This window comes from Sceloporus occidentalis, unplaced genomic scaffold (assembly GCF_023333645.1).
Source record: "Sceloporus occidentalis isolate IW3139 unplaced genomic scaffold, rSceOcc1.0.p SCAF_6, whole genome shotgun sequence".
NCBI lineage: Eukaryota > Metazoa > Chordata > Lepidosauria > Squamata > Phrynosomatidae > Sceloporus > Sceloporus occidentalis.
Window position 1 is genome coordinate 116,092,560 of NW_028316986.1, and position 144,179 is coordinate 116,236,738.

Consider the following 144,179-nt stretch of genomic DNA (forward strand, 5'->3'; position numbering starts at 1 on the left):
TGGCAGGAGGTAAACTCCTCCAGGAGAACATTGTTCAATGTTTCCAGAACCCACCTAACTTCAGAAGGTGAGAGAAGTCAACCTAGGCCCTTTGATGATGAGTACAAGCTTTAGGCAGACTTATTTAGAAGAAGATGACCTTATAGGTACCCTGAGTCCACGTCATTTAGATGGTGGCATTTCCATAAATGGACCATCAGCTTGTGTGCTTGTTTAAGCATTAGAGAAATATGGTATCTTTACAGTAGCTAGTCCTAGGCTTTAGCACTTAATTTTGAACTAAATTAAACTCTTAGAAATCTTTCATGACAGACTCATTCACAACATATTTCAGTCATCTAATAAAGTATGAATAACTGTGCCTAGCCAATTTTGCCAGACCATATATTTGGAAAGGACAGGAAAACAAAATTAAATCTAACCCCCACCCCCCAAAATGATACACACCCATATGCACACACAAACAGGAGGAGGAACTGAGTATTTTCTTAATCATGTGTATGTTTTTCTGTGTGTATGTCTCTGTGCATGCATGATATAAGATTGTGCTTTAACACAATAATTTTAACCTGGACACTATTTGCAAGTTTCCATTCCTCATCCTTTAACTGCCAGCTTTGATATTTAATTTCCTGGGACTATTCTGAAAAGAAATGTGGTAAAACTGATGAGTGATTGCAAACTTAGTTCTATGGATCTGAGAGGCCTGAATTTTCATTGTGGCACAGGGATTTTGGGGGTTGCACTATGGGTCTGTGAGATTGGGGCTTGGCCTCCTGCTCAGCCATGGAAACCCACTGGGTGAATTTGAATCACTCCCTCAGACTCAAGCCTTTACCATCTGAGCCTCATTGTCACAACAATCACATTAGTGAAAAATGTAAAACCTTGGGAAAACCTTGCCTTACTGCAAGGACATTGACAGGTTTCCCCCATCAATGTAAAGGGACAGTTTGGGGAAAGAGCAGCTACAGGTTGGAGGCAGAGGTGTATGATAAGTACTTCCAAAGCTGTGAAGTCAAAGGCTTTCATTGCTGGCATCCATAATTTTTGTGGGGTTTTTTGGGGGGGGCTATGTGGCTGTGTTCTGGAAGAGTTTATTCTGTTTCTCTGAAGATGCCAGCCACAGATGCAAATGAAACGTCAGGAATAAACTCTTCCAGAAAGTTTGGGCTATATTCCATATAGCCCAAAAAACCTACAAAAAAAAAAAAAAAAACAAAAAAAAAAAAAACCATGGATACCAGCAATGAAAGCCTTCAACTTCATTGGAAGTACCTATCACACCCCTCTGCCTCCAATCTGTAGCTGCTCTGTCCCCAAACTGTCCCTTTTCATTGATGGGGAAGACATAGAGAGAGGGAAAGAGCACTTCTCAAATGAAGGACTCAAGAAAAAGCTTATTCTGCCTCAATGAACCTAAGGCCCCGATACACTACAAAATGATAATACTATTTTATTTCACTTTATCTACCATGGCTCTATCCTATGGAATCCTGGATTGGTAGTTCATGGAGGAGCATTTAGAATTCATAGCCTGAGAAGCTCCTCTAGTGCCTCACCATACTATAAACCCCAGCATTTCATTGGATGCAGGTATGGTACTAAAATGAAAATAGCTAAAAATGCTATGATTCTGTAGTGTGAATGGTCTCCTTTTTTTCCTGTCCAGTACATGTAATCTAGATTCCTTTGTGGAAGAGATGTCTCATATATACGTTTCTTTCAGTATTGCCCAATGGAGAACACAATATCATTTTGCAATGGTTAAGCAAATGGTTAGGGCACCTTCTTCATCTCCTGTGGCAGTAGAAAACAAACATCAGATAGTACATGCCACAGCACTTATATAGTGTGCACTGGATAGCCATTGCAAAAATGCTATGTAAATGATAGCTTAGTATTGCAAAATACTTTTCACAGTACAAAGCATTATGGAAATAAACATAAAAATAAAAGTGCAGTTTGTAAAAGAGCCTTGTCTTTTAGCAGAGTCAATTTATACCTGTTTTTGAACTCCAGTTTAAATACTAAGTCACATCTAATACAGCATCCTGTACCAGATACCTAACAAATGTCACACCAGGAGTTTTACTGTTCTTACAACACAAAGCCTCCTGAGGCTTTTTTAATTAGAGCTGCAGTGAACCTTTTCACCAGTGTTACAAACACTGATAAACAATCCCCTCAGAACTTTTGAGCTTTAGATATGGGTAGGGCACTCTTCACGGTGAGCTTGAATGCGTTCCCTCCGGCACTACAGGGAGGCCTGAGTCTAAAACATTCTGAAAATTGCACCAAGCCAGTGGGAAATTTATTCTGCTCCAAGTGTTCGAACCAATTGAGCTTCTGAACTGTCAGGCAACTGGCAGAGCGAGAGCACAACGTTAGGTTGTTAATGGTATCAGTCTACATGCATTTATTAGAGAAGGGCTTAAAAACCAACCAGAGGTTGCATGAGGACTTACCAAGGGAGGAAAATAAAGACAAGTTAGATAAGTTAAGTGAAGTTATACCTGTCTGGAGTTCCAATCGCCTCGGTTTTTAAGCTCCTTCACAAAGAACAGATAACATTCAATTAAAAATGAAATAAAGGTGTCTGCACACTCTTGAAGCCATTCCTCTGGTGCAAAAGTAAGACCCAGTCATTTTAGGTGGGGCACTGCAGAGAAGAAATGGCTTGAAGGAGCTGGCAGCAGGCACAAAGCTTATGGTGGAAAAAAAGGGCCACTCTGATTTAATTAGGAAGCAATGAATATAACAATAATAACTGACTCTTTGAATCCACTGGAGTGCAAAAAAAAGAATACCTTCAACTGCAGCTGCAATGAGTGTTTTAAACCTCAAGGGACCATTTAAGTATGAATATTTTAAAACCCAAACACAACAGAATCTAGTCTGAGAAAGGAGAGAGAGGAAATGGAAGTTTATTATTCTGAACAATAAAAACATCCACATAAAATATTGAATATTTTTTTGGAATGAGCCTAGTATGGTAAATGCTGAAATATTGCATTGTTTGTCTTTTTCTTTTCTTTTGAGATAGATGTACTTTTGAAAGATTTTTTAAATGCTCATCACTCTAGTTAATGTAAATGTCAGCCCCCCCCCCCCAACCCTCCTGTGTCTTCTTCTTCTTCTTTTTTCCTACTGTGAAGCATAGCTCCAGGACATATTCCAATAGCTCCCTTAAACCATTTTATCCTGGCAGGTAATTTAGGATTTGGAAGTTCATGGCATGAGACTAGGAAATAAGATTTGCACCTGGTTTCCTCAGAGATCTTTGCACACAGGTGGTTGTTGTTGTTAGCAATATATCCCAACTACACTCACATTTATGACCCTGCTGTATCATGTCTAATCAATACAGCAGCACTTTCTGAGCCCAAAGTATGTAATTCCACACTATGAAATCTGAGAGCATGCACTTCAGCCTGGCTAAGCATATCCATGGCCTTGACTTAATGCTAGCCTTATTACCCTTGGGCAAGAGTAGGCACTTGCCCCAATCCAATACATCAAGGCACCCCACCTCCAATCTTTCCAAATATATTTTTAACATTTTTGGTGTGATTTGTGCACTATTTTCTCCCAAGTCATGCACAAAACCTCCCAAATGTCTGAAAATGCACAAAAATGCTCACACACCCACCCACAAACACACAGAGCCCTCTATTATCCCTAAATATCTCTCTGCTCCTCTGCAGTCCTCTGCACCAAAATGGCAATAAGAACTGGTACAACATCACTACCTGTCATCAGTCTGAGGGGGACTGGAAAAAACACCCAGAAAAACAACCACCACCAAGGAATGTGGGCTTGATGTGAAAGTATGTGGCTTTTGGGGTGTGTGTGTGGAATTGGTCCCCACATACAGTTGACCACTCCTGTCCTAAGGGTAGGAACAAGGCCATCCAAGGACCATCACAGATGCCTAGGAATTTGATTTTATCATTCATATTGATCTGGGGCCTCATACTATTATAAATGGTAGGGCAACCGCTTCAAATGGTAGGTGCTGAGAGGTAACACTATAATAAGCCTTCTGGGATCACCAACAGTTCCCCACTGTTAGAAAACAGAGGTGTTTTTTTTTTAATAGCACATTCCCATCCTGCCCTTGGCCCCATGAAAATCTTCTACCTAGGAGGTCATTATCCCTCTGCCAAATATTGAAGTAAGATTCTACTGCCAATCCGTTTCATTTCTGGGGTGAAGGCACCATCTTATTCTTTGTTTTGGGGTGGCCTTGCAACTCATTTTAGACTATGCCAGAACATGGTTTTTAAGGGAAATATTTGTTTGTCATTGCTAGGCTCTTTCACTATTCATAATAAAATCAGTAGTCCCTTCTTCTCTGGATTTTCCCCACTTACATCACCCAAGCAGATGTTTTATGCAGCTACAGACAGAATATGAACTCTGAGGATGTGTTCCTTGCTAATGGGAGTAAACAACTTTGCTATATAGAATGGAACAACACTGTGCTATAGTACATTATGCTATACTATAGGCGTTCAGATAGGTTTTGTGTGTGTGTGTGTGTGTGGTCCAAACCATTAGTGCAGTGGTTCCCAAATTTTGGCCCTTCAGATGGTTCACATTTCCGTTCCAATAATTCCTAACTGTTGGCCAAGTTGGCTGGGGCTTTTGGAATCTAAAGTCCAAAACAAATGGAGGAGCAAAGGTTGGAAATCACTGCATTAGTGTATTAATTTCAGTCAAAATCCTACTTATTTGAATTATCTTGCAGTGTCCATGTCATATTTTGTTTCATCCTACCAAAGTCCTTACAATTTCCTAAAACAAGCATGCAACCCAAGGAAAAGGAAAAGAAGGAGAAAAATCCTGAGTGCTTCTCCATGGTGGTCTAAGGCCTTGATGTGCATGTAATGGTTAAGTGAAGAAAATATATAAATGGTTTTTGTCCCTTGTTTCTCATTCTTATGCCTACCATAACTGTTTGGATGAGACTATAAAAGATGCATGCATAAATTCATGATGGAAAAACCCAGCCTTTAAACATTTTAACACTAAATACACGAAAGCAAATCCTTCCCCTATGATATGTGTCTTTCTTCTTGATAACCACCATGTAATAAGAAATAGCCAATACCACATCCTCATGGAATATGCTTTGCTCAGAACAAACACATTGGTTAAGAAAAATGTGCAACAAATGCTCTCATCTTTCTTGGCCCCAAGGAAGTTTGAAATTTACATCAGAATGAAATGTCACATAGCAGATGGAAGTGTAAAAAAAAAAAAAAAGATGGACAGATTTGAAGGAAAAAACTTTCCTCCATGTAAGCCCAGTACAGTAATTTCACTGTGACTGCAAAAATGTGGCTAAATGGTCTGCAGTGAATGTAGATGCCAAGCATTTATCTGACTTTAGCAAACAATACCTTCGAGTTCTTGTACTTGTAGCTGTGTGGCAGTGAATGAAAGAATCATGGGAATTATTGCAGACTGCCACAGCTTCAGATACTGTGAATAACTATGACCATTTTGACAACTGTAGTGCTCTTAGGAAAGTCCAAATTCAAAATGCAGTGACATTTCAAATGTAAACTAGCATACTACTATTATCATCTAAGAAGACGGGCTTTTTAGGGCATATTGCTCAGAGGTTATATTCTAACTCTTTCACTAGGGTTCTGTCAGAAGGGTGTACAAAGATTTGTATTTCCTGCAACCTAAAATTGTGCTTCACAAACTCCATGGCAGACCTCCTTATGTCTTGACTAAAGAGAAGAGAAACTGGGGAAGGATGAGAACGAGATGGAAGACACATTTCTAGCACCAAAACCATTGAAGTGTGAAGCATACATCTTAGTTTCAGCTGGGCTGATGAGGAATAAGCACCTGGAGAGTATACCCCAAGTAAAACAAATTTTGGATTTACCATTAGTTTCTCTGACATGATGTTACACTTTAATTCCTAATTTATAGTGCTGGGGATCTGGTAGCCAGATTTATAGTATATGATGTAGGCTAAATCCAACATAGCACCAAAATGACATGGATTTTTTTTTTTTTGCTTCCCCAACTTACTGCAGCCCTAGGGAACCTGGCTTTGAAATGTGTCACAGCCATTTGAGGCTGGGTTCACATAGGCAAGAATATTTGAGAAGCATTCTATAATATTCTGGCCCTGGAGTTAACCCGATGTCCTGACGATACCTGGGGTGCTCCATAGTTCATTCATGCACCCTTCTGTGCTATCCTGCGCCACCACCTCTGCCATGTGTTGCTCACTCTGATGTCAGAAAGGGATGCCCAGTGTGGGTCACATGGCTGCATGCCTCATTTTGACATCAGAGTAAGCAAGACACCATGGTGACAGCAGGTGACATAGTGGGACACATTACAAACAGCCTGGCTTTGCAATGGAGGGTTTCAGATCTCTTGTTGAAACAGCTTCATTGGCTGCCAGTTTGTTTCCGGGCACAATTCAAGGTACTGGTTATAACCTACAAAGCCCTACATGGCTCAGGCCCACACTATTTAGCAGACCGTTTCTCCTGGTATGAACCTGCCCGGACTCTGAGATCCTCTGGAGAAGCCCTTCTCTCCATCCCAACACCATCACAAACACGGTTGGTGGGGACACGAGAGAGGGCCTTCTCGGTGGCTGCCTCTAGACTTGAACTCCCTACCCAGGGAGATAAGAACGACTCCCTCCTTGATGGCTTTCTGCGGGCAGGTGAAGACCTACCTGTTCAAACAGGCATTTAAGGAATTACTATAAGGACAGGCTAGAATGTTGGACTAGTTTAATCATTCTTTTTAATGTACATCATTTATTTACTTATTTTTAAAATGTTTTTAATTGTACTTTTTGTTTATTTGTTCGTTTGTTTTTTAATGCTGTGAAGCCGCTCTGAGTCCCAGTCCTGGGAAAAGAGCAGTGTGTGTGTGTGTGTGTGTGTGTGTGTGTGTGTAAATAATTTATTTTGTGGGTTTTTCAGGCTATGTGGCCATGTTCTAGAAGAGTTTCTTCCTGACGTTTCGCCAGCAGAGAATGCCAGCCACAGATGCTGGTGAAACGTCAGGAAAAAACTCTTCTAGAACATGGCCACATAGACCAAAAAACCCACAAAAATCTATGGATGCCATCCATGAAAGCTTTCGACTTCACAGTCTTGACTGGAGTGATGATTATTGATTCTAGTCTTAAGCAGCAACTGATCAGGACACAGGGAGGGCTCTTTGTTGTTTTTGTTATTGCTAGGTATTGGTTGGTTGCTGGGTTTTGGTTCTCTTTCTCAATTCCACTCTGGGGATGTAAATCTTTATCCTCACATACAAAAGTTCCCCGCCCACAGGGTAGGATAACAGTTCTTTACACATTTTTAAATATCTTTTCCTGGTTTTTTGTACAAAAACATTTCCCCCATAAAACAACAACAAAAAAAAAGAGACCAGGGAGTGCTATTTTTTTTCACTCTTGGACAAGGACGAAAATAAAATAAAAAACTTTTCAGCAATTGAATAGTTGTTTTGACAGGGTTTCTCAGGGTTTTTCTTCAACATGAGACTATCTGTGAATATTCTTGACACCCTTCCCTATTCTGTTATTTTTAGCCCTGTAATTCTTCCCTCCTTTAAAATGTGTGAATATTCACTGACTGAATATTCCCAGTTAGATCATCTCTTTCTATGTCTTCTCTCTTTGTGTGTCTCTCACCTTTCTTTCCTGAAACACATAGCATATTTGTTCTCTTAGAGGATGAATTCTTTCTCTTCTAAATTTCCTGCTTCATCTTTGCTACTAAAATTTATGATAGCTTTTTATTATTTTATTCCTTTCAGTCTTTATAGGCTAAATTTATGTCTCAAGCTTTGTGGATTTGAACTTATGTCTCAATTTCAAGTTCTTTTTTCCCATCTAAAAATCCTTAACTTTCCAATGCAGTAGCAGATACAGATGAGAATTTTAACTCCTTAACTTAGATGAACTTGGGAAGGTGGGAGAATAGGGAGTGGTTAGTACAAGGGTGTGCATTACCCAACTGTCCAAATTTTGTTGGACTGCAATGCCCAGAAACCCAAACCAATGGTGAGGAATGCTGGGAACTGCTGTTCAGCAGCACCTGAAGATCCACATGATTTCCAACTCTTGTTTCATATTATCTGCATTTTCACTTGCATCCCCATTACATCGTCATGGCATACTTTATTTATCTCTTGGCATCCTATCAATGTAGGCTTAATTTGGAAGTCACATTTGTCCCAGTTTTGAGGGGAAAAGTGGGATAATAATGATAATAATAACAATAATAATATACTGGTAGCTTGTGTTCAAGTATAGGTATTTCTCACCCTCCCACTACATAATTAAGTGTGGAACATGGGTCACCATTGTCACCATATTTCACAGCTTTTGCTCTTAAGGTGTTTGTGCTGGAAGGATAATGTCCTTAGCATTATCTTTAAAGCTTATTGGTGTCTTTGCATTCACATACCAGTGCCCTACATTTCTCCCCCTCTCCTTATATTTTAATGATATGGTTTAACCAATTTTATATGTCTTTTATCTTCTCTTTGCCTTTATCATAGTGACATCGGAATTGTTGCTGCTGTTGTTGTTTTATTATATTTTGTTTGTTTTCATTATTATTAATAAATATCTGAAGCTTTTTTTAAAAATCTTTTATTTAATAGATTTTAAACTGATTTTATTTTTGGGGTGGGCCTGGCTTAACAGTCACATATGCTAGCAGATCTGGATATAATAAAACAGCGGCAAGGAAGAACCTATTTCTCACAGTTCTCCACAATTATGTTATGTGCTACAACTATAAGGCCTCCATTGACAATAGGAAGTGGATGACCCTCAAATATATAATGCTGAATCAGAGCAGGGTCTGGGTACATGGTGGCTGCAGTGGAAGCAGCTCATCATTTCCACTAATGCTTGGTTTTCTTTCCCCCCCTCTTTATTCTCCTCTATCAACTGTGGTGGGGGAACTAATCTTGGGGTCTTCCTTATTGGTAAAGGAACTTTATATATGATAGACAATTTGTCACTTTGCACCCAAACTCTTCCCCAGTTTTATAGTATTTTCCCTGCTAGTGCACCAGAGAATTTGAAAAATAAAATCTGCATGCATACTACATAAAATCTACATGTGGACTACAGCAAAGCTTTTGACTGCATAGATCACGAAAAGCTATGGAATGCTCTCAAAGAAATGGGAGTGCCACTACATTTGATTGTAAGCTGTACAAGATTCTGCCATGAGAACTGACTGTGGAGAAACAGAACGGTTTCCAAACAGCAAAGGCATCAGACAAGGATGCCTTCTAGCACCCTATTAATTCAACCTATATGTAGAAGATATCATACACAGAGCAGGCCCAGAATCAGAGCCAGGAGGAGTTAAGACTGGAGGAAGGAACATTAACAATATACAGACAATATAATACTACTAGCAGAAATGAACAAAGCCCTAGAACAATTACTGAAGAATGTCAAAGGGGAAAACCACAAGGTATGCTTAATGATGAACATTAATAAAATAAAAATGACTAGGGAAGGCATACAAAAATTCATCTTAGATAAAAATAAAATTGAAATGGTCAAAGAGTTCCCATATGTTGGATCAGATATTGATCAGAATAGAGACTTTGGTCCAAAACACACTTCAGAAATAATTCAGTTTGAGACCACTTTAACTGTCCTGCTTCAGTGCTAGGGAATCCTGGAAATTGTAGTTTATTGTGGTACCAGAGCTGTCTGACAGAGAAGGCTAAATGTCTCACAAAACTACAATTCCTAGAATTCCCTAGCACTGAGCCAGGGCAGTTAAAGCAGTCTCAAACTGGATTATTTCTGCAGTGTGTCTTGGACCAGAAGTCAAGAAATTTGAAGATGAGTAGGTTTGGAAAGGGAGTGGGCAGAACTGGACAAGATCCTAAAGTGTAAAGATATAACTCTGAACATTACAGTGAGGATAATCCAAGCCATTGTATTCCCCATCATCATCTATGGATGTGAGAGCTGGACAGTGAATAAAGCTGATAGAAATAAAATAAATTCATTTGAGATGTGGTGCTGGAGAGAAGTCCTGAAGATACCGTGGATAGCCAAGAAGACAAATAAATAGGTTCTAGAACAGATGAAGCCTAAACTCTCTCAGGAAGCCAAGATGACTAAACTGTAGCTGGAACTTGGACCACATCATGAGAAGGCATAATAACTGGAAAAGACAATAATGCTAGGGAAGGTAGAGGGCAGTAGAAGGAGAAGGAGACTGTATGCCACATGGTTAGACTCAATCAAAGAAATCAGAGGCCTGAGCCTGCAAGACCTGAGCAGAGCAGTTGAGCACAGGGTGTCTTGGAGAGGTCTTATCCAAGGGGTCACCATAAGTTGAGGTTGACTTGAGGGCAGTTAACAACCACAGCAAAACTCCAGTTGAGCATTTAGAAATACAGTCTGGGTATCTAAAGAAAAGGAGCAGGCCAAGTTACCCAGGGGGTTTTCAATGTCTCTTTCTCTGCAAAGCTAGAGATTTGGGGACTGAGGGAAAATTTCATTTGAAGGGAACAATCCTAATTTGGAGGGCCACTGGCTAATGCTTCTCATGGATGAATGAGACCCTGCCCCCCCCCCCCAGAACCCACTTTAACAACATATTGCTAGCTTTCAAATCACACTGGAAAAAACCTGAGAATATCACAATCTACTATCTAAAAGTTTATATGAGGTTTTCTGTATTTGTATTCTGGATGAATGCAGATTGTATCATCTGTTTTTAATCAAATGATTTTATCAACCTGAATTGTAGACTTGGTTTCTTCTAACACAATGGATCAGCCTTTTTAAAAAAAAGATGTTTGGAACAGAGCTGGCATTCAGATAGCCTATATATGTCACCATTTGACCTAATTTGGAATGAGGGGTATTGTTTAATTTCAAACAATTAAGAAGACATTAATTATGTAAAGTATCAATATAGCTAATAGCAGTGTTTTGCTATTATGTTCCTATAAAATGCTTGTAAAGATCATGAACATTAATGAGGAAGGGAATAATGATGTTCTAAAATAATTACACTCAGAATGATTCTTCAAGGTGTCTCCCAATTTGTCATTAACAGAATGAATTCTATTGGTGTTAATGACAAAATCATAGGAGCACCTCCCACCTCACCAGAAACAATGTTGACAAGATTTCGACATTAAATGTCACATACAGTTACAAAATAATTGTGCAAGAAGAACCTGCCATTCAGAACAGTTGGGTGAGTCCTTGATACACCAATTAAAGCATCCTTGTTTAAGCCAATTAAATGAGAGAGTGGACACAATGAAGGTGATGGGGATAGTGTGATGTACTATACCAGTGACAGGGAACCTTTTAGGGATTGAGTGCCCAAATTAAAAGGCCTTCAAGCATCGGGTGCTACCCGGTTCCAGGGGTGGGATATCTGGGACAGGACTTCTGCCCTCCAGCGGGCGGGACTTCTACTCTCTGGGATGGGACTTCCAGGGCAGGACTTTTCCCACTGCCCATTCCTCTCTGGAGGCAGCTGAAGTTCAGAGATGGCTGGGAAGAGAAAGAGGAGTGTGTCTTTTCCTCCTCCTCCTCCTCCCACCACACTCTCTCGGGCCATTAACTGCCTCTTCAGAGGAAAGTTGAAGCCCCAGGATGGCTGAGGAGGAGGAGAACAGGCACATTTTCCTCCTCTTCCCCACCCTCTGCATGCCACGAAAAATGGCTTCGCATGCCATCTCCAGCACGCATGCCATAGGTTCCCCACCACAGCATTATATTGTTGTGTGATCTTCTGTTGGGCATGTGGTCATGAAATTTGTTCCTCTCTAAGTTGCATATAGCTCAATCCTTTCAAGTTTTGCTTTACCTTCCTCCATTCAGGGAAAAATTGCAATGAAGATTGCAGTGGCTTTCTTTCTCTACCCACATTCCCACAGTGACATGCACCAAATTAGTCTCTCAGTGAACAAGCAACAGACATATGTTGCAGATCTTAAAGTGCAGAAAGAGGCATGTACTGGAAGGACTGGGTATACTATTGGTTGTACATGCTTTAAAATGTATTTTCCTTCCTTCCTTCCTTCCTTCCTTCCTTCCTTCCTTCCTTCCTTCCTTCCTTCCAAAATGAATATAAATGTGGCTAGCACAAACCACCTGGAGCTCTGTCTGCAGTTTGTCAGGATTTATTTCTTCTAAAGGGACTACCATTTCTCCAGATTTCTATAGGAAGGAAAAACTGAAGCTGCAGCTGGTCCAGTTTCTCACTCCAGGTCAGTAATGCTACATCTGCTCTGCAAAATTAATGCAGGTAGACACTGCTTTATCTGACATGGCTCAGTACTATGGAATTCTGGGATTTGTAATTTTGTAAGATATTTAGCCTTCTTTGTCAGCTCTGATGCCACAACAAATCCAATGCTTCCATAGGATAGAACTATAACAGTTAAAGCAGTGTCAAATTGCATTAACTCTGCAGTGTGGCATCAACCTAAGTGTCACAAAGACTAACATTTCTGAATCTCAGTGCATATTTGGGATCCAAAGACTAAGGGGCGAAGAAGATGGGCCAGAATGAGTGGCCAGAGGCTGTTCTGGCTGTGATTGGTCTGGGACTGTGGTGACCAGATGGCCTACTTACGAAGTGGGCTGCTGATGGGGTCCCAGATGGACTGCCAACAGGACGCATTAAATCACTCCTTTTGCTGGAGGCTTTCGAGCAGCTTCCAGCCACATTGGGGGTGTGCGGCATCGAAGCACCACACATTCGAAGCAGCCAGAAGCTTGTCTATTTTACCTGTCTGTCTGAATTAGTGCAAATTGAATTGAAGCCCGATGCAAATCACCAAATCGCACTCAGTATTGAATCAGTGGACCCCAGGCTGGTCCTGTTAATCCTCTTTTCTATTGGGGATCTAGAATACTTCTGTTTCTAGTCTTTCTGTAGTTGTAGCTGTAGTGTCTACCACATACTTTTTAAAGATTTTTCTCATGACTCTTCCTCTCTCAGATTTCTATTAATACAGCTTTATATTTATCGTTTTCATAGAAAAGATGGACATAACACAGTGCACTCTTGCCTTACACGGGAGATCCATTCCGGGCCCCTCCGTGTAAGGCCAATAGCGCATATACTCGAGCCCCCTTGAAAATAATGGGGTTCGTGCATGATGCACAGCATGCACGCCATAAGTGCACACACCATTACAACTCCATCATGCCTGTGTACAATACAGGCACATTGTATATCCAAATAAATAGCTCTTCCACTGAAAAATACATTTCCACAAACACTTTTATTTAATTTATATCCCACCTTTCTCCTTCAAGAAGACCCAATTGCAAGCAATTAAAACAATGTACAGCAAAACAAACAAACAAACAAATGAATGAATGGATAAAATCTATTTATAAAGTTTAAAATGCAACAAACAAATCTATTATAAACTCCAAAGAAAACTGTTGAAAGCACAGCTAAAATATAATAGAAAAGATAAAAGCCCAGCCCCATTAAAAGCCCCTTCTGCCATGTGAATTATAAGCCAGAGCCCTGCATAAATAAGAAGATGCCCACCAATGGAAAGAAAGGAAAGATATGGCCAATCAAACTTCCTGTGAAAGACAAATACACACCCTGATAGCAGCCACTGAAAAGGTCATTGACAACAAACATACTGCTCAACTCTTGTTTTAAACAAGAGAATACCTTCTTATTGTGGTCATCTCAGCCCAGGATTTCTAGAGTTTGGGTGCAACTTGACCAGAGGACATGCCTTCAATGTGTGATCTGCATTTACCTAATGAGATCATCCACAGAGTAAGCAGGCATAAAGTATTCACGAGTCATTGATTAAAGTATAATAAAATAATATGATCCAGGTGACCCAAGCTACATCTTCCTGCATGCTAACTCCTGTTAATGAGAGATGGTCTATGAAAAGCAGGGATGCAGGAAAGACCAAATTTTGTGTGAACTGACACAATTCAGATGTGCTGGAACCTGCACTTTTCAGAATTTTGTGGTTTGGCTTACAATTCAGAAAAGTACACAAAAAAACATCTATGTAAAGGAAAAGTTTATGTGAAAGGTTGTTTATATGTTGTTTATATGATAAAAGTACATACTGAAATGTATTAGATAGGACTGAGTAGCAGGAGAGGAAGAGCATGTAGGAAGTGAAAATGCGAAATGTGTATCCAAAATTTTTGTACAAATTTTCATGAAGTCTCTTTTAGACAATTGTTTTCTTTCTTTGCAAACTGATGTGAACATTGCCCAAAATGAACTCCCAAATGGGGTAATGAAAAATGTGTCAGGAAACCGCCCTTCATTGATTCAATAAAAAAGAAAATCTAATTATACCCAGGTCATTTCTACTTTCCTCAAAAAATAAGAAGAGCAATTTTCTAGTCATCTACTCCTCTCTTCTGATGTTTCCCAGTGCTTGTATTTCCATTTTTCACATTCATCCAGTCCAAATACATTACTGCTAGAGTAAAGCAGAGGACAAGATGGCATCTCCTACACATTCCACATATAGAAGATATCTTGGCTAGCTGTTGATCAGGTGGCATTCTCCGCCATACTTGAAACTACAAGTTATTTTATGGGAATTAGAACAAACCATGTGACATATATTGCATCACCCTCCAACAGAGAGAAAAAGGTGGGAGCTAAACAGGAATGTCCTGAGGGACTTTTACCAGCAACTACAGTTAGGGCTAGCCCTTTTTATATTGCATCTTACATATGAAGTCTTTTTTGATTATTGTGTATCCAAACACTTTGAGCATTTGATTTTTGCCTCTGGCTCTCTCTCTGTGTTGCTGACTCTGTTGGTTTTCTTTGTGTTAACAGTGTTGCTTTAAATATAATGTCAGAAATAACTACAGCAGCAGATGGAGACATTTATAGGTTGCTATAAATTACAATAAATTAAGATTCCATTCTATGGGTAAATGCTGTGTTTATAGTAACTGCAAACTCTTCATAAACATAAAACTCTCCTGTAAGTATGTCTTTTCCCTATTTTTTAAAAATAAGTCACAGTCATATTAATTCTTCTTCTTCACTGTGTTATATAGGCTGTAATTTTGAGAGATATTTTACCAACTCTTCCGCACAACTGGATACAGAGGAAGAGGAATTTTATTTTGGCACAGCCCATTTTTAATCCCCCTTATTCAACAAAGTTTTAAAAGCGTGCATATTGTAAGTGGATTTAAAGCCTTTGAACTGTAATTACTGTCATTGCAGCTGTACCATCTGTGTCTTTCAGGAACCAGCAAATTGAACTAATCACCAATAATTGTTCCCAAGATATTTAGCATATCTTATATTTAAGCACCAATGTATAATAAAAGTTTATACTTGTCCATTCATCTCTACAGTTTCTCACTCAAGCCTCCACTAGGGGGCTAATTTGAAATAGCTGATAAAGATAGCCACTCATATCCCTGGTGGATCACCTTTTAAGTACTTGTTTCCATTCCAGTACTTCAAACCTTAAGCTGAAGATTGTTTCTGTTTTAAGTCTTGGACTTCACAATGCAAGATGCTTCTCCGCCACACACAAAATCATTGCATAACACTGTTGAGTGTTTTCCTTGTATAATTCTGGGACTAAAGCATGAGAAAGGAATTTTCTAGTATCATGCACTCAGGGTGCATCTACACTGGAAGGATAAGGCAGTTTGATACCACTTTAATTGCCATGGCTCCATCCTACAAAATCCTGGGACTTGTAGCTTTGTTAGGCACCAGGGGAGGCTAAAGGCCACGTAAAAACTACAAATCCTAGGATTCCACAGGATGGAGCTACAGCATGTAAAGTGGTTTCAAACTGAGTAATTTCTATAGTGTAGATGCACTCCCATTCTCTACTCACATCTGAATCAATTCAAGTAGAAGGGGTAATTTCCCCTCTTTCAGCCATGGTTGATGCAGAAATAAGATCACTGTTATACCTTACTATTCTTTTTGCAGAGATCATGAACATTGCTGAAATGTGGACTGTATGTTCGATGATTCCCACTTGAAAATTCAGACCATGAAATGACTGGGCAGCATTTTCATAGGCCACTAGCCCTATTTAGGAAAGAAAAGAACATGAGAAAGGAAGCTAGTCCTGTCTCCTTTTTGTACATACCTTCTGAAAAAGAGAGCTTCTTTTATTTATAGAAGCTTTCCACAGAATCCAGTGCAAGAAAAAATAGCATTCTGAATTACTTGGAATCTAGAAATACAGAATAGTCTCTCCTTTTCAAGACATTGTCCTCAGGGGGAGCAGGAATGACTAAAATGGGGAAAAGTCTAAAAACCATGCCATATGAGAACCTGCACAGGGACCTGAGTATATTTAGCCTAAAGAAGAGAAGTTTAAAAGGTGACATGATAGCTATGTTTATATTTGAATTTTTGATAGGATGTCATGTGGAAGATGGAACAAGCTTGTTTTCTGCTGCTCCAAAGATTTGGACACAAACCACTGGATTAAAAACAGAAGAAATGACATTTTACCTAAACGTTGATGAGAACTGTTCAGCAGTGGAATATGCTGCCTTGGAGTGTGGTGGAGTCTCTTTCTTTTGAGGGTTTTCTTAAACAGGTTATGTGGCCATTTGTCATACTTTGTTTATGTATTGCTATTTGGCAGGGAGCTAGACTGGATTGGCCTTTTCCCACTATATTATTCCTTGACTTTTTAAGTGTATTAAATCTATGGTGGTTGCAAATGGAGTGAATTGTGAATCAGATTTAATTCATAATGCCAAATGGGGAGGAGAATCCAATAAAGGAGAGTGACATTCACAGTCACCTCATCACCACACAAAATATTGGGTACAACCATCACTTTGTAGCTAGAAAACACATATAAATGCATGAAAATCAATTTTTATTTTAAATTATTGGGTTTCTCATGGGTATGAAACAACTATAGTGGATTTTGAATTTTGGAATTCCAAAATGTTTTCCATTTTAAGCATGACTAAGAAGCCTATTGAGTAACACCACATTTGCTGTAACCCTTCAAGAAATGTGTCCATTTGGCAGCCTGTCTTCACTGCAAATAGAGGAATAGGATAGACCCTTCTAAAGTTATTTTTTCCTAGGAGCAGCAGCAGACAAAACTCAGAGCTGAGGGAGCGTTTGTTCCTAGGAAGATGAAAAGACAGCAAACATTAAGGAATGGGCTGCTTGAGGCACAATTAACAAATGAAAGGAGTAAGTTAAATATAGATTCAGTCAAGGGTTTGTTACTAGTTTGTACAATTTTTAGCCTTTGTCTTGCTCCGAGTTTTAGAAGTACGTTGCAGTCCAAGAAGACATTTTAAAGAGGGTAAGTTCATCTGAAAAATATGGTTAAGTACATAATAAAATGCAGAGTATGTAATATAGCTGTAAATAAACAATATGAAATGAATTGATATGTACATGAGTGTTTTTAGGTTTTATTATGTTATATCCTACATTATTCTTGAATGTCCTACATTTTGCAGTGTCTACTCCTCCTTTGTGCTTAGGATATCTGATCACCGTGGGCATGGGCAACAGGAGGAGTAGCTTCGGCTACTGCCGCTGCTGTATTCAAACATGAGAGGGGGAGGAAGAGAAGGCAGTCATGAAATGGACATGGCTCAGGTAGATGCTTCTGGCTGGCTGGCTGTTACACAAACAGTAGACCTAATATCAATAAAAAGGCATTGGGATGCTAGGGTTGCTGCCCAAGATGAAAGGGAATGATAGCCCAAAATTGTTTGGGGACCACTGCTTAAAGCATAGGGTGGCCAGATCTAAGTGCCTAGCCCTGAGCTTCTAGTTTTTGTGGGCCATCTTTTGGGTGAGATGAGGATACACTTTCGAGTTTTATTGGGCTTATCTCCAGACAAGAGGAAAGAGCTTTATGCAAGTGTTTATCTCAGATAACAGAGTAGCAGTTTGCAACAGTCAGCAAGGATTGACTGATTTCTTACTGAAGCTTGCAAAACCCCTCCACAGGATCTATGCATTTATTTAGTTAGCTTCCTCCTTTCTAGTCATTGTGATGCCAAGGCTAGAAGGACATAGGCTAGGTTAAATGTTCCTTATCCCATTTCCTTAAGTAAGTGAGAAGGAATAATCCCTTCATTTTACCTTCTGGGAACAAGCCTGTTTGCTAAGATTTCTGCCTTAATTTCCAAACAAGAAAAATATGTTCTAGGTATCTCTCTGTGTGTGTTTGAATGACAAGTGGTGAGTATCTGTGGTTAGTACATGATGCATAATGCTTAATGGTCACACTAGGGGCAATCTTAGGGTTTTTGCCCAGAAACCTCAGGATCTGAGATAATTCTGAACTGGCAAAGCTAAGCATGAAAATATCACTGGTATCTGCAAACAGCTTCCATTTGACCTGAAGGATCTTTAAATTGCCCAGTATAAATAATAAATATTATTTATTAAAATATTTATACCCCATCATACATCAGAAGGCTGCCACGGTGGCTTACAAGTGACATTAAAACCAGTTAAACAGTTAAAAAATAAAATAAAAATTAGGTTTAAATAAACCTAAAGCATATTAAACATCACAAAGGATTAAAGACAGATTTCAAAGACATAGAAGTGTTTAAAACTATGTGTAGTGACCTTAGTATCCACTGGGGTTTTGTTCCAGGAACCCCCTGTGGATATCAAAATCTGTGGGTGCTCAAGTCCCATTAACTACAATAGCATAGTAAAATGGTGTCTCTTGCATAGAATGGCAAAATCAAGGTTTACTTATTGAAACTTATATTTGTTTTAATATTTTCAAGCTGTGGACGGTTCAATCTGTGGGTAAAAAAATCTGTGGCTATGGAGGACCAACTGTACAATAGTAATTGGGATGAAGTAATGAGGCCCAAAGGGCTTGCTGAAGAGCCATGTTTTCACTTGATATCTAAATGAAACGAGTGTTGGCATCAATTGAGCCGCCAAAGGGAGAATGTTCCACAGTTGAGGTGCCGTGGCTCAGAAAGCCATGTCCCAACAGTGTGTATTGACCTCACTGGTAGGACACAAAGGAGCCCCTTCCAGCTGAAGTTGGGAAGACATATATGGGGAGAGACACTGCCACAAATATTGAGGTTCTGAGCCATTTTAATCCTTAATTCTTGGATTGTTTAATGATGTTTTATTGTAATGTGGATGGAGGGGGGAGGGAATTAATGGGATGTATTTTAATTGTATGTTGTATTTTATACTGTGTTTTACCCAATGTTGTAAGCCATCTCAATCCTATGGGGAGAGGCGGCATATACATAAAATTTTCTTATTATTATTTTATTATTCATGTCATCACAAGCACCTTGAATTTATACTAGAAACATATCGCCAGCCTGTGCAAGTCCTTTAAATTTGCCATTATGTGCTGTCTATATAGTAAAGTTGCTACATTTTTGCTCTAGCTGCTTTAGCGCCTGAGTCTTCTTCTAGAGCAACCCCATGTAAAGCACATTACAGTGGCCTGATTGGGAGGCTACCAGTGCTCTACTTGGATGACTGTGGAAAGATTACCCTTGTCCAGGAAAGGCTGTAGCTGGCACACCAAGTCAAAAGTGGTGCCAAGCACTCCTAGCCACTGAGTCCACTTGATCCTCCAGTGACAGGGAGGGCTCTAAGTGTACTCCTAAGTAATGCATCAGCTTCTTTCCAGTCCTGAACTCCACCAATCCACAGAGTCTTCTTCTTATTGGGATTCAGCTTCAGTTTACTGGCCCTCCTCCAGCCCATTACAGCATCTTTGCACTGGTCCATCATCTGCCCAACCCCATCTGACTCCAATGAAATAGAGCAGAGTGTCATCAATATACTGATGTGTGATAAGAATAATGAGTGTCATCCTCATGCTGATGATACTCTAGCTGAATTCTCTTTATGACCTGCCCTAGCAGCTTCATATAATTATTTAGCAACATGGGGGATAAGATAGAACCTTGTGGCATCCCACAGCTTAATAGCCAGGGTCTGAACATGAACCTTCCGCAATGCTACTCTCTGAAGCTAGCCCTCTAGAAAGAGATAGAATACTTGTAGAACAGTGCTTCTTATTGAGACAATCCACTAAGATACCATGATCAATTATACCAAAGGCCACTGAGAGATATAAGAAGATGAACAGAGTCTTCATATAGGCCTCCCTCCAACACAGAGAATGTGAGGAATTTTCATAAAGTTATCTCCACTACTTTTTGTGCCACTTGCTCCCCCTCCTCCATTTTATGGGACACCAGAAAGTAATGGGGCAACATAAAGAATAGAAAATGATGGCCCAAAGGCCATGAAATGGCCATATGAAAAAAAATCAAAAAGTCTTAGAAACAAAGCTGTGCTATAACAATTATTTATAGTTAGCCTTCCTCCAAGAAACTGTTGGTGAATATTTCCCTTCCATGAAAATATTTGCTGAAACCCCTGATATCTCTGTTAACAAATAGTTTTCAGAAGCCAGTGTCTTACAGCTATACATGAGAAGGTGGTATCAAAGACTTTCCCACAGAAGCAGAATCCCATCTCATTCGGGCTATATCTGCACTGCAGAAATAATCTAGTTTGACTCCACTTTAACTGCTCAATGTTATGCAATTCTGGGATTTGTAGTTTCTTGTGACACCAAAGGTCTCTGACAGAGAAGACTAAATGTCTAATCCAACTGCAATTCCCAGAATTCCATAGCACAGAGCCACAGCAAATAAAGTGGTGTCAAAGTGTATTATTTCTGCAGTACAGATGCAGCCTTAGTCCACTACTTATACATTGGAAAGATCCATGTGATCAATTCTTGTCAATGTTACTGGACATCAATATATTATCCCAGTCAAGAGAAGCTGCTCATATATAAGTGACTCCCACAAAGCTAGTTCCTCCAACTATCCAGAATTGATGAATGCATAGCTTTCTGTTCTGAAATGTTACCTGTAGCATTAGCTGGATTTCGCTAACAGAAGACACTCATAATAACTCCTATCTTTAGGGTTGAAAAATTATCATAATCTCCTACTAAAGAAACCAACAAAATCCCTTTCTTCATTCAAAATAAGCCTACTTAATTCACAGGCACTGATAAGGTTATTTATAAACCCCTTTAATACAAACATTCTTTTAACAAAGCCACTGCCTTTAATTTGATATTTTAATGGGGGGGAAATGTAAGCTATCTCAGTAACTTGGATTAATATTCTTTTAGGTAGGATTTTCTATTGAAATTTGACTTGTGCAGTCTGTCTTCTTTGACCATACATGGAAAGCCTGTGTAGGGCATGACCTTAAATCATAAACTACCCTGAGAAGCTGCTTTTGTCAATGCATGACAGCCAGGGAAAGTAGCAATTTCAATATGGCCTAAAACTCATTATGGGATAGAATAATAGAATCACAGAGTTAGAAGAGACCGCAAGGGCCATCCAGTCCAACCCCCTGCCATGCAGGAACTCACCATCAAATCACCCCTGACAGATGGCCATCCAGCCGCTGTTTAAAAAACTCAAAAGAAGGAGACTTCACCACTATCAAACAGCTCTTACTATCAGGAAGTTTTTCCTAATGTTTAGGTGGAATCTCTTTTCCCGTAGCTTGCATCAATTGTTCAGGGTCCTATTCTTTGGAGCAGCTGAAAACAAGCTTGATCCATCCTCAAATACTTAAACAGGGCTATCATATCACTGCTTATCGATCTCTTCTTCATGTTAAACATACCCAGCTCCCTAAGTCTGTCCTCATAGGCCACGGTTTCCAGATCCTCCACCATTTTGGTCACGCTCCTCTGGACACGCTCCAGCTTGTCAACATCCTTTTTGAATGAAACAAACCAAAAATGGCTGCTCTAAGAAAACAGCAGTATCATTAATGGGCTAGTCATGGTTCAGTTATATACATGAATGTAAGAAGCCATGTAAATTCAGATCTGTTCTGTCAGCACAGCTTCAGTGGTCTCCTGTATTTTAACACAGTTCACAGTATTATTACTGAATTTCTCTTTTATACAGGCTTTTAAACATTATTTATAGTTTCAGTAAATTTCTTTTTTACAAATTAGCTATAAATTCCTCTGTAAGTAGTGGTGATTATATTTTTCTATTTTTTTTTTCTGAAAAAAAGTCAGATTGATCCCAGAGGATCTGAACAAACATAGGCAAGTTGCCAGTGTCTCATTCTTGGGCATGGTGCAATTTAGATTTTCATAAATGAAATTGGTTCTCTGGCTCCACCTCAACTGGAGGTTAGGACTGATTTTAAGAAAGCAATTGCCCATATCACCCTATAGGATGACCAACAGACAGGTGGATCTCTGTCATCTGGACTTCTCAGTGCTCTTGAGCACCATTGGCCAAGAAATCTTTCTAAAAAGGTTGTCTGAACTGAGACTGTGTGGAGTGGAACTGAGATTGTTCCATCCTTTTCTGGAAAGGATGCACGTGTTTCTGGTCAACTTTTGTATTATGCACTTTAGGGTACCTCAAGGCTCTGCCCTGTCCTTCATTTTATTTAACATATTTATGAAACTATTGAATGAATAAGATCATTTAAATAATAGTGCACAGTGCCATAAATATGCTAATAGCCTAGCAGCTTTTTTCATTCTTTTATATCTGACCCAAGTAAGGTTGTAAAAGTACTTAATCAGTTTCCTCCTACACTGTTGAATGGAAATGCAATGAAAATACGGTTGGTGGCTCATCTATTCAGGATAGTGGTGTTTTTGAAGGGCTTCTACCAATGAATACCATGTGTTGTGTTCAGGGGAACGAACAGAAAAGCTTACCTGAGTATTCCTTGCCTAAGAAAACCCTAAAAAAAAATCCACAGGGTTTCCATAAATTGAAAAGTGACTTGAAGAAACATACATACACATTCCCCTAAAATATGAAGTTTACAGTTTGGTAGTGCTTGTGGATTCACCCGTATTATAAGAAATACAAATGTCCCCACATAGAGGTTATGGTATGGAGCACATTTTATCAGCTTAGGCTACTATAAAACATATCCAAGGGTAGCTGTTTTGGCCATGTAGCAAAGTACAAAAACACCCCAAATCCACAAAACAGTGATACCTTTATCGGTAAAACAAAAATGCACAAAATGCATGTTGCAAGCTTTTGAAGTTCCCCTGGCTTCTTCATCATGAAAAAACGGTGTTAAAAACCATATAGAAGGGTGAGAAATTTAGTTTCATTTGCAAGACAAAACGAGATGCTCCTCTTGAGACCCACGTTGCCTCCGATCTCAAGAGGAACATCTCTCTTTGTCTTGCTAATGAATGGAACTTAAAATTTCATTTCCTGGAGTACCCACATGGCCACAAGGAGGAGAGGTCAGTATCCATGAATGTCCCTTCACAAAATGCAGGCTTGTGACTAACACTGTCATATTTTTCCTCTCCTGTATAATTTTAACACCTTTGCCTGAAGAAGAAGCCTGTAGAGCTTTGAAAGCTTGCAACATGTATTTTGTGTGTTTTGGTTGTCCCGATAAAGGTATCACTGTTTTGTGGATTTTGGATGTTATTGGACTTAAGCTGCTAGGTTACTTAGCAAAGAATAGCCTTGGCTCAGCCATTCATAACATTTAGATCACTGCCACATATGTGAGAATTTGTATTTGAAAATGGCCCATATTCAAAATGTGGCAGCCACATACTGACTGGAAGCAGATGTTATTATCACATTATGTCAGTATTATATTATTTGCTCACAGTTTAATTCTGAGATTAATTAGAAGTTCTGGTTTTGACTTTTAAAAGACCTACTATGTCCTGCTTACTTCTACTGAGAACAGCACAGCAGGGGAATATACAAGAAATAGTCCAGTCCAAAGGTCAGACAATACCTGCCAGTCAGTCACGACAAAGGGCAGAGGCAAGAGCATGGTCACAAAGCAAGTCCAGAGGTCAGATAACCAGAGTCATGAATGAAGAGCAAAGAACACAGGAGCTGCAAAACTGGTTGTTGGCTACAAAGAACCTCTGCATCTTGAGGTCTTTTAAAAGGCCTCTGCTTCTCTCAGCTGAAACCTATTATCTCTCCTCTTGGCGTCTAGCCTGGAAGACCTCCTCAAGGACCCTTTGACCTGCCTTCTCTCCACAGGTCCTAGCACCTGCAGCCTAGAGTCTGTTTTTCCCTCTGCAGCCTCCTGAGCCTGCTCTGGGACTACTGATCCCGGCAGCCCCAGATCTGCCCGTCTCAGCCTCCTCCATGTCTTCAGAGTCTGAGTCCTCTGTGCCTCTAAGTCAGGCCCAGGGCAGTCCATGACATACTATGGTGGGAAGTGCCATAGAACTCTTGTTCACATGTGTCATTCCATGACATTATAATCTGATTGGCACACTTTAATTTAGTGATTGACTACTTGTGAATCAGCGTGTTCACTAGTAGCACATCTCCTGGACTAACCAAGACATTATTAAATATCATTAAAAGAAACATTTTTGCCTGAGGCATTTGACAAATCTGCACCACTTCCCTACTACATGCAAGTTCAGAAGTTATATAGTAGACTGGAGATGCATCCACACTGGAGAAATAATGCACTTTGACACCACTTTAAATGATATAGTGCCATCCTATCAAATCTTTGGATTTGTAGTCTTACCAGGTGTGGGCGGGGCTTGAGTAGCTGGCTGCATCCTTGTATCAGCCGACAAGAGGAAGTGCTAAGCCACGTGCGGAACAAACATACAGGGTCCCAGTTCTGCTGCAACAAAGTTTAATCCAACGCCAAACAATTTCCCTTCTCTTCAGGGCTTAATAAACAAGGCCAGAAGGCCAACCAAAACAAAGACCATTCCCCGCAAGTCCTCAGTTTCTTAGCCCGGTGCTTCTCCGGGTTGTCCCGAACTCACGGCGCCACTTCTCCGTCCTCCAGAGTGCTTCTCCAGGGGCTCACAGTCGGCTTTGTCCCAGTCTTGGGGTTGAGGGCCCGACTCCCACTTCTCCCCTTTGGGATCCCACCACTCAACTCCTGGCTCTTTCCCACGGGGTCCGGCCCACTCCTCCTCGTCTGAGTAAGGGAAGTCTCCTTCTACCCGAGGGTTCTTTAACCCTACCTCTTCGTGAGGGCCCCGTCTGCGGAAGCTGGACCGGCTCTGCAGGGATACTGGGACCCCGTCCCTCCTAGGGCTCCTGGTCACCTGTACTGTCCCTTTCTCATCCGCAACTCCACGGCCTCCTCTCCCCGAGCGCCACTCTCCCTTCCCTTTTATTCCCCTCCCCGGGGTTCTTGGCTCCTCCTCTCCTTGCCCCGCCTCCAAGTTCACTCCTCCCTCTCTATCCACCTGGTCCACTTCCACCCCTCCAGCTCTCTCAGTCTCAGGGCTTCCCTCACTACACCAGGTCTTTAGCCTTCTCTGGCAAAGCATGTTGTTGCCTCACAAAATGCCAAATCCCAGGATTCGGAGCCATGTCACTTAAAGTGGTATCAAACTGCATTATTTCTACATTGTAGATGCACCCTCGGTTTTGAATAATTTGTTATCAGTGAAGGGATTAGTCATCCCTCCAACCCACTTGTGACTGAAGGCAAAATTGGGTGGATTGTTTAGGCAATTTGCAGTTGGACAGTTCAGTCTCAGTACAGAGAGGAAGTACTGGTAGCTCACAAGGAACAGCGAGAGGACCATTGCACCCTCTCAAAGCTGTGGTGTGGTGTGAAGTAGCTGTTTTAATCTTCCTAATGTTTTGGCTGCCCATCCCACCCAATTGTGGAATTATTCCACTAAGGAATTTCATCTAGTGATTTCATTGTTGAATTTTCAGTGCCAGAAAAATAGTTTTTTGAAAGCAATCTCTCAGGCTATATATTTTAATTTGTTATAAATACCTGACTAGCAGTCATATTTTAGTGTTTAGCCTCCATGGCTATTTTAGATCTTTACGTATTTGTTGCCTTTGGTGGTTTCATCTCTTCTGCTATATATTTCTGTTGCTGTCTTTAGCTTTTATTGTATTTTGCTGGGGTTTATTGATGTCATTGTTTTATGTTGTAGCTGTGTATGCCAGTCTTTGCTTTAGGGAGATTCATAAGTCGAGTTAAAGGAATATAATAAAGATAGTCATGCTCCTTCCTTCCTTTAGTCTACACTTGTTAAATTTAAGTATCTTTTAGCATGTTGCTAGCAGTACTATTCTGCATATGGCGAACTATTCACATGGATAAGGTTATGTAAGATTAAAACCCTGGAGATCAGAGATCGATTCCCTGCTTGGCCATGGAAACCTGCTGGTGACAGAAGATCTCTTGTAATAGGTTTGTCTTAGGGTCAGCATAAGTCGGAAATGCCTATACAACAATGCCTACACAACAACAAGAAGAATAAAATAGAACATGCTTAACTATGTGATTAATCAGCATTTATGGATCCTACTGCAAGATATACACACATATATATCTGCTATTTGATTAGACTGAACAATAGATACCTCATTTTTTTTTTTTTTGCTGCATTCCAATTTAGATTTGATTCATACTTATAATAGGAGCCCTCTGAGCTATTGCAAAACATTGAGCTTTTTCCATGGGTTAAAATAACTTCTTCTTCTTATTATTATTATTATTATTAACCTTTTTTTATAAAGCGCTGTAAATTTACACAGCGCTGTACATACAATCTTTTAGTTAGACGGTTCCCTGCCCTCAGTGTTCTTCATGACTTCTTCACTGTTCTTGGGATGAAAAGTGTCTGTCTGTCTATCTATCTATCTATCTATCTATCTATCTATCTATCTATCATCTAGTTATATTCTTATTCAGATTAATTCACCTTTTTTAACCTGTTAATAAAGAAGTCTGAAATGTTTGGTAAATTTCTATAAAATAAACAGGCCAAAGCAAATTATTACCAATCTACACCAGGTAAATAGGCAAAGTTGTTCCCAGCAACAAATAAGCTATGCTATACCTGCCTGCCACCTAGCTGTACTAGTTGTAGAACTTGCTGGGAAAAAGGTGGCAACACTACAATCCAACATCATAAACATAAATGAATGACAAAGTTCAGACAGACTTTTAAAAGTCAGCATCCAAAGTCTTCTATCCTGTGGGAAAATCTGCCTGCTTTCTCCCACATTAATTTAAAAAATAATAAATCTCAAATTCTTTCCACCAATTTATAAAGATATTTGTGAATTTTGGTAATTCTTTTCAATAAACTACCTCAACAAAATTGTCACTAATCCTTTATTTAAGACAATCGAAGGTTGATAGAAAAGGACAGTTTTCCATAAGGAATGTACACATTTCATCTCTGAACAAAGGTATATTTGTATTTAATTGATGTTCTGTGTTTCTTCCATTATCTAGAATGATATGAAAATAATAATGTGTCAGGGATTCATGTTTAAATATTGTTAGACACATGTGCAATCCATCTTGCAGTGTTTTTCAGCAAACCCCTGAATGGTCCAATAAAAGTTTCTGAACTTTTTTCTGAACTTTCCTCTGAACTTACTACTGTCTAAGATTACCTTAAGTAGGCACAGTATAAAAATCCATTTGTTAATCTTAGCTAGAGTAGATCAAGTGAATCAAAATGTAAGTGTGGACTTACTAAATTTCCATTTATCCAATGGGCCTGTTCTAGTTGGAACTAACAATTGGATTTTGGACATGATTTGAATGCTGACTATTATTAATCTCCATTTGGAATCCAAAATAGGTTCTCTCTAAAGGGCAGTCCAGTTATGGAATATTGTGGTCCTAGTCACAGGCGAATGTTTGTAAAATGGAGAAGCCAATGTGCTTACATCACAATTTGTTAAGTTAGAAATTATAGGCTTGCCATGCCATGAACCAGCAGATCTAGGCATCAGATGAACCTTGTGCTCACTGATGTGAAATCCTCACTCCAATTACACATGGGCTGAGCAGAAAACAAATAAAAAAGCAGATAGGGCCCTAAATCCTGTTGTGAGTCTAAACTATAGTACAGCCATCATATAGGTGTCGGCTGTTGTTTCAGTGGGCCCATTCTAGTTGGCACTAGATTCAGGCCATGGCATCAGCCTCTGTGTAATTCTGTCTAGGAGGCAGGCAGCCCCTGAGCTGGGTGCTCAGAATCTTCATTCCCAAATTTCTTAAGGGACCTCTGGAAAGGGATGCTGGGTATACAAACCTAGATCCACCCCCATGGCAGACTGTTCAAATATGCTGCATGTTTGTGCACTCTCACAGTTGTTACATCAGATAAAGGATTTTGAGAGTTGTAATCCAAAAAAGGAACTTTTCTAAGCTTTAGTAATGGACAGAAAAATTGGGTACCTGGGCAGATTCTGTGTGGCTATCTACGAGATCCTCGTTACAACACATTCTGCTTTTACTACAGTCTACTTTAGCATCTGCTGAAAGCTCTGCCCTCTGCTACCCAAACAGAAAGTTGCTCATATGGAAATGATTTATGATAATGTCCAAATAAGCTTCTAAGCACACATAATGTAAATGGGTTGTTTCCACAAGCCTTGGCACAGGCAAGGCTAAGCTTAGATATTACACTCTTGGTTCTTTGTCTTCTTGCAAAACAAATTGACACCTAAGGTCTAGAAGTCTCATGAGATTTAATCACAGAAACCTGTAACTGAACATGTTACTTTGTGATATTTACTTACTTACTTACTTACTTACTTACTGTATTTATACCCCACTCTTCAGCCAGAAAGGCTCTCAGAGCAGCTTTCAGATACTTAATTAGACATTTCCCTGCCCTCAGGTTTACGATCAAAAAAAGACATGATACAAAAGGAGAAGGGAATGGCAGTGGGAAGGTGAATAGGTCTAGCAGTTCTTCTCTCCCTCTGAGGCCTGAACCATGGCATATGGATTTGAGGGAGGGCTTTTCTTCTTACTTTAGGCCAGGTCTGATGAAGCTGGCTGGCCTTTCACTCCCTCTGATAGCAGGGAGAAGGTGGCCACAGATAAAACATGGAACACTTGTTAATTTCTTAGACCATTTCAATTTTGGTTGGTTTGTGCATGTGTGTGTGTTGGTTTTTTTACTGTTATTATAAAATCCTCCACTTTCAGGTTCATGTTACCCCTGCATTCCATTATGGGCTTGACATTTAGCCTTTCTACGGATAAGTATTTCCACTGAGAATCTGACAAATATAAAGGACATTTAGGATCCTTCATATGTGGCTGCAATCCTATGCATACTTACCTGAGAATAAGCTCCTTGTTAAACTCAGTGGGACATGGCTGATTACATCTGATTAGGACTGCATAGTGAGATTCTTCACTATTCAAGAGGAATAATGAGACTTTGTTTAAAAGGAATCGTTGGAGGCACAGCCATGATAAAGTTCTGGCATTTTCTCCAGCTGGGACAAAGAACACATGTAATATGCTATTTTAATTAATATTATATATTTGTAAGCCAGACATAAAAAGGATGGAATCTGGCTTGGAATCTGGCTACCTGAAGGATCTACACATATCATATGTTGTAAACCGCCATGATCGAAGGAACGGTGGTATAAAAATAAAGTTTCATTCATTCATTCATTCAACTTGAAATAATAACTTCTTTGGATGCTTCCTGCTAGCTTTTTCTACCATCTAAGGTGAAGCAGGAGATAGCCAAAGAAGATGTGATATTCCATTTGTGGCATCATAGGGAAGCTTCCTTTGTTCCCCCACTTGCTTAAACATTTTTAAAACAAATACATAAATCCAGAACTTTAATTTCAACAGTGATTGTTTTGCTGCTATCCCTGACATTTACTCTTTATCAGTGGCATTGCTAAACTCAGGAGAAAATGATGGTACATGCTTCAGTTACCTCCCATTTTGATCACTGCAATGTACCCTATGGTTGCCTGTGACAAATGCTCAGAAATTTCAGTTGGCCAAAAAAAGCAGCAGCCACATTGTTAACTGGAGCTGCTTACAGGGAACATACAACTCCCTTACTGTAACAGCTCCATTGACTGCCAGTCCATTTCCAGGCACAATTCAAAGTGCTGTTTTTGACCTCTAAAGCTCCGTATGGCTTTGATCCTTGTTATTTCCCAAATTGGCATTCCCAAATTGACCTCCTCGGAATGTTCACTCTCCAGTTGGGAACTGTTGTTTTAATGGTATTTTCAGGTGGGAGGGAGATAGGGAATTAGATTTTATATGTTTTGCTATGTTTTTACTTGTGGTTTGTTGTGTTTTATTTTCATTGTTCTTATGTTTGTTGTTACCCTTCTCGATCCAATACAGGGAGAGGCGGGATACAAATAATAATAATAATAATAATAAACTATTATTATTATTATTATTATTATTATTATTATTATTATTATTATTATCAAGGACCATATCTCAATTTATGAATCAACTAGAATGTTAAGATCATCCATAATGGCCCTCCTCTCTGTCCTACCACTCTCTCAGGCTTGTGTTGTGGGAACAAGGGAGAGGGCCTTCTCAGTTACTGTTCCCAGGCTCTGGAACTTACCCCCCCTCCCCCCAAAAAAACCCAGGATGGCTCCATTCCTGATCTTCTTTCAGTAGCAGGTAAAAACATTTTTGTGGCATCACTCTTTTTAAACTGATGAGAGTTAGACTTTCAAATGCTGTGCAAGTCAGATGTCAAGGTCTGTATATGGTTTTTAATACAGTTTAGTATTTTAATGCATAAATATTTTAACTTTTTAAATTGTTTAATTTTTTTAACTTTATATTTATACTTTTAAAATGCTTTTGTATTGTTTTTGGACTGTACTGTTTTAAATGTGTTGTCAGCCACCTTGAGTCCCAGTGCTGGGAGAAACACAGGGTATAAGTAAATAAAATCATCATCATCATCATCATCATCATCCATCATCATCTCAACTGCCACTGCTGTGGCTCTGGAGGAAGAAAAGAAGAGGCAGCATCTGCAGGACTTAATCTCCCACACAGTGCCATCCCTTTTTCCTTTAGTGGATTGTAAGCCTGAGGATCCTTTTGTTGTTCTTTTACTTGTAAAGAACCAAGTAAATGGATAAATGATGAAGAAGATGATGATGATGATTATACAGCCATTTGAAAATGTTTATGCGGACAGAAATATATGAATGTTAGGGGCTCAACAGACTTTCCCCCTTCTCGGTGCCACAGCAGCTGCACAGTGCCAATGTGCGCCCTAAAAAGAAGCTACCTAGAGTGGCTTTTTTTTTTTTTTTTGCAGTGCCGCAAACAGGAAAGGGTGCTGCCATGACGCCACCTCCTGTCTGCGATGTGTGGACATTGCGCCATCATGACAGCCCCTGTGTGGACCAGAGGCCACCATGATAGCACCAATGCACACTAGAGTTTGGGAGGGTGTGGTTGCTGTGCACTCCCAAGCCCTAGTTTCGGCCTGGTTATGGCACTTCCTGCATGTCTGTGTCAGACCATATATATATATATATATATATATATATATATATATATATAAAGGCTCATATAATTCAGATGTGTTGCATCCAGAAAAGACTTAGGGGAAATTCTCTCTGCAACAGGATCTCCTGGTCCCTCCCATGAAGGATACTGCTGAAGTTTGATGATCATTGTGAAATTCCATGAGATGGGAGTGCTGCAGAAAGACAAGAGGATCAGAGCATGAATGAGCTTTTTTCTTCCTTTCTTTCATTCACATCCAGATATTCCTCTGGATCCAAGCCCATAACATTAAAACACAACAGTTGGGCATGTATATTCAAGACCTTTCTGATGTTACCATTCCGAAGAAAGAAAGGGACATTTTATTTAAGTTATTTCTTTAAGTCAGACTGACCTTCAACTAGAAAAAAAAAATATGGGGTTGTTTGAAGCAATGAAGCAACAATCACCAACATAGGAGGTAAAAAGAAAGGGCAAGAAGAAATAGAACCAGACAAAAAAGGAGTGAGAGTTCATATCTTGTGTTGAAATTTCTCTCTCAAGGTCTGCTGTACAATCTAGCATGGTACAGAGACCTATGTCAGGTAGTGCTACAGGTGGGTGGGAGTTAGATGAAGGCAGAATTTGGGGTCTCCAGAGTGCAACAAGTATTTTAAAATTGTTGGCCCTGGTGAAACAGAAGGATATTTAGTTTGGGCATCAGGTAGAAAAATGTCTTAGGCTTTTACCCAATTACTGAAAAGTATGTGAACTCCAAGCTATTTTCATCCTTCCTTATGGGGTTCCCCAAATTAATTCTCCTCCTCCTCCTCCTCCTCCTCCTCCTCCTCCTCCTCCTCCTCCTCCTCCTCCTCCTCCTCCTCCTCCATATCCCCATCCTTATAGCATTTATTTCTAACTGTGGCAGATATAAACCATAATTGTTATTCAAATTTCTGTTGCATCCTTGGTTATGAAAGTGGGCAGTCAGTTCTCCATAAGTTTCTCTCCTGGCCAAATTAAGGCACACTTTTGCTGCTGAGTCTGGCTTTGCTATGCAAACATTATCTGAATTTTGCACCATTACAAAGGAAGTATGGGCTTTCTGTCATTTCCTTACTTGGGTTATTTTGTTTTCCTTTTCAGAAATAATGAATTTACCATAAACCTTTACTTCAGAAATGCTTGACTGGTATACAGATGTGGAGACTAGAAACAGTTTTATTGCTTAATGTGAATTATTTAGTTCTTTCAGGGGGAGGAGGGGAATGGGGGGAAAAACCCAGAAGAATTCCTTTTTGTGTATGCCTCTAATGATTTTCTACATGAAATATATACATTTCAAAAATTGCTACACATACATATCTAAAAATCATTACTTTTAATCCATAAGTGCCGGTGTGTATTTAAAGAAAACAAAATAAATGTACAACTTCAGAAACACCAGGGCTTTAAAACAGCTGCAGGGCAGAAGCAATAATGGCTGCTCACTAGGCACTGTAACACACATTTAATAGCTATTTAACTTATAGAATGCAGATTAAAAACACAGGTTTTTTGTTTTACTTTATTTTGCTTAAACACACACACAGACAATTGTCCAGTATTGCCTGAGGCTGCTGAGTTGCTCAGAACATGACAGGAAAAGGTCTTAGCACTACCTACATTCCAAGTTTAATACAAATATCAAATGATAGGAAAATATCTAATTGTATTTTCACAGACTGATCTTATGCATGTTTATTCAGACGAAAGTTTCCCTTATGTCCAGAGACCATATGCCTTGCCTGGACTGCAGCCTTGAAAAGCTTTCACTTTTATTCACTGCCTTGAGTAGTATCATTTTTAAAACAATTCTTTTCTCACCTTCAGGTTAGTTTAGCTTATTACATTTATTAGTGTTTTCTACAACCAGGAGTGGATTTGAAAAGCAATTGACAAAAAGGATAAGAAAACAACATACATAATTTCATCTTCATTAAAAATAATACATTTTCAAATATTAAAAAGGAAGTACCTGCTGACTAAAAAACAACCCTGTATGGATAGTAGAAGTGTTTTTTTTAAAGAAAACATTTAGTTAATGTATGTCCTCACTTTCCCTTGAGCACTGAAAAATATTCACCCAAACTGAACTAATTAAATAGAGTAAAATTATTAAAATGCCCAGGAAAAGAGCTGGCGCCTCTTGGGTTGGAAATGGTGCCAAGTGAAGTTCTCTGGGAAAAGCATCCCAGAATGGAAGGACTACTACAAAAAAGTCACCATGTGGAACCCTTTATTGGAAGCGTGGAGGGAAGGGATTTCAGGCATCAATCTCTGGGTCCAAAGAAATTTGTATGGGGAGAATGTTTTTTGAGGCATTGGATCATGAGCAAACACTTTAACGGTCAAAACCAATGTTTTGAACTTGCTTTAACGTTGTGTCCAATATAGAAGATCACACTTAATTGGACTCTGGTGTGGTTAGGGGTATCATCAAGGCTTTCCCAGGCAGTCACTGCTTTGCATTCTGTGACTATAGGGGTGGGTCAGGTTTCCACTTCTACCAAAATGAAAAGTGCTGGGCTTAGCAACACTCAGGACTTTATCACACGTGAGGAATTTCTCTTAATTTCGAATGAAAAGAAAGTGGGGCCAGAATGCATTTATGTGAATTCGCTAGTTCAGCAAATTTATGTGAATGTGAATTGCTTTTGAACTGGCTTAGCATTGCCCAAAAATAGCATGCCATTGCCCGAATTTGCGTGTGGTAGTCTATCACGCAATAACATGAAACCCCATGATTGCACTCAGATTGCCATTGGATTATACTTCCAGTTTCCCTTGTCTGATAATGTCCTCAGTGTTGTGACACTACTTATGGCAGGAGAAGAACACATTGGATTTATAAGTAATCTCTACTGTAGTGTCAGCCTCTTGATTTTTATGCATTCAGCCCCCACCTTATGGTTCAGTGTAGGCTTAGGCCACTTGTCTCAGGATCAGCAAGAATGAAGAATAAATATCCACCCCCTGAATGGCAAATTACTTGATCTTATCTGACTGGCAAATTTGAGCAGTAGTAGTAAGGAATTTTTTGCCTACCGTGCCCTGGGGCCCTTATTGGCAAAGGAAAAAATCAACTAGGCTGTGGTCCTAGTACCTAATTTAGTCACTAAATGGTCAGTGCAGAAAGGAAAGAAAAAAATGTGAATTGGTGGGAATTCATTAGGCACCTTTGTTGACATGGTGCACCCTTACCTGCACCTAGTTTTGAGTAGGGCCCAGATATGGGAAGGGGAATAACCTTTGGGATCTGCCTGGGGCTGTCTCCCAGATAAGGCACTAGGATTGGAGGAGGCTGGTCCTGGTAAGGTCTTCCTGGTTAGGAGGCACTGACTGGCTGATATTAGTCTGTAGAAATACAGGATGGTGTTGCAACCTGAAGGGCTCACCTTTGGCAGTTTAGAAGGAGGTCTAGGAAGCAGGTTAGGGGTTTAAACAGTTAAGGAAAGTGGCCCTATTCCAACCAATTTTCACTCTTTATTTCTGGCTGGGTACATAATTTATTCTTCATTCATCCAGATCTGCATTCTTCAGATCTTAGATGGGGCAGGGAAGACAAGATGGCCTTCTTTCATTCAAATCTGAGCTGGAAAATGGCAAATATTTGACATAAGAAAGCCTTCAAGGCAGCAACTGAGTGGTGGGCTAGCCACTCTTATCACGTGTCATGAGGCACAAGAAGACTTTTACTTGCTATAGACACTTGGGATATAAACTGGTGTCACAGCATGAGAGGTTCTTTGGCTAGTTTAGCTTTTGTTCTTGATTTGTGATGAGGTTTCAAATACTTCTCCAGGCAGAAAAGCTCATTCTATTGTATTTTGAAACATTGTTATTTAGAACACATACAGAAAGAAAAAGAAAAAAAGACAGAAACTAAGGTATAGCCCCCCCCCCCCCCCAAATAAATAAATAAATAAATAAATCCAGAAACAATTTGCTAAATGGAGATGAAAATCTTTGGTTCAATATTTTCAGTTTTAAAACATTGCAAATTAAGTCTGTCTTCCAGTATATTTATCTGTCTTTTGAGCTCTTTTTAATACTCTGTTAGCATTTCGTTACTGATCAGGGCCCTATTCTGACAGCAGTTCTGTCAGCTAAACTGGAAGGGGCAATGCCATTATCCCTGGAGGATCACAATGAAACCTTTCTCTTTTTCTTTCCTCTCTGTCTAACCTCCAGACATGGCAAAATATGCTACTGTTTGCTTTCCCTGGTAGTTCTTGAAGGTAGGCCTGGGTTGTCAATCACTTGATTCACAACTGCTCCAACTGTCTCACTTTGGCAGGGATTGTCCCTATTAATCCTCTATCATCTCACTTTTTAGTTGCTTTTTAAATGACTAAATTCTCCTCCTCCTACCTTTCCCCTCTGTCCTCAGCTTACTTTCACTGCTGCAAGCTGAATTCAAAATGTGAATGTAGTTTGCCTTCAGTTGACTCAGCATTGCAGCAGGGGGCAGAATTTTGCCCTTCCTTCTAAAAGCAAACTGCTGCAGCCTGTCCTAGGCTATTGCCACACTGCAGAATGAATGCAGTTTGACACCGGTTTAACTGTCAATACTCCATTCTATGGAAATCTGGGTTTTGTAGTTTGTAGAGCTCTCTGACAGAAGAGGCTAAATATCTCACCTAAATCTAAATATCTAAAACTATAAATCCCAGAATTCCATACCATGGCAGTTTAAGCAGTGCCAAACTGAATTCATTCTGCAGTCTAGATGCAGCCTTAGATTCTGTGTTCCTCCTCATTAATGATTTTTGGCATGCTGATCCCACTCTGATGTTGCTTGGCCACATGTGTCCTGGTTTTCCTCTCTGAAATGTTGAAAGGTATGAACTAGTTCTGCCAGTGAAACAATGTGGCTGGATTCTGGCTCTCTCTCAAAGTTCTCTGTGAAAGACACAGCGATGTTAGTCTGGAAAATCATTATGTAAAGGGATGTTGTACCACATTTGAGACTGAAAGAACGAAACTGACAGCAGGAGCTTTTGTAGATTTGGGTCTATGAAAGCTCATGCTACCAGCTTATTTTTTTCAATTAGTCTCAAAGGTGCTTCAAGGTCCTTTTACTCTCTTTTTCTGTATGTTTCCATGTGTATATGATAAGTTTGTTCTACTGTTTACTCTTGCTATGGGGGCTGATAAATTGTAGCCAACAGGCCACATATGCATGAAAAGTATCCCAGTTGCTGCCCCAAAGTCCTCACCCCACCCAGCTTCCAGAAATCCTAGAGGTTAATTTGAAAATCAACATAAAAACTGCCAGTTGTACCACCTCAAATCCTTCAGGGGGTGCAGATGGCTTTCAAAGGTTGTTGCTGTTGTTATGTTTTATTTATTAGTAAAATTTATTTTATTTTCTGAATTGTATTTATTCCCCTTCTCAGGTTAACTTTAGGTCCTGAAAAAGCTTTTAAGGAAACAGAAAATGAGTAGGAAAAATTGACATAGGTACTGTTTAGAGGATATTAGGATGCTAAAATAATTGGGCATCTCATGATGCTCCAAGGTCATGGGAGGACAAAACTGGTTGCTCATCCTTGCTCTGTACAAGTACAGAAAGACAAGATGATGCTTTATTTCCAGTGAGCATCAGTGGTAGTAGAAGGGAACAATCTTAATTGGGTAGGTCAATATTGAAAATAAACCATTTCTGCATCAAACACACACACAAAAGCTAAACTAAACCAAAAGCATCTGAGGAACTGACTGAGGTCTATGAAAGCTCATACTGCCAACTTCTTTTTTTCAGTTAGTCTCAAAGGTGCTACAAGATCTCTCTACAGACTAAACTAAACTAAATTAGAGAAAGCTATCTGTGTACAAAACAAGAACATAGTTGACTGTATCAATACACTGTCTTATAGCATGACATGGGAAAAGAGCAGGTTCATTTCCACATATATTTCTATACAGTGCTAATCTTTTAAATGCTAAGGTGGCAATAATAGTTACTTGGCATTTCATTTATGGGTTACAGCTGTTATGGACTCTTTCTCCAAAGTCCGACCATGCACTCACATCACCATGACATGAGAGATAATTATATGGCTGGCTGGAAGCCTATGTAGGAACACTCTATGCTGCAATACTTTTATGGCATGCTGCCTTTCAACATCAATGAACCAGATGAGGCTCATATCTGTGTACAGAGAGAGATGCTATCACTGGTTATTGCTTCCTTCTGGACTTCTCTTTCCTAGAGATTAACCAAAAACATTTTTATTCAAGCTGTTGGCCATGGGTAGAGTCTATTAATTAGCATCATGTTGTGTGCTTCCTGATTCCTTTGGATGGAGAGGGTTGGGAAAGACTAATAAACATAGTTTTTGGCCCTACCCTTATCTCCTGCTGCAATGCTCTACTATAACATTAAGTGTTTTGACTCCATTTTCTTCAAACCTTTGGCAAAATATATCATGACCCCAAGATACTATTGTGTCTGGCATGTGGAATGAAAGTGGAATATTCAAATCTGTCTTTTGAGAGCCTCTAGTTGTTAGGTAAGTGTTGTTAAAACACAATGTTCATGTATCACAATGTAATGTCTGTGAAAGTACTGCTAATACTATTTCTTTATAATCATTTACTATAAACATAATCTTCCCACAGTTGCATTAATCCAATGTATTAGTAAAACAAACATGGACTATCACTAGGTGATTAAGGAACATGGAATAGGATTGGGCTAAGCCATGGTTTTAATACTGTAACACCCAAGAGCCAAATGAAATGCTTTAGAGCAGTTTGAAAACTCAGTGCTATATAGATGATTTTTTCAGTATTCCATAACTCCAACTTTATTTTGACTTCTACATTAGAAATGATTAAATGACATTTGGGTGGAAATAACATTATTATCTATTCTTTCTTTCTGCACAGCCAAAGAAGAAAGACCATTTGTGCATGGAATACACAGTGGAATGAAATCACCACAATGCCTTCCAGAAGGTGTTGCACAACATCTTGTAGAAGCAAAATCATACTGTTATATCTGAGATTTATGCAAGGTGAAAATGGTATATCTGTAAGCAGTAGAAGCCTTGTCCTGATTAAATTATTTATTTATTTCATGTCTTGCATTTACCCCATCATGGGATTCAAGCAGGCATGCAACATCTCAAAAACAAACAAACCATACAATGCAATTTATAAAATTCTTACTACAAAACTTGAAACACAACTAAACTAAATTTGATGGTAAAAACACAAGTTAAAAGCAGCAGTAAAAACAATACTAAAAACATTAAAACAGTATTAAAACAGAATGATTAAAAAAACACCACCACCACCCCATGTTAAAAGCTGTATCTGCTTCAACATACTAAAAACTGAATGCCTCTTTAAATAAAAAAAAATCTTTACCTACCAGCAGAAAGACAATGGTGGGGGGGAGGGGGGCGGAGGTAAATTGGATCTCCCGGGGAAGGGAATTCCATGGGAAAGCTTTTCCTCACAGATCCTAGAGCACAGGCAAGTTCATATGGGGAGATACACTTTTTCAAATATTCTGGATCCAAGTTATGGAGAGCTTTAAGTATCATAGACTGTGAAAACTACCCAGAAACAGATTGGCAGCCAATGGAGTTGTTTCAGCAAGGGACCCAAATGTTCATATAACCAAAAGGTTGTCCCATTCAGCAACCTGGCTGCAGGCGTTTGAACCTGGTAGAGTTTCTAAAGAGTTTCTAAAGGCAGCTCCAAGTAGATTATGTTGCAGTAGTCCATTACAATAATCCAAACAAGATGCAATCAAGTAGTGATTGGAGAAACCCATGTTTTTCTACTCGTTCATTGAGAACTCAGGAGAATTTCTTTAAAAAATATTCGTTCCACAAAACCCCCTTTCAAAAGGTGATTTCTTCTCTCCCTTCCAGCAGCTAGCGAAATATTTTTCACAGATTTCTCGAATGACAATAAAAGACAAGTTGAATAATTACGCTAATTACTTTGCATTTCAAACTCAATTGCCATGTCAAAAGGAAGTTTGGCAGATGTTTAAAGAACATTCCTATGCTTTAAAAAACCTGAAGGCACACACACAAAAGGGGGAAAAAAGCCCAGTCTCAACAAATAAACTGTGAAGCCCCAACAAGAAATGCTAGAGTTGAGGGGACTCTCAAGGACCATCCAGTCCAACCCCCTTCTGCTATGAAGGAATACATGGGATCCAACTCTGCACCTCTCCCATGGTGATGCCAAGGTCATGCAATAATAATAATAATAATAATAATAATAATAATAATAATAATTGGCAAGGAGAGCGCAGAATATCCATGAGTGAGAGAGTGTGACTTACCCAGTGTCACCCTGTGGATTTACATGGCTGAGCTGGGATCAGGACTCTAGCCTCCCAGTTCACCATAGAAATTCACTGGCTGACCTTGGGCAAGTCACATGCTCTCAGCTTCAACTCCAACTCCTAGATATTCCTTCATGGTAGAAGAGGGGGGGGTTGGATGACCTCTTGGAATCCCTTCGAATGCTAGGCTTTATTCATCATGGCAGAATTCCTGCCATTGCACCCCACCCTGCCCCTTCTTCTCTTTTGTGAGGGTCACACTCTCTCAGCCTCAGAGGCAGGGCATGACCAACTCCCATGGTGATGCTAAGGTCATGCAATAATAATAATAATAATAATAATAATAATAATAATAATAGGCAAGGAGAGTGCACATTCTCTCAGCCTCAGAGGCAGGGCATGACAAACCTCTCTCCAGCTCTCTCAAGGTGATGCTAAGGCAAACCTACTTTTATTTTGCATATATATATATATATATATATATATATATGGCAAGGAGAGTTCAAAATATCCATGAATAAGAGTGTGTGATGCATCCAAAAAGAGCATGGCATAAAGGGCAGAATGTCTTATCTACCACCAACACTCAAAATGCCTCCCCTTTTGTTCTCTTTTGTTTTTCAAAGAAAAGCTGTGAGTGAGCAAAGATGGGGGGGAATCACCCAAACAAAGGAAATAGTCTCTGGTAAAACCCAGGATGAATGGTAGCTTTTCTTACGCAAAATACCCAAATCCTGTAGGTCGAATTTGTCAGCTGAAAGTTTCTTCTCTTCTCTTCATTTGGAAATGATTAAAAATCAAAATTCTTACTCATGAACGAGAAGTGATCAGAATTTCTTCTATATAAAATGCTTTCAAAATTTTCGAATTAGACATATTTCTACTAATTTTAGAATTTTGGAGAATATTCTTTACATCCCTACAATCAAGGTGTGTGTCACTGTAGCTAGATCTGGGAGTTTATCGTACTGGCCCTGAAATGGGCCCAGTGCGCACAGAACAGGATAGGGCCAAGAACCCCATTTTATCGCATGCTGGAACGCCATCTTTGCCACCGGGCGTTCCAATTGTATCCCCGTCCCATCCCAGAGGGCGCCATTTCTGAGAACTGCTCTAAAGCATTCTCAGAAATGGCACCCTCTGGGATGGAACGGGGATGCAACTGGAATGCCCGGCGGCAAAGGTGGTGTTCCAGCGTGCGATAAAATGGGGTTCTTGGGCCAATCCCGTTCGGTGTGTGCCCCCACGCGCACACATTTAGAACACACTGGGCCCATTTCAGGGCCAGTACAATAAACTCCCTGATGTTTCAAGGAACTGGCAAAGCTGCTGCACCAGTTTTAGCTGGGCAAAGGCACTCCTGGCCATTGCTGAAACCTGGGCATCCAGTTTAGCTTTAAGTCCAGGAGCATTTCCAAGCTGTGAACATGCAGTTTCAAAGGGAGTGTAACCTCATCCAGCTGGCTGCATCCCTATTCCCTTATTTGCCTTATGACTGACCATGAGCATCTCTGTCTTGTCTGGATAAAGTTTCAATTTATGTATCAAATGGAAGCAGTCCTATGTGTTCATACAGCCATTTGCAAAATTTTTAAATAAACAATAAACATGGAGCCATATCAAACCAATCTGCTACCTCTTACCTCTTACCTCTTAGGGCAGGAAGTCAATACATGGTGTGTATCTGCATTCCTTAAAAAAAACCAAGCAATTAGGATGAAATTATTTGTTGAAATTATATTTGGTGTTTTTTTTCCCTCCAGCCCAACCTAGGTGCATAACATAAAAATACCCACCCAGTCTCTGCTGCCCATCTAATAGGTATCCCTTTAATAGGCTTCAGTTGTAACAGCTACAATGAAACCATATGGATGGAATAAACAAGTATTCCTATTGAGTTCCCCAGGGAACAGTTCACACCAGCCCCTGTTCCTAAATGACATGAAATAAAATTCAGATGCTTGAAATGTATAGGCAAAGGCTGTCGAGGAGGAAACAAAGAAGGATTTATAAAATACATCAGAATAAGAATGCCTATAACACTAGATACACTGCCTGTTGTTCACACTTTATGACAACTTTGTGGGCGAATAGCAACCTCATTCTGTTTATTTGGCTTAGAGTGTTGAGAAAGTAGAACATGTGGTATGCTCTGCTATAAATCTCCAACTAAGCACAGCCTTTTTGCTCTGGGTGGAAAATACAACTAGAAGCTATAACTTTGCCAAAAAGGAGGTGGGGAAGAAAGAGATAAAATGATGAATACCAGAATACTGTCTTCAGCTTTAAAGTTCTATAGTATGTGCCCACTTGGCCAGTACTGCTTAAGCAATCTGACTGGCACTTCCACCCTGCCATGTGCCAGAGGGAAGCATCATATTTGTGCCCGTTGGCTACAATTATTTCTTTATTTCCTGGAAACTCTCCTTGGACTGGCACCAATCCATAGACCACCACTTTGGGTAGCATTGCATTAGACTTACAGGTGGTGTGCCATCATGGGAGGAGGGGGAAAGCTTTAGCATTTTGGTTTCAAATGTGTATTTATCTATTGTCATTTCTCAGTTTTAAAATGTTTGTTCAAGGTATACAGTGAAATATGAGGGAACAGTTCAGGACCTTACATATGATTTCCAGCAATACTACCTATACCCTAAACAAGCCTTTCATTTGCAAAATTATAAAAGCCTTTTTTTGGGTTATTTTTCTATATTATTTCTTTTTTTATCACACACTTATCTAGACTGCATACTGCTAGAATACTGAAAAGGTGAGGGTGTATTAGCAGTGTAGAAATAATGCAGTTTGACACTACTTTAAGTGCTGTAGCTCCATCCTATGGATTCTGGGATTTGTAGTTTTATTAGGTCTTTATGTTTACTGCCTTGGGTCCCTTCTGGGAGAAAGGTAGCATACAAATGAAACAAACAAACAAAAAACTGTTGGCAAGAAAACCCCGTAATAGGTTTGTCTTGGAGTCACCATACATCGGAAATGACTTGGGAGCACATGACAACAACAATGACCTGACTTATGTACCACTGATTACAACAGGAAGTGCTACAGACAGTCTGGATCTAGTCCACTGTGATAATTGAAAATAAACTATCTCCAGGTAGGCCTTCTGCATTGCTGTTGTTACCAATATGAGGTATGCCATTGCTGTCCCTTGAAGCTGAGAGCATGCGACTTGCCCATAGCCACCCAGTGGGTTTCAAGGCCAGGCTGGAAATCGAACCTTGCTCTTCAGAGTCCTAGTCCAACATACAAACCATTATACCATGCTGGTTCTCAGGCCAAGTCATAGCTCACGATTAATTTATTTCAATAGACTTGAACCTTATTTAGTCTAACATTATGATTTAAGCTTACAGGAGCATTCTTGCAAACATGGTGGGGAAAAAAATCTTTTCTGTATAAAAACAGTAAATAAATGGGGACATGCAATGCAAACCATATTTTTTTTAGCCAGTCTGAGAAGGGTCTGTAAACAATAAATTCCATGCTATCTATCCATTGTCTCCCAACTCATAAGACATCTGTAATGATTAAGCTTATGATTCTTCTAATGAATCATCAAAGACAAACCATCACAAAGAAAGAAAAATATACAAGAGGAGGCAGTGCAGATGCAATTACAGAGCAGGTCATGGCCTTCATACTGAAACAGCAGGGAAAGCTATCCTGGTGGCTTCTTGAACTCCACTTGAGAACTTTGAACCCTTCTGTCTAGAAACCAGGCTTAGGTTGCTTATTAGGAGAAGTTAAGAAGGATTTTATGCCTTTAATGCAGACACTGGGCAATGTAAAAAGTACAGGAAAACATTGCATTACAACCATGATTAAGATTAGCCTGAGTTGAGTAGTTATCCTTTATTAGGTACCATAACAGTAATTAAGTAATAGTTTTTAGGGTTTAAATAGTTTTTGACGTTATTACTATGTTCCAAAGCCAATTACTATCTTATACTGTTTCATGTATAAATATAGTACCAGGCTGAATGCACATCAAATGTATAATTGCTTTACATTTACTAATGTACAACTATTACATTGTACTACTAATATCCTACCATTATTACCATTGCTGTTTAGCATTTATTTAGTGGTAACATTATAGCACAAGAGACTATAAGTGGTGTGGTTTCCTGGCAATATGTGTATGCCAGTTTCCAACAGATTGTCATGCAAAAAACAAACAAGGGGAAAAAAAGCAAAAGTCAGCCAATGTTGCCTGTATTCCATTATTAACAGCAATGCAGATGTATGTGTTTTCAGCATATATAACTAAGAGTGCATCTACACTATAGAAATAATGCAGTTTAACATTAACTGTCATTTGTAGTTTTACAGGGTATTTAGCCTTCCCTGCCAGAGAGTGATAGTGCCTCACAAAACTACAAATTCCAGGATTCACTAAGATGGAGCTGTAGCCCTTACATTGTATTATTTCTACAGTGTAAGAATCTGTATTATTTCTACAAACTGTATTATTTCTACAGTGTAAGAATCATTAGAAAATACAATGAAGCTAACAAAGGTAGAGGGCAGTATACAAAGAAGAAGACCACATGTCTTTGACCACATTGTTAAGAGCTCTGGTGGCACAGTGGTAAATGCCTGTACTGCAGCCACTCACTCAAAACCATATGGTTGCTTGAGCCAGGGCTCTAGCTTGACTCAGGCTTGCATCCTTCTGAAGTCACTAAAATGAGTACCCAGCTTGTTGGGGGCAATTAGCTTACAGTTGTAAATTGCTTGGATATTGCTTAGTTCAATATGAAGCAGTATATAAATGAAGCTGCTATTGCTATGTCAGATGGTTGGATTCAGTAAGAGAGGTTATGGACATGAGCCTGCAGAGCTGTGAAGACAGAGAGTTTTGGAGATGTCTCATTCACAGGGTTGCCATGGGTTGAGATCTACTCAAAGGAAGTTAACAACAACAGCAACAGAGATGCACCCTGAAACATTCCTTATAATTCATTGTGACTATACCCCTAGTCTTGCACATGGGGTGACTTCAACATGGAAGGAAATAGATTTTTTTTAAGTAGCAGAAATCCTTCTTAGGGCTAAGGTACATGCTATGTTAAATGTCTAGCATGCCATTCAAGATCACCTTCTTTTTGCATTAAAAATGAACTGATCTGATTTAGAGATATTATGCAATAAATCTCCCACAGTTATTTTTTTTTAAAAATTGTTCACCAGTGGGTACTCATAGAATGCTATCCCAGTTTTGGGGCAAAAAAGACTGGCAAGAACGAGCAGACAGAAGCAACTCCAGGCCCAATCGCCTTGGGGCCATAGCAACCACATGTCATGGCCTCAAGGGCACCTGCTGCTGTGACCCCAACTGGACTGCGGAAAGAAGTGGAAAACATCTACTCCTTTTTGGGTTGCCTAAGGTGGCCCTGGTGTGGCCCCGGGGCAGCTTCAGCACACTTTGTGAGCATGTGTCATTTAAATGCCACTCCCACCCCCCCACACACTCCACCCCCGTGCGGCAAAAGCTGCCTCCATCTGCTCATCTGTTTTGGCTCTTTTTAAAAATCCTAGGCAGTAGTGATGATTGGAAGGGGTGGAACAGCTAGGAAACAGTTTGAACTACTCCCATTTGTGCACAATACCCCTGATCTGTACTCAGGACAAAAGGGTACTTTCAGAATAGAACATGGAGACACGGAATGATGACCAACTGGCAAAGGGACCAGACAAGGCTGCATCTTATCACCTTACCTGTTCAACTTTTATGCAGAACATTTTGTAAGAAAAGCAGGCTTGGACACAGAAGAAGGTGTAAAAATAGGAGGAAGGAATATCAATGATCTAGCACTAAACCTCAAAGACTGGGGAAAACAACTAAGAAAATCAAGGAAGAAAATGCAAAGGCAGAACTACTGTTGAATATAAAGAAAACAAAAAATAATGAGCATGGAGAATTTAAACAAATTCAACCCACACAAAGAGGAAATAAAAATAGTAATCATACCTGGAATCAAACATTGATAGGAACAGGGACTGCAGCCAGAAATCAGAAGATTAAGAATGGGGAAGGCGGCTATGAAAGAACTAGAAAAGATTCTAAAATGCAAAGATATACAACTCAGCACGAACATTAGAATCATACAATCCTTTGTATTCCCTATTATCATGCTGGCAAACCTATGGCATGCAAAGCCATTTTAGAGGGTATGCGGAAAGAGGGGAGGGCAGGCAAAGAGAAGGAACAGGTGCATGCCTGTTCCTCCTCTTCCCCTGCCCTTCTATACCTTTAGCTGCCTCGCCAGAGACAGCTAAAGTCCCAGGAGTGTGGGGGAAAAGAAGAGGAACAAGCACACATCTGAAGGCCCCAGAAGATGAGGGGAAGAGAATGTGCCTGTTCCTCCTCTCTCCCCCCCCCCCCACTCTCCCGGGCTTTTAGCTGTCCCTGGGGAAGTCTCACACCCCAAAATCCCACCTCAGTAGGTGGAAGTCCTGCCCCAAGAGGGTGGAAGTCATACCCCCTGGAGATTCCGCCTCCAGCACTGGGTAACACCTGGTGCCGAAATACCTATGAGTTTGGGCATTCAGTCCCTAAAAAATCTGCCGTCACTGCCTACTACCATGTATGGATGTGAGAGCTAGAGAGTTAAGAAAGAAAATAGGAAGAAAATCAATTTATTTGTGAGGTGGTGCTGGAGAAGAGTACAGAGGATAATGTGGACAGTCAAAAAGACAAACAAATGGATCCTGGAACAGATCAAGGTAGAAATCTCCCTGGAAGTTAAGTTGATAAAACTAGGATATATCATAAGAGAGGACTCATTAGAAAAAACAAGAATGTTGGGAGGTGGAGGGAAGTAGAAAGAGAGGAAGGCTGCATGCTAGCTAGATGGACTCTATTGAAGAGGTCAGAGGTATGAGTTTACAGGAGCTAAGCAAAGCAGACAAGGACATGGGTTCTTGGCGATATCTCATTCACAGGGCTGCCCTGAGTCGAGATTGACTGAAGGGTAGTTAAGGACATCAACAAACCCTCAATCCAGATTATTTGCAAATTTACTTGAAAGAAAGAAAGAAAGAAAGAAAGAAAGAAAGAAAGAAAGAAAGGCCCACAAAGGATATGTTATTAATTTAATGTAGCATATAACTTAGCTTTGAATACTGTATGTCAGGAGCTTTCAGAGCTCATGTTATATCTCATGTATGCATTTCTTGATATGCACATCAAGAACTTTTTGAAGTCACCAGCCAGAGACATTAGGAATATTTAAGGGATTAGCAGCAATGTAGAGGGTCTTCCTGGAGGCAGTTTATTGTCAATGAGCATAATTCACTTTCTGCCAAGGATTTTCTCCCAAGTGTATTTGCTCTTGGAACTACTAGGCAAGATGGAAAGAGCAGAATGGAGTATGCTCTGCTATCAGTCGTTTCTTCCTCCACAGTAGCATCTGTCACCTGCAAGGAAAAAATTCCAGCAGTAACTAAGAGTTCCATCAAATATTGACACAGCTGTTCTCTGCCATCTCCTTTCCTCCCTAACAGCTACATGAGAGGATTGTCTCTAATCTTTTTTGTGCATCTGCCCACATTTAGCTAAGCTAGGGACTGCTTTGGCCTCTGATGGACATGGTTCTTTTTCTGTGATGTCCAAAGTTATTGAGGAGCTTTCTCACTGATCCCTGTTGAAAGGGAAAGAGCAGTGAACTGTGTCAAATTTATAATGCTGAGAAATGCCATGTTATGCTAAGAAAAAACAGGATGGGAACGATTCTACATAGAAGAGAATACCAAAAACCATGTTTTCTGTAGAATGTGAGGTGTCTAAAATAATCTGGAAATTGTGAAAAACTTACAGTTCTTTTAAGATAAATGTGTATTTCAATCCTATGTATGTTTATTCAAACAGTCACCTTGTTGTATTCAATGCGGTTTATGTCCTAAGAAATGCATAGCCTATCAAAACCACTCTGGAAAAATGGAAAGAAGAGTACATAGTAGGATTTATTTATTTTTGCCGGACTCATTCTGGACAAGACAGTAGGTGTTGGGGAGGCTCGTTGTGGTTTCTCCTTTTTCTATATTCCCACCCACTAGTTCTAATGGCAATAACCTTGGGCACGTCACACATACTCAGCCCCAGAAAACATTATGATAGTTTTGCCTTAGGGTCACCATAAGTTGGAAATAACTTGAAGGGTGCATCTACACTGTAGAAATAATGCAGTTTGACACCACTTTGAGTGCTATACCTCTATCCTATAGAAAACTGGCATTTGTAGTTTTACAAGGTCTTTAGCCTTCTCTGACAAACAGATTGATTGATAATATGCAATTTTCTTAGGGTAAATCTCATTATGTTGTACAGAGCATATTCTTAAATGACTATACATGGATTACAGTCCAGGACTGATGACTTCTCAAGTGTGGGCAGCTAATCTATATGTTGTACTGCTTGTAAATATGGGAACTCAAGAGGACAAGTCCTATTATAGTACTGCAGATTGTTTATTGTCATCAGAAGCATAATATCATGGCATTAAATAGACTGAGCCCTCAACTTTTGTGGAGGTTAGAGGCACTCCCTGCACAAAAGTGGAAAAAACTGCAAAAAAAAAAAGAAAAAAAAGAAAAAAAGAAAAAGTATCTGAAGAATACCTTTCTATGCATCTGTAGGTCTCCCAATGTGACTCAATGTCCCACTTCTACCAGAGAGTGACCATACAATAATACCTGAGAACCTACAAATACCTAGGGAGATAATTTTTTATTATTATTATTCCATACAAATCAAATCAACAAATACTTAACCTGCAAATGTAGAGGTATTATTTCTTATAATTATGAAAAATATATATTTCATATGCACACTATTTTAAAAAGATAAAGGTAAAGGTAAAGGTAGTGCTTTGACATGAATGTCTAGTCATAACCGACTGTAGGGGGTGGTGCTCATCTCCATTACAAAGCCGAAGAGCTAGCATTGTCCGAGGACTACTCTGGTGGTCATGTGGCCAGCATGACTGAATCAAATGCTATTACCTTCCCACTGAAGTGGCACCTATCCATCTATTTGCATTTTGAACTGCTAGGTTGGCAGAAGCTGGGACTAGTGACAGGAGCTCAATCCATCATGCAGCACCTGGGCCTCAAACTGCCAACCTTCTGATCTTCCATTTGTCAGAATTGGCATTTTAAACACTAAGCAACCACATCCCTTAAAAAGATAGTAACAGATTTAAAAAAAAAACACATGTATTTATTCAACCTAATTAGTAAAATCCTGATCACAGCAATCCTCTTCAACACAGAAATAGCAAAAGCCACAGTCTTAACTGATTTGCTAGAAGGGCTGTAAAAATAATAATAATAGTAGAACAATGAAATCCCCCCTTTTCTAGTTATAGCTATGAACAATGCTTGTTTATTAACTGATCTATCTATACCAATGAAGCTGGTGATTGGTGTGAGTTTCCATGTGGATTATCACTGCTTGCCTGAGTATCATGGCAATGGTTTCTCTTCTTTTCTTTCTTTCATTTTGGCCTACAAGTCACCAAACTATAACAGCTTGGTTGAAGATGAATAAAAGTTTCCATCATGGAATGCCTATTTCTGCCTGCAAGCAACATCACATCAGTCAAGGAATACATTAACCTGCAACCACACACACAATCACACACACAAAGTAACTATTTTAATTTCCAATCGTGGTTTTACCAACAATTCATTTCAAAATGAAGGGAATGTTTCTGAAACATTTTTTCCCTCTTACTTTGCTCATATGTGTAGAGTTGGGGACCATTCTCATTATCACAGCTGTATGAGTCAAATTTCATGTATTACTGAATGCTGGAAAGTCATTCTTTCACACAGTTCAGGAAAAAAATCTAAAATAATATCCATTATAATTGGTTCATTATAGTTGGTTATAAAGCAGAGGATGCCTGAAAGGAAAGCAAGGTAGTGTGTGTTTGTTTTCTCTTATACAACCTTTTCCTTGGTGACTTTTAAATACTGAAATAAGAACGGATGCTGTTCCTGATGCAAGAAGGCAGATTTCCCTTGTTGTTTCCAGTTGTTCTTAATAGTAGATGTTCCCTTCAATTGTCTATTTAGTTACATTCTTCTCTGCCAGAAATTCCACTAACTAGAGCCATGGCTTGGTATTTATGGAAGCCAACCTATTGCTTGAGTTCCTTTCTGAAGGCTTCCATACTACATTCCCCAAAATGGAATGCCTGATGTCAACATCATGCACTGTATTTGAGGTAATCTAACATATGGGCCCGAACAGACAGGCCAAAATAAAGCTGCTTCGGGTCATTTTAGAGGTATGCTGCGCCAAAGCAGTGCTCCAGCCTCTTAGGACGCATGTGTCATTTAAACAGCATACCTCCAAAGTGACCTGAAGCAGCTTTATTTTGGTCTGTCTATTTGGGCCCATAGTGACTGCCTACCATAAAATACATTGTTTGTATGTACATTGTTTGTATGTGTAGCGCTGTGCAAATCTACAGTGCTATATAAATAAAGCATAATAATAATAATAATAATAATACCTCTACATCAGCCAAGCAATTGAGCGAGGGTGAGATGAGTAATTGGCTGGTGGTGGCAGCAAGAACCAATTACTTTGATAGCAACAGTATGGATCCCAATGGTGACTTTGGCAGTGAGCTTTCTGGAGTAAAAAGAGATGAAAAAGATACCTGGTACAAGGAGTCTATATAGCACCACTGAAAGACACGATTCTCAGTATACCAAAGTGAGGAACAGGCATAGAATCAGCAGGGCATGATATTACTTTCTTAATAGGCAAAAATACACACCACATGACTTGCTTAATGCAAACACACTAGAAGAGTAGGGAAATTAAAGATGTAAAAGAGAAAACACCAGACTCAGAGGCAGCTACATAGAAGTCAAGGAGTCATCAACTTAAAAGAAAAGGTTAATAGTTCAGGGCAAAAAATAAAGGACACAACCTGTTAAAAGACCAGAGCAAGGGGGAAGAAGACAGTGTTGGATGAGAAATATGTAACACTATGTTGGAACTCCTGTGATGGTTTAAATGCTTTTTTTAAAAAGAGTTGCATGCTGATCATGATTTATATCCACAAATATTTCATAGAAACAGCTATTGAGAATAAAACTGCAAGACGCTCTTAGTGTATGTGAGAAAGACTTCATGGATTTGCAAATCCTTTGCAAATCCTCCTCCCCCACCTTTAAGGTTTTTTGCCCCCAAAATTACATTTATTTTACTGGCAAAAATGTATTTGTGCTCATATTTTTCCCCAACTGCGGCAGGGGAAAAAAGCAGTACGGGAGAATGATTTTACAGGTAGAAACAGTTGTGATGAAAATTTTCCCTGACTTGTGAATGTCCACATCCTTCAAATTGCTGCATCTGGAGAGTATCCCTTGTAGATATGGGGAACCTACTCTATAGCAAGGAGGTTTAGGGCAAAACAACTACCAATGAATAATGACATTTGCAACAATGAAGTAATGTGGACTTTGTGAAATGTGTTTACATGGCATGAACACTGGTAAAGATTTTTGAAATATGAAGCTGAGTGCTTCACCAGAACAGGGAAAATCCTTACACAAAATTAGGTTTCCAGGAACAGGAGATATGGATAGTGATATCCTTCAGGGCTTACACACATGGTAGAACACTGCAGACAATAGGGTTGTTGTTGTGCATGGCTAGAGATGAATCACAGCTACTGAATGGAGTCCCAAATAATGCAGATGTATAACTTACATGCTACCTTCCTCACTATAAGAGTGAGGAAGGTTTATATTTTTTGCCTATGAATAATATTTATGTTATCCCAGGAATGTAAGTGTATATGCCTTTAATCTAAGTATAGACCACCACATCTTTCTTGCTCTGCTATTTCTCAACTGATGGGGAGACTTGCTTTTCTTTCCTAAAGAAAAGTAGCAACTAAATTTCTTGGTAAATTATTTCAGACTGCTCTATCAGAACCTAATTATGATTGTAGAGCCAGAGAATAGCTTGCATTCCCTGTACATTACTAATGCTCTTGAAATCCTCATTTGTCATGTTCAAGGTTATGTAGAAATGATGTAGCAGAAACTCAAATGCTTTTACTGCAAGCATCCCCACAGTTGCTGTATATAACAGACAAACGGCTTAAACCCCTGGATAATGTCAAAATTAAAGTACCATTCAGGTGGGATTACACAGAAAATAAGAAGTCTGAAAGAAAAATCCTGAAGATAAAAATGGAGCTCCAAACCATAAATAAAATTACTTGAAATGTTTTTAAGTAGATACAAACTAACAATATATGAGCATGAGCCATCACATACTCAACATACTGTAGATCTTTCCTCAAGTTTCATTAGTCTGGCCCATGTGGATAAGGTTTCAAAAGATGAGCTACAGGTTTTTCAGATCCTTAAAAAACATAGTGGGGGCCAGCAAAAGACTTCACAAATTCCTCCCTTACAGGTAGTGAATGAATTCTAACTTCAAGATGCTGGAACTGGAATAACCTGAGTCTTGAGTATAAGGTACACTTACAAAACAGCAATAGACAGACATACACAGACTTTCATCCCCAGATGCTGTTGTATTACAGATTCCAGAATCTTGACTATTGGTTGATCTTTCTGTGGCCTCTGGGAGTTAAAACTTAGCAACATCTGCAGGCTCAATTTAGGAACTATTGGTATGGGGATTGCTCTGTCACTGAGAGTGACAGCACAGGTAAGGCTGGTGAATTAGTCTTTCACATTCTGAGAGTGGTCCAGTTTTTTGTAATGATTCACCATTCGTTGGGTGGGTTTGGATTGCCATTGCCAGCTATAAAACATCCCATGTGGAAAACTAAGGATTCTGTAAAATTTGGAGGGGACCACTTACTGTAGTTAACCTTAAGGTTGTCCATTTTGTTTTTCTAACTTTAAAAAGGTCCCAAACCACCCAAAGCAGTGTGAAGTTTTAAGTAGTTTGACTTTCTGGGGTGTCTGGGAGCAACATCACATCACATTGTGACATTCCCATAGGACATGAAGTGAAGGAAAGTGAAGCCAGTAGGAAATGATATGAGGCTTTCTCCATGGCTTCTCACCATCCAAACTTCCTGGGTTGCTTTAGAAGTGATACAGTATAGCATTTATTTAGAATATGCCCACCATCCATGTTTGTAGTAAGGGTTGCTGAGTCAATATATATGGAGAAGTATGAGAGCTTTAAAAAAAAGGTCTAAATGATAAATAATCTAGATCTGTGATGGAAAACCTTTTTAGGGACTGAGTGCCCAAACTCGGTCCCTGATGCCAGGGGTGGCACTTCTGGGGTGGGGCTTCTGCCCTCTGGGTGCAGGACTTCCAGGATGAGACTTTTCCCCCATGCCCTCCTGGTCCTTCAGCTGCCTCTCTGGAGAAAGCTGAAGGCCCAGAACGGCTGGGAAGAAGGAGAAACAGGTGCATACCTGTTCCTCCTCTTCCCCACCCTCTGCATGCCATGAAAAATGGCTTCATGTGCCATCTCTGGCTCACATGCCATAGTTCACCATCAGTAATCTAGATGATTTTACTTAGTAAAAAGTTTTCTTACTCCCCAAGGGCCATGCTTGAAGACACTATCTTCTCAAACATCACTGCCTCCCTCTAGTTGTGATTAATAAAAAGGAAAATAGTCAATACAAGAATGAAAATTGGAAAGTGTAAAGCATTTCCTTTGGAAAAAAGCAACTCATAACCTTTGGGTAAAACAACAACAGGTGGTAATATTTTAGATTTTTTCTTTAGATTTCCCCTTTTAATTACAAACCAGTACAATAGAATTAAAAGACTTCCCTTCAGAGAAGACAAAAGCGACACCTCCTTTTGTCAGCGCATGTAGTCTTTGCCTAGCATTACAAAATTATTATGCTGTTCTCATGAATGTGAGCATTCATTGGATTTCTCATCACCAGCATAAACCTTACCTCTCATCTGCCATTGAAGAAGCTAAAGCAATTAAGGGGAAAACGACAATAGTAAATTAAATGAATTCGAATTTTTAAATGTCTGAAAAGATAAATAGCTATGAAAGGACAGCCAATCAATACAGATGACACACAGCTAAGAAGAAAAGAATAGTTGTTCAGGACGAAAGTCATAGTGTTCGCTGGTCAGTAACAAAACAGCTTTCAGTAAAGTATTTAGAACTGCACCATTTAAAATATAATTCAGACTTGCTTGATAGCCAGTATCCTGGTTCTGTTATTCTCACACTCCATGGAATAAAGACACAGAAGATGGTACAAAAATTAACCATATTTTAAACAGCTTAAAATATTTTAATACCTGTTTTGAAAAACAAGACATCAGAGGCATCTGTACTATAGAAATAATGCAGTTTGACATCACTTTAACTACCATGGCTCCATCCTACAGAATGCTGGCATTTATAGTTTTGTGAAGCACCAGCATTCTTTGGCAGAGAAAGCTAAAGACCTTATAACACCACAGATCACAGGATTCTGTAGGATGGAGCTACAGCACTTAAAGTGGTGTCAAACTGCATTATTTCTACAGTATAGGTTCACCTTCTAAGCCCATTGTTGAGGCATGCAAAGGCTCCCACAGCCCAAAAATATCATGTAAACTATTTTGGTGTGGATTTTATGAAAAAACATAAAATGACCCACATATTTGCGGGTGGGGGTGACAGTTTAGCCATATTTTTGGCTTCCTCTGGGTGAAATTCCTACCCATGCCTCAATGTCCCAGGCATTTTTAGTTTCCTTTAAAAATAAAGAAAGCAGAAAACTATTTGGAGGCAGGAGGACACATGGAAGGCAGCTTTCTGAGATCCCATAGGGAGCAACACAGCTCTCACTTGCTGGCAGTTGGTTACTCCTATCTTAAATGCATGTGTAATGATGTGTAGGAAGACCCCACAACCACACTGATTCCCCCTAATCTCCTGTTTTGTCTACTTTAACCTATACCCATCCATAGCCTCCAACTGTCCTGATTTGATAGGGACAGTCCCAATTAATCCTATGCTGTCCCCCCTTTTCACATGCTTTTAAAATGTCCCAGTTTCTCTCTCCTCCTGTCTCCAACTCTCTTTGTCATGAGCTTACTTCAATTGTTCCGAATTGAGTTCAAAGTGCAAAGGTAGTTTGCTTTTAAATAACTCAGCAGAGAGGAGAAAGCACATTGTTGCCCTTCGCAGAGGGATCAGACAAAACCAAAGTGATGCAGCCTCTCCTAGTGTGTGTGTTTTTCTTCAATAGTCTCTTTTGCCATCTTGATCACACTGTGATGTTGGTTGGCCATACCTGACCCATCTTTTTTTCTGTGACATGTCTGAAGGTATGACCATGTGACCCATAGATGGGGGGGATTCTACTCTATAGCCATTGGTTTCTCATGATTTATCACTCCATGTGAGTCTATGTATATAAAGGATGCTTCTCGTGACATATGTCACCCTCAACAACTTACTAGCAATGTGGTAAGGTGATGGCAGACAGGTGCGAGCATGCATGTGTGGTGATATATGGAAATTGTTAGATAGGTTGGAATTTGGGGGGAACTGGGTGTGCTGCCTTGGGAACTAGAATGTCCCCGAATGTTTAACCAGGAATTGAAACAGCTGATTTCAGAAAATCACTGTGTATGCATCCATTGAAAAATAAAAAGAAGAATACGCCTTCCAAGTAGTCCTTATTAAATACTGACTACTACCAAGATTGAGAATGAGTAATAAAATACAAAGCATAACAAGTCACCAAGGTACTGTTGAACATCCAGCAGTTGACATCAATGGCCAATACCTATAGGGATCAATTTAGGAAGGACTAGGGGCTTGATATCATTACACTGCATCAGTTAGGCACATCCAGGTGGGCCTCTTAGCCATTCTTCTGGACTTCAGGGGAGGGGGATATTTCATCAAATGGAGAAGACATTTTTCTTAATGAAGTAAGGGCTTGCCCACTAAAAATTCAAAATTCCTATGAAAGACATAACTTCAGAGTTGAGTATTCTGGTTTGATAACCCACCATGGACGATTCTGGCTTTGTCGCTTCCATTCAGAGGTTATGTTGGCTCCTCTTCCCATCCTCAGAAGTTCAGCTTCTATTTGCCTTGCAGAAATAATCAGGCCTGTATAGTTTATTTGAAGCTAAAATCACCCTTTCTAGGCCACAGAAGCCAGGATTTTAGCCTACATTTTAGCCTCTTTCTATATATCACTAGCATTACCCTTAAGTCCCAGTTATGGCTCAGAGGTGCTTGGATATTTTCTCCTTTCCTAAGGTCCCAGCCAAATACCTCCCTTCCTCTCTGCCTATTCAAGTGGACTCTCAGCAATCTCCAGATTCTCTTCAGAATAGTTCAACAAGACTGAAGAGAAGATAATCTTGAGCAAGTTGATCTTCTGGGTATATTCCTTTTTTCTTGAAAAGTGGCAGCTTCCCTTCACTTTCCACTTCTCTCTCTCTCTCTCTCTCTCTCTCACACACACACACACACACACACACACACACAGAGAGAGAGAGAGAGAGAGAGAGAGAGAGAGAGAGAGAGTCTCATGTCTAAATCCAGCCTTCTGTATTCTTCCAATTACAGCTGGAACTTAAAACCCACTTAGACTTTGCAAATTACAAACTGTGTGTATAATGTAATATTTGCCCATTCTGAAGCCACTATAATTTATTACCTCTTTACTTCTTTTATTCACTTACTTCTTGTCATTTAAGAAGCTCATACAAGTCACACTTGGGTATAGTGTATCTGATTCTTGTGTTTTCAATCTGAAGATGATCTGTGTATATTTGGATTACTGAGACCTAGTTCTTTTGTCCATCAGGCTATGTCTCTATACCTGTAAGTGCATATACCACCTCCAACAGAGCCAGCCTGGTATAGTGGTTTGAGCAGTGGACCTTGGAGACCAGAGTTCGAATCCACCACTGGGTGACCTTGGGCAAGTCACATTCTTTCAGCTTCAGAGGAAAGTAAAGGCAATTCCCTTCTGAATAAATCTTGCCAATGAAACCCTGTGACAGACTTGCCTTAGGGTCACAATAAAAGTGGAAGTGGCTTGAAGGAGCACAGCAACAGTGTGAGTAGCCCATTGCTATTGAGTTAATCAAAGTTGTTAGTATACACACAGGGTTACCAAGCAGTGTGGGTCAGCCAAACATTGGGACGGGTGTTGGTGGGTCTTTACGTGCCTGTAAGGGTCAATAGTTCATGTTTATTCTGAATTAGTCAACCAGGCTTTTGGATTAAGGTCAATAGTTATCATGTTTTCATTATTTTCCTTTAAAAATAAAAACTTTATTAAAAAGTAATAATGTATCCTCATGTTCAGATCTTCGGGAGTTACTTTCTAAAATAAGCTTATTACATAGTGCTCAGCACCAGGTCCAAAACAGAATCTGATGCCATTATAGTCACTTTAAAAACAAAAACAAAATTCTTTAGCCTTTCTCAAAAGTAAATAAATATTTATTTTTAGTTACTGGTAATCAAAAATGATGGCTGAAAGCTAACAATGTCTGCCCTGTGGTAGAAAATGTTCCTGTTTCATCCATCTCCTTGTTCTTACATCCACTACAGAACATGACTCACAGTATGAGCCAGTACTTGAACCATGTGCTACTCTTTCTCCACTATTTAATAAGTAAAACCTAATAAAAATTACAGTTACACCATGAAAGGAATAACACAATCCCTTGTTAACTTACAATTGTAATACATTGTAGTAATAACTTATTTTTTGAGGGGGTGGAATTAAGTACAAGATTTTTATCATTTGTAATAAGTCATTTCAAAGCTCTATTCCTGTTAAAATGTTTTATGTAAACATCTCTATTGATAAAATGGAGTAGCAAAGGCATCATATTCTTTGCTATGCTATTTCCTGCAAGCTTAAAATGAAGGCTCTAAGAAGATGCTACAATAGGAAAACAGCTATGGTCTTAAAATCAAATAAAAATTTTAACAAATAATTCTGTTTGTTTGTTTTTTAGGTGAGAGAATAAAATATCTATCTCACTAAATTTCTTTTTACAGTGGTTTTTAAAATATATGTTCTATCCATATTTTTGTTAGGATTAGAACATACAAACTGCTTTTGTGTAACTTTATTCCCTTTCCAACCCACTTTGAAACCTATTTCCTTCATATCAGCATAGACTAAAATAAATCAGTTCAATTTGCCTCTATCAGTATTTACCAGCCAGGCAACAATGGTTACATTTTCAGCCTATCCTATATATTATGGATATTATGTTTTTACATTTGATAGCTTTATGTTTCCCATACAGTGTGAATTGCTGGGGGAGACCTATTATTTAGGTATTCATCTCATTTTTTTTAAAAAAAGAATAATTATGTCCAATGAAAAGGGTGGTCTTTTTGAAGCCCTTTAACAAGAACAAGAGAAAAAATAGACTATAAAAACAAATGTTATCAAAACCATCTGAAATGAGGAAAGCTTATTGGCCACCATGTACATCTGTTGAAGAAAAACATTCTCTGAAAATGAAATTGTATAGCAGTTGAGCTTTAGAGACATGAGTGGTGGTCAGTTGGTAGTTAAACCAACAGCATCTCTTTCCACTTTTATAATGCCTTATCACGCTGCGCCATCACAAAGTACTTTTCAATACACCATTAAAGCTGTAGGTTAATCCATTTTGCAGAGTGGTTGTTTTGTTCAAATCAGATAAAATCTCCTGGCCTAAATTCATCCCTAAAATAACTTACCTGAATGAATCAAATTGCAAAGGGATGTACTTTGTCTGCTAAAAGGAAATGCATCTTATCCTTTTCCCTAAAATCATCTTATGGACAAGAATATCTACCATGAACAAACTATGATGGTCTGGACTTGACAACTGTCTGTTTCCAATTATTTTGACTGACTCAGAGTAAGGATGGCTTCAAGACATCTGTTATAATGTCAGTTTTATCTTGTTCCAAAATCAAATGTTTGCATATGCATCTACAAAGGAGCATAGAAATGCATGGAATTTGTCATCTCAATAAATAATAATAATAATAATAATAATAATAATAATAATAAACTGTTTATTTCTATACCGCTTTTCCTCGAGATCAAAGCGGTTCACATCTGATAAAAAATGACATATGTCATAATACAATATAAAAACAGTTATAACATTCAATTACAATTACAAACAATTCAATAAAATTATCTAAAAACAGCAAATTAAAATAGTCAAAACTATAAACTATCAAAGTATCTTAATCTAATTGGGGAATACCTTCTCTAAAGAGAGTCGGGAGGGTATGCTTGCTGGAAGAGATAGGTTTTCAGTGCCTTCCAGTGTACTGCTAAGACGAATATCTTCCGGGAGTGCGTTCCAAAGAGTAGGCGCTATCGCTGTGTAAGCTCTTCGATGGGTTGTTGCCAGTCTCACCTTAGGGTGTTTGAGTAGCAATTTCCCCATTGTTCTAAGGGTGCGGGGCGGATTGTGTAGGGAGAGGCGTTCCCTCAAGTAACTCGGGCCCAAGCCATGTAGGGCTTTAAAGGTAATAACCAACACTTTGTATTGGGCCCGGAAGCGGATTGGCAGCCAGTGAAGAGATTTTAACACGGATGTTATCTGATCCGACCTAGATGTACCCGCGACCAATCTGGCTGCAGCATTTTGAACCAACTGAAGCTTCCGAACCTGGTACAAAGGTAGCCCCATGTAGGGCGCATTACAGAAATCCAAACGAGAGGTTCCCAGTGCATGCACTACAGTTTCTAGGTCCTTTCGATCCAGACAGGGACGCAGTTGGCATTTCAGCCGAAGCTGGTACCAAGCACTCCTGGCCATCGCATCTACTTGAGATGATAACTGTAGAGATGGGTCCAGGAGTACTCCTAAACTGCTAACTTTGTCCTTTAGGGGAAGTGTAACCCCATCCAGGACTGGATGGCAAATTTCCCTATCTGGATTCGGAGCACCTATCACAAGTACCTCTGTTTTCCCTGGATTCAGCTTGAGTTTGTTTTCCCTCATCCAGCCCATTACTGACCCCAGGCAGGCATCCAGAGGAGAGGTGCCAGCCTTAGTCACTGTATCAGTCGGAGACATGGAGAGATAGATCTGGGTGTCATCAGCGTACTGATAACACCGTGCTCCAAGGTTCCGGATGATCTCTCCCAGCAGCTTCATGTAAATATTGAACAGCATGGGGGGACAGAATGGCGCCCTGAGAGATGCCCGATGTAAGCTCTCTTTTACGAGAGCAACTGTCCCCCAGCCTCACCATCTGGAATCTCCCTGAGAGGTAGGACCGGAGCCACTGGAGCGTAGTGCCCCCGATACCTAATTCTCTCAGGCATTCCAGAAGGATACCATGGTCAATGGTATCGAAGGCCTCTGAGATGTCCAAGAGCACCAACAGGGTTACACTTCCCATGTCAGTGGCCAGACGGAGGTCATCGACTAAGGTGACCATGGCAGTCTCAACTCCGTAACCCGCCCTGAAGCCAGTTTGAAATGGGTCCAGATAATCGGTTTCACCCAAACAGCTTGGAGCTGAAAGGCAACTGCCCTCTCAATCACCTTGCCCAAGAATGGTAATAAGGAGACTGGTCTATAATTGCACATTGACAGGGGATCAAGAGAAGGTTTCTTCAAAGGAGGCTTTACTATTGCCTGTTTCAAAGATGATGGAACTATGCCTTCCCGAAGAGATGCATTTATTATTAGATGAAGTGCGGTTTTTATGGCATCTCCTCCCTGAGTGGTCAACCAAGAAGGGCAAGGGTTGAGAGGGCACGTCGTCCTTTTCACACAGCCAAGGAGCTTGTCTATGTCCTTGTAACATCTCTCATAGTTAACATTTCTATACCCTTGGAAGCCTTTCTCTTAGCACTTATACCATTGAAAGGTAACCTTTGTATTGAACCATAGCAGTTAAAGTGGTGTCAAACTGGATCATTTCTGCAATGTAGATGTATCCTCAGTCATCGCCTTTAGAAAGTTTTACATACATACACTGGAACCTCAGCTAAGAGAACAGAGCAGTAGTAAAAACCATGGATGTAAATGTTTTCCTATTTGAATGTGTGTGCGTGTGTACTTGTGGAATAACTGTTGTAATTAAATTTATAGAATAAAATCAAATTGGGTTTTCCCATTGTGTCCACTAGGGCTGCTTCACACACTCTGGCAGAAGATGTTTTTGCAAAAGCATCACACATTTACACAAATTACCATTTTTAGCACAAGATGAGTCTGAAGAAGAAAGTGGTGTTCTTTGCATAAAATCCCCATTTGCAACAATTTTGTAAAGGGGCCTCAAAAGGAGAAAAACCATCAAAAACATAGGAAAATTCTAATTATCATGTTCGGCAGGGAAAATTTTTGAAAAGTTTTGTTCTTGCACATGATAGTAAAATAGGCAAAGATTTGCATTCCTAAGTGTTACTCCAATTCTGGATTTTTTTTCTCAGGGCAATTTGAATGCTATCAACAGGGGGAGCTTTATTTGCCTGCTTGTCATTAGCAGAATGTTATATTAATTTTGCTCTGGTTTAGTTAACTAAATATTTTAAATCATAAATTCCCCAGGTCCTCTCAAATCAATATCACTGAATTCTGGGTATTTTTGAATCTGCTACACATCTTTAGAATTTGCTTTGTTTGTAGGCACATTATCGAAATGATAGTCCAGAGTTCTACTGCCTCAGTATCTTCCAGACAAAGGAGTTTATCACACAAAGAAGATTAGGACTTTATCCCATGAATATCCCAGAAAATTTCTGCAATTATGTGAAATGATTTCACATGACATTGCACAAAACCCACCATTAAAGTGGTCACTCAGGCCCGTTACAAATGGGCCAGAAAGTACGTGCAGAGCGTGTACTAGGGTTAGAAAGGGGCAGTGCTTCCGCACCCCCCTAACCCTAGTGCGCGCTCTGCACACACAAAATGGCGGCGGCCGTTCCACACGGCTGCCACCATGACAACGTCACGACCGCACCGCCTCTATATGGGGTGGCGCGGACGTGACGTCCTCGCTCCGCGCCAGGGTGTTTAGTGCGCCCTTAGCACGGAGCAGGAAGGAGCTCCTTTTTGGAGCTCCTTCCTGGTTTGGTCCGCTGGGCGCAAATTTGCAGAATGTGAGAGAGCAGCAAATTGTGATACATGAGGCATAAATTCCCACTAACACATCTCTTCTTGCCTGCCAATAAAAATACAACACTAACAGAGGATGATCACATAAAAGATTATCAGATGACGTCACACTTATCTTGTCATTATCCAATCAATGAAGTAGAACTGTCTCTTCAATTTTCATTAATGAAAACGTCTCTTATTGAAAAATGACAGGTCAATTCCACTACATCTACAGGATAATGATGGGATAAGTGTGACATCATCTGATAATCTTTGCATGATTGAGTGATAAGGACAGCATAAGCAATAAGGACGAGACCAGCTATATTATTAATCTTGACAGCTTTAAAAAGACAGGTTAGGATCTCAAGTCGCCTCCCACTGACTACTCTGTCTTGTCCATTTTAATCATCTTAATTGCATTATTTTATTGTTATTGTTTATTGCTGTGATTTATTGGTTATGGTGGGTGGGTGGGTTTATGGGGCATTGTATTTTCTTGTATTTTAATGTTTTTAATATTCTTGTAAGCCACGTCGATCTCATTGGAGAGGCGTATTATAAATACATTTATTATTATTATTATTATTATTATTATTATTATTATTATTACACACAGAATTTGTCTGAAGGTATCAGGCCACAACTATGTTGCTATCGTTGTGTAGCACTGCCTTGGCTTGAAGCACAGATCCAGTAATCAAATGACTCGATTGCCTTCTGAACAGTCCAGCCTCCTGACCTGAGTGCCACCAGAGGGAGGTTTTTGGAGGAGAAAAGGAGAAGAAACTACTATTCTGATCACCTTCTTAGCAATAAGCCTATTGAGGGCAATGAAATGACAATTCACATCTCACACCATTTGGGACAAGAAGCAACACAAATCTGGATCAGTAGAACATGCTGCAAAATCAAAACCACCACTAAGAAGCTTAAACCATTATTTTGGGCATGCTTCTAATTTCCATTGCCATTTTAACATTTTTTTATACACATAGGCCAGAACATGGATATTTTTTTCTCTCCCTAAAGTATGTAACTAGTGGCCATACTGTGTGGAATATTCTATGAACTGCAGTCCTCCAAGAAGTACGTTTTTCAAAATCTGGCATAATGTTATACATTATTGATTTGTTCATATATTAAATTAAATCATTATTTAATTTTAATATATAATTAGCCATTTTAGTTTCTACTAACATGACTCTTGTTTCAACCTGTATTTTTATGGTCAAAAACATTCACACATTCTCTTTCCATTGATTTTGGTTTGTTTAAAAGCCTTTCTGTTTCCCCTCTCTCTTTTTTAACACACATACATACACACACTTTGCTTTCTGGGGAGAATTCACAATAGGAATCAGATTTAATTCTTTGAACTCCAAGATTGATTACTGCAGTTTTTTTTATGCCTCGGTGGAATGCAACATTTTTATTAATGATTTGGAAGAAGGAATAAACAGTGCATTAATTACATTTACAGATGATACTAAATTAAGAGGTGCTTGACTCAGCCGTGAGAAATGAGAAATAGAAAAGGATCTAAGAAGGTGAGAAATAAAGTATGAGCAGGAAATAACAAAAATAGGCCTGGAAAATTGCAAAGAAATGCATTGGGGGATTAGTAATCCAAAAGGCAGATACAGTCAATAGGTGTGAGATCCTTGGAATGGAAGAAATAGGGTTTCAAATGCAAAGAAAATTGTTGTGTGTGTGTGGAGTGATGATCACTTTAAAATAATCAGGTGATTTTTGAATATGTCTCGTAAGCACGTAGTTTGACAACATTGCAATATGAGATTGCACACCTAGAATACTCAAGTAGCTCTAGGCGTCACATTATCAAGAGGACATCAAAAGTTGGAAGGGATTCAAAGACGGCCAATACAAGTGATTAAGCAGCTGGGAGAAATGATTTATGAGGGAGATTAAAAGGACATAAATGTTCCAGCTATACCATATAGCAGAATTATGACTAAAGCTATGATCCGTAATACATGTCCTCCCGAGACTCACTCATAGATTATGTGTTCCAGTTTCTAAGAGAAAAAAACCTTTTCTCTTTTTTCTTTTTCTGAAGACCATTGTCATTCCTGCATTTTCCCATGCATGTGACTAAATGCAAATGAATGATTTAATTTCCAAACAAATTACTTGAACCACTTACAAATGAATTACTTGACCTTTAGTCAATGTAACTACTAGCATGTTAAAAAGTGGTGTCAGAGTGGCAGGTACGACACTTTACATTTATCTGAATGTCCTGTTGGTACAGGATTATGAATAATGAGGGGAGACAATCTCTTCTTGAAAGCTGTAGCCATGAGATATTGTGTACATATATGTAGAAGGATTTGTTTCCAACAGTGATATAAAGAAATCTATTTCACTGTTCTCTGATGAATTCCAGAAAAGTTATCTGAGTGCTGTCTAGCATGTAGAAAGAACCAGCAAATGGAGATTAAACTATTGGACATCATATTGTGTGTATGTACCTTTACGTCACCTGCCAATTTATGGTGGTTCCATGGAATTCAAAGGGTTGCATAGGCAAGGAATACTCAGAGGTGATTTTGCTATTTCATTCTTCAGAAATATATCTTACAGGGCCTTGTATTTATTGGTGGTCTTCCTTCTGAGTACTATTAGCCCACAGAATTTTAAATATAACTCTTTAGGTAGATAGGGGAGGGATTCAGTCAATGAACAATGGACCCCTGGAACATAGCATCCATGAAGATCTTTGCTCTGTCTGTGATAACAGGTTCTAGAATGTGACAAGTGTCTGAGGCTGACTGGAGATATGACATCTAAACAGGCTATGAAAGCCTGTCCTATTCTCTTTGCCATCTATGTTTCTTATATGTGGTCAATCTAATCTATGCCAAAGCCCACACATGGAAAAATGTGCTACTGTTTGGAGAAATTTCTCATTACATCATTATGCCTCTCCGTGTGATTGCTTCTCATATATCTATTTACATGGCACAACTGGATGTCAGAGCTAGGGTGGACATGCATGCATCAGCAAAACAGAGGTCAAAGGATGTCAAATTCTGCATAAAATTTGCATATGTTAATTTGAAATAATGTATACTCATTTAGATAATCAGACATGATTATGATCACTTAGAAATGTAGAATGCATGATAATGTGGAAGACTTTGATGAGATGACTCATGAACCCACTCTGCCTGTAGTCCAGATGTTGTTGAGCAGTACCTTCCCAAGGCACCTGCTCTTTCTTCCAGTGATGCTTTATCTTTAATTTACCCTTTCACCCTCAATGAGCTTGAAGGTGGGGAAGATGATCCCTGATATTGTGACAATGCAAAGAGGAAGGCTACAGAATATTTTCCATAAATAGTTGGACCACTTCCTGCTACATATTAACACTGTGTTTGAATAGCAGGAACTGAATGGCAGAGTGACCTTGTTGAAAATAGTACAGTTGTTGTTTTGGTTTATGTTTTTAAATGGTTTTAACTATTTTGATAATTTAATCACTTTTTAATTTATGTATTTTGTGAATTTTTAACCACCTTGAGTCCTGAATTAGGAAAAGAGACATATCAACAACAACAATAACAACTGCTACTGTTACTACTACTGGCTGGATGCATGTTGACTTACATATTCATAAGTGTCTTACATTTGTGGGAAGCAGAACGGGGCAGTTCTGCAATATCCATACAGTTGTGGATCTGTCCCATTGTGTAATATTTGTATAGATGTGCATTGGTCCCATTGTGCATTGTGACAGCAGGTAGGGAATGTTGATGTGCAGCAGGACACTCTTGCCTGTGTCCCATTACACATCCACTTAGTGCCTGTGCTACATTGCTAAGTATACGTTAAGTTACTTAACTTATACCATTATAGAGGATTCCAGCACTAATAATAAGTAGACCTGTAACCTCTGAGGAGTACACTTGCTCCAGAGCAGTGTCCACCACCTCATGGTCCAGAAGTTCAGTATTTTGAGTAAAAAGCAACTAGTGAATCAATGTGGTATTGCAGGCTACTGACTATTGTTAATTAATAACAATCACTCCTCTATTTAAAAAATAATAATAATCCAGAGATGTGCACTTTTAGTATGTATGCCAGTTTTTAGGTATCTAAGTTTCATGTCTCTGAAAGTGTGGTGAACCCAATTTGTCTTATGCTCCTCTTTTATTATTACAGACGTATACTCTTTATTTGGCTTTTCTTACTTGTTGTATATGGTTGTTTGGAAGAAAATCTGAGTGATTTTTAAAATTCCTTTGCAAATAAAATATTTCTTATACATCCAAGAAAAAGTTTCTTGATGTTTCTTTTTAATTTATGTCCATATTTTCATCTTATAGAGTAAGACAGGGGTTCCCAACCTGTGTTTCAGGGAGCCCTTAGGGCTCCGTGTGCATTTCCCAGGTGCTCCACAGCCACTTCAGGAAAATGAAAGAAATAAAAACTGAATGAAATTAAAGAATAAGAATATATTCAGTGGAAATCTTCTCGGGCAGTTTTAATAGCTCATTTCCTAGTTAGAAATACTGGGGTAATGGGATCTAATCAATAAGATTTTCTTGACTAAAGTAATTTTTGAGCTTTTTTCCAGATATATATGAATCACCACAACAAGAAAGTTTATATACTCTCAGACTGAACAACTAGAATGTTGTACTACCCTAATCTCACAAACCAAGCCAGGACATCACCAAAATTATGGAATGAATGGGTGACAGCATACTGGGGATGCCCATTTCCTGCTAAAGGTCTTTCATTGTGCCTAGGAATACACAACATTTTGGCAGCAAACTGGTGGATCTAACACACAGAGTTCACTAGCACCAACACTAGCACTGTCACCAGAAAAGGTAGCTGCCGCATATATCTAGATCCTCTGGATTTAGGCAAGGGGGTTTACAGCACTCATTGACTTAGTGGAAAAATGAAGAGGAAAAAAAAGATTGGAGAATTCAGAAATTATGTATAGGACTTCATAGCCTAGCCCACTATGAGACATATGTAGTGTCATAGATGCTTATTTAAATTGACTATAAACTATTCAGAATAATTATTTATGACTCCATGTTTTTCCACGAAACAACATTTGCCTGTCATGCACCAAAACTCTTAGTTGATATGGCTGTGAGAGTATAATAATGATAATAATAATAATAATAATAATAATAATAATAATAATAGAAAAGTTCAATAGCTATTGTTAAAAACTGTTTGAACTGACTGGGACTGTGCTATTGAGGTTTGCTATATCTCAAATATCTCTTTCTTCAGAAACTGTCAGAAACATCCTAAAGAAGAAATTTCTTTTATTATTTTGAAAAGGACCAGTCATAGAAGGTTTTAAAATATTTCTTCCCTACTGAGCTAAAGATGGGGTTGAAGAGAGTTTCATGTAGATTACTTTCTCTCTCTCTATTATTGCTAGTATTCAGAGAAGGTTCATAAAATTCCACCTCAGCCCCTTAGCTAAACACAGCAGCTACCATTTTTGAAGAAATATTAATCAGATGAAGGCCTGGGATTTAGACCTCTTAGAACAAGCACAGCATGGGAAATTTTAATATATCCTATCATAGAAAAATATTATGTATACAGCTTTTGGTACATATTAGTTCCATCCAAAAGGCACAAAACAAAATTCCATATTCCCCATGTAGATCTTGGTTTCTATGTTTCGGGCAACCAGTTGCATCCAGTACTGTATCTGATCAAATACATTAAATGAGGCGCCATGTGCCTAAAGGAGAAAACAAGGAGAGACAAAGCTTCTGTTAAAAATACAATGTTCAAAGCAGCAGGTGTTTTTCAGGCAGAGATAGTCAATTTTAGGGATGTAATTCTTCACTAATTTTCTTCTCAAAAGAAATAAATAATTATTTTGATAATTTTTAGCAAAACAACCACATGTGAATTTTATGGAAAACACAATCCCAATTACGTCATTTTCTGTGCAGTATAGAGGTTTTTCTATGCAGAAAATAACATTTCTGTTTTCTTCTGAAAAATGTTGTTTCTTGTGCAGAAAATACAATTTTCTGCACAGAATAATTATGTCTATAGTTTGTGCAGAATTAGGGTTGCCATAGTGCCGGACCTCGAAACCGGGAAAAATGTAGGACAAAATTTTCAAATGTAGGACACACAAAAAGTGTGTCCTACATTTGAAAATTCTGTCCTACATTTTACCACGATCGCAGCGGGGAGCGGAGGCCAAGCGGCAAGGGAAAGCCTCCACTTAAGGAGGCTTTCCCTCCCCGCCTGGGCCCCGCCACAATCGGAGGCCAGGATCGGGGCCTCGCCTCGTTCCTGGGACCCTCAGGGACCAGGAAGGAGGGGAGGAGGCCGGCGGCGATCGCCCCGGCCTCGCCTCCTTCTTGGCCCCCGCAGGGACCAGGAAGGAGGGGAGGAGGCTGGCGGCGATCGCCCCGGCCTCGCCTCCTTCTTGGCCCCCACGGAGGCCAGGAAGGAGGGGAGGAGGCCGGCGGCGATCGCCCCGGCCTCGCCTCCTTCTTGGCCCCCGCAGGGACCAGGAAGGAGGGGGGAGGCCGGCGGCGATGGCCGGGGCTTCGCCTCCTTCTTGGCCCCCGCGGAGGCCAGGAAGGAGGGAGGAGGCTGCAGGGAGGCGGGGAGGTTGGCGCGGCTGCGCCCAAGAGGCGCCGCCTCCCTGCAACCTCCTCCGCCTCAGGCCTCGCTGCCCTCCTTTTCCGTCCCAGGCCTCAGAAAGGCCTTGGAGCCACCGCGGCAGCGGAGGTGGCCATGGTGGGCGGGGCCATCCCGGTTTGGGCGCCAAACCGGACCGGGACCGGGATGGCACCGCCCAAACCGGGATTGTCCCGCCGGGGGGCGGGATATGGCAACCCTATGCAGAATAAATCCTGAAAATTTTCATCAATCCAGTATTTTTGTCATTAGGGTTTCCTTCTCAGTATTCAAAAATATGTTTTATTAACCATATTCATCCATTTCAAACACTTTCCATCTCTAGTCAACATAAATCTTGGGAATCACACCTGAGCCACTGACAGATTAAATCTCCTAAGTGTTTGTCCTGTTTACTATGGTTTCATGCAGTTAAAGTAATTTGACCAAAGATGGAACTCAACTGACTTGACAGCATATGGGAGGAGCCTGAGGGAGTTTCTATATGCAGGTTAGACATGGATGCTGTGCTGGTCTTATCTCAGGACCTACTTCCTGAGTGCATACTATAAAAGACCAGTTTCAGGCTGATCTTGACTTTGGTATTCAACAGCGACGTATCTTTAATCTGAGGTTCTTATCCACTTCCTTCATTGCTGTCCCTCCAGGTCCTAGACATCTCTGATTTCTTGACTACAGTTTCCATTTTGAATGATTACTGAGCTTTAACAATTTTTATTTTTTCTATTACTACAAGTTACTGAGCTGGATACTCACAACATAATATTGATCAACACAGGATAATATTAAAACAGTTTATCAGGAATCATATGATTAAAGAACAATATTATTTTCCTCTCTCACTTTCCTCTCTCCACCATTTTGAGAGAAGATTCGGTTTTTATGCTGGGTTGTTTTCCACAGATGTTTGCTGGGATTAACATCTTTCATGTTTATGTTTATTTTTCCTCCTAGTGAGGCTCAGGCTTCATTATTTTAACTTGACTTTCTCGTGTCTCTATTGGCTCATTTTTCCATCTGAATGTTCCTGCATTTATCTTCCTCAATTTCATCTCAATCTTCAGGAATTTGTGCCTTGGAATAGGTATTTATAAATTCCTTTTTGCCCATTCTTTAGACACGAGATGGTTAAGGAGAGGTGAATGTAATAAGCTTTAACCAGAATGCTGACAGAAGATTGGAAGCACAGGTAGAGTTAACTAAAGATATAATTGGCTAATTGCTAATTGCACCTGTTTTATGTTTTGTAGGAAACAGCTAACATCTATCAAATTGATTTAATCATCATATCGTTTTTGCTCTGAAAATCATTTATTTTCTCATCTGATTTCTTGCATATTGTGCCTTTATGCCATACAATTTACTCTCTTTATATGTTGCTGTGATCTAAAATAATTGTACTTCAGAATAGCCTCAAGTTATCTCTGGTTAACCCTCTTGCCTATGGGGGCAAACAGAAAACCTCATTTTCAAGAAGGACTCTATTGTAACAACCTCCCTGCCCCAGATCTCTTTTCCTATTCATGACTGTGTACTGAGATACTATTCATGTGCAGACCTACTGAAGTATCACAAACTAGGTTTCCCTAATGAATGTTCATATGGTATCACCCTGAACTCATTTTAGTTCCCTCTTCCTCATTGGAATTTCAATTAAGCCACACCTTTTAAGACTACTAAACTGCTTTAGATCGATAGCACAGTGAGACTTCATTTATTCCCAAATACTGTTTCAACCTTTATTTAGCTTGGTGAGTCATTATGTAGGGTAGGCACAGTGTCTCCCACTGAAAATGTAGAACTATTGATTTTTGTATGTTTATCTAGCTAAGCATTCTCTCTACCATTATCAAGAGAGCTGAGAACATGTCAAATGGGTTTTATACTTCTTCTTTTCCATCTTCTCTTACTTTTCTTCTTTTTCTTCTCCTGTTTTATTATAATTTGATGGCCAGTTTACTTTGCAATATTTTTTTTTAAAATACAACTGAAAGGTGACTAAATTCTTCATATCCACCAGCCCATAGATATGCATTATAGCTTTGAGGATTTAGGGCACTAAGTAGCAGCCCTTATCTTTAATGTCCAAACAGATTAATTCAACTGGCTAGTGAAAAGTTACAATCATTAAGCTTGTTTTCTTTAGAATCAACAGCTTATCCTGATAGCTATTATGTCTCCATAGGGAACAGCAGCAACATAAATACTCAGTATGCTAGATGGGTATTCAGAATTTATCTTGATCTGATTTCAAAATGTGTAGCTGGAATTCTTTATTACCAGTATTTGAAAACAGAAGCATCACTTGCTCTGTCTATAAATCTCTACAAAAGTGTTTACAGTAATAATTTCCCCAAATAAACTAACAAAGAAATGTATTTTTGCCTAAATCCACCGTAATTCAAATGGAGGTAAATGCTAACTCGGTGCTGAAGGTGTATTGATTTCTTTTCCCCACGGGAATTTGGTTGCATCATGTCTAGATTGTACATATGGCATTTTAACTTTGGATTAACATAAAAATGGACAGATTAGTCTATTTCCAGATCATTTTTGCACATGTTTATTCTAGCCCATTTTTATATTGGTCTGTATAGATTTTTTTAAAAAAATGCAGGAGGATTTCCATTTAAATGTGTAGTTACATTTACCTTTTAATGTATTGACTCACAAGATATTCATTTTAAAACAGTTTTACGTTTTGGTACATTTTCCAAACCAAAGACTGAATCTCAAAAGGAGTGGCCTGCCGGCATAGATATCCATCCCTCCATACTCAGAGCAACATCACTGTCATCTTGACAAAATGCAGGCCTGTGACTAACATTGCCAATTTTTTTTACTCCCATGTTATTTTTAACCCCTTTGGGGGGATACAGACAGCCCAAAATAGCTGGGTTAGAGCTGCTCCTTTTAGGCTGCATCGGGGCTAGGACAAAAAGATGCCCAGCCCCAATCCAGTCAGATTCTGCCCCCAAAAGGAGCAGATAAGATCCACTCTTGGGGGTGAAAAAAAGCCATCCCTTCCCCCATAGAGCTGGTTTTTCCTCCACAAAAGCCAGCTCTGTGGAAAGTGGCATCGAAGATCCACACCCCCAAGCGGGAGAGAAACCAGCTGGCATGTAATCGCTGGTCCGTCTTCTATCCCTCTTGGAGGCATGGCACATCTAAACGCTACACCTCCAAGTTAATCCCAAGTGGGCTCAAACAGGCTGTCTGTTCAGCCCCTATGGCTGACAAAAAAGCCAGTGGACATTTGAAAGGTTATGATAAATATTTGATGGATGTTGGTTGGCCAAATTAAGCTGATTTGTGGATTTTGGATGTTATTATACTTTGCTATATAGCCAACATGGCTAACTTCCTTGATGTGAAGATATCACATTTTACCCGCAAAGAAAGAGGGAGCCAATGGACTATGACTTTAATGTGTGAGGTTTCACTATCCAACAATGGAAATAAATAAATAAATAAATAAATAAATAAATAAATAAATAGGACTGCAATTGGCATGCTCAACCTAACAGCATTTTCCTAATCCAAAAGCATGGAGGCTTTTTGAGATATTCAGTGCTATCTGTCTAATAAAGGGCTTTGTGCTCTCACAAAGGACTGAAACATCCTGGATCTCATAGGAAGTAAATTTTTGTTTTGCTAATGAAATTTAAATTTCCTGGATTTTAAAATACTTTCTTTCCCATTACCACATGGCCAGAAGAAGAAGTGGTCTGCCTGCATAGATATCCCTTCATACTCCGAACACCACCACCAACATCTTGTCTGAATTTTAATACCTGTTTAACACACTATTTTGTGTGTTTTTGGCTAAATGCTGAGGCACATAAAATACTGTTACCTAACCACCTATTTATCTACTTTCACAGGTTTTCAAACTACTAGGTTGGCAGAAACTGGGACTAGTGATGGGAGTTCACTCCATCACAGTGCTTGGATCTTGCACTGCCAACCTGGTGATCTTGCAGTTGTCAAAGTTGGCAACTTATCCACTAAACCTCCACATCCAGGTTGCTCCTGGAGTATTCAGGCCTCAGAGATGCCTCAAATTCCCCCCATTACCTCTTTATTCTGGAATGATGCTGGGAGGTTGTCTACACATGTGTCTCACTGTACTACCAGGTGCTGCCTCCGCTGGTGTAAGTTGTTCCCTCTGAGGTGGAAAACGAGGAACCCAGTGTCAGTTACATGGCTGGGTGCCTTGCTTTGACCTCACAAGGAGTGACAAAGACCAGGACCAGGGGTGCCGGACAGCACAGCAGCACACATTTGTACATCACTTGACTCTTATCTGACAGAACTTGTCATAGGAAATTTCTTCGTACCTATAGAGAGGTGATACAGGCAGCACAGAGATCTTTCTCCTCTGCACGTATCGCATCTGTGGAGTCCTGTCCAGCAGAGCTGTTTAGGGTGGTAAGGGAACTGACACAGGTTCCACCTGTGCAGAACCCTTTGCTTAACCTGACCATGGCCTGCTATGATGCTTTTAACAACTATTTCACAGATAAAATATCTCAGATAAGAACCGACCTGGATGCCAGGATTGCAGCAGAATTGACTGATGAGGTGTCCAGTGAACCCGTTGTTGAGGTTAAACTAGATAGGTTTGAGTTTGTGAATACTGATGACGTAGACAAGATCCTTGGAAATGTGAAGAAGATGACATGTTCCCTTAATCCCTGCCCATCATGGCTGGCCGTCTAGGGGGGTGATGCCTTGATGGCATTACTTAGAGATGTCATCAATGCATCCCTTAGGGAAGGTTGTGTTACAACTTGCTTAAAAGAGACAGTTAGACTGCTCCTGAAAAAACCTTCCCTGGACCCCCTGGATATGAAGAACTACAGGCCTGTATCCTATATTCCATTTTTGAGCAAGGTGATTGAGAAGGCTGTTGTCCTTCAACTCCAAGTCATCTTGGATGAAACCAATTATCTAGACCTATTTCAAACTGGCTTCAGGACAGCATATGGGGTGGAGACTGCCATGATTGCTCTGATTGACGATCTTCGTCTAGACATTGACAGAGGAAGCATGACCCTGTTGGTGCTTCTAGACCTCTCAGCAGCCTTCGATAAAATAGATCATGACATCCTCTTGGAATGCCTGGGAGAGTTAGGAATCAGTGGCACTGCACTCCAGTGGTTCCAGTCCTTCCTCTCAGGTAGATTCCAGAGGGTGATGCTCGGGAACAGTCGCTCCTCGAAAACGGAGCTTAAATGTGGCATCCCTCAAGGTGCCATACTGTCCCCGATGCTATTCAACATTTATATGAAGCCGCTGGGAGAAATAATTGGCAGACATGGGGCAGGGTGTTATCAGTACGCTGATGACACCCAAATATATTTCTCCATGTCCCGATCAGCAGCTATGACAACAGATGGCATTTCTCCCCTCAGTCAGTGTCTTGAAGTGGTAATGGGCTGGATGAGGAAAAACAAACTCAGGCTGAATCCAGACAAAACGGAGGTACTTACAGTAGGGGCCCCCAAACCAGGTACAGGGTTGCAACCTCCAGTCCTAGATGGGGTCACACTCTCCACAAAAGACTGTGTTTGCAGTTTGGGGGTGCTCCTAGATCCGTTGCTTCACATGAGAAATCAGGTGAATGTGACGATTAGGAGCGCCTCGTATCAGCTCCGGCTGATACGCCAGCTGCACCCTTTCCTGGAAGTAAAGGACCTAGAAACTGTTGTACATTCACTTGTAACTTCACGACTTGATTTCAGTGATGTGCTCTACATGGGGCTACCCTTGTGCCTAGTCCGGAAACTTCAACTAGTGCAAAATATGGCAGCCAGGCTGGTCGCTGGAAAAACTAGGAGTGACCAAATAATACCCGTCCTAAAATCTCTTCTCTCGCTGCCTATTAGTTTCTGGGCACAGTACAAGGTGTTGCTTATAACCTTTAAAGCTCTACATAGCTTGGGTCCAACCTATTTGAGGGATCGCCTGCTCCCTTATAATCCACCCCACACACTCAGGTCCTCTGGGAGGAATCTATTGCAGCCTTTAAAAACCAAACTAACTGCTGCCTCCCAGAGGGCTTTCTCTGTAATTGCTCCCAAACTATGGAATGGCCTGCCGGACAATATCTGTCAAATGTCAGTTTAGACAGCTTCAAAAAAGCTGTCAAGATGGATCTCTTCTGGCAGGCTTTTCCCGAATAAAAGTGCCCAGCCACAGAATGACTGCCCCTCACATCATGTATTAGCCCACCGCTCTGTCCTCATTATATATATATATATTTGAATTCTGTTTTAATTCATATTTTAATTGTAACATGTTTAATCTTGTTTTAAGGGGGGGAACTAGTTGTTGTGAATGTGGATTTTAAAGTGTTGTGAGCCATTTTGATTGTGTCATCACAGAAAAGCGGGATAAAAATAAAAGTTTTATTATTATTTTATTATTATTATCACTCAGGAGTGCTGGGGTAATGGGGGGAATTTCGGTCAGCTCTGGGGCCAAGAAAGGACTTTTTAATCTATTTTAAGGGATGGGCTGGATTTGGTACAGAACTGGTCTCACAACATGAAGACAGTCTGCACTCAAACTGAGGCTTTCTGCATCATGAAGACAGGGTACTGTGAGGGTTAGAGGAAACCAGTTCATTTGGCTCATATGGACATGCCCTCAGCCTGGGTCTGACTGTCAGCTCTAACCTTTTGGATAGAGCCCGTTCTTACATATAGGTGGTGCTGGAGGAGCTTTCAGTCTGATTAGCCTTTCAACAGCCCTTCCTTCTCCTTTTGCTCTTCTCTCACCTTCCCCAGCTTCCTCTCTGCTGCAGGTCCTTTGCAGTCCTGGGTCATGGACCTCCATATGTCTCTTAACACATGGATACCATTACTCGCTTTCCTAACCTCCTTCATCCTTGGTCTTCACTTCCCTCAGCTTCCACCTCCTCTCACATTCCCCAGCTCCCTCTCTGCTATATGCCCTTTTCAGTCTTGGGTTATGGACCTCCATATTTCTCTTAACATATGGATGCCATTGTTGGTTCTCCTAACCTGCTTCATCCTTGGTCTTCACTTCCCCCAGCTTCCTCTTCCTCTTCAGCTATAGCTCTGTTTTATCCCCCATTTCTCCTATCTACAGCCAGATGTCTGGAAACATTTTACTGTACTGGATTAAACTAGATGGCACTGAGATGGCTGGAAGCTGTGCTGTGGTCCAAGTAGAGGCTCAAAGATGAAACAGCACTGGCAGCAGTGTAGCAGTTCTAGACACTCCACTCCTGAACAGAAGTAACTGTCCATGGGACATAATGAAAATATAAATTGTGCATTCAGTTAAGTTGAGAATAACCTACTTTCTCATTATTACATCTGAGAGAGATTAAGAAATCTGCCCAGTGAGCAAGCTCGTTTCCTTTTAAAAGGAAAAAGTTCATCAAACTCAAGGAAAGTGGTCTGAGTTTATAATTAAAGTCAATGAAGAATTTGGAATGTGGCAGAGAAATTAGACAGCATGGGCTGAATACAAATTCTTAACATAGTGCCTTCACAGTGTAGAAATGAGAAGATTAAGGCATCGATTCTACAAAGACCGTAAGTATGCATTTAGCTCTAAATATGTAAGTCTGTCTCTATTTAACAAAGCACTTAGGCATGTGTAAAGGATATTCAGGTGTTTAATACTAATTGGGTGCTTAAGTATGCTACTGAATGAGAACCTGCAATGCTGAGAACTGGTAGAATTGATCTTATTGCCCAGTACTTAGAAAGAATTTGGACACTATAAATAAGAACTGCCATCCATCTGTGCAATCTCTCCCCCCCCCCCCCCCCTTTGGCTGGTGATGTTTGTTTGTGATAGCCAAGTAAGATCTTGCATACCTAGGAAAACTGTGCGGGTGCAAAGGGAGAACTGAGTACCTTACATCTTTGTCCCTTGCAGCTAGCTCTGCTTACTGTTATTTATTATTTATACTCTGCTGCTGGCATACACAGCACTTTATGGAGTATCATACACAAAAATGACAGGTCCCAATTTTGACAGTAAGAGACAACAGGGGACAGAGGAAAGAGACATAAGGAAAACAAGGAATGAATATGAACAAGTACAGCTACAAAAAACAGTGGCAGCACCTTTAAACCTGGCTGTTTTTTATTTTCACACAAACTTTTGTGGAAATAAACCCACTTCTTTGGAGGGAATACAGAGTGATAATAAATGCTAAGGTATTGTTATCACCCTGTACTGAATCCAGTATGGGGTGTGCAATGGGTCAATGGTGCAGCTGACCACTCCTGTGCATGATTTCTGGCTGGGCAAAAAATAATTTATAGGGAGTAATGGTGCCAGATGTTCTCTAACCCCTTCTCTCATACCCACACTGACATGCAGTCCATACAATAATGTGATAGTTCACACTTTATGGCTTGATTTAGACCAACCATGGGTTATCTTGCTCCATTGTTTAGCCCCGGAGCATGGCTTTGTCCCTGATTCCTCCTGTGTTGGCCAGATCATTTAAACAGGTAGGTTTTAAAATGGGGTGAAACTATTTTGTGTAGACAGTCCTCATGTCTTTCTTTCTTTCTTTCTTTCTTTCTCTTTCTTTCTTTCTTTCTTTCTTTCTTTCTTTCTTTCTTAATTAGATCTGGATGAATCCTGAACCCATGAAGGAATCAGGCTGATTTGCACATAATAGGTTTCTTCCTAAATCTGAATCCAAAAACTCCTAACCAAATTGGTTTAGGCATTTTGATCACAGTGATACAGACAGAAGTAAAAAAAAAAAGATACAATTTTTCCCAAGCTTACTTTACAGAACAACACTGGGAGAGCATGGAGAGGAGATTATTTCTTCATTCGGTATTCCTTATCATATATTTCCCACTAACAATTTAGGTAGGGAATGGAAAGAAAGGTTTTGGGTCATTATGTTAAATATTTGGGACCACTGTCCATTTAACATAGGTCCAAAACACACTGCAGAAATAATCCAGTTTGAGGCCACTTTAACTGCCCTGGCTCACTGCTAGACACTCTTGGAACTGTAGTTTATTGTGGCACCAGACCTTTCTGACAGAGAAGACTAAATGTCTCACAAAACCACAGTTCCCAGAATTCCCTAGTATAGAGTTAGGGCAGTTAAAGCAGTCTCATACTGGACTTTTTTCTGCAGTGTGTTGTGGACCATAGTGGAGCTTGCTTCTGAATAACACACCAGAGGACAGGATCAAAATTCCAAATGACCTGAATAGACTAGAAAGCTGGGCCAAAGCTAACAAAATGAAATTCAATACGGAGAAATGTAAGGTACTGCACATAGGGCGGAAAAATGAAATGCACAGATATAGAATGGGGGACAGCTGTCTAAATGAGACTACATGTGAAAGGGATCTAGGAGTTCAAGTAGACCACAAGTTGAACATAAGTCAATAGTGTGATGCAGCAGCTAAAAAGACCAATGCAATTTTAGGCTCCATCAATAAAAGTATAGTGTCTAGATCAAGAGAAGTAATAGTGCCACTCTATTCTGCTTTGGTCAGGTCCCACCTGGAATATTGTGTCCAGTTCTGGGCACCACAATTCAAAAAGGACATTGAGAAACTAAAGTGTGTCCAAAGGAGGGCGACTAAAATGGTGAAGGGTCTGGAAACCATGCCCTATGAGGAAAGACTCAGGGAGCTGAGGATGTTTAGCCTGAAGAAGAGAAGGTTAAGGGATGATATGATAGCCCTGTTTAAATATTTGGAGGGGTGTCATATTCAGGAGAGAACCAGCTTGTTTGCTGCTGCTTCAGAGACTAGGACCTGGAACAATGGACGCAAGCTACAGGAAAAGAGATTCCACCTCAACATTAGGAAGAACTTCCTGACAGTAAGGGCTGTTTGATAGTGGAACAAACTTCCTCGGAGTGTAGAGGAGTCTCTTTCTTTGGAGATCTTTAAGAAGAGGCTGGATGGCCATCTGTCAGGGATGCTTTGATTATGATTTCCTGCATGGTAGGGGTTGGACTGTATGGTCCTTGTGGTCTCTTCCAGCTCTTTGATTCCATGATTCTATGAACATGCTCAAAGATAGGTTGCAAAGGTGGCAACAATGCCTGTGTGTGGCTTTCCCCTGAATATTGTGGGTTTTCTCCACAACAATTTTGTAATGAGCCAGAAATTCTTTGCTTTCATTCTAGAAAAGAATACAGAATTGAAGTTTCCAATTGTAATCACTGAAGGAACAATGTTTTCTGATAGCATTTGAAGTCTGTATGATTAGCTTTGAATGCTTTTGTAATTTAGTGAAATAGGTGCTGTTAAACACAAATGTTCTTGGTGGTCCTTAAAAAGTAGCTCAAACATATATAAGCATTGATAGTACATATCAGAAATCATATTAAAGTGCTTACAGATGTGAGAAACAGAAAACAATCCCTAGTGGTTAGCTCTAAACTCATATAGTAGTTTACCAAATCAAGCACAAAGAAAGTAGTATTAGAGCCCTCTTCTTTTTGATCTCTGTCCTACTTCCTTGTAAGTGCCAAACACTCTTTTCTGCACTACATCTATCAAACTGATTTAAATCCCATTTTAACCTTGCTCCGTTTGGCACCCATACTTTGCCCTCCCTATTTATTATGAAGCTCTAACTAAACTGTCCTAAGACTAGTCCCTTCATTAACTTTAATTCTCCACCTTCCAACTTTCAAATTACTTACACACTGCCATCATGAAATTTTTGTGGTCATAAAATCATTTGTTTCATGCATCTCATGACAGAGATAATGGCCTCTCTACAAAAAAGAATGTGCTTAAGACAAAAGGGTAAGATTTTCTTGAAAGTGATAATTCACAGCCTTAAACCTTGAAGGTTGAATCCAGATTTAGGGATACTTAATTACTGCAATGAATAGTTTTTAAAGTTGGAATTACCAGCTTACGTCCAACTGATTTAAATTAGTATAATTAGATCTGAATTAAACTGTATCACTGAGAATGTTCCAAATCCTTCCTGCTGCAGACGACAGATTTCAGAATCATGCCAGTGATAACTGACTAATATATTGCCATGGAGGTTGTTAATCCAGTCTTGATTTGGGCCTTCACTTTCCTGAAGTTGTCCCAAGAGAAATGTAAGTTCTGAAGTGGACAAGCTCCAGCAGCAGGAGTATACTTACTTTTTTAACAAATTAAATTAGTGAAGCATTACATCCCTACTTCAAACATGTAAAAGACAAACAGCCCCTGGATTTTACCACAAGAGGCTAAAAAGCAGTATTTTAAAAGAATAAAAGCAGTATTGCTTTTTTGGCCAGTACTTATCAGAAGACACTGTGTCTTTCCTGCTGCTATCCTGTTACGGTAGTGCACCTTTTCTATAACAGGCAAAACCCTGTTCAGCTCTCAATATTGCTATTATAGAACAAATATTAAAGTGCAAAAAGTCTCTACATGTTGTGCCACCATGCCACCAGGGCCCCTGGTGGTGCAGCGGTTAGATATTGCAGACATTCACAGTCAAAAGGTTGTGAGTTCGATCCCAGGGCTCCAGGGTCAACTCAGCCTGGCATCCTTCCGTCGATCACTAAAATGAGTACCCAGCTTGTTGGGCACAATTAGTTTACACATTGTAAACCACTTAGGGAGTGCTTAAGTGCACTGATAAGTGGTATAGAAATGTACTTGCTACATGTTATTACATGTCAGTTCCAGCATTCCAGGAGTCATGTGGCAGAGTAGGGCCTAGTTTTCCTCCTCTCTCTCCCCAGCCTACTCACAATTCCAAAGTAGACTAACTCTGTGCCTATAGTGTTATTTTATTTTTAACTTTGCTGTGTTTGCATACTTAAGGCTGTTTTTGCAGGATAGGAGATTGTGGGCAGAAGGGATGCAGAAGGAATGGGGTGGAAAGGTGGATGAGACAGGAGAGCTTTGAGAATGAAGTTGATGGATCATGGAAAAGCTTTGATCCAGAGTGAGAGAATGGCTGTTTTGACAGGATAGAAGATTGTGGGGAGAAGGGGAGAGAAGGAATGTGGTGGAGAGGTGAATGAGACAGGAGGGTCTTGAGAATGAAGCCAAAGGATCGTGGTGGGAAGCAGGAAAAGGAGGTACCATCTGGGATTGTTGGCAGGAAAGGAGTTTTCAGTTGTTGGGGGGGGGGGGGAACTAATGATATTCTGCAAGGGTGCTCTGCCTTCTGGAAGGCTGCCTAAATAAACCAACAGGCATAGAGTTAGCCTACTTTGGAATAGCGAGTGGGAGAGGGAGAGGAAGAAAAGCAAGCTCCTTGTGGCACTGATTGTCGTAATGCTGGAATTGATGAGAGGACTTATCACACTTTTTTAAAGCAGTGCAGTTGTGTGAAGAAGAGAGGTGTGACAAGAAATATTTTCAAAACAATAGGTTCATGTTTCCTTTCATAACACAATTGCCACAGGACATAAGGCTGATGTGATAATGTCTTCTGAGTTAATTTTAATTTGTTTCTGGTAGATGAAGCTATTCTGGCACAAAAATGCTTGGCCAGTTTCAGATTTGAGGGTCATGTTGTGAAAAGAAAGCATACACATAAAGGTGAAGATCATTTTGAAAATTTGGAGAAGGAGGTGCTTGTTCAGAAACAGCTCAACACCAATCAATGGCATTATTTGATAGGTACGGGCAGTGCAAAGTGCACCAGGTGACATCCTGGGGAGGGGGTGATACCACTGCTTCTCAAATACCTGCCTTTTGGCAAAAAAAGGCTGCAGCGTTCACCTGTGTCTCTTTAAAACACTGAAGATATGGTGTGAATAGAGTCAGGCTCAGTGAGAGGAGAAAGGAGAGGCTCTAAGTATTTTTTTTAAATAAAACTTTAAAGTTTAAAAATTAAAAAAATTATTTTAAAATTTTATTTAAAAATACCAAATTTTACAAATTTTCACTTTAACCACATGTACATGTAGACTGTGCATATGATATTGTAATTTCATGGTATAAATTTAATTTTGCTAGTTTATGTCACAGTTGTCATATATTGGAATTATTATTTACAAGTAACCTTAGTACAAAAACATTACTAAGGATTCTGTATGGTATAGTTTGGGAGGAGGTCAATGGGGGTGAGATGACACCATGAGTTTCCTTACTGGTTGACAACAACCCTAGCGGACACCAGTCATTTGAACAGTTGAATAATTTCTTTTAAATGTATTTAGAATTGAATGTTATGATCTTTTGCTTTAGTAGACAGACTTGGAAAAAATTAGAGAACTAGAGAATAGACATTTATTCTCCTTCTATATATATCTATTTTTGGACTGCATTTATTTCTTTAGCTTTTCTAAGAACTTAAACCCATTCCACCAGCTACCTTTTTGGTTATGTGAGCAACAGGCATAATTTGCCATCATTCAGAGTTGAAAGCAGGTTACTGTTATCTTACTTTAGTTGTGTTATTAATGTTTAATTATATGTGCATAGTTGGAAAACTTCAACCATTTCAGTTTGGCCAGTTGATCAAATAAATATGTCATTGTTGCAATTCTGTGCTTCAGAGACAATATGCTTGTAAGACCTTCTGCTAAATAATCTTTTTCCTTAGAATGTGGTCACATATCATGACTTACTGCTCAGTTCATTTGTATCAACCTAATTTGTCACTCACTGTTGTGATTCAGTGTCACTGTTGACTCATTTTTCTAGTTGTTGCTTTATTATTGGACCCCTATTTTATTTGTTCAAAGAAAGACCTTGCACTAAGTACAACAAACTAGGAGACATTTGTTTTTCTGAAATGTTTAAACTCTCTCCATTAACATCATCATTTTATGCCCTGAACTCCAGGAATGATTTATCAGATCACCTGCCATCGCGGGATCATATGTTGCTGTTATTTTAATCTTTTTCATAACATTTAAGCACTTGCTTTGAGAAACCTGTGAGGTTTCTCTTGTCATGTGCAAATTTTGTAAACATCTAGCATTTGAATATCTATTTATATTAATTATCCTCATCACATAATCCCACCTTTCTCTCTTGCAAAACATGCTTAGTAGTGTCTTACTCTTTCTTCTAGCATTGTGTTTTGAAGGCTGTTTGAGGTAGAATTTATTCATATTTTTTATATGTCCTCAGGGTCATACTTTGTTAGACAGTTGAATTAAATAGTGCTCTAATTCCTTTGTTCTACAGTCATTAAATAGGTTTTGTTTTGTAATGTCTTCATGTCAGTTCTGCACAAAAAGGGGGCTGTTTTGAAAAGATATCAATAGCTTGTTCTTTGGAGCGTTGCCTAGTAATATTTATATGACATTGTTCAAGCTCCCACCCTCATCGTGTCAGTTAACATATCTGTCATTCTGTTCTGTCATGTTCCTTTGCTCCTCGATGAGATAGATTTCTAGATTCTTGAACTGATATTATTATATGAGGGCACTCATTTGTAATTGGAAAAACATCAGCATCATCAACAACAATGTGAACTCGGCTAACCAGCAGTACAACTTTTCTTAATATCATAATTTCTTCAATTACTTCTAAAATGCCATTCATTATGAGATGCTTTTTTAAAAAGATGAAGAACCTCTGTTCTGCAAGAATCCCAGGAAGGTGTAATGCAACTGTTTATGCTTTACATCAAACACACTTTATGTAAAATAACATGGGTATATATCTAATGTAGAAGGTAACCTTATACTGAGTCAAACTATTGGCCTCTAGGCTAGATCTGTCTACTTTTCTTAGCGGTGTCTGCATGGATCAAATAACACATCCTCTCTGTGTACTCATGGCGATCAGTTCAGACAATGCAGGACTCAATTCTGGTTCTTGTACAAATTATTTGAATAACATGTAGTCATTTCAGTACCAACCCTGTGATATACCACCATTATGATGGATTAAATGTTTATGTTTTGTTCTGGATCTTCCTAGAAGATCTGGAGCCCTCTGGAGTGATGCCAGGTTGCTGCTTACAATGCATCCTGTTATGTTGCCCACTGGTGGCAGTGAAATTCACTCACTCTGAGGTCAGAATGAGATGTTCAACCATATGATTGATACTGAGCAACTTGTTTTCAGCCTCAGAGGGAGTGACACTCACTGGCAGTGCCAGTGGCAGGTGGCACAGTGGGATCTGCATGTGAATAGTTTTCTGGCATCTCTTCAGACTGCCCAGGTAACAGGAAGGCATTTGGGCAGCCTTGGCGCCAGAAAACTCTGGGCTACTCCTGGCATATTCTGGCATGTGCAGACAACTAGCCTTATGTGTCAGATTAGATTAGAGACACATGTTTTACTCACAAAGCTTCCTTACTTCTTTTCTGAATACAACTAGGATCAAGGAACTTCTGATCAATGATTGAATCTGACCTGTGCAGGTTCACCATCTGCTCTGCAAAGGCTCCCCAAAGATTTCTGCTCCTCCTCACTCCTGTTTCTAGACACTGATCTAGAAACTGAGCCCTTCCCAGAAGGCATCTGGCTCCATCCTGGCTTCTGAGGGAGAGAGGGGTGGGCCAATCCCATCAGGCCTCCCCAAAGGAACTGAGCCCTTCCCAGAAGGCATCTGGCTCCATCCTCCACTCCCTTCCCCTTTTGTGCCATGTCTTCTTAGCCTGACGGTAGGGAACCGTCTAATTAAAAGATTATATGTACAGTGTTGTGTAAATTTACAGCGCTATATAAATAAAGCTTAATAATAATAATAATAATAATAATAATAACAAAGAAGTAGCTAGCATGGCAGGCTCAGTGATATACTGTCCCCTTTTGATGTCATAGAAGTGGACCCTTGTGTCGTCTCAGAACTGGGGCAGGCAAATGTTGTCAGGAGAGCTGGGACTGCTTCTAGATCAATTGGTTATGGAAATGGGCATTATAATAATCAGGGTAAATGGGCATAGAATTTAGGGAAAGCCAACCTAACCAGGTAAGATGACAACTCAATAGTGAGAGCAGGGAGGACAAAGTACTTTTTGACAGCTAGGCAAATTAAGCACATGACCAGTACTTGCAATAGAAAATGCTATCTCTGCTGGGGCTTGTATCTTATGTGGCCTTACCTGAATCACACAGGACACAATGGGTGTTTTTGTGGGTGTTATGCTGCTGCTGGAAGTCGTGCTGCTAAGGAAAGGGCTTGTACAACATGAAATCTCACAAACTGTGAAGCTAGTGCTTCACTCCCTATCTTGCTCCAAGTGGTCCAAACAAAGGCATCCATCAAATTTACCCCCATTCTGTCCTCTTATGCCTGACCTTTTAGTGCACCACTTTTATACAAGCACAATACAAACTCCTTCACATTGAGCTGAAGAACCTGGGTGCCAGCTGTGGAGAGGGGTGCCAAAATTATAAGGCTGCATTACATGCAAAAATAAAACTCCTCTTTCAGTGCTCTCACTAGAGAGTTGGCTGCTTACCTGGAGAATCAACAAAATTCCCTGAGAGTTCAGTCAGTATCTGCAGACCTGACAGCTTTAGAACCAGCAAGGCTTCCTTCCTGTTCTCTCAGGCAGAATTCACGGGCACTGGCTCAGCCCTAAGGTCAAGACTCAGGCTGCATCTGCACTGCAGAAACAATCCAGTTTGACACCAATTTAACAGCTGTGTCTCAGTGCTATGGAATCCTAGAAAATGTAGTTTGTTGAGGCATCAGAGCTCTCCAACAGAGAAGAGTAAATGTCTCACAAACATTACAGTTCCATAGCTTTGTGTCATGGCAGTCAATGTTGTGTCAAACTGGATTATTTCTGTAGTGTGGATGCAGCAGCCTTAGACACAGCCCACAAGGATTATTATTATTATTAACCTTTATTTATGAAGTGCTGTAAATTTACACAGCGCTGTACATGCAATCTTTTTAGTTAGATGGTTCCCTGTCCTCGGGCTTACAATCTAAAAAGACATGACACAGAAGGAGAAGGGAATGGTGGAGGGAAAGGGTAAGAGGTCCAGCAGTTCCTCTCTACCTCCGAGGCCTGGACCAAGGCAGATGGACTGGAGGGAGGGCTTGGCTTCATAATGGATGATTAATCTTCTTCCAGGGAAAATACATACTCTCAAGTAGAATAATGCATATACAGTACATAGCAATACAGGAAATGGTTTGATAAACAGGCACCAAAAGAACATCAATTAGTAAGCAACAATTATGCAATGCCTGGGAAGGCTTCTCTGAACAGGATGGTTTTCAACTCCGTTTTGAAGCTGGTTAAAGAAGTGATGGCTCTTGCTTGTGGGGGAAGAAGTTTCCAGGAGTGAGGGGCAGCAAGTGAAAAGGGGCAAATCTGGGATGGGGCAGAGGAAATCCTGGGCTGAGACAGCAAACCTTGACTACCAGAATGGAGGGCCCTGGTGGGAAGGTGAGGAGAAAGAAGGTCTGATAAGTAAGGAGGGGCCAGTCCATGGAGGGCTTTAAATGTCGACAGCAGGAGCTTATACTGAATGCGGAGGGGGAGCCAGTGAAGGGATGCCAACACAGAAGAGATGTGGTCAGAGCAGTGGGTGGAAGTGACAATGCGTGCAGCTGAACGCTGAACAGAGATTAAAGGACGGAGGTGAGAAAAAGGAAGCCCAGCCAGGAGGACGTTACAGTAATCAAGTCGTGAGATCACTAGGGCATGGACCAGGATCTTGGCAGTAGAGGCGGAGAGATATGGTCGGATTTTGGCAAGCAACGGTCGCCCGCCTCGCCGGGCAGACCGTTTTGCCACTAGACGCGGCTGGACTACAAGCCCCAGAGTGATCTGGGGCTTGCCCGGCTCCCTATTGGTGCGTGGGGGCGGAAGGGGCGGCCTTTCCACTCCACGACGCTCTGGAAGACGGTTTCGTTGGTGTGGGGCTTCCGGTCCTCCAAGGCTGCCCATTGGTGGGCTGGGCCTTGGAGGCGGGGCCCCGCACAGCACGCAGGGAGGGAGGGGCCTAGGCCTATATAAGGCCATGTTGCTGGCCCTTTCCCTCAGTCGGTTGCTTGGCTTCGAGCACAGCGGAGCCAAGCTGTGGAAGGGAGCAAGTCTTGGTGCTTCTCCCACCCACCCACCGCTGTTGTTAGGTGGTTTTTAGTCACAACTTGGCGGCAGCATAGGCCAGGATCTGCACGTTGTGGTACCAGGGCTATGGAGCTCTGGTTTGGGAGTCAATAGGTACCCGGGGGCGAATAGGGCAGACGTTTGGCCATTGCGGGGGCCAGAACGCAGGAGCGCCTCCCGGTGACTAGGGGCTTTGTGAATTGGTGAACGTAAGACAAGGTTTGCGGTCAAGTTGTGTTCCTTAGCCCCTAGGTCATCCCAAGCACCGGGTGGGTGCCTGGTTTGGATAATCAGACTACATCGGGTGGTTTGATTGCACCTACCAATTGTTTGCAAATAAAGTTGTGGCCTTACTTCCAACATGTTGTACTGTGGTTATTTGACAGCAACATCTGAGGCAATATTGTATAGAAAGAATCTACAAGCCTTGGCTGTGGTCTGGATCTGAGGGATACACGACAGAGAAGAATCAAAGATAAAACCAAGACTATGGGCTTGCTGGACTGGTTGAATAGAAATGTTGTCCACAGAGACAGAAAAGGAGTGTTGGAGGGTGTGCTTAGGAGGAAAGACAAGAAGCTCCGTCTTGGACATGTTGAGCTTCAAACGCTGATGGTGCATCTACTGAGAGACAGCTGTGAGGCAAGACGAAACTTGCTGTTCAAGCCTTGGAGAAAGGTCAGGGGCGGAAAGATACAGCTGGGTGTCATCGGCATACAGATGGTAGGAAAAGCCAAGAGAGCTAATGAGTTTTCCTAAGGACAGTGTGTAGAGAGAAAACAGAAGGGGACCCAGAACAGAGCCCTGGGGAACTCAAACAGATAAGGGAACAGGAGAAGAAGTCTGGTCCCCTGCAACTACTGCAAAAGATCTGCCAGACAAGTAAGATCTAAACCAGTCGAGAACAGAGTCTGAGAACCCAAGGTCAGAAAGTATATCAACTAGAAGACAGTGATCAACAGTGTCAAAGGCAGCAGACAAATCAAGAAGGATGAGTACAGAGTAAAGGCCATTAGCCTTGGCCTGTAAAAGGTCATTCGAAATCTTAGTGAGAGCTGTCTCAGTAGAATGCCTTGGGCGGAAACCAGACTGAAAGGGATCGCGGATGGAGTTGGCTTCAAGAAACTCAAGACAGCGCAAATTAGCTGAAAGTGTTTTGCTTCTCATCTCCTGGAACTTGCCTTCAGCATTCAAAGCATGCCCCATACTACTGAGCAATGGCCTTGGTAATTATTGGTAGCTGTTGCTATTGCTAGAAGAGGTTGAATGCCACACCTGCCAGAAACTTTAGATACAGGTGCTTAAACCTAAATTCAGATGGGAAACTTAACCCATTGACATGTTGTCACACGAAGGGAAAAGGAAGGAGTAAAATTCACTTAATTTCCAGTATTTATGGATCCGCTTTGCCTTCATTTAATTACCTGAATAATTCAACATCATATAAATATCCTTCTCATGCCAAGTAAGGTTACAATGATTACCATAGTAAACAATCTTGTTCATCAGGTGAGAACTGGGAAAAAAAAAAAAAGAGAGAGAGAGAGAGCTATATTTACTGCTCCAGGGGCAAGCAGTCAAAACCTCAGGCAAGCAACTTCTTTTTTTAGCCACTGAATACAATTATCTGGAAGCAGAGCTCAGGATCTGCAGTGCTGCGGACAGACGTAGCTTGTGACAGAGAAAATTAAAAAGTTAACAACAAGCTTTGAATATGAAATGAAAGCCCTTACACAATTTGAGCAATTGATATGAATCTTTTTTAGCAGGACAAGGAGTCATGTCCTCCCCCACTGCCATTAATTATGTATTTGGAGCTTATTTATTATGCATGAAGAGTGATGGAGGTAGATAAAGACCTAGCTTATGGTTTGCTGTAGCTGTGTACTTTCAAGTACAGAGAATCCTTGGTAACAAATATTGTGGAAGATTGTCAGGGCAATTTCACTGCTTAGCTTCAAAGCTTAGTCTATCGCTGAAAATATTTCAAACTGAGATAAGGAGTCTTTTTAAAACAAACAAACAAACTCCAGAGTATGGAGCACTTTTTGAAGTACACATTTAACTTTCCAAGAAGGCAATGCCATGTGAAGGGGCAGATGTCAGAATAATGACTTCATCCATAGCAAACCTTGGGCCTGGCACTGCACATTCAAATGATCCACCCTAAATAATGGACTACAGGAGAGTACATAAGTAATTTTAAGATTACAAAGCATGAGTTACCCCTCAGTGGCTCTAAAGTTAAGAACAATTGCTACCATTACAATAAAGTCATCTTAGCCTCAAAGAGATGTCTATCCTTGCCTTAATGGTATTTAAGCTCAAATGTCAAAGTTGTAAAATGGTTAAACAGAGCCAGAGTGGTATAGTGGTTTGAGCTTTGTGCTATTAAGCTTATTGCATGGCACTCGGAGGAACGGGAATGGTAGGAAGGGGAATGGGAGAATGCCGCTGATGCCACTGGGAGTCCCCAATCCGTTCCCTAGCCTTTCCACAGCATCCAATTTTATAGGACGATTTTGAACCGTCCTTCAAAATTGGCTGCCATGGAATGGCTAGGGAATGAATTGGGGACTCCCAGAGGCTTGGTGGCATTCTCCTGTGCAATAACACACAACCCCCCCCCCATTCTGTTCCCTTCCGTTCCAATCCCATTCCTCCGAGTGCTGTGCGATAAGCTTATATGACTTTGTAGCCTAGGATTCAAATCCTGGCTCAGCCATGTAAACCCACTGGATGATCTTGAGCAAGTCATACTCTCTCAGCCTCAGAGGATGGCAATGACAACACCCCTTTGAATAAATTTCCCAAGAAAATCCCATGATATGTTCACCTTAGGTTGCAAACTTGGGAGGAAATATATCCCAACAGTATTAAACACTACAGGTGTATTTTTAAGTTACATATAAAGGAGATAAAGATAAGCTCACCGCTCAAGAGAAATTAGTAAAGAGTAATTCAGTTGCAATCTCCTTGGCACCTTAATTGAACCTAAGCTTCTGTGAGACTGATTCTTTCCTTACTTATGAAAGGCATGGCAAGGCCAACTCAAAACAGCTTCCTAGATCTGTTGCATGACCTCTATCTGTACTAAGCTGAAGTAGACTATATCAGACAATAACTGTAATGATCACTTGTACCTTATCCAAAGAAACAGTTGAGGCATCTCCCCACATTCTCGCACTGTAGGGCCCTGCTTCTTTTTAAAATCTCTTCACCCATCCAAACAATCAAAACCAGCTATTCCAAATTATAGGGAAGATGATTAATTCATTTATATCCCAACTTTTTGCCCATGATAGGACCCAATGTATCTTACAAAAATTAAAACAAATACAGATAAAATTACATGCAAAAGAAAAAGAGAAAACATACAACAATATTGCAAGCTACCCATAGAATTAAAACAAATCAAAATAGAAGCTTAAGGTTCAAAACACACTGCAGAAATAATCCAGTTTGACACTGCTTTAACTGTCCTGGCTCAATGCTAGGGAATCATGGGAATTGTAATTTATTGTGGCACCAGAGCTTCCTGACAGGCTAAATGTCTCACAAAACTAGAGTTCACATAACTCGCTAGCACTGAGCAAAGCCATTAAAGTAGTCTCAAACTGGATTATTTCTGCAGTGTGTTTTGGACCTAAGTGAAAGATAAATCAAGACACTGCTAAAAGCCCTTGTAGTCAGTTCCTAAACACCTGACAAAATAGAACATTTTTCACTTTCTAGTGGAAGGACACCAAATATAGGGTCCTCCCAGCCTTCTTAGCTTTAAAGTTTGGGAACAGCCACCAAGAAGGACCTCTCATATGTCCTTACCTGATAGGCCAGTGAAGGTAATGTTCAAAAGATATAGCAGACCTTTAAAACCCAGAATTAATATACCAAGGCTACTTAAGACACAGAGAGAAGAAGAATATTCCTGGCCCTAATGAAGGGTGCCCAAAGGAAGCAGAAACTGAAGAACATCCAATGAAATATTCAGAAGAAACTAGCTACATGTCTCAAGATGCTCAAAGGATGGCTATTTTTATTAGTAAAAAGGTTTGATGTGGTTTGGCCTGTGTGTACTCTTAGGGACTGTTAAATATAAAATTGGAAGTTATATTTTAAATAATCCATAAAGAAGTCCTTAAGACCATACACAGGATAGTTTGAGCATCTTGACATGTGCCACCAGATCTCAAGAATGTTCAGCACCCCAGGGGGTGAATGGTAACATGCTTGACTCAAAAGGGACTTCATATTAAACCATTTTTCACTTCCAGCCTAAAGTCTCATACAAACCATTACAGTTAGTGGCTCAGATCCAGGTTATTTGAAGGACCTTATTTTCCCGTATGAAGCAGCCTGTGCTTTGAGATCTGCTGCGGAGACCTATTTCTTTGTCCCACCAATCTCACAAGTACAGCTGGTGGGAACATGAGAGAAGGGCTTCTCAATGGCTGCCCTAGTCTCTGGAACCCCTTTACCAGAGAATTTAGACTAACATTTACTTTCGTAAGCAAGTAAAAACTTTTCTGTTTAGACAGGCATTTGATGACTCTATAAGGTCTGGTGTGTGCATGCATGCATATAAACATATTAAATTATGTATATTTAAAGGTGGTTTTAATTTTTTTAATATTCTGTTTTAACTTTAGCATTTTGCGAATTTTTAATGAAGTTTTTTTTTAAAATGTTGTAAATATCTTTGAGTCCCAAACTAGAAAAAAGGTGGGATAGAAATAAATATCTTCATCATCACCGTCCTGAAGGCCTTTTCTCAATGTTCAAACCACATCCACTGTTTTCTTCCTTTAGATGTTGGAGTGGAAACAAATCTCCCTGTTGTTGCTACTGCATTAGCAAAAGTCAGCCAAATGTTCTCTTTGTTCCATTACAAGAATTCAGTGTCAAAAATGCTTCTGGGGATTGTGGGTTGCAAACAGAAAGTCAAATGGAAAACAGCAATGCTGCCTAACTTTCTACTATGCCAAAGCTACCTGAGAAGCTGTTACCTGGCTGCACATTTTATTATGCCCTATTGAACAGCATCATTTCGCTATGTTGTTGAGCAGCATTGGAGGCTCACTTTACATCTCTGTCCATTGTTACTGGACCAGGGGCTGGCTTTCCTTCCACAGCTGTGTTACAAAAAAGCTTGCATGGAGTAGGATGAGATACATAATAGTTCCTTAGGCGATATCAAAACATGTATTTGTTAATGCATCAGCTATGCCTTCATGGAAGTAGAGAAACATCCCTCCTGGCTGATTAAACCACCCTTGACATTCATTCTAATTCTGTGAAAATACATATCTGTTTCATTGTCAAACATTTTTTTTAATTAGCACACAATCAAGCAATTAAAGAAAAGCAAATGCCATGAAGTTCCCATATAAATGAACGAAAGCTTAACCTTGCCAAGTAGCATGTTATTTATAATAATTTCTCAGAGACCAATCAAAATACCTGAAGTCCCTAGATGGAGTGGGTTTCAATTGGGTTAATGAGCCTTTCTGTTAACAGTGAGGAGCTCTGCTAGTAAGAGGGTCTTGTCTACCCAGGCAATAGCTTGTGGGAAGTGCCATGGTGCAGCATTCTTGGGACAGAATGGAGCTTTTGAATCTGCTGAATCTATAGACCCTTTCAATATTATTTTAATATTATTCTGTGGTGGTGTAGGTTAGAATTAAACATTGGCTGTGAACTGCCACAGAAGTCTTCCTATACACATGCATGAATATAAACACACAGTTCTGGTCTGCCTATCCAATACATCATGGATACTCATCGTAACTTGCAGTACAAAACAAGCATATTGCCATCCAAGTGGCATTTTATGGATACCTCTCAAATTCTACAGATATGGAATTCTTTTAGGATTTATTTCAGTATATTACTGGCAACAGAGATCCAACATGGCATAATGGTTGGAGTGTTGGACTACGACTCTGGAGACCAGGGTTTGATTCCCACTTGGCCATGAAACCCACTAGGTGACCCTGGGCACGTAGCATGCTTTTGGCCACAGGGGAAGGCAATGGCAAATCTCCTCTGAACAAATCTTGCCAAGGAAATATCATGATAGGTTCACCTTAGGGTCACCACATATTAGAAATACAGTGGACCCTTGTTATACGCTGGGGTTTGGTTCCAAGGTCCCCCATGGATAACAAAATCCATGGATGCTCAAGTCCCATTAAATATAATGACATAGCAAAATGGTGTCCCTTATAAAAAATGGAAAATCAAGGTTATCTGAAAATTATATTTTTGAACATTTTCAAACTGTGGATGCTTGAGTCCGTGTATAAAAAATCTGTGTATAAGAAGGGCTGACTGTAACTTGAAGGCACACAGCACGCGCGCACGCACACACACACACGTATTACTGGGCACTGAATTATGAGTTTAAATACTACTACTCAATTGTACATCTTTCTTTAGCCACAAAGTAGTGTGTTATTAAAATACATAATCTTCTACAGATAGAATTTTGCTTCTGTGCTTCATTAAGCTGTTCTCTGAGAGGGGTAAAAAGTGTTTCCCTCCAATTTATATTCTAGGATCCTTTGTACCAGATCTAACATCTTTGATGAAACAAGATACCACTTTGATTCAAACAAATCAGACAAATATTGGAGAAACCAAAAAACCATTATGAGTGTTTCCAGCCAAAGTTTTGAAGTGACCCCCATTTTGATTTCATTCAGCAGATTGCCTCTGATCAGCTAATTAGACTGTATTACAAGAAAAAACAGCTAGTAGAAGTCAGAGGAAAAGGTAAAGGAGGGAGAAAGAGAGTTGTACTTCTTTTGCCATAATTAATCTTCTTTGGTGGAAGACAAAAGATCAAATAGTACCATTTTATAAAGGTCTTTTCACTTGACTTTCTGACTTTTCATAGGAGATACAATCAGGGTATGAGGGAGGAAATGACCTTTCGAATCTCAGGCATGCATATGAGAAGGCGTTTTTGGTACAATATGAAATATTTTAAAGAGGAAAACACCATAGTTTACTACATTTTAAAAATTAGTAGGTGCAATCCTAAACTTTTCCCCCCCTCCCATCCATGGAGCATTACCACCCCCACCTCCACAAAGAAAAGAAGGTTGGAAAGTATAAGGCTAGCTAAATGGCCGATATCACAGCCGAGAGGCACAATTTCTATTTAGGACTTTTATAAAAAAAACAGTTGCAACAGCAGAAAAACTTTTTCTGCCCTCATCCTGGTTTCCTGGCAGGAGAAGGCAATTTTCTCCACAGTAGATCAGATACTCTGGAAATTATTTCCCTCCCTCCTCAGGTATTTTGGAGCAAATAGTCCTCAGTCAGAAAATATGTCAGTTGGGACGCCTAATTGCTATTGCCACTGTTCTGCCCCCTGCAAGCCTCAAGTTAAGCTTCTGAAGCCTGTTGTTGGGAGCTGCATCAAATGTTCTTTTTAATACAAATTCTGTACAATCTGGGAAATATCTACTAGTATGATAAGTTGTGGAGATAATTTAAGGCCCCTCCTCATCCTTTGCCAACTATTCTTGCAATCTCTTTTGCATTTTCTGGGGGCTCCAGTGATCTTGAATATATTTAAAAATATATTCAGATGTAGCCAGGCTGGCTGCACAGCAAAACAAAATCCAAACTCCACCAGCAGTGACACCACCCTCCCAGGCAAACTCCAGAGCACAAAACATACCAAATACACCCTTGAAGCCCTACTGGCCTCCCCATCAGGCAAAGATGTTAACAATCATACAGAAGAAAAGTGGTGAGAGTCAGAAACCACCATTTTCTTAGGCAGAGAGCATTGGATTTCTCAAGGAGTCTCTGTACTGTTATACCTGGTAAAACGTTTAGGTGCTGTATAGATAAAACTTGCCAAATTATAGTCCAAAATTATAGTCCATTGAGAGCTAGTGTGGCATAGTGGTTTGAGTGTTGGACTAGGACTCTCGAGACTAGAGTCTGAATCCAAGCTTGGCCATGTAAACCCACTGGGTGACTTTGGGCAAGTCACACTCTCTCAGCCTCAGAGGAGACAATGGCTAATCCCCTCTGAAGAAACTTGCCAAGAAAACCCCATGATAGATTCACTTTAGGGTCACCATAAGTTGGAAATGACTTGAAGGCATACAACAACAGCAAAGGATTTTTACCTTTGTTGGAGACATGCAAACTTCAAAGAATTAAATCCCAGTCCTTTGGTTTCTTCTTTTTAAGAATTCTCCTGTTATAGCTAAATTTGGTATTTTGACATTGAGGGGGAAAATACATTGAATATGTTGTCAGAGTTAGCCTATAGTTAGTCACTAGTTATCATTTAGTATATCACTTTCTAGTCTGAAAGGCACAGCATGTTTATGGTAACTTCAGACTGAAGCAGATGGCCTGGAAGGAGTGGTCTTCAGCTACTCTGGTCTCAATTGGGTCATGATCTCAGTGACCGCATGACTTGCTCCGAAAGTGGGCTACCACCACAGTCCCAAACCAACAGCCAGCAGAAGAGGACTGAATCTGCTCCTTTTGAGGCTAGCTCTTGCTGGCTCGGTGCAGCCTTGGTGCAGCTTCCAGCTGCTTTGAGAGTGTGTGTCCTTTTTGTCCATCTTTTTCAGGCCTTCCTCTTTGTTCTTCAACACCTACTCTCTTCCTATTTCATGTAGCCCTCCTTTGTTCTCTGGGATTGGATCTCTCCTCACCTCTCTTTCCCCCCCTCTATTCCTTTCTTCCATGATAGCATGAGTGACAAAGCCCTCTCTCAGTGAGGTGTTCCAACTTTCCTGGTATCATGTAGTATTTTTCTTTCTCTTAGGGGTGAAGAAGAAGGTGCAAGAGTAGGGTTGCCATATTTCACTTCTTAAAATCTGGGCACCTAATTTGCATACTTTGAAAATATTCTAATTATGCAAACCACTTTAATTTACATTCTAATTATGAAAATTCAACACAATTTGGAAACTTTTAACAGAGGCTGGGTGCCCATCTATTGGGGCTGCTTTGGCTGTGTGGCAGGGGATTGACTGGATGGCCCATATGGTCTCTTCCAGCTCTATGATTCTATGACACTATACTAAAAGTCCATGTTCTTAAAAATAAGACATCTTGGGCCCGTACAGATAGGCCAAAATAAAGCTGCTTCAGGTCACTTTGGGAAGTACGCTGTTTAAATGATACATGCATCCTAAGAGGCTGGAAGCCACTCCAAAGCCGTGCTCCAGTCTTAAAGACTGAACCACAGCTTTGGCACGGCTTCCAGCCTCTTAGGATGCATGCATCATTTAAACAGCATATCTCCAAAGTGACCCAAAGCAGCTTTATTTTGGCCTGTCTGTACGGGCCGTGTGAACAATTTTAAATAATCTCACTCTCTGCAATGCTAAACATTTGAGAAATGAAGGAAAATTTCATTTTGGGGGGAGGGGCAGACTTCTTATCTGAGGGTCAGTGCCCTCATTTTTACATCCCACAGCACCTATACCTTTGCAATTATACTTCTTCACTTGGGCCATAGTCAGAGTCATTCTGGTTTCACTTTCAGTTGTCTTACCATAGACAACTAAGGATTAGTAAACCAAGGAGGCAAGACAACCAGGTCATACTCTTCTTCAGTGACCAGTGACTGATCACTGCCGAACTATGGGGCACTGAATTCCCATTGATCACTTCTGAGGCATGGGCAAGACTCCTGCATGGATGTAATCTATCTTCCATCTACAGTACATGTAGGCATTGTGGGTACATATTTGAAAGCACTGCAGGAGGCATTTCTTTTTAATATTTTTGTCACTTTTGTAACCCAAGAACTGCTATCTTATGAGAAATATCCTGCAGGTTGTTCCCTCTCTTGGATCCCATTCCTTCACACACACGCCAAAAGACGCCCCATGTTCATTTGTCTCAATAAGTCACACAATTACCCAGTTATTTGAATGGCAGAGTGGTTATGGGTTCAAATCATAGATATCGAGTGCTTATCTTTGTGGCTCTAATGATACCTTTATAAAGTATTGGATATAAAGACATACTAGGCAAACTATTAAGACATAATCATGCTCCAAGAAATTTACAGAGGCATGAGATGTTTAGCGTGGTGCAGTTTATAATAATTATAGACATCAATAACTTCAAATTCAAATATGTATAAATGTAACTTGTTACTGTGTGTATAGCACCTTGCAGTATTCACAATTTCTTTGATATCCTTTGGTACATAGAAAATTCTATAGAGATGGTTACTAGTGCTTTGGACTGGGGTAAATCTTAATAGGGCTACTGTATATACTTGCCTATAAGTCTAAAAAAGTATGCCCCAAAATTGACCCCAAAATCCCAGATTGACTTATTTATGGATCAGTATGGTAATCGGATAGTAACTCTTTCAGATTTCCCCATGGGGTGGAGAGAGTTTCTTTTTCTCTTAAGCCAAGTAGAAAGAATCCTGGGTGATTAGTTGCTATTAAACAAACAGAGAAGATTATCAGAACAGCGCTTACCATGGGGTAAGTGCTGGTACAATAAATCCCTCAGGGGGAGGGAATTTCCTTTGAATGCAAAGTTTCCATTCAGGGGAAATTCCTTCTCCCCAAATGATTCAGTGATGCAGGAGGGGAGCCAATGATTCCCTGACATTTAGGAAGTGTGTCAGGCTTTCACATGAACGCGTTTCCTCCATGTTTCAGCAATGATTTACAATCACTTAAGCGCTGATCTGATAATCTTGAAAAACCTCAATTAGAATCCCTTGTGCTGCACACACACATGCACACACCAAATGAGCTTCCAGGTTTTACCCTCGATTTAACCACGTGTCATGGTAAAATCCATATTTTTTGCCCCAAAACCTGCCCTTGACTTATACATGAGGTCAACTTGTAGTTGAGTATATACGGTAGTTCAAATAGACTCATGCTTTGGAGAGAGACAGAGAGACAGTAGGTCTCCAAAAACTGAAAAAATTATCCCAACCCAAGAACAACACGAGGGTAGTCAGAGACAGAAGGAAAAGACGGATGAGTTATATCGTAGTTTGTTCATACCTTTTCAAGGTGCTTCTGCCACCATCTTTTTTTATTGCTGTTTATATGAAAAATGACCAGACTGCTGTGCCACTGCATTTGATGCCTCAAGTCTTCCCCAGTGGTACTAGATTCTAGAAAGTTTAACTACTGAAAAGTGTGGCAGAGGAAATGCTGTGCAGATCTGTTATAAAATATGTAACACCACTTGCTCCTCATTGCTTTGATGGTTTCTGTTCTGTTATACACCTCCTATTTTTTTTAAAAAAATGCTTTAATACTTAAATGCATGATAATACATCATTTTATTGAAAATATTACATATTATTATCTTATTATCTTGAATCTACTTCCTTTGAGCCTTCAGAACCCTTATGCAAGGATGCAGGCCTGATATTACTAGCCAGGATCACAGAAAGCTGTGATGGCCTAATGTCTGCAATGACACCTGTTGGAGGCTTCTCTTCATCGGCTGCATTCTCAATGCAGAAATAATTCAAGTCGATATCACTTTAAGTGCTTTTGCTCAATGCTATGGAATTCTGGGAATTGTAGTTTGTGAGATATTTAGCCTTTTCTGTCAGGGAGCTCTGGTGCCACAACCAACTACAACTCCCAGAATTCTATAGCACCGAGCCATGATAGTTAAAATGGTGTCAAACTGGATTGTTACTCCAGTGTATACCCCAAGTGCAGTGCATTGAATATTCCATTGTTCTAAGGGATTGTGGATTAAAACAAAAGCCTAGTATGTGACATCCAAATTGTTTTTGTATCAAATGTCATTTTAAAAAATTATCATTTAAAAAATCATAGGACAGTACACTTCTGGAGCACTGCAGTTTGACACTGAAAAAACATATGGAACACCACTAAGATTGCTACTGTGTCCCCCAAGACTAGAGAACCATTGAATCCTAGGTCATCCTCCATCTAACAGTTTACTCATGTTTTTAGAAAACAGAGAAGGAAATATCATTCACACAACAATGTATTTCTGTCCATACTCTGAGCAAGTTTTCCATCCAGCAAACCTCCTCTGTTTTACTGTGCATTTGAGAAAAAAACAACAACAAGGCTTCATTTGATGTAAAGCAACAAGATAATTTGAGCTGGATAATTCAAACTGTGATTAATTTGAGAGGATTATACCTTTGCAAGTTATGAGAAATGACATCAATCCCCTCTAGGTATTAAAAAACACCTTGGTAATTGCATAAATATATTTTCATGTTTTTCAGTGCCCATCACAACACAGGAGTTTATCAGACAAGGGGAATTGGAACTATAATCCGGTGGCAATCTGAACGCAATCATGTGGTTTCATGTTATTGTGTGATAGACTGCCACATGCAAATTCAGGCAATGGCATGCTATTTTCGGGCAATGGGGAGCCAGTTCGAATGCAATGTGTATTCACGTAAATGCATGAAACTAGCAACTTTAAGTAAATGCATTCTGGCCCCACTTTCTTTTCATTCGAATTTAAGAGAAATTCCTCCTTTTGGATAAACTCCACAGATAAAAAAGGGGGAAAACAGGAACAAGAAATGCAGTATTTCCTAACTTCATCAAGAGCACTAATCACATGGATGAACAAAAAGAGTCTTAATTTGCTCTGAAGGAGTAATTGTTTGATACCACTTTAACTGTCATGACTCCATCCTATGGCATCCCAGGATTTGTAGTTTGTTGTGCCACCAGAGCTCTCTAACCTCACAAATCTACAAATTCCAGAATTCCATAGCATTGAGAAAAGGCAGTTAAAGTGGTGTCAAACTGCATTATTTCTGCAGTGCAGATGAGACCAACATCAAATGAACCAGTTGACAAAGGATGAGAAAAGAAAACACAGTTTTTCATCCTCATAATGGCCTAGTCACGGGGAGCTAGTTTGAAAGACTATAACAGATTTCATAAAAGGTTATTTGGGATATCATCATTGAGTTAATAAAGAAGATTCAACTTGAAAAATAAGGCTCAATGACCTTATAACCAAGAGCCTGGATCAGCTCTCATTATAAAAACAACCTTGGAACTAATCATGTCAAAGCTTGCAAGGACTCCTGCTATGGTTGAGTATTTACATAAAATAATAACAATATTGAATATCAAAGAACTACCCCAGACAGGATAATATGAAATTCTAATCTTCTATCTCTGTTGTATAAACAGCTCCAAATAAAGGCCATCTACAAGATCCTCAATGCATTTTCTGTATCATTGCAGTAATGATAGCAGCAGTCAGTTGACATCATTCAAACCACACAACTGGTTGATCGACTCGTCCCACACCATTACCAACCTATTGCTCCATAAAATGGCACTGATAGCAGATGTGAAATGTACCCAGTTACGGATATTATATTGTTGAATCCATAGACTGTCTGTGTCATGAATAGTTTGTCAACGAGTGTGTAATATTAAAATAGGCATTTCTTGATTCATATTTAGTTATTTTCTGGATTACAAAATGAAATTTCTAACACCAAAGGGATAAAGGAAAAACACACAATATTGATGTTTACATTGTTTTACCAACTCCAGCATCAAGAGAAAATAGGGGAAATAGAAATATCTATCATCCTCAGTTTTAAATATGTTCAGACTTGTAATTTCTTACCAAAAGAACCCAGATTATTAGAAATATTTATAAAATACGCATTTAGAATCACAGGAATAAATCCAATTGTAACTATACTCATCCCTCCACATTCTCTGGGGTCGGGGCACAGGCCCCCGTGAATGTGGAAAAAAAACTGCAAATAACAAAAATACTATGTTTTTACCTGAGAGAACACTTCTCTAGGAAGCTCTAAGTCCTCCAGTGCAACTCTGTGGTCAACATCTGCCAGACATTGACCACAGAATTGTGCTGGAGGAGCTTCAAATGTCTAGTAGAGTGTTCTCTCTATGAATGTCTAGATCCTTCAGTGAGACTTTTGGTTAACTTGACCATAGAGTTGCCAACCCTTTGCTGCCAGGGGCTGGATTATCACAGATGCTTTTTCATCCAGTCCTAATGACCAGAGCATGACTCCAGCATGGGTTTGGGCTGCTTTGGAGGCATGCATAAGTCGAATGCCAGGCAGCTGGAAGCAGCTTCATTTGGCCCATCTGTTCCAGACCACAGCTACCCTAATCCAAAACTAGATTCAAAATTATTAGAGCCAAGTCTTTAATGCCCTTGGATCCTGGAAGTCATCCTCTTTGAAAGAAGAGTTTGGAAAGACTACTCTAAATCTTGATAGTGGTTTAGTAAACAAGGTTACTAAACTTATCTGAGCTTTCTTGTTTTCGGAGAGCTGCATCTGCATGGCAATAACATCTATTGCAAGCTTATGGTAAATCCTCTTTCCCTAATACAACTAATCCTCTTCCCCAAACAACTAATATTTGTGGATATGCTAATGAAAAGTAGTTTACTCCTCTCAGAACAAGGAAACAAGAGTTTTCATTTTCATTTTATTTTATTTTTGATCTCTTAATATCTTCCCTATGCTCCCGTGAAGACAATGTGGTGGTCTTGAGTGATTAGAATCTTTAAACAGATTCCTGGAAAGCAAGTCCAAATGAGACCAGCTTCTCTTCCTTTCTTCATAGCCTAACAGCCTAAATTCTTTGAAATGCATGACTTGTAGGTCTTTTGGATGAAATTTTACATGGCTTTTATTATGACCGTTATGCAGAATAGCTTTCCTGGGTCTCAGCTATATTAATAGCACTTTTTTGTAGTGCTGTCAACCACATCCTAAGAGGTTGCTAGATTCTCTCAGTAAGGTAAATTTGTTGTTGATAAGAAATATAATGGTTTCAGATTTTATATACATTTGATTAAAGGGCCAAAGTATCCAATGGAAATTACGCAAATAATAGCAGCTGCATGTTTATGATGAAGCATATATATATATATATATATATATATATATATAAGCAATCATCATTATCGTTACCTGGTGCATATATAAATAGGAGCACCTGTTATTAAACATCAGTAATTTTTTCATAATAATAATAGGTTGCATCCAGTCACAGAAGAATGTTTGATCCAGCAGAGACTTCCATGAAAGAAAGGGGGAGGGAAGTTTCATTCATTCATTCATTCATTCATTCATTCATTCATCAATTCATTTTAAAATTCACTTTTCCCTTCAGGAGTTCTCTCTTGCCAGTCATCTGTGATGTGGTTCAGGAAAATCATCCACTTTCCTGAGTAGATGGGCCTCACAGTGGCGGTAAAGTAAAGTGGAGATCTGCAAAATTTGCTCCTCCTTCCGTATGTTCATCCTTTTATAGAAGCATCTGCTAGATCAGTGAGCCCTTGTTAAAGGAAGGATTGCACTGAATACAACCTCATGTACCCCTCTGCATCTAAAGAGGCATTTAATTAGCTTACCTGATGATTATAAGCCTTTTGTGTTTGATTTATACATTCTTTCCTAAATTCTTAATCTCTAAAGGACTTTTGCCAGAAAAAAAATCAAATCTATTTTCACATTCTTTCTACTCCCACACTGGATATCACTGGACATGATCCATTGACTCTAGTATAAAAATGAATCTAATAGTCTAAAATATTGAAAAGAGGTCAAAATGGGGGGGGGGGGTAGTTGAGTGCTGGGCAACTCTGAAAAGGCAAATCCTAGACAAGTGAGAATCTTTGCAGATCGTGATTTATTCTGCACCGAAAATGCATGAAAGAACTCTGCACAACATTCCTGCTCAGAAAATAAGTTTTTTTTATAGAAAACCTTTTTTTCTAAAGAAAATACAATGTATGTACAGAGAATTCCCAGAAACAAATATTGTGTTGAAAATAATTGGTTTTTTTGCACAGAATGTGCCATTTTCTGTACAAAAAGTACATTTTGTGCAAAATAAGTCCCTAACTGGAAACAGTTCATAGAAAACTGTGCAGTGTTGCATGACTTTGTTGCACCATGGAGAAAAACAGTAAAATCAGTTGTTCTTTCAGGAATTAAATTTATGAAAATGTACATCCCTTTCTATATCCATCCATTTATCTCTCTCTCTTCTGTCTATCTATCTATCTATCTATCTATCTATCTATCTATCTATCTATCTATCATAAGCTATTGCTTTCTGTGAGCCAGGAAATTATGTTCTGTGTGCATTTGTGAAGTTCCAGTGAGGCTTCAGAGACCTCTTAGAAGCTTTTGATTGCATTGGGATATCAATAATTTCCACATACAAAGCAAGTTGTTCCTGATTTTGGAATCAAGAAGGAACAAAAAAGTCACTGGAATTTCTATGTGTGTAAACAGCCCTGAATCTGGTTGACTGTAAACGATTGACTAAAATGTTAGGAGACTGCACTAAACACCTGTAAAATTCTGTGAGTTATTTGTACTGCATTGGTTAATAATTTAAGTAAAAGCAAATAAAATAAAGAAGAATACAGTAATGGCCTTTATACATTTAATAATGCATTTGTGCCTGGAATGCTCCCCAATCTTTAATATGTCAGTTTGGAAACAAATAATACACACAGGCAATAGCTCAAATAACTAGCCCCTAACATTTTTCATCAAATAGGTGCCCCACCCTGCATCATTTCACAGAGTGCATTTGAAACTCCCCACAGTAATTTCAAAAGCATTAAAAAGCAAGTTTGAGATCCTCTTAGCTTCATGGAACAAGTTTTCTTGTTTTTCAGGTTTCTGGCTAAAGTCTCAAATGCTGCACTAATACTCCAGTGGCATCAATAAAGATTTGTACAGCATATAAACAGGTGGGGAATTTAGACTAATGTTCCTTTGAAAGCCTACTTAATTAATATGTTTGAAATAAAAAATGGAGAGAAATACGAGAACTGCACATAGCAATTACTACCCACCAAATTTACAGTGCGTCTCAGCTATGTGGAGACTATAAAGAAGCTTAAAGCTCCATAAGAACGCCAACCAATTAAATTAAAATTGTGAATAAAAATGCCTCCTTAGATGAGAGTATTTTAAAAGACAATGAAGAGATTGTTTAGTTTTCTTGTGACTCTAAAACAGCATTGGGCATACGGTAGATAGTCCTAGAACCCAGTTTTCACTTTGGCATGCCTGATCTGACTTATTTAATTCAGTGTAAAGCTGCTATCCTCCTCCTTCTTCTTCTTCTTCTTCTTCTTCTTCTTCTTATTATTATTATTATTATTAACTTTTATTTATAAAGTGCTGTAAATTTACACAGCGCTATACATACAATCTTTTTAATTGGACGGTTCCCTGCCCTCAGGCTTACAATCTAAAAAGACACGACACAAAGGGAGTGGTGGTGGGGAAGGGGCCTTTCTAGTAGGATAATACATATAAAATACATAGCAATATAGGAAATGATTCACTAAAACAGGCACCAAAAGGACATCAAATAGTAAGTGACAATTATGCAATGCCTGGGAAGGCTTCTCTGAACAGGATGGTCTTCAACTCCATTTTGAAGCTGGTTAAAGAAGTGATGGCTCTTGCTCGCGGGGGAAGAAGGTGAAAAGGGGCGAATCCGAGATGGGGCAGAGGAAATCCTGGGCTGGGACAGTAAACCTTGACTACCAGAACGGAGGGCCCTAGTTGGAAGGTGAGGAGAAAGAAGGTCTGATAAGTAAGGAGGGGCCAGTCCATAGAGGGCTTTAAATGTCGACAGCAGGAGCTTATACTGAATGCGGAAAGGGAGGGGGAGGCAGTGAAGGGATGGCAACACAGGAGAGATATGGTCACAGCGGTGGGCGGATGTGATAATGAGTGCAACTGAATGCTGGACAGAAATTAAAGGACAGAGGTGAGAAAGAGGAAGCCCTGCCAGAAGGATGTTACAGTAATCAAGTCGTGAGATCACTAGGGCATGGACCAGGATCTTGGCAGTAGAGGCGGAAAGATAAGGTCGGATTTTAGCAATATTGTACAAAAAGAATCTACAAGCCTTGGCTGTGGTCTGGATCTGAGGGATACACAACAGAGAAGAATCAAATATAAAACCAAGACTGCGGGCTTGCTGGACTGGTTGAATAGAAATGTTGTCCACAGAGACAGAAAAGGAGTGTTGAAGGGTGGACTTAGGAGGAAAGACAAGAAGCTCCGTCTTTGACATGTTGAGCTTCAAACGCCGATGGCGCATCCACTGCGAGACAGCTGTGAGGCAAGACGAGACTTGCTGTTCAAGCCTTGGAGAAAGGTCAGGGGCGGAAAGATACAACTGGGTGTCATCGGCATACAGATGGTAGGAAAAACCAAACGAGCTGATGAGTTTACCTAAGGACAGTGTGTAGAGAGAAAACAGAAGGGGACCCAGAATAGAGCCCTGGGGAACTCCAACAGATAAGGGAACAGGAGAAGATGTCTGACCACCTGCAACCACTACAAAAGATCTGTCTGACAAATAAGATCTAAACCAGTCGAGAACAGAGTCTGAGAACCCAAGGTCAGAGAGTATGTCAACTAGGAGACAGTGATCAACGGTGTCAAAGGCTGCAGACAAATCAAGAAGGATGAGAACAGAGTAAAGGCCATTAGCCTTGGCCTGTAAAAGGTCATTCGAAATCTTAGTGAGAGCTGTCTCAGTAGAATGCCTTGGGCGGAAACCAGACTGAAAGGGATCGAGGATGGAGTTGGCTTCAAGAAACTCAAGACAGCGAGAAAAAACAACCCGTTCCAAAACTTTAGAAAGAAAGGGAAGAAGAGAAATCGGAGGCTAGCGAGACAAAGAGGAGGGGTCAAGAGAAGTTTTTTTTCAGAACTGGGGAAATGAGAGCATGTTTGAAGTCTGACGGGAAGGAGCCTGTAGAGAGAGAGAGAGAGATTGAAGATATGGAGAAGTGAGGGGAGAAAAGAGGGAGCTATAGAAATTAGAAGACGAGTAGGAATTGGATCAAGAGAACAGGTTGCAGGTTTGCAAGAATTCAGAAGTGTAGAGAGTTCATCCAAAGAAGCAGGAGGAAACACAGAATTTTTTTTAGGGGAGGGCGAAAGAAGATTATTGTTATTATTATTATTATTATTATTATTATTATTATTATTTGTATACCGCCCTATAGCAAACCAATCCGGGTGGTTGACAACAGTAAAATATAAAATATAACAATTAAAAACACTTTATCCCTCCCCCCTTAAGACAATATTAAACAGTATAACATATTAAAAACACAATATCAAAGCATAAAAACAACAATTAAAAACTAAAAACCCTGATTATGAGCAGAAGAGGAATCAGGAGGGACTATCTCAGAGCGAATGGTGGTAATCTTAGAGATGAAATAATTAGCAAAGTCATTAGGAGAGAATAATAATAATAATAAATAAAACTTTTATTTATATACCGCCCTTCCATTGATCAGGGCGGTGAACAACATGGTAAAAAGACAATACATACATTAAGATAAATTAAAAACAATATAAAAACCCCTGGTCAGCTGTCCGTCTTGCCGTCAGCGGAGAGAGGGAGGCCATCTAGGACTTCACTCGGGGAATGCAGTTTGAAATAGAATGATGAAGAGACAGGAGGAGAGGGAGGTTTAAGCAACGAGTTGAAGATAGAGAACAAACGCTGTGGGCGACTCTCATTGGCGGAGATCAATGATTTGTAATAAGTTTGTTTAGCCATAGACAGGGCACGTGAGAAGGAAGAAAGAACAAATTTGTAATGAATAAAATCAGCCCACTCTTTGGACTTATGAGTATGAGTAAGAGTAAGAGCAAAGGAGATTAAATGATGGTCAGATAGTGGAAAGTCAAGTGCCAGGTAGTCAGAAATGGCGCAGTTTGCAGCAAGAACTAGGTCAAGACAGTGACTGAGAGAATGAGTTGAGGAGTTGGAGTGTGGTTGGAGGCCAAAAGAAGCTAGGAGAGAGTTAAAGCGAGATGTTGTAGGGTTATTGGACTCATCAATGTGGATATTAAAGTCACCTAGGATCAAAGTGGGGACTGAATCTGAAAGAAAGAATGTCAGCCATGATTCGAAATCTGAGAGGAACTGGGTGGCAGAGCCAGGAGGGCGATAGATAACTGCGACCCGGAGCTGTAGAGGAAAAAGAGCCTAATAGGATGAAACTCAAAAAAAGAGAAATGATAGCTGGGGGGGGGGGTGGAGGTAGAACTTGAAAGTGGCAGGAGTTAGATAACAAGATACCAACCCCTCCTCCTCGACCCTCAGGGCGGCTTGTGTGTGTGAAGGAGAGACCACCAAAAGAAAGGGCAGCAGAGGTTGTAGTATCATGGGCTGGGAGCCAGGTTTCGGTGAGAGCGAGGAGATTAAAGGATTTAGAGAGAAAAAGGTCATGGATTGCTGCTGCTTTAGGGGCAGCAGAGAGGCAGTTCCAGAGGGAACAGAGGAATGGAAGCAGGGAGACAGGGAGAGGCCGAATGGGGATCAGGTTAGGAGAAATGTGTGGAGCCATGGGAAGGATGGGATTCACTACGCAGTGATCAACAGGAGAAGGTGTGACAATGGGAGAGACAGGAAAGAAAAAAGGAGAGGTGTAGCTGGCTCTCTTTCTGAGGTGTTAAAGCAGTTAGAGTCTATTGCCAGCTTGGGCCTTCAGAGGAAGAGTCCAATGCAAGCAGGAGGTGGGCCTGAGGGAGCAGAGAGTCTTACATGCTCTTGCTTCCTGCGGAAAAAAGTCCAGTGCAAGCAGGAAGGTCTTTCAGCACAGGTCTTTCTTGCCTTTGTTCCTGTGGAGAATTCTGGGAGCAACAGGAAAGGTCTTTACAGGCAGAGGAGGTCTTTCTTGCCTTGCTTCCTGTGGAGAATGTTCTGTCAAAGAATACATTCATGGCAAACCTACTCCAAGAGATTCCCCCAGTCTCTCAAAGACATGCTATGCCTACTTTATGTTCCTCCTGTTCCGTCCTTGTATGTCACACCACGTTTAGCCTCACATTTTAGCAAAGTGAGATAAATGACTCAGACAGCAGTTACTGTGAGCAGAAGGACATGTAATGCCCCAGGCATGCTTTTGGATGACTCCTATCACCACACCCTGCATAAAGACAGAACTATGTGTGACATGGAACCTGTTTTACTCTCCCAGACTCCTTTTCTCAGCCTGCTGCCCTCAAGAGCCCACTAGTGATCATTCAGCAGCCCAGCTTGCTTCCAAAACATGGAATAAGTAGGTGCCATCTTGTCCTCTGCCTTGTGGCTAGTTGCCAGGTCAGGACTGTACCATGTCTTTAGGTTTCAGCATTAAAAGCCAAGACTTGGAGATAACTCCTTGTGATTTCACAGGGGCATGTTATAATAGGTAGGCCTACATTAAGTTGCATAGAGTATGCCATAGGCTGCTGCCACACTGCAGAAATAAAGCAGTTTGACATCATTTTAACTGAATGCTTTGGAATTCTGAAATTTGTAGTTTGGTGAGGCACCAGAGTTCTCTGAAAGGTAAGACTAAATGTCTCACAAAGCTGCAAATCCCAGAATTTCATAGCACTGAACTACAGCAGTTAAAGAAATATCATATTACAATAATTCTTCCATGTAGCCAAGCCGCAGAGTATTGAATGTTACAGTGGGTAGGTCTACAACAGTTGCACACTGTATGCAATTCAAATAAAATCACCAAGCCTAACACACATTCATGTACACACATTTCCCACCCTTTAGCTCTGAGGACTACTTGAACAGGCCCATGCCCTGAGATCTGGCAACCCAACTTTTGACTTTACTAATTCTTAAGTGGTCCTCTTGCTAGACTCACAAACACACCTCTCACCTCCTGGCAATTTTTTGCCAATTACTTATAGTACTATGGCAACATTGCAGTTGACTGGTTAAAGGCCTTCTCTTCATAGGTCCACAAAGTCCCTTAGCCATCAATACAAGTTTTCAGTCAGCAGCCGAATATATGTTTCTCAAACCACATATTCTTATTAGGTGGTTTTTGACAAGACATCGTTCACCTTTAATTCCCAGTCTGCAAAATGATACCCATAATTACTTTTCTGACTGGAGTTGTGAGAATGAATTAGATTTAAATTACAAAGCACTTTATATGCAAATAGCTGCATGCTAAGCCATCTTGCACCCCCACAAGCACTTGGAATGAAATGTAGCTACTGTTACATCTAAAACGCCACACACAAACTGTTACACCAAATGTCAACTTTACAGTGATATTTGTAATTTTACAACTGAATTATATTAACGTGCATGGGTTTTAGACTATAACTAAATTAAGTAGCTTCCCAAAACTACTCCAAAAAAATTCTGTATGTTTTGGCAGTGAATATTTACTGAATGCTCTTTAAATATTCAATTTTTTGCCATTCTTTTTTTTTTTTAAAAGTGGGCATATAATTGTATTTGCGCTCAATATTTTATAATGGAAAAGGGTGAACAATTTCATTTAGAATTTGAGAAAATTTGCTAAATAGTATGTAATGATGTCTACAGTATAGTCTTATGCATATCTATTCAGAAGTAAGTTTTATTAGCTTCAGAGGCACTTAACTCCTTGCAAAGTACTGTATGCATAGTATTTAATATCTGGTATCTTATGACACTTCATATCTTACTTTTCTTCAAATCAAAAAACCAATAAGCAACAGGTAGTGAGGGGTAAATTCATTAGATTCTAAGTCATCCACATTTTTCTTTTTCCATGTCTGGACTCATCCCATTCCAAGTCTCATAAGACTGCACACTTGTTAACAGAAAGTTGCATGCCTCTGTGTGTGAGTGTGTGTATATATTTCTGTATTTATTTTTGCTCTCATATTTTAAATGTGTACATTTTGAGTCCACATTTTCCAGATTTGATCATTTTAGTATGTGTTTACCATTGCCTAAGTTATGTTCGCATGCATTTTCCAAACCCATTTGACCCTGCAGATTTGTCAAACTTGTTAATGTTTAAAGACTCTTATTTACTTCCTTGGATTTATATAGTTTGCATAATGCATGACAAACTCAGAAGAAATGCATAGATTTCCAAATACATATTGTATCTCTGGCTAGTTTCAGTAGGTGAAAGCTGGGTAATTTCACATTTAAGCTTTCATTAAAATCACAATCTAGCAAATTACTCATCCACTCCTAGTTAAAACTATGAAAGATCAACTGCTGCATTTGAATATATATACAGTCCGTCCTCGCCTTACGTGGGGGATCCGTTCCGGATCCCTCCGTGTAAGGCGAATTCCGCCTATGCTCGAGCCCCATTGGAAACAATGGGGCTCGTGCGCGGCGGCGCGGGCCGCAACGGGCGCACGCGCCCATTCAATTGAATGGGATGCGCCACCCGTTCCGCCCCGCACACATGCCGCGGCTTGAGCACGTATGCTCAATGCCGTGTATGGCGCGCCCATGTATGGCACGGGCGCACTGTATTTCATTTCAGAAATTGCACTTTAATTTTGACTGGTGATACTGGGAATTTGACAAAACTATGAAAAGAAACAATAACTATCTTACCATTGCAGTGTCCTGGAATTATTTTGGAAGTTGTACAGAATTTATCAAATCTTGGGATTTTAAGTTTCATTCCAACACTTGGAATGAAACACTTGCACAAAACTGACAAAAAACTGTATCAGGATGGTTTTGTTTTTCCTTCAACCATTTGTTTCAGGAAAGAGTTTACTAAGACCCCCGAATTTTTATTTTCCTTTTACCAGGAATTACATTCATCTTACAACTCATTCATTAGGTGGCATTATCAGTTGTTATTGTATTTTAGCTAAAGATGGTGATCTATCATGCTCAGTGCTGGATCTCTTAATGGTGTCCTACTGTAAAGCATATTGTACTACGCGGAGCATACTAGGTGACATGGACATAAAAAGACATACAGACCTGTGGGGGATTAAAGGTTAAAAATGTAGGATTATTTTGGACTGTTCTATAAACTATTATGTGCGTTCATTTTATTAAGAGCAAGCTTTCAGTCAGTTTTTCATCTGCTTAGAGATGAGGGTCAAGGAGATTTTATCTGTGACATCTTGAACATTAAAAAAAAATACCTCTGACAACTAATGAAGAAGTTAAGTGACTCTTTGTGATATAAATTAACTAGGGATCATATTTAACTTCCCAGCTTTAGTCATTTGTGCTACAACTTGGAGTTAAGCCAGTGTCTCAGCAGGAGAAAAGTAATAGTTATGCACCAAGCAACCATGGGTTCCATATATGATATTCTGAAGAGTGACAGGAATAATGAATATAATTAAAGCAGCATGAAGCCAAGGCGAAGATAATTAATGTGCAACCTAGAAGGTTCTATGAAGTCTCTTCCATGGCAAAACTTTTGCTTAAGGAGTTTAGTATAATCTGAGCTAATTATTTTCCTTTCCCATTAAAGAAAAAAAATGTTTTTAGGGGTTAGGCTTTTCTGTTCATGCTGACCTTAAAGGACAGAACTTGAATTTTTAATAAAAGCTAAACAGGCCTTATTACAAGTGTTAATAAAAACTAAAAATAATTATTGTAGATGCCATCACAGGTTTAAACTGCAATAGATTTCTCCATTTTGTTTGCCTTTTCCTCTTAAAAAATTCATCTGCAACAAAATCAGATGCACAGGTACTCAAAGATAAGTCCCACTGAGCTCAGTGTGCTCTTCTTCTAGGTAGGTGAGTATAGAAGTGTATCCTTGCATTTTTGAAATGAAATAATTCACCATAAATTGAACTGAATGCTGCATACCTCTTCCCTTCAGGGTAGACACTATTCACCCAGATAGAGACTGTATCTATACTTCAGAAATAAAGCAGGTTGACACCACTTTATCTACCATGACTCAATGCTATGGAATTCTAGGATCTGTAGTATTGTGGGATATTTAGTCTTTCCTGTGAGAGCGCTCTGATGCCCCAGCAAACTATAAATCCCAGAATTCCATAGCACTGAGCCACAGGCGTTAAAGTGATGTCAGAGAGCTTTATTTCTGCAAGGTGACAGCAGCTTCAGTATAAAGTAGCTTCATAAATCTGTGCTCCCTTTGTGAGGCTTGCTAAAATTTCCATACAGGTAAAAATTTACAAACATTTTCTGGCCAACATAGGTGCAACTGTAACCAATGATGAAGGTAGTGTAGTAGTTTGAAAAAAATAAAGGCTTTTAAAAATGCTGAAATGGAATCAATTAAAAAAAGAGACCAATACAAGTACAAGGTGTTGGTTATCACCTTTAAAGCCCTAAATGGCTTGAGTCCAAGCTATCTCAGGGACCGCCTCCTCCCGTACAATCCTCCCCACGCTCTCCGGTCCTCTGGGAGGAACTTACTGCAGCCTCTAAAATCTAGGCTTGTGGTGACCTCCCAGAGGGCATTCTCTGCTGTCGCCCCCAAACTCTGGAATGACCTGCCAAATGAGTTCCGTTAGATAACATCATTAGACAGCTTTTAAAAAGCGGTCAAGATGGATCTCTTCCAGCAGGCCTTTCCAGATTAACCATCCTGGCCCAGGCTCCCTGATTCCCTCATTCCTCCCGTGGCCCCATCTTAGTGATGGTTGAGGATCAACAGAGGGATATCAGGGTTTTTAGTTTTTGTTTTTATGCTTTGATATTGTGTTTTTAATATGTTATATTGTTTAATACTGTCTTAAGGGGGGGAGGGATAAAGTGTTTTTAATTGTTATATTTTATATTTTACTGTTGTCAACTGCCCGGATTGGTTTGCCATAGGGCGGTATACAAATAATAATAATAATAATAATAATAATAATAATAATAATAATTAGTTCAGTTTTAAAATATTATGTAAAGGTGATTAATATACATATATTTTTCCAAGGACAGTACAAATACAGTAATGTGTTTTTCAAGGACATTACAGAGATTCCTCATTTGAAGTTCATTCTTCAGATGAGGAATCATTTGTATTCTCTATGCTCTTATTGTTCATAAGTATGTTTTCCTGAACATATTCATTTGTAGATAAACCACATTCATTTATTATACACCACAGGCCAGATTCATTTGATAATGAGTAATTTGGTGTGATTTCAAATACAAAAAAGGTAATATTATTTCAAATTTGTAATTAATCAATAGAAACAGCTTATTTTCTTTCAAAATTATTTTTATCCTTTTCTTATTAATCTAATGCAAGGAGTTTCACTGCATATTATTGTAAAATGCTCCATATCTACTTTGTTTAATAGACCCCATAAAATATTGCTAATGTTTGACATTGGGATGTTTACATCACAAGTGAACTTTAACAATTCTAATATTAAAGCAATATTAAAGTCTTCAAGTGAGACACACAAAGTGATGCATAGTAAAGTATATCTTTCCAAAGAGGAACAATGGAGAAGAGCACCTTCATAAATGAATATTACAGAGCACGTTTTTAGGAGTATGAATTTGTGCTGTTGTATCAATTAATATATATAAGGATAAAGGCTAATAGTTGGTGAATCAAGTTTGTGAATTAATATAAGGATAAAGGCTAATAGTTGGTGAATAAGGTTAGATTAATTTTCTTTCAAATGTTCTTGGAAGGATCAGTCTATTATCAATCTAATTATCAAGAATTTATCTAATTAAAAATTTAGCATATCTGTTGGAACAATCACTAGAGTTGTCTTTTTTTGCTGAAATATGAAATGGTTTGAAATTTTCAAGTGAAGGCTGAGGGGGCAAGGAGGAACATCCTCATTTTAAATACTTGAAAACTTAAGCACACTGGAGAAATAGTTATGATTACTCCTACTGACATTATTGACATAAACCTTGCTGTATATGACTTTCAGAATCAGTTATAAAATGTTACCTTCAGAGCCAAAAATACTTCTTTTGGTTAATAACAAGGAGATACATCTCTGTTATATTGTTAAGGGTAGCTGTGGATTTAAAGGAAGCATCTAGACACATCTATAAAAGCTGTTAGTGTCTGTTTCTAAGCTCCTATATCTATTATGGAATCAAACTAGTTATGGAATCAGACTAGTCTCTGTTCCAGTGCAAGTACTGTCCCTGGTGATTATTTCCAGGCTATCTTGATAAACCTGCATTGGTACAACATCACTTTAAGCTGTATCCACACTGCGGAAGTAATCCAGTTTGGCACCACTTTAACTGCCATGGCTCAGTGTTATGGAATTCTGTGAATTGTAGTTTTGTGAGACATTTAGCCTTTTCTGTCAGAGGGCTCCAGTGCCACAACAACCTACAATTTTGAAAATTCCATGAAACTGAGCCATAACAATTAAAGTGGTGCAAAACTGGATTATTTCTGCCATGTGGATGCAGCCTTCAGAGAGGCATAGGTGCATGTCTTAGGTGAGGAGTGGGGAAGATACATGCTTTTAGACTATAGCACATATCAGCCCCAGATATGTGATCAATCATTTGGGATGATAGTTGATATAATCCAAAAACATCTAGTGGTAATGATTTCCAAATCCCTGCTTCAGTTTAACCTGCTCATAGGGTCACTGTAAAGCTAAAATGAGACAACTTTGCCCTAAACTTCTTTTATATACATTTTGAACTAGTATTTAAAGAAAAAAGTGAATACCAACTGTTGTTAAATAAATGTCAAAATATTATCATATAACAACAAAATAGTCCAAATATAGTTATATGCATGTAAGCTGCTATATGAGTTAAAACAACATACTCACTGTCAGTGAAATTATTTAAAAAGCCCAATAACAAACAAACAGCACTGATTTCAAAAATGTTGAATTGTTATTTTTTCCCCATGAAGAAGACCCTTCTCAGAGCATTATCTCACAAGCCCCACTCTCATTACATTGCATCAGGTTTTTAAAAAATGCAAACCTACCTCTTCCAGAACAGCCATTACCATACATCTTCTCAATTTCACAACTGGGGCTGCTGTTCCCATCATGCTCTTTTCCTGACTTTCCCCTAACTCCACCTCTCAGTCTTATGCTCTACCCAGCAAGTCTTTCAATTATTTTATTTTCATTTTCATTTTTTCACCTTTTCACACCATCTCAGAATTCTGCTACTGAAAGTTAAAAAGAAATAAGAAGTGAAATAGAAAAGAAAGAAAGAAAGAAAGAAAGAAAGAGAGGAAATCAGGATGATTGGGAATAGTGAGGGGGACAGGGGACAGGAGTTAAAGTGGCAGTTAAAGAGATATCAAAGTGGTTTAATTCTGCAGTGTGGATACATCCATAGCCATGTGTAGCCAGTGAATTTGGAGAGAGCGGCTTAGTCAAAAGTTGGTGTTCTCGACTCTTTACTCTGTTGTCAGGCCTTAAAAATTTTTGCACTCTACTTGTTTCTTTTCTGGCCATTATTATTATTATTTGTTTCATTTCAAAATTATTACTGAAAATCATGTTGTCATAGAGGAAGAGGGTTAAAATTATCTGCACTGGGTGGTATCAAATGCACTGAGTACACCACTGTATGGCATGTTCATGTTTGGATTCTGTTTCAAATGAGCCCATTTTGATTTATACATCTTCTGAATCTTTCCAAGTCAGCCCAAGTTGGTTCTGGATATGTAGTCCACTCAAACTGGAAGCCTACTCCCAATATAAGTCATAAACATAGCTAACCAAATAATTTGTAATCTGTATAATCTTTTAAGCCATGTATAACCAGACTCAAATATATCCTTATCACTGGAATCCCTGAAAATAGATAAATAATGAATAATGAATCATTCTATTTTTACATACTTTTTGCATATTTTGAGCATCACATAGAATGAGAGAGAAAAACACAAGGAAGCAAATAAAGTGTTTTTTTTTTCTTTTTTAAAAAAGGAGACAGAAATATAATGCAAATTGAACCTTGTAAAATGTGAAATACTCTACTGAAGAACAAAAGGTGTGAGTTCAACCTGATACAATGTTGCTTCAGGTGAATGCTAAAATAGATTGTTTCCTTATTCCAAGAAAGCATTTATATAAACATCATGCTGTTCCCAGTTTCAAATATGGCAGCTGAAGACTAGTAATGAAGTTTAATGAACTGTCTCTTCATAGGAACAAAATATCATTTGCAGTATCTGTCCTTTTACAAATCATACAAATGTACAAAGGGAGATCTTCCACCTTTTAAACTTGATACAATTTTGCACATATCTATAGCTTTGTATTCTTTATTTTTTCTAACAGAGAAGTGAGCTAGTGGATTGTTGTTATTGTGTGCCTTCAAGCCATTTCTGACTTATGGTGACCCTATTATTAGGCAAGATTTGTTCAGAGAAGATTTGCCATGGCTATCCTCTGAGGCTGAGAGAGTATGACTTGCTCAGGGTCACCCAGTGGGTTTCATGGCCAAGCTGGGATTCAGACCCTGATCTCCAGAGTAATATGTCCAATGCTCAAGCCAAAATAGTTGTCCCAACCTGTTTGGGAAAACTACAAGGTTTCCAAAAGATAGACAGACAGACTGATAGCTATATACATCATGATTGTTAAATATGCTCAGTAGTTATGTAATGTTGTATACATGAGCTGAAAAGAGACAGAATATTGTTATAGTGAAATGGAATATCACTGATAATATAGTGGATGGATGGCAGGCAAGCAGGCATCAGGAGTGTAGCTATGAGACAGTGGAGGATAGAGGCATTCCTCCGCCGCACACACAAACAAATAAGAATTCTGCCCCCTCAAATAGAATTTCCTTCTGTCCCAAAGTTTCTAGCAATGCAAAGAATGGAACATGCTCATATTTTGAGCTCTTACATTTGTGGTGTACACATTTCCTTGGTAACATTGCCTACTCTTTTTCTTTGGTTATATTTGGATACAGACTGTTTTAAAATCCTCAACAGATATATTAAGTCACTGCAATGCTAAAAATTTGGGAACTGAAGAAAAATTTCATCAAGGGGGCAGAATTCTTATTTGAGTGGCCAATGTCCTCCTCCCTGGTTCCCCACCCACACTCGCACCCCATAGTGACACTCTTGGAAACCAGGCAGTAAATCTGCCATACAAGAAAGGAGGAACTCACAACCAGAGCTAGGAAGGTGAAGATACACATCAACATTTTTGTACAGGCTCAGCCTATTTGAAAGTAATAAATAAAGTATGCAAAAATCTGATGCAGTCACAATGAAGTCAAGTTTCTTTCCTAATCAATTTTTCAGAACTTGACCTGTGTAATTCTTTTTTGAAAATGTTTAACGCTTCCATGTCCTGTTCTTACCAGTCGTCTTTCTTGTCTCCTTTCACTTTGGCAATCCTGCTTTGACATAGTGGCTGTCCATGTGGATGCCATTCCAAATAAGAAGCTGTTTTTGCAAGGGATCATAATAATTCCCTGCCGGCCATGGATATACAATCCAGGTACTTTCAAGATGCCACAATGACATACTTTTTTCCAGTTGAGCTGGCTTGCTGTTATTCAGTAGATCAGCAGAACTTCGTTAAGACTTTGTGTTTAGAAAAGCTCTTCTGCCTTTCCTGTTTACTAAATGTTACAGTGCATGATCTATTCTAGAATGACTTGTCTCACATATTCTTCAACTTCATTTAGTGCAGCAGAAGTATAAATAGATACATAAATCTTCCTACCACTAAATGGAAGGGGGAATGGATGAAAATATTCGCTATTCCTTTGACTCTCTCCCCCCCTCCCTGCCAGTGATGTCTTTCTGAAAGGTTGCATCATTGTTCTATTGGGGGGGGGGGGAATGTACATAACAGAGGAGCAACTCTAACAGAAAACTTTAGAGTCCACATGTAAGTAGCAGTCTGCAGCAGACTGTAAGCAGCAACAGAAAAATGGTGCCAAAGGATGTGGCTCTTATGAATCAGGACATTCGTCTGTCCAGTACATAGCCCTGTACTAATGTTTTTCATCCTTTTCAGATGAGTTCTTCATGATGCAAACCTCTGCAAGACTATGGGGGTTTCCCTCCCTCCCTCCCTCCCTCCCTCCCTCCCTCCCTTCTTTTCTTCATTCTTTTCCTTTTTTTAAAGAGGAGATTTCAGGAAAAATGCATTTTTATTTGTGATTCCTCATGTTTTTCTAAGACCTGCAGTGTTTGCAGATGCAGTGACAGTTGTCTTCTAGTAGTACTAGGTTCCCTGCATCTTTGTCCCTGCCCTGTGCCTTTCTGCCTCCCCTTTTGTGCCTCCCCTGTTGTACATGGTTTCACAAAGAGAGAGAGAGAGAAAATCCAGGTGTGTGCATTCAGAGGTTTTACACAGTATATTTTGTGCAAATTGCACGAACTATGAAGGTGTGGGGGGGGGGGGGGCCGCACATCGGTCTTGTACTGAAGGCAAGGTAGTTCAGTGGGGCTGGATTACCCTCAAGGCACTGTCTTGCCATGCTGAGACAACCAGTCTCTATTAGAACTTTGGCTATGGAAAATTGCCCCCCATCTCTACTAGTGCATTACTGAGCTATTTCCTAGGCTTATATTGTGCTAGTGGTAACAGACTTTTGTGAATGCTCCTTCCTGTAGCCCCCCAAACCTCTTTTGAAAACTGCACCAGTGGGATGAAATATTCCTTCTGGGGAGGAGAGCAGATCCACAATCCCATGTCATAATGAAAGTCATACTAGATGAAGGTCACTGTCCACTCTGACTGGCAGTGGCTCTCTTAAGTTCCAGTCTTTCTTCTATGTGACACCTTTAATTTGATAACATGCCAAAAGGATTTGAAGGGCTTCTGTATGCATAGCACAAGGTGTGTTATTCAGCTTGTATACCTTGGTAATTTATTCTTGTATGACTTTTGGCCCAGTTTTGCTTGCATAGATTCTTGGGCAGTGCCTCACTGAGACAGTGGGAAGACCAAATGTGCTTAGATTCAGGAAGAGAATTACATCATGCATATTCAGATCATTACCTGACACGAGAATCTTCTGCACAATCCCAAGGGATTCAGAAATCTTTTAGTTTTGCTATCTCCTGCATTTGAATATTTTAAAATTCAAGCTCTTTCCATTTCAAATATGAAGAAATTGTGGATTTGCATAAACACTTCAGTTTTTCTCCCAAAAAAACTAAATTATTTCCCACCTTCACCACTCAAATTCAAGAAGTGAAAATGTTTCCAGCTTAGAAAAGACCATGCAGTACCAGACTCCCATTTAAGTGTTACAGAAAAAGCTCAGAGGTGGGGGCTAGCAACCCTAATTTCATCACAAATATGGTTGAATAAAAATTTTCAAACGTATTTCTTTAAATTCAGAATTTTAAATCCTGGGTATGGATGCATGAATCTGTGAATTTAGGATTTAATTTTCTTTTAAAATCGCAAGTTCTTTCCAACTCAAATATGAAGAAAGCTGACCTTTATGACATTTGGCCAAGTTTTGATAAAGATTTTTTTTAAAAAAAGATGTGGAATTCTTACCAACTTCTATCACTTCCTGGGCAAAGATCTCATAATCTTCATAGTGCAAATGCCCTATGAATATCTCCTGTGCCCCTTTCACTGCTAGTCCAATGGACAAAGTGTTGATTCTCAGAAAGAAGCTTTCAGAAGAATGGAGACTGATGAATTCAGTGATGAGATGATACTGAATCAATTTTGGGATAGACTTCAGCACCTTGAGTAGCTTCCTTAAGAAGCAGATCCATTGCCCCTCAGCTACTGGCCCCTCCAGTTTTCACTGCTTCTGAAGCTTGCCTCCTCATCCTCTCTTTGTCATCACTTTCCCTCTTAAAAATTATTCCTTCTTCTATGTTCTGCTTTTTATTCTAGCTTGTTCTAAACAGGAAATACCAGCTCTCTACATGCCTTGAATGTCCATTTGGATGATGCTTCTTTTCTTCATTGCATTCCTCAGAGTTTCTGGATGTGTGCAAATAAGAAGTGAAAATATAGCCATCTGGAACATCACAGCAAGAAATAAAGCCTATTTATAATATATTTTATCCCTACCGGGTATGAGTTTCCTTATTTTGAAGATCTGGTACGGGGGGAAAGAGGGGGAAATTTGTTTCTCTCCATGTTGTCCAGTATTTGATTAATATCCCAGAGTTTGCATAGGTGATAAATGAGGTGGAGAAGGGAGCCCATATTGTTCTACCAATGAAATAGAAACCTACTGAGAACAGCAGGAAAATTAATCAAACTTTTTGGATACAGCCAGGAGAGTGCAAAGTGTGCACCCCGTCTGATGACAAATGAGAAAAGTGCCAAAGTAATTGCAATGACAACAAATGTGCTAGTTTATAATGCTGCAGAGATACTACAAGTGAAGATATCACAGCAATACACACCGCCCTTACATGGCATCATCTTTCATTTTGTGTAGGAATACAGAATCAACTTAAACTAGCGCTACTGCCTACAAGAATCATCCAGGATTTATACGAAGTTTCAGTTGCACAGAGAACTAAATAAATATAGTTTGTTAAAAGGAGAGATGCATCAAGTTGTTGTCAATACAATATAACTTGTTCCTGCAAACTTGGAGAGCTCTGATATCAGAACCTCTAATATCCTTCTGGATTCATGTAATCAGGTCAGAATTGAGGAAGGATTGGTTCCTCAGGAGCCTTTAATCTGTTGTTAAACAAAACTCCACCCTTGACACCAATGGAAAGGAATTCATCTAAGCCAGCTCCAGGCTGGTTTAATATGTCAGATGAGATGGGAGAATGTCCAGGAGTGATAACATCCAAAATCTCTCTTGGACTACCTCTGACATACAGTATACTTGGCATCCATCCCTTTGCCCCTCTGTCAATATAGGCTTGGGTCATGCATCCTCCCTGGATAAGTTGAAATAGAAGCCTGTGCTGAATCCCATCCTAAATTTGTGTTATTTCCTTCTTTTTTATTCAATAGAAATTATTCAATATGTGCATTCATAAAGACATGAGATTTATAGATTTGCCAGCCTCTGAACCAGCCCAAAGTTTCATTATAATCATTTTGCATTTTGGAGTGGAGCATATCTATAACACTGCAATGACCAATGAGTAGCTGCATAAATGGCTTTTGTGCATAATTACTGAGGGCAGTCGGTGAAAAGTGCCATCTGCAGATGAGTGAGAATTTTATTTTTCTTTCACCAAAATTCACAAATTTCTTTCTATGTGGAAGGGAAAGGACTTTTTAAAAATCAGAATGGAATAGAAAGTGAACAATATCTTCATCTGGTCCCTGGGCTTTGAGTGGTTAATTATATATATATAAAAGTTTGGTTTAAATGTCTTTGTATTGTAAATGATGAATTATGATTTATATATATATATATATATATATATATATATATATATATATATATATATACACATATCTTAAGGGGTTCTTCATCTTTAATCCTCAAGGTCTAGCAAATTCCTCACTTGCCTTGGAGACAATTTCATTGTCCAAAAGGTGGAAGAGGCAACAAAGGGATCAGCTATTTTGGATCTGATCCTAACCAACAAGGATGACCTAATTAATGGAGTGCAAGTGGTGGGATCCTTAGGTGGGAGTGATCATGTACTACTGGAGTTTGTTATACAGTGGAAAGGAGAAGCTGATTTTAGTAATCTTAGAGAAGTACTGGGGGTGATCCCATGGTCAGGAATACTAAAAGAGAAGGGAGTTCAAGATGGATGGGAGTTTCTCAAGGGGGAGATACTGAAGGTACAATTTAAAACAGTTCCAGTGAGGAAGAAAAACGGGAGGTGTCTCAAGAAACCAGGATGGATGACCAAGGAACTTTCAACTGAGCTATGTCTTAAACGGAACATGTATATGAAATAGAAAAACGGGGAAATCACCAAAGAGGGATTCAAAGAAATAGCAAGCATGTGTAGGGGTAATGTCAGAAAAGCTAAAGCACAGAATGAACTCAGGCTTGCTAGAGAGGTTAAGAAAAACAAAAAGGGCTTTTTTGGATATATCCACAGCAAAAGGAAGAAGAAGGAAATGGTAGGGCCACTGCGTGGAGAAGATGGCAAAATGCTAACAGGGGACAGAGAAAAGGCAGAATTACTCAACACCTTCTTTGCCTCAGTCTTCTCAGAAAAGGAAAAGGGTGCTCATCCTCAGGATATTGGAGCAGAGGAGAGAATAGGGGAATTTCAACACAGAATAAGTAAAGAGTTAGTACAGGAATATCTGGTTAATCTAAACGAATATAAATCTCCAGGACCAGACGAACTACATCCTAGGGTATTAAAAGAACTGGCAAATGTAATATTGGAGCCATTGGCAATAATCTTTGAGAACTCCTGGAGAACAGGAGCCCAATGTGATTTTAGGCTGCATCAGTAGAAGTATAGTGCCTAGATCAAGGGAAGTAATAGTCCCACTCTATTGTGCTCTGGGCAGGCCCCACCTGGAATATTGTATCCAGTTCTGGGCACCACAATTTAAAAAGGATGTTAGAAACTGGAGTGTATCCAAAGGAGGGCGACCAAAATGGTGAAGGGTCTGGAAACCATGTACTATGAGGAATGACTAAGGGAGCTGGGGATGTTTAGCCTGGAGAAGAGAAGGTTAAGAGGTGATATGATAGCCCTGTTTAAATACTTGAAGGGATGTCATATTGAGGATGGAGCTAGCTTGTTCTCTACTGCTCCAGAGACTAGGACCTGGAACAATGGATGCAAGCTACAGGAAAAGAGATTCCAACTCAACATTAGAAAGAAATTCTTGACAGTAAAGGCTGTTCGACAGTGGAACACTCCCTCGGAGTGGAGTGGAGTCTCCCTCCTTGGACGTCTTTAAGCAGAGGCTGGATGGCCATCTGTCGGGGATGCTTTGATTGAGATTTCCTGCATGGCAGGGGGTTGGACTGGATGGCCCTTGCGTTCTCTTCCAACTCTATGATTCTCTGAACATTGTTAAGGCAGAGAGTTACAGCATGATCCTCCCAGTGGTATGAGGTATACCTGTTGAAAATGGTTAGTACAATGCGAAGATAATTTCATTTAAGTTTATTTTGGAAGAATGTACCAAAATATACATATTTCTTCACATTCAGAACAGAAAAAAACAAACGTGAAAGAAAGTGACATACTCTTCCATAGTGCCATCTATTGGTTAAATTCACTTGCTTCATAACCTCCTTTGGAATTTTCAGATTGTCAATGCCTTGGGTGTCCAAGATGGTATATTTTGCTTTTGTGGCATATTTCCAAATTTCAAGTTAATTATCAAATTAATGTAACAAACATCAGATTCATTATTTGATAGCTGATCAATGAAAAAATTTATTGGGAATACTTTGAGGATCACTGTGTGATAATATCTTAGGAAAAGAGGGAGTTTACCCAAAATGTGCACAGATCAGGATCTGAAAGTATAAGCACAATTCTATTGAAAAAGCAAAATATTTACTTCTACCTTTGATATAGTCCCTAACTCCCTAACTTTAAAGAAATTTTAAAATATCAATAGTAAGTCAGAAATTGCACAAGATAAATGAGTTTCTATATAAAGCTGTCAGCATAATATATCCAGGTAATAGAGAAATGGAGGGTAGGAAGGTGCCGAGAAACTCCAACATTAAAAATGAAAGGTGTATTAGTTTCATAAATCACATATGCCACAAAACAACAGCAAATGTAGAATTTATTTTCACTTATTAGTGGTGGTCCATTACCTTCTCATCAATGTATGACTTTTGAGTGATCAGACTCAATGAAAAATCTCATGAGAAATCTTCAGTGCTTAAAAAAAAGGACAGACCATACCATCTGACATAAATGCCCGCCATTTAATTTCTTTTTTTCTCTTTTCAAGGACTTGAGTTAAAAACAAAAACACACATCTGAAGATTTAGATTCTGCCAAATGATATGGATGATTACTAACTTTGTCACTGATCATGCTTTGTACAGACCAGAGTAATATTCCTAAATGAAAAGAGATATATGTCTCTATTTTATTTATTGATAATGGCTTCTGAATATTTCTGTTGCAATGAACAACAATCTGGTGCATTGTATGCACATGGACAAGTTAAACATAACTGAATCCATGAATGAGTCAACAATGTATGCTCTTTCCCACTCTATTTTGTATAGAACACTATTCTCAGATATTTTTTGTTCACACCAGCTGATTTGGGGCAGAAAATAATATTAAAAATAATACTTTTTTAAATAATAAAAAACGAGGAGTGCTTTTACAAAGTTACTTGCACAGTTTGTAGCATAAGCTTTTTTAGAAACATAGGAAGTAGACCAGGTCTACAAAAGTTTATGCAACAAATTCTGCCACTTAGTGAGTCTCAAAGGTGCTACAAGATCCCTTTCCATACTGATATAATCCAGACTAACATGGCTAGATCTCTGAATTCTACACAGTTTGTGTATATGCAAAAATATTATTCTTGTCTCCTTCCTTTCATGTGTATTTTTTTTCATGAAAATCCATTATTTTCAATTTAAACCCAGTCTTCCAAACTCTCCTGTTTAGTCCCAGCTAGAGTGAATCTACTGAATCTATTATTTATTTATTGTCTGATGTGTCTGATATATTGATATAAGCAAATTCCACTGGTTTAATGAGTTTACTGTAATTAACACTTTTTAGACCAACAGTTTCTATAAATTTTCTGCCCTCAAATAAATAAATAAATAAATAAATAAATAAATAAATAAATAAATAAATAACTCTCAGTAAATTTTGAGAGCAGGAGATCCTTCGTTGCCTAGCCACAGATTCTGTTGAGACAAGGCAGCCTGGCATCACACCTCCTTCAGAAAATGGAATATCCAGTATCCACAGATTCTGTGTCATATTTCACAAGCATCCCTAGCTGAACAACTACTACTTGTAAAACTACTAGTGGAACTCTGCCAACGTTTTCCCCTTGCTCATACAATGCATGTAAATCATTCTGTGCAAATCCCTTTTTAACATTTCACATCTGTACAAGTGCAGTGAGATGAAGGGTCCATTCAGTTTAATGAGAAGTATGAATAGGAGTGTAGTAATAATCATCATCGTCATCATCATCTTTCTCCCCTCTCTTTTCCCAGCCCAGTCAGTTATCTCTCTGCCTGCATACATATTTTAAACTGCATTAACATTTCACATACCAGAACAGTCCAAGTTTCTTTGATTCCAGTAGAGAGTGGAATTTGTGAGGTGTATTTGAGGCCCATGACACTACTTTTCCATGGTGTTAGGTCTGTGTGCTATTGTGAAGCAAGACTCTATGCTGATGGTAGGGTTTTTGTATGATTCTTAAGGTCACCTTGGTTCTTGTATGTTTGCATGCACTCTTATACATTTCTAAATAAAAAAATATTTATTTAAACTGGATAGTGAAGTTAGTACTGGCATTTTGTTGTTGTTGTTGTTGTGTGCCTTCAAGTCATTTCTGACTTAAGGCGACCCTAAGATGAACCTATTATGGGGTTTGCATGCCAATTTTCTTCAGAAAGGGTTGCCATTGCCATCATTTGAGGTTGGGAGGTTGCGACTTTCCCAAGGCCATCTAGTGGGTTTCCATGGCTGAGTCAGGATTCGAGCCCTGGTCTCCCAATGTCCAATGTTCAAACCACTATGCCACACCGGCTCTCTTAGTACTGGCATACACAGGTAAAAGATCTCCACAGTTATCCTTCCCTCGCAAACCTCCTTTTGAGCTATAATTTCCCCATAATTCAAGAAACTCTTGCATTGTGGGTGGGGACCCCAAATGCCCCCCACTTCTTAGGATAACACAATAATGCTTGATAATGCAGTAGGCAGTAGGAAAAAAGGAAGACTGCATGAAGAGACTCAATCAAGGAAGCAACAGCTGTGAATCTACAAAACCTTTGATGATAGTGTGACTTAGAGGTCTCTCATTCATGGGATTGCCACAAGGTGAAGTCAGCATGATGGCAATTAATAATTTGAGGAAGGGTAGTTAGGATACAAATAGGAACATTTAAGAAACTATAGGAAAGCTAAATTATTTTATTCTGTTAAATAAATCATATTGTTTATATGTAATCTCCTTTTGGGATCATTGCACTTAGAATAATTTATTGCCAAGCTGAAGCACAGAGGTTTCTGTGGTGGCAGTGTATGTGCAATTATTTTTGCTATCTTGGATGATGGGAAGTTGGAAAGGAATCCACACAAAAAGAATCACAAAGGAGAGTGTTACAAGTGGCAACAGTAACTGTTTTTTCTGGGTGTTCCCAGAAGGTGGCAGCAACTTCAATAATCAGTAGAGGGTTACCACCAGTGTTGATGGTGGTGGGACAAGCAGAGGTCCCCAAGTGCTCCCTAAATGATGGCTGAGATTAAAATGTAATAGTCTATGACTTACTAAACCAAACTGTTGCTCACTGTGAAAAAGAAAGTTTAATTTTGTCTGTAATTTTTCAAAGTAGCAAACAACTTGGGGTGTGTGTATGAGGATGTCTGAAACTCATAGCTTCACTAATTGAAACTGGTCGTGCAAACTAATGGAACCAAGCTCCCTTTGATTAATATAATGATAGGAAAATGCTAAGTTTGCAGGTCTAGTTATTTTGTGATGTTGCAAAGACCTTCTCAAGCATTGACTTGGAACACATCATTTTATTTAAGTGAGGCATTTTCCAAAAATAGTCCATTCATTGTCACTGAGAGCTCCACATTTTCACTGGTCTACATAGGTGTCATAGATTTTTACAGACCACCACACTTCATCAGCATCAATACTGTCTTCTCATACTACAAAGGTCAAGAAGTGTACCCAAATGTCTTCTGTCATTATCCAAGATTTCATTTGGCTCCTAATGAGTATACAGTATTTGGTTTGATCATCCTCACAGATGTACTTTTTTTGAGCAGTGTTTTTCAAGAAAGAATGTGTTGTTTCTCTTCCATCTTGATTAAATATTCATAAATGACATTTTCATCAAAACTGTTATCTGAATTCCCATATAATCTTCTTTAAGAATATGTACAGACAATTTTGGAAAGGATCTATTGTACATTAAGGTTAATCATTGCATTTTTACAAACAATATTTCTTCTGGTAATGGTTCTTCATTGGTATCTTCATTATCTTCCCTGCAACTTCATTATGGGAAGAAAGTAGAGGACAGGGCCTTCTTAGTAGTGACTTATTGTTGTCTGTCTTCAAGCCACTTTTGACTTATATTCCCTCTAAGATGAACCTATCCTGGGGTTTTCTGGGGCTGAGAATATTTGACTCATTTGTCCAAGGTCACCCAGTGTGTTTCCATAGCTGAGTGGGGAACTGAACCCTGTTGTCCAAAGTCATAGTCCAATGCTCAAACTACATCATGCTAACTCTTATAGTAGCTTATACTCAATGGAATTTCCACCTGTAGAAAGGTACAGTTGGTAGCTTTAACCTGTTACAAGTGTCTTTTAACTGATAGGATTTTACTGGATAGGCTGTTGTTTTATTGCAGTTTTGGAATGTGCTGATACAATCAGATTTTAATATCTTTGGGTTGATTTTGGGGGCATTATTGAGTGTTATAATTTTCTATATAATGTAATTTCCTATTAATTATGCTATTGTATGCTGCCTTGAGCAGGCTTTATCCTGAAAGGCAGCACATAAATACTTAAAATAAATAGTCAAATAAACATCTGTTCTGCATCAACATACACCAAAGTCACCAAAAGGCTCAAAACGTTTGCATACAGAAGATAGCTTTGTGAGATAAATATGGCATGGTTGATACACTGGTGCATATGACTTGACTGTTCAGCATTTCAGCACTTCATGACTCCACAGTCCTTGACTGGTAACTAAGGGGCTTGACAGATGGGCACCTCCTCACTGCCTGTCTTTGTCCCAAGTTGGTGCTGCAGCAGCCGCACGCTGCAACACCAACATGCTGCCAAAAGAAACTGCCTAGAGTGCCTTCTTTTTGCAGTGCCACAAACTGGAAAGGACATTGCCATGACACCACGTCCTGCCTGTGACGTCTGGATGCTATGCGGTGCTTGCGTCATGGCGGAGGTCACCACAATGGCACCGCTGCCGCGTGCTAGGAGTTGCTGCATGTTCCCAAACCCTAGTTTCGACCCTAGGTCTGTACCAAGCCTAAGTATATGAACTGATTACACTAAAAGTTTTTTTTTTTTAAAGGCAAGATATTTTTGGTAGAGGATGTGAACGTTACTAGGTGGGAAAGGTTTCCTCATTTCCCACTTCCTTCTCTTTACACAAATAAACTTTGTCAAGAAACTTAAAGCTGTGACAACACTGCAGTTGACACCCTGTGGCATTCCAATGGACCAGTACTTATCTATGCACAGATTCAAATTGCTATTTGATGTTGGAGATTAATGTGAATGAATTAAAAGCAGTCCCTGCCTTACCAGACTGTTTAGTGAGTCAAATGAGGGAAATCCAAAGAGGAAGAGTCTTTCACAACTGTGCCAGAAAATATCTGTTCTGGTGCCAGGTGGCAAGTGCTTGCTGCAGTGGCAGTAGTTCCAAGATAGGCTGAAAAAGTCCCACAGAGAGGCAATAAAACAGGAGTATCTGAAGTGTCCAGGAAATACAGCCAAGGTTAGCCACACATATGGAGTTGGCAAACAAAGCTGAGAAGGTTATCACCCAAAGCAGGGTCTGGGAAGCAGAGCTGAGGGTGCAATAGATAAAGTCTCACCAGCTGTCCACTGAGGCAAGCCAGAGACAGAGTCTATTAGCAAGTGAAGGTCAGATGCCAGCACAGGTATGTCAGGAATTCAAAGAGCTCCGAAACACATTCCTTACTCTAGAGGGGTTTTCTTCTGCAGCTGGCATATCTCTTCAAGCATTGCTGTTCATGGAGACACAAAGACAGCTATATCACAGATTCTGGAAGAAAAAAAATCCCACCCTTCCTCTGGCAGAAGTGGCTTCTCAGCCATCCCACATGGGGGCATGGCTCCTCCTTGACCCTGGTTTCTGATATGTCCTGAAAAGAAACTGCTTTCCAGGATCTCTGGGTCCTTATCCAGCATGAGATACATACATACAAAGCTAAGATGACTAAATTGAGGCTGTCGTACTTTGGTTACATCATGAGAAGTCACAACACATGGAATAATGCTAGGAAAGGTGCAGAGAAGTAGAAAGAGATGAAGCCACATGCTAAAATCCCTTAATGAGCACAGTTTAGGGACCACTTTGCTAGATGATGGACTTTATTAAGGAGGCCATGGGTATGAAATTACAGGAACTAAGCAGAGCTGTGGAGGCCAGGGAGTCTTGGAGATGGCTCATCCATGGGTTAGCCATGGGTCGTGATCAACTCAAGGGCAGTTAACAACAACAACAAATCCAATATGAATGTGTCTAGCTGGCAGATGATAGCAAATTATATTTTTCCTTGTACAAATTAATTTAAAAACACCTTAAACAATATTTTCCTTAATAGTTTATCTGTATCATTCAGTGTAGTTTTCCAGGAGTTTTTCTTAAATTTTAGGGAAGAAAGCTTAGTTCTAACTGTAGTGACTGACGTTTGCCTATCAACTCATATAAATTGTGTTAATCATTGCTTGTTCATGAATGAGGATCCTTTAACTGTTGAGTGGCAGTTTTAGATTTGGCCATTTATAGAACAAAGCAAGATTTTCTTCCCCCCTGGCTAAAGATCTACACCCTAAGCACAGTAGATAGATTCAGAAATGCAAAGAAGTTGCACTTATGAGTAGATAGATTCAGAAGTGCAAAGAAGTTGCACTTATGAGCATGCTTGGTAACAAAAGTGTGGTGTCATCACCACGTTCATTGTGTTTTCTGATTGGAGGAATTCAGCCATGTGACTCCAGAGCCCATTCACACTAAGACTTATAGTGTTATTATTCCACTTCAGCTACCATTGTTCCATCCCATGGAATCCTGGGATTTGCAGTTTAGGGAGTGGCCGCTAGAATTCTCAGCCAGGGAGCTCCTGTAGTGCCTCTGACTCAGCTACAAATCCCAGGATTCCATAATATAGAACCATGGCCATTAAAGAGAATTAATAGCACTATAACTGTGTAGTACAAATGGGCCTCAGGAAAGCAAAAAATAGCAATCACAGGTTGGGGAAAAAACAATGTCAAAGTAGTGGGTAAAAGTATGTTTCTAAGCAATACATTTCCCCCCTTTATCTTGCATCAGCCACAATACTGTCTTCTTTTCTTCCCTGTGTTGAACTTTTATTGCTTATTATGTATTTCTGTAAAATTTTGGAAGTAGCAAGCAAAATGCAATTGCATTTATCTTATTGAATCCTGTTTGGTGGAAATGTCCATTAATATGTCTGTCCTCCTGTGGCAAGAACAGAGAGCACAGAGCAAATAACTTAAATTTGCAATCCTGAACTTGCTCCTTTAAAAGCAAATGTGGCATTTATTTCTGTCTCATAGAATTTATCTTTGGGGGTGTGAAAAGTGCACAGTTATTGATCACATTTTCACCCCATTTTTTCCCATCTTAATGTCTGAGCACCCTCCAGGTGATTGCATCTTGTTTCTTGTCAAAGCATACATGGGAATAATGTGGGTATTCTCCTATTAGACATCTTGAAGGAAATATATTTGCAGTCAGGTCCACCTTCTCCCCACCCTCTACCCATCCCTATTATAGAATCCATTTTAGAACAGAGAAAGCAAGCTACAAACTATCCATTGTTATAATACTGGGATTCAGTGCCAATATATTCTATCAAAATGTAGCATCTGCCTTTTAATGCGGCATGTTCTGCTTTGGTGACAAAATGGCAATGCACCAGTGACACCAAATGTGGTGACAGATGGGCTGATAAAAAAATATTGCTTTAGAGGAAGAGTGAGGAAGATCTACTCCCACCTTTTGCCTACTGCCAAGATTAAAATATTACAGGTGATCTAATTGGCTTCCAATGCAGATTTTATACTTTGGATTTGGAGGCATACTACCTTTTCCTGTGTAATTCAAAGGAACCTCTGCCTTTGGTGCAGAACTCTACTGAGCTGGAGAGAAAAAGGAATTATGCATTTACCTCCTTTCACCACCACCGCACTGCACTGTGCTTCCTGATGGGTAACAAATGTGCCTTGTAAGCTTTTCCCCCTAAGAGTCTATAGTGTGTCTTAAGAGTATTGCTAATCGAGTGCTGTGGTGATATATGGATGTTTGAAAATGAAACACACACACACATGCACACACGGGCACACAACTTGCTGCAGTACTTTTGTAGTGCAATTTTTTAAAGTTAGACATTTCCTCCAGAAACTTGCCTTGATCATACAGAAGTAGTTCAAAATGTAATTACAGTTTACTGTGGCATAACACCTTGATCTGGGAGTTTTGAACGTAGCTTCTTAAGGAGCAAGGATCTTCTGGCTGGAATGGTACACTTACACTGGCTTAACTATACTGGCAGGATCTGCAGCAACTCTGAAGGAAATGAAGCATTGGAGAAATGTCTTCATTTGCCACCACTGCATGTCCATGGAAAAAGTGCAACCACAAGCATAGTACAAGGACCAGGCTAAATAGCCCCTTTCACCTTTTTCTGCCAAGAGATGCCAATTAGACTTGCAGCTTATCTCTAGCGACGGGCTCTTGAGAGAAGGAAATTAGCTTAGGGTGTGCTGGGCAGAAAATACAGAGCTGCTTAAGGGAATAGCCAAGGGAAGACTGCCACCTGCTATCCTGAACCATATTATCTGCTGTCAGAAGTAACCATTCTACCCTGTCTAGAAAGGAGCAACAGTGATTAAAGGAGGCCTCAGCTGATGAGTTCCATCAAAAAGCTAAAGACACCCTGAGAGTTTGTGATTGTTGGGATTACTGTTTCTGTTGTTGTTGTTATATTCATTTAGATCCCAAATGAGACTCAAGGCAGTTAATAAGAGATTTAAAAGCAATAAAGATTAAAACTATGCAATAACTTTAATAAAGGCAAACCGGTAAACATAAAAGCATTTAAAAAAAAAAAAAAGTCAATTAACCAATAGTGACAGCTTGTTTTCTAATGGTTCGGTGTACACAAACTTTGTCTCATGCACAAAATTATTATTTGTGCAGTGTAAAATTTGTGCAGTGTACAATTCATTACACACACTCTCTCTCACACACACAAATACACTATCTATAAAAACAGCACCATCTTGCACCAAAAGCTTATCCCAATCAGTTATTAAAAGCCTGATGACATAAAAATGTTTTAATCTGCTGGTGAAAGGAGTCCAAGGATGGAGCCATACTGGCCTCCCTAGGAGGGGAGTTTTAGTTTAAGAGCAGCCACTGAGAAGGCCATCTCCATTCCCAAAGGCCTGCCAGCATAACAAAGTTGTCACCTGCCATCAAAGAGAGGCTAGGAGCAAAAACCAAGAAGGGCATGGTCTGCATGTAAGCCCAATAAACTGGACACTGTTTATATCTGACCCCCAGGAAATAACACAGGGCATCTCCCTTTTCAAATGTATGCGGCCTAACCCTTCTCTCGGTTCCCCCTACCATGCCAGCCTCCCTGCTGGGCTTCCAAAACCTGAACCAGAGCATGAGATTTTATATCAGACTCTGGGGTGACCCTGACCAGAGACATCTAGTCGTGCATGCTTGTGAAAAACAAAACAAAAACATTTTTTATAACATGTAGGATAAGTTACTGCCCTGTTACATCGTATACTGCTCTGCAAACCAGGACATATGCCCAAATAGAGGAAGCCCATTCCGTATGTACATGTTACATGTGGAGAACTAAGTCCATTCCATGTGTACATGTTACATGTGGAGAACTAATTCTCATGACGGCCATTAGATTTTTATCAGGAGAAGCAGTGGTTGTGGTGGGCTTGGGATCCTCTATCCACCACCACTGCCTCTTCTAAGAATTGGAAGTCATCTACTAATCTACTAATCAGATGAATTACAACAGTGAATTCCCAGATTGAGAATATAGATTGAGTTTCCCTTGCAAGAAATGTTTAGGACCAGAAGTGTTTTGGATTTTGGGTTTTGTTTTTTGGAATATTTGCATATACATAATGAGACATTTTGAAGATGAGACCCAAGTCTAAACTTGAAATTCATTTATGTTTCCTATACATCTTATAAACATAGCCTGATGGTAATTTTATACATAATATTTTTAATAATTTTGTGCATAAAGCAAAGTTTGTATGCCCTGAACCGTTAGAAAATAAGATGTCACTATTTCAGCCACCCAAGTGGATGATTTGGGATTTTGGACTATTTTGGAATTCTGGATAAAGGATACTGAACCTGTACTTGCATTTCTTGGGACCTGCAAGAAGAAATCAAGGAATAATAGTGGAATGCTAAAATTAGGAATATTATCCATTTAGCAATAACTTTACTGAGATGCTAATTCTTTTGTCCTGTGACAAATGAGTCTCTTTGTAAAGGAAGGAAGGAAAGAAAGAAAGAAAGGAAATAAGAAAGGAACCTGTAAAATAATATCTAGGAGAAATGAATAATGGAGAACTGGGCACAAATAAATAACATATCCCAGTGGTAGGAGAAGATTGATAGAAATTAGACCTGTGAAAAACTACTGGGGCACTAAACTACTCAGGTGAATTTAGAATCCTCTTGGTACATAGTGGTATGTATTGAGCTGTGGATAAAAGATAAATTTACAGCCTTTCCCACCACCTGCCTGCTACTGACGGTTTGAGTAATCTAGACTAATAGTCCAAAACCAAAGGTGCCATTCAGCTGTCAAAGCTTGTGCTGTCCTCTCATTATCATTAATAGGAGTAATGTGTGCAAAGAATAGATCTCTCATAGATCAAAATGGCTTGATGTCGTTTGCACATGATTGAAGAATAGCTTTGCTTAAATAAGCATCCACCCCTTGCCTCAACAAGCACATCCCTCTTAATGATTTCTGCCATGGCTTGTAGAAATCCACTTATTACCTGATTCCAAAATGAACACCATAATGACATGAAGGAGAAGAGGAAATAGCTTCACATGTTTCTTTGAAAATGTTGTTATGATGAAAGCTTTATGAGTTCTATCCAAATAACTGTAGATTATTCTTTATTGCATTTATGCAGGTTACAGTGATAAAAGGAAAAATTATAACAAATATTTTTCATCGGATAAAAATAGCCAGAACTCAAGAAAAAGTAAGGAGCTTATCCCATGGGCAAATAAGCCGACTTACTTTTTCCAGCTTCGATTCTGTCCCCGGATGTTATCATAACTAAATCCCCACAGATCTAGCTGTGATACTGCCACCCGGATGCATCATCAAAGCCTCACTCAGCCTACATTTTTTTGAAGTAGGGAGTGTCTGACTTCAAAAAATGGCTGGCTAAGTGAGGCTTTGACCCAGAATGCATCTAGGTAGTGGCATTGCAGCTGGATCAGTGGTGATTTAGTTATGATAACATCTAGGAGCATACCGGATCCAGAACTGAAGCTGGAAGAGGTAAAAGGGCTTATTTGCTCATGGAATAAGCTCCTAACAGTGTCTATTGAATTAGTCCAACTCCAGGTTACACATAAGGGGAGACCAAAAAATGCTGGGGAAGAAATCAAATACTAGCACTGTTTTTACATGTACACACACACATACACACACACATCTTTTAGACCTTCAAATCAAAATCCACATTTACACGAAGGCTTTGATTAGGTCCAGGTGTTCCTATATCCAATTGTAATTCATACTATGGAATACATAAGCCTAAATGGAATAAATATCAATTCTTGTTTACTCTGACCCTCTCTTACCTTATTCTGGTATTTCCTTTGTGTTAAACTTAAACTGTAAATACATTGGGTGTGCAATATAAATAAATGCAGTAGATTTTTTAAAAAAAGAAATAATTTAATTTCCTATTATAAGAACTATTTGGGATTCATAGCGATAGCAATAGCAGCAACATTTCTATACCACTTCATACTGAACTAAGCAGTCTCTTAGTGGTTTACAATGTGTAAGCTAATTGCCACCCACAAGCTGGGTACTCATTTTAGCAACCTCAGAAGGATGCCAGGCTGAGTCGACCATGGAGTCCCTGGCTGGAATTAAACTCACAACCTTGTGGCTGTGGGTCAGTAGCTGAAATACCAGCATTTAACTACTGCACCACCAGGGCTCCCTAGTCATCAAAGTCATACAATTGATCAGAGAACTATAAGGAAAATACAGCCCAGTGCATACCGCCAAGAAGCAGTGTCCAGGCAGCGATTCTAGGGTTAGGGATGGTGCACCAATTGCATGGTCCCTAACCCTAGGATGTCACGGCAGTGGAGCAATGGCAACCTCCCATCCATACGGGGGCCGCCATCATGATGTAAGCGATGCACAACATATAGACATCATTGCAGGTCGCTTACATCAGGAGAGCGCTAATGGCACACTCGTGATGTGTGTGCGGCATCCCAAGAAGAACCTTATATTTCTGTGTTCTTTTGAGGGTGGAGGGACACCACACAGTTTGGCTGCTGCGGTGTTCTTTCGCAGGAAAACCAGCCACCTTCAGCCCGCCCTTTTGGGATGGTATGTACCGGGCCTGCATTCATTGTTACTATGTAACAGTGGCAAAAATTCTCTAGTCCAACAGATGGTCTCAGATTCCCATCATCACTGACCATTCAGTATGCTGGTTTGGGCCAGGTGGACATTCTAGTCTAATTTCTAGAAAACCAAAGATTCTACATACCAAGTTCAAATCTGTTTTTCTGCTACACAGCACAGTGTAACTGAGAACCATTTGATGTTCTAAGCTTATTTTCAGAAAGTTTGATACAGAATCTGCCTTCCACAGATAGAAGGGCTCTGTTCACAAGAAATGCTTCCACCCGATTTTCAAGTGAATCTCTCACTCACTCTTGTAGTATGTACCCTCCAACTATCCCAGTTTCACAGGGACAGTCTTGATTAATCCCTTGCTTTCATATTTTGTCAGCTGCTATTAAAATGTCCCAATTTACAGTATCTTTTTTCCTCCCACTTTCCCCCTTTGTCATCAATTTACTTTAACTACTGCAGAGTTCAAAGTGGAAATGTAGATTGTGCCCAATAAACTCAGAAGGGGGAGAGCAGAGGATGGCTGGAATCTTTCCCTTCCTTTCAGGAAAAAGCAAACTGCTGCAGCCTCTTCCAGCATGTGTCCTTCCTTGGTCATTTTGGCCCTGTACAAACGGGCCATTTTGTACGTACTCCGTACGTACTAGGGTTGCCTGGTGGCATCTCTTTTAGATGCCCCCAACCCTAGTACGTACAGAGTACGTACAAAATGGCGGCACCCTGTCCACATGGGCGCTGCTATTATGACATTACGGCCGTGCCACCCCCAAACAGAGCGGCGCATACGTGATGTCCTGGCGCCCCTTCTGCAGTGCTGGAAGGAGCTCCATATTGGAGCTCCTTCCTGGGTTTGTGTCGCTGGTGCAGCCTTTACATGGCTGTGCCGGTGACACAAAGGAGAAAGGGGCTGAGTGGCTCCTTTCTCTTGTTCCCCGCCGCTGTCGGGTGTCCTTGGGGCACCGCTGTCAGGTGTCCTTTTGCTGCTTCCCTGTGACCTGGAAAAGCAGCAGATAGGGGCCTCAGAGCTGCTGCTGTGGCAGCTGAGGCCCCGATCCATCGGGGAAAGGGGTGGTCTGTAAACCGCCAATGTTTGCCACCTTGATCACATTCTGTTAGAATTCAAAGATATAGCCATGTTAGTCTGTAGCATCAGTATGCAGAGAGATCTTGTAGCACCCGTGAGACTAACTGAAATCAAGAATTTGGCAGCATGAGCTTTTGTAGACTAAAATCAACTTCCTCAGATTGAAATGCATCTGAGGAAGTAGATTTTAGTCTACTAAATCTCATGCTGCCAACTTCTTTCTTTCAGTTAGTCTCAAAGGTGTTACAAGATCTCTCTACATACATTTTGATATTGCTTGACTACACATGCTTTGGTTTTCATCTATGAAATGTTGGACTACTTTCTGTGTAGTATTTTCTGTCTGTTGTAGAGAGTAAAGAGCCCAGTGTCATATACATCAACCCAGTATCACATACAATTCTTAATCAGTTATTGTTTCCACAATCTCTTGATTCAGTTCCTCCTTTAAAGGACAGTTACAATGCCATGTATCTAGTTTAGTCCACATTAGTAATCAGTTCACCACTTTTTTTCTTTTTTGTAGGATTTTTAAACTAATGAAAGAAGTAATACAGACATATGCTGACATGCATTGCTCCCAAGGTGCTTTCTCAACTAGCCAAGGGATCCAAAGGAAGAACAGAGAAAGTATTTCAGTTTATATTCCCAGCTCATCTATTTCAATCGAGGAATAAAAAAACTTCAGAAGACATAGTTTATTTCTGAAGCCATAGGATAAAATATTGTAGCAGTGAATCCGATACTCAACATTAAAGATCCCCCCCCCCCCACATACACACACACTTGGAACAATCTACAATAGGATATTCTCTACACAAAGCATATTTCCAATAAATCTGAGAAGGCAAAGAGGTAGGAGAGGTCAGGGAAGCATGTGGAGCAATAAAATGACCCACAGTATTCAGAAAAGAGATCATCACTGTTTATTTTTAGAAGACAACTTTGTTCCCCATTGATCAATGACAGTGTGTTCTCCTCATCCTGCAGGGTGAAAGGGGTGGGAGGAGAGGGTAAATGATTTTGTTGAATGTATCAACAATAAAATAATGTTGAATTCTAGTCTATATGAAATATATTTGTTATAATAATGTTGAATTCTAGTCTATCTTTAAATATGTATGCCCTCCTTCAATAAATGTTGGCAGGGAATTCCTTCATGTGTCCTTTCAGAACAACAACTTGCACAGAGGATAATTTTAATACTGACTTCCTTTACACTCAGGCTCATGGGGGAGGGGGCGCAAAGGGCAAGGTAGAAGAAGTAAATGACTATATGGATATGAGGAAATAATTTACCATTTTAACCTGCAGCAAGAATAAAAATGCTAACTTTGTAAATAGTGATTTTGAGAATCAAAGATCCTCACATGCAACAGGAAGTTGTGGTCTTAGAATAATATTAATTCCATTCTGTTAGACACATTCCAGCCTCATATTAATTGTAGGACTTAAAACCATCTGACTTAAACTGATCTGGGTATGGACGAATTTTCTGTAGTTCTATTGCCATGGTTACATTCGTGCCTCACTGGAACGCAGAGACTCTGCATGGCTGCTGGTGGTGGGCAATTAAGATGGGAAGGCATGGATCACTAGAAAAGACAATAATGCTGGGAAAGTTGGGAGGCAGTAGGAAGAGAGGAAGACTGAATACCAGATGGATAGTCTCAATTGAGGAAGCACAGACCTGATTCCATAGGACCAGAGAAGACCTATTGAGGACAGAGAATCAGGGATGTCTCATTGATAGCATCACAACTTGAAGGCAGTGCTGGACAACAACTCTAATTGTGTATGTTTGATGTTCCACCCTTATTATTTGATATAAATTATCCAATTTAAATACATTTACCTACATAAATTATTCCTCCCTCACTGAAATTACTCCCCCACTGAAAAATGTCCTTGGTAACTTATTTCACAGCAATCAAAGAGAGTTCCATTGGCGGGGGGGAAAAATCTGAACATACACTTTACAAAATATCTGTCTTTGTAATGTACCTGCAGCCATAGCATTCAATGTAAGTGACAGCAGGAAGTTTATTTTTGTACATCTATACATGTGGCTCATTTGGTTTAAAGTTTCTGTCTGCTGAACATTTATTCTACTTATGTTTCTTCTGAAATGAAGAACTCTTGAGTAAAATATAGTTCATATACAGCATTATAAACCTGGGAAATTTGTAGTCCATACCAGATGATTATGATCGCTGTCTATGCAGATGTTCTTCATGAAGATTGCCACCATGATAAGACTGAAACATCTGACAGTCCCAAGTTAGCAAGATACAGCTATCAATGGCTGTTAATAGAGGCATTCATAGTTACAATATATTGGCTAAAGTATCCGTCTACATACCTGCTGACAAGGGATCACATGAAGGTGGATGCTGTTGTCCTGGTTCTGGGTGTTTCATAGGCTTTGATTAGCTAATCTGTGTATAGAATACAGATGTTTGGTCTGATCCAACATGGCTGTTTATATGTCTCTATGCTTTTATGGTGGTCCCTTTCGATCCCTTTGGGGTTATATTTTCATCCTGAATAAAATCTGCTAGAATATGTGAACAATGTTTTTGTCATATGTTGTCTTCTAAACATATATTATTGGAGCTGAAAATTGCAGTTCCTGGAGTGTAGAACTTAACACTATTAAGTGTTAGTGTTGGCAATGGTATACGTTTCCATGTCTTCTGTGTCTGTTCTCCCCCTATGAATGTACTTGTTGTTGTTTTTTTATTCCTTTAAGTGTCATGGTTTCCTTGATAAAAACATGTGGCCTATTTGTACTTGTCTTCCTGTAGCAGTTTTGTGACTAGTAAAATTGGTTTTCCCTGTAGACATAGGATTAAATAATGAAGCTGGCTTGGTTTCCATTTGTGTGTGTGCAATAAACCTATTATAAGGTGTAAGGGTATTGTCCTGAAGGTGAAATTTGGTATATGATCCATTTTGAGTTAGACGGGAGAAAAAAAGATTGTTCCAATGTGCTAACCTGAGCTTAATGAGAATGTCATATACATTCTCTGTAAGAATGTTGCTGATATACCTTTTGTTTTATCGCATAGCATAGAAGAACTCATACTCAGTCCCATACAAAAAAATTACTTTTACAAAGTTATTGTTATTTTCATTATTATTTTATTCAACTATATCCCACATTTCTCCCACTACAGGGACTCAGTTGAAAAGTAAGCGTTGTTAGTTACAAGAATAATTAAATCATTCATTGAGAAATGAAAGAGTGAGAGATACTTGTATTGCTTGGGAATTGCAGAACCTTAGTAAATACAGCAATGTTGTGTTGGTATTTGTACTGAAGATCAACACAGGGCAAGGGAATGGTTTCATATAATATTTCCAAATAAATAATTAATAGCTAAAGTCTTGGATTAATTGCACCTAGCAATTAAGCAATATCCCTTAATAAGCTTCCAAGATCCTTGTTTTAAGCAGAGCTCTGATTTGCATAGCCAGATAAATTTGTACCTTCACTTTATATTAAGGCTGTACTTAGCTGGATTAGAATGCCCACTTGCTCAGGAAGTATATGATTTTCACCACGGAAGTCTTCACTGGAATCAGTTGGCCTGCCTGACTTCCTTTTTATTTCCAATTTAAAACTTTGATTCAAATTTGGGGTAGGTAACATTTGACTCTTCAGGTTTATTTTTAAAATTACAACTCTCTTCAGTCCCATCCAGATAGTAAGGATTTGTTGAATTCATAGGTCGAAACATCTAGAGGGAGGAATGGTCACATTTCAACTAATAATTCAAAGAACAAACTGTTTTTCTTTTTATACATGTGGTTTAACACTTCATATTAAGAGTAAATAAATGCCATGGAGCAATCAGATCAACAAATGGTAGGATGTCCCTGTACAAGACCACAACTGAAGCTGCTATTTGTGTTGAAAGAAAAACTCGCATTGGCACCCATGGCAGCTTCCTTCCTGATGTAAATAGATGCTTCAATGAGGGATACTCATTAGAACCATGACATTTTCATCAGAATGGCCCCATGAAGGTCAGAGAACATATTTCCTGTGGAAAGGATCAAATATTTGTATGCAGGTAGGCAGTAGATATTAAGAGAGCTAAAAGTAGTTTCAGAGCCTGAAAGTGGTGGGTCTCTACTGCCTATTTCCGTGCCAGAATGGGGCCAGGGCAGCCTCACCAGCAGCTCCTGCGGCCCTAATCTGGCACTTTTCCAGGCCATGGAGAAGAGGCAAAATGTTGCTTCCCCATGGCCTGGAAAAGGGGTGTCCTTGGGGTTGCATGCCCCTGGACACCTTGACATGTGCAGCCATAGGGGAAAGTGTCCACCTGGCCCCTTTCTCCTTGGGTCCGTCCATACGAACTAGGGCTGGGGAGCGTGTAGTTGCTGCGTGCTCCCCAGCCCTAGTTTTGGCTCAAGGATGGCACTTCTACACTGTCTGTATCGGGCCTAAGTTATGGATCATTTCCAGTAATTTTCAATGTCATACACATTTCTTCTGTCATATCTAGTCAGACAATTTTTGTAGGCTTCTAATATTGTGAAAACCATGCACAGCCAGTTGAGAAATGCTGGTTGTGTCCTGTCTACAAACTACCATCCACAGAAGAAAAGAAGTAGCCTTCTAATTAGTGTGCAAAATCTAATATTATGTAAATTATATCTGTTTATTTTGTTTCTAAAAATGGTTAGCTGTCTGTAGTCCCAGTCTTGGGAAGAAGGTTGAATATAAAGTGACTGATTGATTGACTGAAATAACTGTATGCCTTTGAATCTGTACCATTGAATCTGTACCCTAAATTTAGAGTTTCTTTAATTATTTGTAAATGATACTGCTTGAGAACACCTAACATGATACCCTCCCCTGCAAGTGATATTTAAACAACAGATATAAATATCTGTCCACCTATAAGCCTTAATTTTGTATGTACAGAAGGAACTCATAATTTTCTGTTTTAATTAAATGTGGAATATTTGCCCAGTGTTTGCACATGAAACATTAATGACAAGTGTGTGACATAACTGCATACTTATTTATTTTTAATAAATGCAATCCACGAGATTGAAGCTTGTGTTGACATCACACATTTTTCCTCTACCTCTCCACATTTTATTAATGTTTTTCTAACCTGTTTCTTATTTCATTCTAAAAAAGGCCACCATTTCTCCCAAGAACTCTTACTGGTCAGAATTACAATTAAATGACTAGCTGACATGTGATAAAGTTCAATAATGAAAAGAGGGTGAGGTGTACCATACAAAAACAGTATTGTTGCCATCGGTAACTGAAAATTCGCCTTTTTATTTTTATACTTTTGTAACATACAGATCATATTATCCATTTTACTTAGAATGGTCACAATCTTTAAAAATTTATGGACCATTCTGAAAGCATTTGAATCCTAAGCATTGACTTAAAACTGCATGAACAGAACCTTTTTCTCCTATTATATCAAAGTGACAAACAAAACTTCATAAGAGTTTATTCCTGACGTTTCGCCAGCATCTGTGGCTGGCATCTTTCAGCCACAGATGCCAGCCACAGATGCTGGTGAAACGTCAGGAATAAACTCTTATAGAATATGGCCACATAGCCCCCAAAAAACCCACAAAATCTATGAATGCTGACCATGAAAGCTTTCGACTTCACAAAAGTTCATAACATTGTTGATAAACATCTGGATCTTTCTATTTCTTTCTATGTCCCCTCATAAATGGGTTTTAGGAATGCTCGCATACAATAACCAGAAGCATTTTGTTTAGGGGAGGAAGAAGGAAACTTAGAAGAGGAATAGTAGAGGTGTAAAAAGCTACACATGGTATAATCACAATGATAAAAAGCATTTCCCCCCTCTTTCTCTCATAAGACAATGGGGAGGATTCCCATTTATCACAGGGCCACACAGCCTCTGGGATGAAGCTGAGTTGTGGGAGATTTAGGTCAGGCAAAAGAAAGTACCTCTGCACTCAGGGCACAGTAAAATTATGGAATCCAGCACTTTGTGTCAGGTTTTAGAAAAGGATTCATGGAGGACATGGGAAGACTGTGTGGTCCCGTGATAAATGGGACTCCTTCCCATTATCAGTCTTCTCTGATAACAAAGTGTTAAAAGTGTGGAGAGATACAGTTACATTTTAATGAGGCTCAATATCAGAGGTGACAAGATAGGAATGAGTGACAGTGAGGAGCCCTAGTGGCACAGTGGTTAAATGCTGGTACTGCATCCACAACATTGTATGTTTGATCCTAGAGGAGGGCTCCAAGGTCCACTTAGCCTTCCATCTTTTGTAGTACCCAGCTTGTTGACTTACACATTGTAAACCGCTTAGGGAGTGCTAGTTTACCGACAAGTGGTATAGAAATGCACGTACTTGCTATTGCTATTGCTTGCTATTGGGAAGAAGTCTAAATCTTCAGCAGAAATTATTTGTAAAAAGCCTAAAGCACCACAAGGATCTTTGTTTCTGGGTCTCTGTAATCAGGCCATGCGGTGAACCCTAATAAAGGCAGTTTAGGAGATGAACACTCCTGTCCCCTTGACAAAGGATTGCCCACACTCAGCTCCTCCCTGAACACCAAGTATTACAAATCCCATCTGATCTGTGCGTAGAATTAAGGGAGTGTATTAGCTAGTTATGTCAGGGTTTTGGTTTTGGTTTTCTCCTGGTTTGCCTGGAATGGTCTGATCTCTCTGTAATTTGTAATTCTTAATCTGTGCCTGAAGGAAAGACCTCCTTCACATAAGAGATATCACCTTGTTATAGAATTTAGTTACTTAGGAGGTTATCAGATGGGAGCAAAGCCTATTGTTTCCATCCTTAACCCATAGTATTCACATGATTAGGGGGAAAATTATCACACCCCTGCATGCTTATCCTGTTCTTCTCCCGTCCATAAAGAGTAATGGACCCATCATTTGGTATTAATGGAAACTCCCATTAATACCAAATGACAGGTCCATTACTCTTTACAGGTAGGAGACGAATGGAGCAAGCATGTGGGGTGTGTGATAACTTTCCCCCCAATCACAGCCTCCATGCTTAACAGTTAAGAGCATATTTCATCTTGCCGATTAAAAACTGTTGCTGACTCCCAGCCCTAAGTTTATGCCTAAGAGCAAGAATGTAGGAATGTAGAAATGTAGAAATGATGTGCATTTTGCAGGTAGATATTAATGGGAAAGATGGGTTTGGCCTTGGTTGCTTTTCAATATCTAACTGAGTTTTGTTTGCAATGTATTTACCGATCACACAATCATAATGGTAAGCATAACTTGTAATGGAATATTAGAAACAATAAACCAAGCCTCCAAATGTTCAGGATTCATTTGGCCAGTCACAGAGATTTAAATGTGTAAGGATATTATGGCTTTGTTTTGCAAGAGCTTTGATGAGTGAAGAGCTGGGACAGGATCTTCTTTGGTAGTTGCACCAATAATATGAAAGCTCAGAAACCTTTCTGTTCCTTTAAAAAGATATTCCCTATCAGGTCTTGCAGTGCTCTAGTGAAAGATGTGTGAGAGCTTTCTTTTAATGTAACTTGAAGTTTCCATCATTATATATGCTGGGAGTGTAGTCCATCCAACTAGATAGTTTTCCATTAGATCATAATATTAACAAGTTAATGTTTGGACACTAACTTAAGAAAATGTTTCTCCAAGATTTTGTATAACAATCACTTTTTGTACTTTTCTTTCATCACTCAGTTCATTTCTGTTGTGCACACATTTTAATATCCAAATGTCTCCCTTCATTTAAAACCTTCCGTTCTCTAAGCATCTGCAATGAATCATGCTTACAATGACTTCTTTTATCAATCATAATGCTCACTGTATTCCCTGATAATCAAATTGCACTCTGAATAATGTAATGCTCTGAAATTACTTGTCTCTCTCCCTCTGTGTGTGCATGAACGTATGTGGGATGGGAGAATCTTTGCAGCAACCTAATCATTCATTTTCTTCTAATTTATACTTTCAATGTTTAACTTGCAAATAGATAAGTTTGCAGTTGTTCAGGGTTTTCTGGGGTTTCTGTTTACCATTTTGAAGGTCAGCAGTACAATAATTCAATCACTATCCTTTTCTTAAAACTTGTAAATTGGGACTCACAGAAGACCTGGTTTTTCAAAGCAGATATCATGGCTATCAGAAGCCATTTTACAGACTGTATCAAGAATTCACTTTATACTTGAGATGGGGCTGTTGCTTAAAGGCCCAGTTGAGTGTTCTGCCCTTGGTAACACATCACATAAAATACTTTTGCTGTGATTGGATATCAGCATGTTTAATTTCCTCTACAGACAATGACATCT